This window comes from Onychostoma macrolepis, chromosome 09 (genome assembly GCF_012432095.1).
Source record: "Onychostoma macrolepis isolate SWU-2019 chromosome 09, ASM1243209v1, whole genome shotgun sequence".
Classification (NCBI taxonomy): domain Eukaryota; kingdom Metazoa; phylum Chordata; class Actinopteri; order Cypriniformes; family Cyprinidae; genus Onychostoma; species Onychostoma macrolepis.
Window position 1 is genome coordinate 25,579,166 of NC_081163.1, and position 144,179 is coordinate 25,723,344.

Genomic DNA, 144,179 nt, shown 5'->3' on the forward strand with positions numbered 1-144,179 from the left:
ATACTCATTTGCAACATTAGAAGGGCCCTATGATTTCCGCGATGCAGAAAACATTGACAGAATCACGGAATCCAGTCATAAAACAGAATTAACTGTATAATGCGGAATTTCATGGAATATGGCTTATTTTAGATGAATAAATAAAAACAGGTCAGTACACTTATAATCGCGATATAGACTAGTGTCTGTGAATATTAAACTGCAAAAAGACTATTTAAATACGAATCTCATGTTCACTTGATTACCACAATACAAAACATGGAATTTGTGAAAAAAATACTATTCATTATTATTATTAATTAATTTTAGATGTTGAAATTTGGAAAAGCTGTGCTTCCTGCATTAACCTGCCCCTGTTGGATTGGCAGTAGCTTCTTTCTTACTTCCAGTTATATATATTTTGTTCTATTTGTGTTCTCCAAGTTATTTATAATAAGTGAAGTGAAGTTTACGGTTAAGTGCACTGATGTCAGACTCATTTTGAATAAATTTTGTTAAATTGTTAAATACCCTGCCTCCATTACATAGGCCTATGTTTGTCACATCATTATAAGTGTTTGATCACCACATTTGAGTTATCATCGCTAAAAATGTGTTTATGTATATTCTGTTTAAATACTGCATTCTAGCCTATATACAGTATCAGTCAAAAGTTTGGACACACAAATGGTAAGTGTGTCCAAACTTTTGACTGGTACTGTACTATGAAATACACATAAATATCGGCCGATATATCGTTATCAGACTTTTTTTTACTCCCTAATATCGTTATAGGCCCCAAAAAACCCATATCTGTCATGCTCTAGTATATAATAATGCAATGCTAATCGACACAGCTTTTATCACTGCTTAGAATACTATGAAATATTGCGTGCCTTATTCTGTTTAAGAAGCCACATCATCTCACAGAAGGATTTATTTCAAACACTCGACTGACGTTGTGAAGTGAGTTTGGAGTAAAAACATGTTATTTGTATTTTCACATGCTTTCAGATGGAACAGCATTTACTACACAGAGTCATAGTTCACTGACAAGTTACGCAAACAGCTTTCATAATCGCAGACTGATATCTTTGATTTCATTATCGGGCGATTATATCGTCTGCGATTATGAATGCAATTTTGCGCAGCTTGTCAGTGAAGTACGGCTCGGTGTAGTAAATGCTGCTCCATCTGAAAGCAGCGATGATTTACTACTAACCACATAATAGGGGTGGAATTGTTCAATGTAAAAAAAAACAAACAATCGAAAGGTAAGGTTCTCCACACACGGTTCGTCACGCACTAGGACCACGGTTCAACTTAAAACTGACAACGCATCTATAATATGATTTGTTATAAATAACACGTAAAACAAACAAGGTTCAGCTAATGTATGTTTCTGTTGATGGATGCGCATTCTGGCTTCCCAGTACATTATAACAACAGCGATGGAAAAAAAAAATGAAAAAAAAAAAATAATAAAAAACAAATTGGACAAACCAATCACTCTTGTTCAATGCGAATGCCGTATGCTGGAATATGAGGATACGAGCTTGTGCGTGCGCCCATCCAAAGCGTGCAAACCCGCGCCTCAGAACATGCACAAATATTAAGCTCTCTCTGAAGTACTGTGTTTGAATGGACAAATTCATACAAAAATTGTCAAAATGCCCGTCTTGGTAAGTATCCTACAGCAGACATAGACATACATACCAGTGCATTCTCTTAAAGTGACAGCACTTTCTTAATATTAAATCATACAGCAACAAGGAAATCACTCACTGCCCTTGATTGAATAGCTTTTGTAACTTTAATAAAGATTAATCTTTAATTTATACAGTTAAATATGCAATGCTGTTTTACATTTGATTACTTTATTCAATTTCTGTACCTAAAAACTAATGTTAGACCTATCCAAAAAAAAAAAACCTGAAAATCACTGTTTATTTTATCTTTATTGTATTTATTTGTGCTGTTGCTTGTAGTTAGATAGATTATTCTTATTTTCTTTATTTTTATTTGACAGTACAGTTTTTCCCTAAACATAGCACACACCGAACCGTACCGAAACATGACTCTAAAACCATGATACAAACCAAATTGCGAGTAAGTTGAACCGTTCCACCCCTATCACAGAACCGGCTTTACTAACAAGATGTGCATGACTATCGCCAGTACCGTTTCTAGGCATAGGCGAGCTAGGCGGTCGCCTAAGGCGCCACCAGCTGAAGGGGCGCCAATGAGTGCACATACTGGTACTACATTTTAGCAGGGTTGTGATAAAGAGTGGCACGGTCACCCTGAAATATGACTGCCGCCCCCACTGGATCCCCAACATCATTGGGCTAGAGTACTGTCAATCTGACGATGCCTGTATGCCATTGGATCAGAGCACTGTCAATTGTTGCCTGATCGTTGCATGCTTGCATTTGGAGCGCTCATCAACGCCATTAGATCAATGGGCTCTGTCAGTGCTTTGGCAAGGTGCTTTATTGCATGGCATTTTTTTGCCATGCAATAAAGCTAAGTTCAAAGGCCAATTTAAAATATTGGTAAATAAAGTGCACAAAATCAGTATTTTGTTTAGGCAGTATTTGTGGCAGTTGATAAATCGTGTAGCGAGATTTGTCCAAAAGGTGTGCGTTTTTGCACCAACGCATTGTTAAAGGATCAGCGTGTCATGTAATATTCCCATATAAACTTTAACAGCCAATTAAAAAATATTGGTCTAGTAAAATTTGTTAATTCACGAGATCAATACATCCTTTATTAAACTGCTTTGTCGAGTTTAATACATCCTTATGGAGGTGTCGAAATGCTGATCGATTCATTCACTTCTAACACAGCACTTAATGGGAGAAGCGTCATACACGTAGAGGGCAGAGCGTCACGTTATTTAAAGGGGAAGTTCACAGGTAAATGAGTAGCAAAGGATTAAGTAATTGTATTGATTACTTTTATGCCACTGATCAGGCTTTTATTTGTAGTTTGGGGCAACAAAGGGTTTTATAGGTTTGACTGAAATAATAACGCAATAACTGACACTTTAAATCAATGTTTCAAGCAACAACAACAAAACAATTGAACAAAACAAACAAACAAAAAAAACAGATAAAGACAAAAAATAGCCATTGGTAGTATATAAACATGTATCCAAATCCATATGTAATCAAATTAATTTGTGTGTGATTTATGTGTAAATTATGTGCAATGTCTTAGCTACTAGGGATTGTTACACAGGGCTATACAGGCATCTAGTGGCAACACAATGGTAGTTCAAGTAGTTCCAAACCTGTATGAATTTCTTTTTTCTGCTGAACACAAAGGAAGATATTTTGAAGAAAGTTTGTAATCAGGCTGTTTTGGGGCACCATTGACTTCCATAGTAGGGAAAAAAAAATACTATGGAAGTAAATTGTGCCCCAGAACTGCTCTGTTTCCCACATTCTTCAGAATATCTTCCTTTGTGTTCAGCAGAACAAAGACACTCATACAGGTTTGGAACTACTTGAGGGTAAGTAAATGATGACAGAATTTTCATTTTTGGGTGAACTATCCCTTTAAGTCAATTTACAAATAATGCATTCAGATTTGTGGAACTCAGTCTCCACAAATTAGTATCGTTACTATGACAAACAATTTGAATGTAACAAGAAACTGGTGTCTGAAAAGAATATATATATTGGGGGGGGTCAATAGGGATTTCGCCTAGGGCGTCAAATTGGCTAGAAACGGCCCTGACTATCGCATTCGATTAATCGTGCAGCCCTAAATGAAACCCAATGTCCATGCACTGCACCCCAAAATGAAAAATGTCATCATTAACATTCTCATGTTGTTCAAAAGCTGTATGCATTTCTTTCTTCTGTTGAACACACACACATAAAAGTTATTCTGGAGATGGCTACCATCAACTGTTTGGTAACAACATTCTTCTAAATATCTTATTGCATAAAAGTAATGTGTGTGTAAAATGGACCTTCCCGAAAACTCTCATCCGAATTGAGAAAAACTTCAGATAGGGCCCACATGCACGCTCATTGACAATGAGCATAATGCCCACCCATGAATTACATGTACATGCTGTGGGAATTCCTGGACTCCTTTCAAGTTTTGGCTACAATACACTGAATAAGTGCAAAATAGACTAACATTATTCTAACGTTGTAATAAAAAATTATTCAATTAAGGTGTTCGCTTGCAGAGAAATGCTATTGCTACCATATTAGTAACCTATAATAAAAAGGACAATGGACCATGTGGATGGTTTCAGTATATTTTTTCTTTCAATTAAGTTTTTCACATTTGACTAATTGGTTAACTCCTTTTTTATGATTATGTTACTTTGGTAAATAGTGCCATCAAAAGGCACTGTTTTGCACTTAAAAGAACAAAACATTTGAATAGTTTATGCACTATTTTGTTCCAACTAACATTTTCAAAATGCTTTACAAAAATCATTCTTGTGTTTCATGAATGAGGCCCATTGTGTTTACTTGCTAATAGTAAACAAAACATCAAGAAAATATACAAATCTCAAATAAATATAAGAATATCTTTCCAAGATTCAAAGCCATGAAGCTCATAATCTGTCGAATCAAACACATACTTCTCCAGAAACGCTGACTGTGCACCATGAAATTGCATAAAGCCAGCCAATCAGATTGGAACTTGTGATTTTGAGGAAGCTCTTGTAGTTTTTTTTTTTTTTTTTTTTTTTGTGGAATATGCATCAGATATTCCATGAACGGTCCATGACTGCGCTGCCTGAGGCTCAGACCATCAAGCAGAAGTTTACATACAGCTCTAAAAGTACTGTCTCAAAGGACTAATGTCGCCCACAGTACAAATGTGTTTTATGATGCTTGTTCATAGAGTTTATGTTTAAAGAGCCACAATAAAACATTTATTGCAACTGTGTAAATGATAACTGTTCTGGAGAGACTCCCACCCACTCAGGCACTAAATTAAATGAGAGCAGACGCAGACAGTGTTAGTATTACTTGCTTCATAAATATGAGAGATTATTTAATCAGTGTCACTTTGACAGAGAGAAAACAACTTTGTGACACTGTAGCACCATATCACAATACAATACAAAGAATATCTTAATCCTAATAGTCCTACCACAAAGTTTCTGACCATCACATTTCTTCTAAATATACAGTGGCCGCAAAAAGAATTTGGACAGTCAAGTCATTTTAAAAATGTCTGAATGTTACTGCATTAGATCTAAAACACCAAAGCAAAGGGAAGGTAGGAAGAAGCTTTAAGTAACATTTCACAAAGCAGTTTCTCAGCAACATTAAATAATAAATATTCTGCTCAAAATTAAGAAAAAAAAAGTAACACTGTGTCAGTCAAACGTTAGCAGATCATGTTGATAGTTAATGTGATAGTCTGCTAGAAGAACACCTGTGTGAATCTGAGGAAAACTGCTGCCTATTCTTGAGAGGTTCAGTATACTATAATGGCTGTGTGTACATGCAAACTAATAATCAGATTAGGGATGTCAACGATTAATCGGCAATCAATTAATTTTCGATAAGAGATGCAATCGATTAAAGCTATCGATGGTTGATTTAGCAATTTCATTCTGAGCTTCGAGCAGCTCATGCGCAAAACATGTGGCTGTGAGTAACTGTGACTAGGGCTGTCGCGATAACCGCAATATCGCAATACCGCGCTATTGATGAGCATAACCGCAGAGGAATGCAACAACCGCAGCAACCGCGATATTTCAGTGTTTTCTTTTTCGTAAGGTTACGCCCTTCTTGTTTTACACTTCGTGCATGTGTACTGAATATTAGTAATGATAACAATGTGTATCATGCTGATTTGCACAGAGGCTCAGTAAATTTGCACTTAACAAGCCTAAACAGACCGCGAATGAGAGAGAGATCGACTGATCGCGTGCAATTACCTGCGTCTGTCCTTCAGGCCGAGTCATATGTGAAAACAGGTTGTCATGTCCAAGGAAAGCAAAATCTGTCTTAGCATCGACGCTCTGCTGGTCAGCTGAGCCTTTAAAAGTGGCGCTCAAAGTTAAAATGATTTCATTACAAATCACTGAATGAATCAGCGCTTTTGAACGTGTAGTTGAATGAAGACTCACTCAAAGACAGTCTCTTGCCGCCACCTTGAGGCAAAACAATGAAACTGCACTGACAGCCGTCTAGAACACGCAGGTGAGATATTAACAGAAAAAGTATCGTCAGTCAGATTCGAGGATCAGAACTAACTGTTATATATATAGGCTAACAACATACTAATGATCTTATTGTCAGGTAAGTTTTATGTGGACCGTTATTTTGTCACTCTCTTCTGTTTACTTCACTTCCTGTTTCAACGCGATTTAGTTTCGGTTTTATTGGTTTCTGAATATGACCTCCTTACATCGTGACACATACACACACAGATTATATATATATTTATATTTATATTTATATATATATATATATATATATATATATATATATTTATATTTATATTTATATTTATATTTATATATATATATATATATATATACACGGTAATACCGCGCTATTGAGCCACTCAAAATTACCGCAAGGGAAATTCCTTAACCGCGACAGCCCTAACTGTGACAAGGCTGGATCTTTGGCGAAAATAATATACTAACGTACAAATTACGTTTTTAATGTGATCCAAACTTTAAAAGTACATTAAAACAGAAACAATACAAAGTTCGTGTGTATTGAAATGTAATAACTTAGTCACATTTAATTATAATTTCCCCAGATAATTGTTTCATATCGGGCTCTGCACTTTGACATGGATGTGAACACGAGGAGGACAGATATATAATTCAACGACTTAATTTGTGCCCACTGTCCATATTTCATTAATTTGTTCCCTAGAAAACCCATGATTTAACTAAAATGAGGGAACGAATTAAGACATAAGAATGAATTCTTAATTCATGGCCACAAATTCTTTCATTTCCCCTTGCATGTTTATCACAGTAAGAGATGCGAAATCAACGATTAAAGGGATAGTTTACCCAAAAATGAAAATTTGATGTTTATCCGTTTGCCCCCAGGGCATCCAAGATGTAGGTGACTTTGTTTCTTCAGTAGAACACAAACAAAGATTTTTAACTCAAACCGTTGCAGTCTGTCAGTCATATAATGCCCATCAATGGGCACACAATCTTTGGAAGAAAAAAAAAACATGCACAGACAAATTCAAATTAAACCTTGCAGCTCGTGACGATACATTGATGTCCTAAGACACGAAACGATCGGTTTGTGCGAGAAACTGAACAGTATTTATATCATTTTTTACCTTAATAAAATTTATTTCAAATATCAGTATTTAATGTTTTATGTTCAAAATATCAAAACATTATGCATTTGTAACTGCAGTTTAAAGCACTCTATGTCCTAAACAGTGTGTAAACACATCTAAATGCCACTTCAGATGCAACTTCTGCAAAGATTAATTTTGTTGATACTGGTTTCATTTGTTTGGTAACAGCCTAAATGTCTTATTATTCTAATTGACTGATTGAATGTAACAATTTGACTTTTAGGAAAAAATGGCTTTATTAAAGGTAAAATTGCCCATAAAAGGTAAAAATCAATTTAAACTTATATGAAAAGATTCATTTCTATCACTGATGCGAACTGACGATATCAAAAAATCCCCAAAAATATAGTTACATATGCGTTTTCTTTTTCAGCTGTTTACTCTCTCTTAAGACCTAAATCACTGTGTTTATGAGGATACTTGCAAAGCCGGGAATTATGACGCATATAAGTGTGTTTGTGCAATCGTTCAAAGCCAATAAAGTGGCAAAAGAAATGCACGCTCCTCTCACACGGAAACAGACGGCGCACGCATATAGCTCTGTTGTTTTTGTTTCAACGGCTTGTTTTAAAACTGCAGTGCTTAAAAACGCGTGTCCATGCTACAGATGTAGTCCCTCGTTTAGGAACTAGCTCCTCGTTTTGTCCTGGCTGATCATTCTCCTGCTCAGAGCCACCTGGTTCTGTCTCCCGTTCACTCACCATGCTGTTATTCACATTTCTGCTTGCATGCCCGTGGCGTCTAAGATTGCAGTCATCCAAATGATGAAAAAGTATTACCGTAAACAATGTATTTTGCGACACCATGAAATAAACGAGAGAGCATAATATGAAACGATAGACTTTTTATTTTGTCTATCCAATATATATCGTCATATCGCACAGCCTAACTTTTAATGTATCGAATAGCATGAATATTATGAATAGTATGAATCAGAACTTTAATTCTTTCAAATATACACCTTACCTAATCTGAGTGAGCTTGATTTGAATGAAATTAACTGGATCAATTTTGTGTCTATTGGAATGACATTCAGACATTTTGAGTAAGACTTGTCTAAGTATGGTGGCCAATTTAACTATACTGGAGTGGAAACTATTGAATAAGACGACAGAATAACTGAATTGTAGTGAATAAAGACACTACTACATAATCTTCCACAGAGCTGTTTTAGTTGAAACTGAAGTTGTAATTCAAACATGCATTTATTGATTCCTAACGGATGAATTTTGCAACATGGTAGGGTTGTGCCAATAGACGATTGTATCGTGTATCGACAATAGTCAGAGATATCACCTGTGGATGATGCCTTTTTACGATAGCAAGACAATTATTATTATTATTATTATTATTATAATTAGGCTAGTAATACTATCTAATTAATATTAGGGCTTATTTGTTGCATTATATTTATTTTCCCGCGTTTTTACAGTGTTGTGCATTATTAACCACAATTATGCTGAGTTTATGAATGCAATGGCCAATCAGAGGCGTTCAGATGAGCCATCGCTGGAACAGCGGAGTTCCGTTGTTCAGTGCGCGCTGACTGAATTCTGACTCGTGAGTTCTCTCATCATAAAGAACAAAGTGCAGATGTATGTGCGATGTAAGTATTATTCATCATTCATCTATTTATTCATCATACAGTGTAGATTCACTGATTATAATGGGAGTGTTTTTAAAGTGCATAAACTCACGCTAGGCAGAGCCTGTGATGATGTTCTTTGGTAATGTAATCCTTTGCTTGTTTTCTGTAAGTTAGCTGCTTTTTGAATAACTGAGGAAATGTAATTAGTAATATTAAAATTAATAAATGACGATGTTTCTATTAATTTGTTATCATGTTAAATACAAATTCAGTCATATTAGAAACATTACGCTGCTTTTAGCCTTACGCTGGAGTTGGTTCACTTTCCTGCAATGAAACTAAGTAAATAAATAATTAAATAAATTAGCACGATAATATCGTGTATCGGCGATCTCGCAGGCTGACGATGGGACGATATGAAAATTGAGCATATCGCCCAACACTACAACATGGATGCAGTTTTCAGTGTTCACTACTGTAAACTTTGACACAACTGTACTGTATAAACAAAAGTGACTTGCCCACTATCAGATCAGCTTTTCAGCTGTGAATTGTGTTACTGTAAAACACATATTGTGTAATGTCATGCTGTGAACGGGACTGAAACAACAGCATAAAAGAAGCGAGCGGCTCTCTGTAGCAGACACTGCTGTATGAAACTCTTGCTGGCAGCGTAGTGTCTGGCTGCAGCCTTTTAACCAGGCTTATCCCTCTCTCTCTGGAGGACCAAGAGCCAACATGGATGCCCAGCACATTCCCACTGACACAAAATGGCAGTGCAAAGATCAGTGGTGTTATCAGGCCAGGACACAGACAGGACTACAGGGGAGCTTTATCATTAGAGTTTGTAATGGAGGCCGGCGAGAGAAGGTGAGGCTATTTTGAGCAGCCTCAGACTCAGTGGATGTTTCTCAAGAGTGCTAAATAATCCATTTATACTTCAAAAACAACACATCTGGGAGATACAGCTCGAGTAAACAGATGCAGCTTAATAGCATCACCCAGGGTTGATAAATTACATTTCCGAAAAGACCGAAAATAAAGAAATCATAATTCAAACACAAAACCATGTAAAGGACAGGACTAGGATATTAAATATTCCATACTCCCTCTTGCTCTTTGTCCTTTATTCACTCTCTGGTGAAGAGGCATCGTTTTCTTGACATTCTGCATGGGTCTCCTGCTCTCAGGCCCCTGCACATGCACCCGGGTGAACCCTTACAATGCAGGGATGTCATTTTAGCTCTCTGCTCCTCACAGGCACAGTGTCCACCTGTTTCTGACACATACTTACGCTGTCAATCAAAAGCACCTACTTTGGGTTTTATGCGATAACTTTCACTATGCTGTGTGTATGTGAAAAATCTATTATTCATATTCTTATTTGCGTAATTATGGATACAATTAAATACATATAAATCAATAAAAATAAATTATAAAGATTATTGTGTAAACTCTAATTAATTCAATAATCAACTCTGCATATTCTCAGCGCTACAGCACAGTGCTTGTTTGCAATCTCTATTTTTGCAGTTAAACAGCTCTTTAGAGGTTCTCACCTAAACATCTCCCTGGGGGAATATCACTTATCTTTAGTCTCTTTGCAATGAAAACAACAAGCAGAAGCAACAGCACGGAAAGAGTACAGCAAAATGATCTCCTTTTTAGGCATGTTGACAGACACACATATTAGTATTAGGATGTAATGCTAGGTGACAGGATGAAAGGTCAGTTGTGCGAACTGACACAAGTTGACAACTGGCCAACAACTCCAATAATATCCTAAATGCCATATGTGTGGAAGTGGACGACACCTTAACACGGGCACAATGCCAAATTTACACCCATTACAGCAAGACCAAGCCCAAACTGCGAGAATAATACCTCGGTGTGACTGTGTGTGTGTTTGATAGATTCAGTGTGTTTTAATACACACGTGCATGGAAAAACGCACTGCAATTAAATCCAACGTCCAACAACACTAACAAGTGGATTCACAAGAAAAGTTAATAAAACGCACGATGAAAAACAAAACAAATCCATTTTGCTCCTTGAGCGACCCTGATTGTCATCATGAACCAGAGTGTCCAAGTCTCACTCCTGCTCACTAAAACCTCAAATCTTACGTCAAAATGATCAGTTTCCAGCGCAAGTTAAATCTTTAAATGCAATATCAAGTCACCAATGCATGTTTTCAAACTGTAAATTACCAGTTGACGTTTTCTTTATTTCTTATTTTGACTTGCTGGAGCACATACTGAGCAGTTGCACTGTAGTACAGTATGAGCTTATGATGCTAATTAGCCAAAAGCTAAAATGCTACAATGCTAGTCCCTCAACCGAATGAGGTATCCATGCTAACCAGCCGAGAAGCTAAAATGCTAACACGTTAGCCAGTTAGATGCTACTTTTACCATTAGTTTTGACAGCACAAGCTAGGCGGCTAACTAGCCAGGAAAACCAACACGCTACCAAGCTAAAATGCTAACATGCTTGTCAGCCAATACAGAGCTAGCTACAGAGCTAGCAGATTAGCTAGTCCAGCTAAAAAGCTAACCCGGCCGACTGCTAACCTCATACTGTAACTCGCAAACCCAAGTCGGTCGAGTCATTTTAACCTAATTTTAACTCCACTGGTGGAACCTTCCACCAAAACTCTTCCACTATCCCAAACTAGAAACATAAGGGAATAAAATAAGCAGACTTTACCTTCTTTGGCTGATGCGAGCGGCGCGCGGTGCTTGAGAATACGGCGCCGGGGGAGCCGCTGCTGCTGCTGCTGGAGCTAAGATGGCGCCCCCTCCAAACTTCCACTGCTACTTTGCGCACTCATCCAGCCACTTTAGAGAACCATAGAACAAAACATCAATCAGCTGTCCACGCAAACGACATCAGACAAAATGTGGGAGGTTAAGTGAATGATGTTTTTTTTTCATCGGGAGAGGAGGGGCTGTCAACACTTGGGACAGACACACACAAACCTTCATCGCCCTCTGCAGTGCGTCTAGAAGCGCCTGCTACTGCTACTGAGGAGGATAAAGATGAAATGAAGACATGAAGCTACTCTCTTAAAACACTATCTATCGCGATACTTGACACTCATCCCATGAAAATGAGATGGTGGGTGGGAGAGACTTCGGGGGCCACTCAGAAATTACTGTCCCATCAGTCTAAACATCATTTCCATCACACACGGTTGGTAATGCCTATAGGCTATGGTAAACATACGGTGGTGGCTAAAATTATTAGAACACTAGTATTTTCACCAGCTAAAAAAAATGGTTTTAAGTCAGTTATTTCTATCTTTTGCTGTAGTTTGTCAGTAGGAAATATCAGTTTACATTTCCAAACATTCATTTTGCCATTAATTGTAATAATCATGTGAGATTTTTGTCTGACAACAGCCAGTGCTCCACACAGAGATCTGATCTGATCATCATCCAGTCTGTGTGGAATGACATGAAGAAACAGAACAAACTGAGACAGAATAAATCCAGAAGAACTGTGGCAATGTCTCCAAGACGCTTCAAGAGACCTATTTTGCGATTTAAAAAATTAAATCCCATACAAGTTATGCTATGTAATTTATACAATCATTGTTGAGGTAACGCATTACAAGTAACGTTAGTTAGATAATCAGATTACTTTAAGTAACTAAGTAACGCATTACTTTTTAATTTAGAAGAAAATATCTGAGTTACTTTTTCAAATACTAAGTAACGCCAGTTCCTTTGTTTCCCATGTCTTGACTGACAGCTCTGTTGTTGCCATGTTGAGAGAAATCAGAAGTGAGTGCAGAGCCATTGAGTTAACTGTGTGAACATCAAAGTTGTGTATAACGCGTAACGCATTACTGTAATCTAATTACTTTTCCTGGTAACGCAGTAAAGTAATGAGTTACATTTTAAATGTATGTCATTTGATTACAGTTACTTAGCTATGTCGTTACTTAAGTTACAAATGCAGTGTTTTTAAAAAAAAATGTTTTGCGGGTCAGTATGCCCTTTAATAAATCACCGGAGAATGTGAGCTAAAATGAGAGTCCTACAACATTTAGATGCAATGAAAGGTTGCATATCATATTTAAAATGTTGCACTCGACATATTTTAGTCTGGCATTATAGTTTGGGAAAAGTTCAACAAGTGAATGTGTACAAGTTTATTTCACAGTAACACTAATAAAGTAAAAAAATAAATGACTCATCAGAATGAGATAAACCGCTGGATTAAACCGCGTCGGCATCACAATTCAAGGTTTATTACTCACAGACGCGTCTTCTTCCAAAAACGAAAAGTAGCCGAGATGAACTTGAATCTTTCTACAGAGGTGACTTGAGCGTCTCAAGCTTGGTTTCGTGCGGATGATTATCTTATAGCGCGCGATGTGCGCGGGCACGATCACATTATAGGTGAGCTCAGACGGGAAAGACTGGACCTGGCGTTGGTTTCATATGGATTATTTTATTAGAGAATATTTGTTTTCGACGTGACTTACTTCATTTAATAATAGACACTTCAAGCTTTCTTTAGATATACTGTATTTCTCATGTCATTTTCGTTCATTCTAGTGACTCGTTTCAGGAAGATATTCACGGAAACTGAGAATGCAGAAAGTGCACCCTATTTGTTTTCTTTATTTTACAAAACCAAAAAAAAAAAAAGAAAAGAAAAGTTTTGTTGATATTGAGAGTGAATCAGGGTATACAAATAATAGGCCTACTTATGTATTTTTTTCAGTCAATATGAAATTAATGAAAGAACTATGAGTTTTTCTTTGTAGTGTATTTTTTAGGTTTGATAACTTGAAAAGTAAAGTAATTAGTAATCTGATTACTTTTTAAATGCAGTAATCAGTAATGTAATCAAATTACAATTTTAAACAAGTAATTAGTAATTTGTAGTGGATTACTTTTTTTTTTTTGTAACTTACCCAACACTGGTGAACATGATGTTGGAGTTCTAGACTAAATGTGACCCTAGACCACAAACCCAGTCATAAGGGTCAATTAAAAAAAAAAAAAATTGAGAATAAAGAAAGCTGAATAAATAAGCTTCCCGTTGATGTGTGGTTTGTTAGGATAGGACAATATTTGGCTGAGATACAGCTATTTTAAAATCTGAGGGTGCAAAAAAAATCTAAATATTGATAAAATCGCCTTTAAAGTTGTCCAAATGAAGTTCTTAGCAATGAATATTACAAATCAAAAATTAAATATTGATATATTTACTGTAGGAAATTTACATAATATCTTCATGGAACATGAGATTTACTTATATGCTAATGATTTTTGGCATAAAAGAAAAATCAATAATTTTGACCCATACAATGTATTGTTGGCTATACAAATATACCTGTGCTACTTATGACTGGTTTTGTGCTCCAGGGTTACAAATGTGAACATGTATTTACTAATCTCACATGCACAAAAAACAGTTTCAGTATTCCTCAAAATGAATAAAAATAGTCAAATGCAAACTCAGAATATTAGCCTATACAAACCTGAAATAGCCTAATTAAATATGTTAAATAAGACAAATATCATTTATGTATTTAATCCCATTTTATTAACCAATGTCTTTGCTATTGACCTTCGATGATCCAATTCAATCATAAGCAAAAAATACATTTGTTTTTCATTTTTGTTATTGTTGAACTTTCTTCTCCTGCGTCATATCAAAGTGGTCATATTCTTCATGCAATTTAATTTGTTTGAGCCAGTGTTGCCAACTAATTTTCAGGGGAGGTTGCTAAAGGAAGGTCAATTTGTTGTTAAAAGTTGCCAAATGACGTTGTGATGTCATTGCACGATGACATCATTACGTAATTATGACGCAAAATTGCGTCAATAGGCCTACATCAAGTCTATATTATAAAAAATATATTTTATATAATGTTAATTTAGATTTGTTTGTAAAATAATATAACGTAATATAATATTAAAATATAACTATTTTTAAATACAACATTGGATTATTAAACACTTACACATTTTTGAACATTTACAATGTAAGGTTTTTTTTTTTTTTCAATTAGCTAGTAAACTAGTAAAACTACACATTCTGAACAATTATAGCTTTAAGCAGTGTATTAGCCGTTAGTTAGTGTGCTACACGCTAAGAAAATTCTGTAAAAATGGGGCACAATCTACTATTTTAATGTGAAGGAATTTTCTGTATTGATTTTTCACAGGTTTTTTTACCTGGATTTTAAATTACGCATTGTATTTTGTGTTTTCAGGTTACAGGGTATATATGCACAATGTATTGTTATTATAATAGGAAGTACATGTAATATGTGTAACAAGGACACCTTAAAACAGTGTTACCCAAAACAAACGTAACTGTAATCTGTTACAATTACTGAGAAAAAATGTGTAATTACATTACAGTTACTTATGAAAATGTTACATATTACAAAGAGGGTTACATCTGAATATTTTCACACAAACAGATTTAATTAATTTCTTTCCCTAATTGCATTTACTGCAATATGAGACACCAATGTTTCCAACGTAACGTAATCTTCAAATGCGATATCAAGTTACCAAGTATCACATTTTCTATTTGGGTTTGTATGCTTTATTTTTATTTTTTTAAGATTAACTGTTTTTCTAAAATATTGTTAGATGCCACTTTTCCTGCCGTAGCCATGCAACGATTTGATTTCCAAAATAGTATCGAAATTATTCAACTATATCTTATGATCTGTAAATTTGTATTTTACTTCAAAATGATCTCAAAGTAAAAAGAGGTAATAAAGTCTGATATGGTGGCTGTCCTCTAAAATTAAATGATTATAATCTTAATTCAAGTGATGAAGGATTTTGAAAGTCTGACAGTAATCAGTGTTGAGCACTACTGTAAGGTTAACCCTGCTTTAAATGTTTCAAAATGATTAACAGTTGAAAAACATTTAGAAAAGTAATCAAATGTAATCAGGTACATTACTTTAATAAAGTAATTGTAATAGTTACACTACTTATTACATTTTAAATAGGGTAACTTGTAATCTGTAACCTATTACAACACTGCATATTGTGAATATAAGATACACATCTAATAATTATGACTGTGAAGTATGTTTGTGAAATAAATGTCAAATAAACATTTTTTAAACAAATTTATTTCTTTGAAAATCAATTTGCCACCGCAAACATGTGAAACATTACAAATAAAAACATAAATATGCCAATTATTACAAGCCATTCCATAAAAGCCCGAGCAAATACATGTTTGAAGAACAAATCAAATCAAATCTTCAAGTTTCAAGGAGTGAACTGGCATTTCCATGAGAAGGGATACTTTGCACATTTTGTTTTAATAAATACAAAAATAGTATAGCAGTACACAAAATAATCTTATGAAAAAAATCAAACATCATTTTAGTGATTAATTATGTATTTAATTAAAGTGACTTTTAGAAGAACTACTGTTAACTTTCAAGACTCCAGTAATGTTAATTCACTTGATTAACTAATAATGTACTACAAGACAATGCATTCATTACAATTTATTGAAATCTAACAAAGGCAAATAGTGGCACATGGGAAGTTAGAAACATAAAAATTGATTGCTTTCTTGATGTTTTTGTAATGTTATATCTCCATCATTTGCTATACTTGAAGTCTATCACAAAGGAAATGTCCTTTGAAATCTTGATAGGTTCTTAGTTCAGTTCTTTCAGATCTCAGTCTGCTGCTGAAATCAGATAAGGCTTCCTATATTTGCTTTGTATCCACACTCTGTGCATTACCACCTTCTTTCCTCTGTTTACCTGCAGTCTTCTGTCTTCCAGATTCTGAAGCTCCTCCAAACCAGCATTAGAAAACAAATGATGAACCTCATCTGTATAGAGATCAGGACATTCAGCATGAATAGTAGGTGTATACACAAGCCAAAAACGGATGGAATCCAAAAATAATATGCAAGGAGTTTAATAATATCTAAAAATTGGCTGAAACAGTTCTACCTTTTGTGAAGAAATACACACAGGTTCCATCCTGGCGCGTATAGAAGTTTTCAGACAAACACTGACCTGCAGAAAGCGGTCATGCATGGTTATACAAGAATCGATCAATCAAGTTTCAGTATTACAAGAATAGAATGTTAGGTATAGAAATGGATTAAAGGATTCAAATAATAAAAATAATATATTATGTTTTCTGTAATGAGAAGCTTAACACATTCAGTTAATATTTATGGAAAGAAAACAAAAATAATGTGTCATACTGTGTATTGATGGTATTGATGATTTGGATATCAATTAAAACTGAATCACTGTAATAATGAACTTTGTAAAAAATATTAATCATAATGCTATATGATACCCAGTGTGAGTTAATTAAACACGATGTTGAAGCTGAAGAGGTACGAGAGACAAGTCAAAATGCTAATGTGACAATTCTGAGTGTGTATGTACTGTACACCTTTAAGTGAAAAGACTGCCTCAGAGCTTAATGAATCCAGAGACAATCACCTTTTTTAAATCTTAATTGTGACAGATCATATCTGCCGTAGTCTTTGAACAGCATGACTCCTCCCTGCTTCAGGAATCCAGCCAAACCCTTCACCACATCTTGAGCTCTGCTGAAGGAAACCAGAAGGGTTAGAAGGGTTTTAAGCAGGTTAATCTTTTATTAATAACAGAGAGGTTATAAAGCTATCATGTGATGTCAGATGAGTTTGAATATAACAACAATTTATCCATATAATTTGTATGGACACATTTTTATATTTAACACAACTGAAATACAATTATAGCTTTTTGAATTAGTTTTAATTCATATATTTTATTTTCATTTTAGTTACAGTTTTAATCATTTTGTTGTGTTTTTATAATTTTTTAAAAACCTATATAGTTTTTATAAATTTTTTCAGTTTTAGCTTTAGCTATTTTAATACATCAACTAAATGACTAAATGAAAATGATAATTGTTGGCGACTAGCAGAAATAATATATGTTTAAGGTAATTTTTATATTTTATTTTATTTCAGTTAAAGTACGGATCTAGTAATATCTAGCAGATATTCATGCAAAAAACAGAGATTCCCTGGCAATTATGTGTACTGTGTCCAGATTTTTTCAATAATGCCAGACATGTTCCCCATGAAATCTTGTTGAAGGCACTTCAGCCCATAGTTACTATTGGGGGACTGAACCTGTAAAAAGTACACTGTACAAACAACTCAAACAAGGCCTCCAGATTCAATATTAAACATTTGATATATAAAACTCTGAATCTGATGAGGAAACATCAGTGGAAACATTAGTTCTACAAATCTCAGAGTACAAAGAGAGGCTATAGAGACATTTTGTTAACGCAAACAGAAGAGAAGAGAAGCTATTCTATGGTACTATGAGTACAAGTGCAGACAATTTGAGCTTATTCAAAGGGTTCATGTTTGCACTTATTTCACTTGAAAAAAAAAAAAATCATAAATACTCCAGAGCGATGGTAAAGTATGTAAACTGACCATCTCAAACACACAATTTTCCATAACACTGCTAAAGAGCTGTCAAGATCATGTTTATGTTTGAGGATATCTTAGATAACTTCTGGAGATACAATGCTGGCCATAGTGTAACAGTTGCAGCCATTGAGTCCGAGAGAAATGAGTCCAAGAATGAACTTCATCATGTTTTATCATAACATTTTTGGACTGGATTGATATACAGGTGCACCTCAATAAATTAGAATGTCGTGGAAAAGTTCATTTATTTCAGTAATTCAACTCAAATTGTGAAACCCGTGTATTAAATAAATTCAATGCACACAGACTGAAGTAGTTTAAGTCTTTGGTTCTTTTAATTGTGATGATTTTGGCTCACATTTAACAAAAACCCACCAATTCACTATCTCAACAAATTAGAATACAACAAAAAAAATTTTTTAGTGAACTGTTGGCCTTCTGGAAAGTATGTTAATTTACTGTATGTGTACTCACTACTTGGTAGGGGCTCCTTTTGATTTAATTACTTCCTCAATTCGGCGTGGCATGGAGGTGATCAGTTTGTGGCACTGCTGAGGTGGTATGGATAGATTCTCTATGGGGTTCAGGTCTGGTGAGTTTGCTGGCCAGTCAAGCACACCAACACCATGGTCATTTAACCAACTTTTGGTGCTTTTGGCAGTGTGGGCAGTCAGCATCTTCAAAAAGCTGGTCAGCAGAAGGAAGCATGAAGTGCTCCAAAATTTCTTGGTAAACGGGTGCAGTGACTTTGGTTTTCAAAAAACACAATGGACCAACACCAGCAGATGACATTGCACCCCAAATCATCACAGACTGTGGAAACTTAACACTGGACTTCAAGCAACTTGGGCTATGAGCTTCTCCACCCTTCCTCCAGACTCTAGGACCTTGGTTTCCAAATGAAATACAAAACTTGCTCTCATCTGAAAAGAGGACTTTGGACCACTGGGCAACAGTCCAGTTCTTTTTCTCCTTAGCCCAGGTAAGACACCTCTGACGTTGTCTGTGGTTCAGGAGTGGCTTAACAAGAGGAATACGACAACTGTAGCCAAATTCCTTGACATGTCTGTGTGTGGTGGCTCTTGAGTGGCTCCATTCCTTGTGAAGTTCACCCAAATTCTTGAATCGATTTTGCTTGACAATCCTCATAAGGCTGCGGTTCTCTCGGTTGGTCCACTCAACTTTCTGTTAACATGCTTGGATACAGCACTCTGTGAACAGCCAGCTTCTTTGGCAATGAATGTTTGTGGCTTACCCTCCTTGTGAAGGGTGTCAATGATTGTCTTCTGGACAACTGTCAGATCAGCAGTCTTCCCCATGATTGTGGAGCCTAGTGAACCAAACTGAGAGACCATTTTGAAGGCTCAGGAAACCTCTGCAGGTGTTTTAAGTTGATTAGCTGATTGGCACGTCACCATATTCTAATTTGTTGAGATAGTGAATTGGTGGGTTTTTGTTAAATGTGAGCCAAAATCATCACAATTAAAAGAACCAAAGACTTAAACTACTTCAGTCTGTGTGCATTGAGTTTATTTAATACACGGGTTTCACAATTTGAGTTGAATTACTGAAATAAATTAACTTTTCCATGACATTCTAATTTATTGAGATGCACCTGTAAATATAAAAATAATAATATATATATAAAAAAATGGTTTGAATGACCAAATAAAAACATATTCATCATTTTAAAGCTATTAAATACATGTTACAATAGGTAGATGACTGAAGGACATAACAGAAAGTTAAGCTGGGAATGCCTGCAATAAGCGAGACAGCAGTAATGGACGCAGAGTATACTGGTCAAATAAACAGACAGGGCAAGTGTGTTACAGTGTTAATGAATGTATGTGTGAGAGTATATGACCTTTATTACCGTGCTGGGTGGATGGCAGAGAGCACAAAGACCACTAGAATAATGTCCAGACTCTCAGGGGGGAAGGGAAATGGGGACGTTGTGTCACAAATGTCCTGCACAAATGCGTGACACACTGCAGGGTCATAGTCTGGGTGCTCCTGCAAGGGGAAAACAACTGTCCTCAAATGACTGTAGTTTTAGTGAAGCATTTTAGATTTTTCCTTCATGGAATTACACTGTGGACATTTTATTATACTAATACAATTAACAAATGTTTGGAGTTCCATTTATTTTAATATGAAAGCAGAGGACACTTTAATCACATAAATACATGGGAATGATAATGACATGCGAGTTGTTTTAATTACATTTTGAATACACTAAAAAATTACTTTAGGGTGAAACCCACAGTGAAATGTCCATGTCATATTTCAGCCCATAATAAAAATAAACGAATGAATGAATGAATGAATAAATAAAAAATAAAATAAAAAAAACATCAAAATTAATCCTGTGGAAAACTTTTATTAAAATTAAAACTAGTATGAATTCAATTCAGTACTAGCATAAAATATACAATAGTGCTTCAAATTATATATATATTAGTGCTGTTAAATGATTAATTGCGATTAATCGCATCCAAAATAAAAGTTTTTGTTTACACAATATGTGTGTGTGTACTGTGTACATTTATTATGTATATATTAGGGCTGTCAGTCGATTAACATTTTTAATCTAATTAATTACGATGTGAAAATACACCCAAAGATTATTTAATGCTATTTCTGTGTTAAATGAGAAAGTATTAAGTAGACATTTTGAATAGTAGCTTTAGAAAGGAATATTTTATTTGATTCAACATAAACTATGAAACATAAAAGAAGATACAGTAACAGAGAGAGTAACGTCTGTTTTTTTTTCCGGTCATGCACTGGAAGTCATTGGTAACCAAAACAGCTTTGTTACCAGCAGTCTTCAAAATACCTTCTTTTATGTTCCACAAAAGAAAGTAAATATTCAGATTTGAGTAAATGATGGCATAATTAAAGATTTTTGGGTGAACTATTCCTTTAAAGTCCCCCCCACCCCATTTTTTTTATGAAATAATACTCTAAATAAGAAACTAAAACTGCCAGCAGGTGGCGGTAAATGTCTTTGAGTCTCTCATTCCATTCGTTCAAACGGTTGATTCATTCAGGAATTAAGTAAACGGCTCTCTCTATGAGATGGTCCTCACTGCAGAACACAAGATCCAGGGGGTGTGGTTGGATCTAGATCCAACTCCTCCCACCTTACATTTACCTAAACCTACCCGTCTCCACCCCCTGATCCCTAAACCCACCCATCCCCACCCCTAAACCTACCCGTCTCCACCCCCTGATCCCTAAACCCACCCATCCCCACCCCTAAACCTACCAATCTCCACCCCCTGGATGTGGATCCAACCCCGCCCCCTGGATCTTTGTTCTGCAATGAGGGGCTACTGCTCTCTATGGCCCTGTCTCAAATGGAACACTTCATGTGCACCTGCAGTCTTACGGACTTACAATGGCCGCCGCGTGCGCGTGTCTGTTAAAGGGATAGTTCACCCAAAAATTAAAATTTGATGTTTATCTGCTTACCCCCAAGGCATCCAAGATGTAGGTGACTTTGTTTCTTCAGTAGAACACAAACAAAGATTTTTAACTCAAACCGTTGCAGTCTGTCAGTCATATAATGGCAGTCAATGGGACCCACGGCTTTGAGACTCAAAAAAAATCATACACTGACAAAACCAAATTAAACCCTGTGGCTCGTGACGATACATTGAGGTCTTAAGACATGAAACAATCGGTCTGTGCAAGAAACTGAACAGTATTTATTTCATTTTTTACCTCTGATCCACCGCAATGTCCAACTGTCCTGAGCGCGTTCACAACAGCAAATTTGCCTTTTTGTTTGATCTATACCTTTAAGTCCATGAGACCGTAGAGTGTCCCATTCGTCATTTTAGCGTTCAGAAGGGTGCTCGCGAGCACCCCCTTTGCGGCTGCTATATGCCCTCGATCCGCACTTCTGCTGAGCCCGCACTGTGGCGAGCTCCGCAGCACACTTCTTCCCGGCAGTCAAAGCGGCATTACGTCACGAAAGTGCGGACTCAGAGGAAGACTGAGAGGGTTTAGGGTGCCATTTGGGACAGGGCCTATGAATGGGCTTTGAATCATTGGTTCACACAATTTGTTCAAAACGCGGAATCATTCAGAAACTAAACACCGCTGTGCTGCTCACAGACGCGCAACAGTTCTGCTGTGGCTTTATAGGTAATATTTTTGTTGGCAAAACTGAGCAAAAACAAAATATAATAAAGAATACAGCACAATGATAACTTCTTATTACTGAACCGTTGTGTGAAATCACATTTGCACTCGTGCTATTGGGGACAAACAGCATTCGTGTGATATTGCTCTTGCTGCTCGTGTGATATCGCTTATTATGTAAATGAGAGACAAAAACTCATACAGGGGCATTTTTGCCCCATATCTTAAATAACTGCATTTATGGAGTTATTACCCTGCATCATATTTGTCAACAGTCATCTGTATGAAATGTAAGATGATGTAGCAGTCTGGGGGTGGGGCCAGTGGGTTAACTGCGTTAAAATATTTTAATCGCGTTATTTTTTCATAACTAATTAATTAAGTTAACGCGTTAAACTGACAGCCCTTGTATGTATATATATAAAAATACAAACTGATACAGTATATATTTTGAAAATATTTACATGTATATATTTATATAATTTATATTACATATAAATATATTTAATATACAAATGTAATATTTTTCTTAAATATATACACTCGTGTGTGTATTTATATATACATAATAAATATACACAGTACACGCATATATTATGTAAACAAAAACTTTTATTTTGGATGTGATTAATTGCGATTAATCATTTGACAGCACTAATATATTCAAACTGGATATTTTTAGCAATGAGAAATGGTGTTAAATAAATGAAATGCTTGTTTTAAACAAATAAATTAAATATGAAACACTTACAATTTAGAATTTAACATTAAAATATTATTACAACTGTTTTCTTTTGAACATATTTAAAAAACTCCAGTCTTCAAGACACTATTCGTATTATTATTATAATTAATGTTGAAAAAAGTCGTACTGCTTATTATTTTTTGGAAACTGAAATTAAAGAGAACATGGTTTTATTTAAAATATTTAATTTTTAAATTCTAAATTTTAAATTTGATAAATATAAGTTGTCTTATACAAAAAAGCCTAAACTTTGGAATGGTAGTCTATATTAAAGGAGGCATCCAAATCATATGGTCCTGGATATCACAGAGACTCTGGGTGGGCTATTTTGACTTGGACTTCTTCACAATATGTTAAAATATTAGTTCATGAGTACAGTTTTTAAAGCAGAATTAGTTTTTTCTCAAAGTCTAGCATATATTGATGGAATAGAAATGCTGCTGTTGGCATGCTGTGGATGTCACTTCCCCCACTATTCAATATGTTCTGCTGTTGGCATTTGATGAAGGTCTCTGCATACCAAAAAGCATCAAGCACCAGGAGACAGAGCCAAACTCCCACACGACTGATCAGCCGTCATTAATATGAATGGAGAAGAGGATATGTTGCCCTCCCAATCTTTTTCCATTCTCAAAGGCTTTCACTAATGTAAATCTGGGATGTGTGTGGGCTCTGTTTGATGTAAAGGTGGCGGGTATAATCATGCACTGAGGAGCAGAGACATGTGACCGTCATTTACCTGGATGAGCTCAATAGCTCGAGATGAGAAGTCACAGCAGTACAGAAACGCCTTACTGCCCCTAGAAATACACAAATACACCTGTTTACTTGTTACTCCCAATAAGAGTTTCTATTACAACTTTCTGATTTTCATCTCCTTATCTCAGAATTTAATATGCATGGGATAATATACAATCAGCCTCCGCTTTGTGTCCTGATCATTCTGTTGCAGTCTGTTTTGCGAATGATAATGACCTGAACATTACTGACTGTACAATATCCTGCTTATTATACAAATATTTACCAAATACACTACCAGTCAAAAGTTTTTGAACAGTAAGTTTTTTAAAAGAAGCCTCTTCCGCTCACCAAGCCTACATTTATTTGATACAAAGTACAACAAAAACAGTAAAATTCTGAAATATTTTTACTATTTAAAATAACTGTTTTCTATTTGAATACATTTTAAAATGTAATTTAGTCCTGTGATTTCAAAGCTACATTTTTAGAATCATTATTCCAGTCACATGATCCTTCACAAATCATTCTAATATTCTGATTTGCTGCTCAAAAATCTTTTATTATTATTACAATGTTGAAAACAGCTGAGTATATTTTTTTCAGGTTTCTTTGATGAATAGAAAGTTCAGAGGAACAGCATTTATCTGAAATAGAAATCTTGTGTAACATTATAAATGTCTGTATTATCACGTTTGATCAATTTAAAGCATCCTCACTAAATAAAAGTATTAACAGTATTGATGCTGAAAATTCAGCTTTGATCACAGGAATAAATTACATTTGAACATATATTCAATTAGAAAGCAGTTATTTTAAATAGTAAAATATTTCACAATATTAATTTTTCTGTACTTTGGATCAAATAAATGCAGGCTTGGTGAGCAGAAGAGACTTCTATAAAAAACTTACTGTTCAAAATTTTTTACTGGTAGTGTACATAAAAACACTGACATTAAAAACCGATGAGTTTGTTATCTCACAGGAATTTAAACACTGAAGATATAGTTTCTCACACAAAGCTATCACATGGCTTTAGAACTACCTATACTAATGTTCAAAAGTTTGGGGTCAGAAAGTTTGTTTTTCTTAAATATTAAATTTTTTTCTTCAGCAAGGATAAATTAAATTGATCAAACATGACAGTAAAAACTTTTATAATGTAACAAAAGAGCTCTACTTTAAATAATTGCTGTTTATTCTGAAGATTCTATTCATCGAAGAATCAAGAAAAAGTGTATCAAGGTTTCCACAAAAAAAAAAAAAAAAAAAAAATCTCTCTCTCTCTCTTCTCTTCGGCAGTCCATTGTATCCCATGATGACCTTCCTCCTCATTTACGGTGTATCCTTTGATGACTGTAGAGCCCTATCCTTGATCCACAGATTTTATTGCAAGATGGGCAAATAAAGTCAGAATTTGTAGGGGCAGGCATGGCTGTATATCTCCTTAGTCTTTTTTGTTGTTTCCTTTTATTTCTCTCTGATTCCAGCTGCACTATTCCTGCGTGACAGAGCTGCCTCCAGGCGGTGCGATTTGCTGCTAATTCTTCCAGGCATGAGGGATTAATTTGGCACTTCCTTAATGATATTTTAAGTTTGTCTTTATATCGCTTTTTTGGACCCCCTGAGGAACGGCGGCCCTCATGGAGCTGACCATAAAGAATCTGACATAGCAAACGATCTTGAGGTAGCCTAATAACGTGCCCAAGCCAGCGCAATTAATGCTCAGTAATTGTGGCTTCCATGCTCTTACTGTTTGTCCTGGCAAACACTTCAAAATGGGGTACACGGTCATAGCATGTAATCCCCAAGGTTCGTTGCAAACACCCTATATGGAAACGCTCCAGCAACCTTGGGTGGCGGCTATATAAAACCCAGGCTTCACAGCTGTAAAGAAGAGTAGTGATGCAAACAGCTTTATAGATGGTAACTTTAGTTAGCAATTGAAGAAGCTTATTTTGAAATACCTTACGTCGAAGTCTGCCAAAGGCTACAGAGGCTTGCTTTATCCGATTTTCAATTTCAACATTGAGATTGCAGTCCTCTAATACAATGCTGCCCAGATACTTAAAGGATGGTACTATTGTAAGTGGTTGTTTTTCTATTGTAAAAACCGGCATAGTGGGTGGAGAGCTGAGGTTCCATTGACATATCACTTCAGTTTTAGCAGTATTGACTGACAAACCTAATCTGCTGTATGTCTTCACAGCTGCAACAAGGATAGTTTGCAGGTCTTCTGGTGTATGTGACAAAAGCACACAGTCATCGGCATACTGCAACTCTAGAACCTGCACTGCTGAGACCTTGGTAGAGGCCTGGAACCTTCGGATATTAAAGAGGTTTCCATCCAACCTGAAGTCAACAGTGATCCCACTGCTGCTTTCAAGTTTATCATGCAGGAGCTTTGTGACACATAGGAGGTAGATGTTAAAAAGTACATATTATATAATAGCAGCACAACTGTTTTCAACAGTGATGATAATCAGAAATGTTTCCTGAACAGTAAATCAGCATATAAGAATGATTTCTGAAGGATCATGTGACACTGAAGACTGGAGTAATGATGCTGAAAGTACATTCAAATAGAAAACAATATTACTGTTTTTACTGTATTTTTGATCCCTTGGCAAGCAGGGATTTCTTTTAAAACATGTTTCTCAAATTTTACTGACCCCACACATTTGAACAGTGTACTTTATGCTGCTTTTAGTCCTTTGCCAAGGTAATTGATAGGCAAACTTCTACATGACTTCTCTTAGTAATAAAAATTAGATTTTTCTTCTGAGGAAACGAGGTTTTGTTTTCCACACTGTGAAGATGACGCTCTTACCTGATGGTGCTGATGATGGGAAACACACTGTTACCTGCACCACAGCCCACCTGCAAAAAACAAATCAAAATCAGTGCAAAACAGAATCCCAAACCTAAATTATTTAACACAGCGCACAAATGATTGTGGCAATAAATAAATTGTTCGTGAGTGACTGAACGGAGGCTGTAATACCTCTAGTATCCTGAAAGCAGCATGCTGTCCTGGGAATGCGTTCGTATGACTGGTTAATTTACTGGAAGCGCAGGGCTGCTGCTCTGAGCATGAGTCCACCCCACTGCCCTGCTCCTGTTCCAGCCTGCACATCCCTGCGTCGTCTGGAGGGAGAAGCTCTGGGAATTCAATCAAGAGCCAATTTCGGTTTTTGAAGAACTTCCTCTGGTGCATCTCATAAAATCGGTCCCAATACTTATGACCTTCTCTGTCATATTTAGCTGATGGGAGAGAAAACAACAAGGCATCAAAACTAGAAAACAAGCAGGCAAAGGTGGCATGTTTTGACACATTACTGAGAGTAGGGTTTTGAATCCTTACATTGCTCTTCTACAGGAATCTTCTCTTTAGAGTTCTCCTCTGCTTTTTGTCGGGCTTTCTCGGTCTCCTCCTCTGTCCACTGCACATGATCCCTGGAGCACAGAACAGGTTTATTTTATTTTATTCTTACTCACTGGTAGCGATGTGAACCGGCTCCTTTAAGTGAACGATGGGAGTCGTTTCCTGTCTGAGAGATGATTTATTTTTTCTTCTTCTTTCTTTACAACCCCAATTCCAAAAAAAACATTTTGGACATTTTGTAAAATGCAATAAAAATCTAAAAGAATCTGTAATAAAAGAATCTGTGATTTGTTCATTTTTTTTAACCTTAATGTAATTAACAAAAGTACAATGAAAAATACAATTAAGTTGGTCAGTGAAAACATTGGAAATCAGTGTTTTCATTAACCAACTTAACTGTATTTTGTAAATATAAAAAAAAAACTGATATTGATGGCTGCAACACACTCCAAAAAAGTTGGGACAGAATTGTCACATCAACGGTCCTTTTAACTACAATCTGTAATTGTTTGAGAAATGAGGATACTAATTGTTCCGCATGCATAATTTTTCTCCAGTCTTGCTTGATACAAGACTTCAGATGCTCATTAGTCCGTAGTCGTTATTGTCTCATTCTCCATCTCATGACGGGCCATACATTTTCAATAGGAGACTTTTTTTTTCTTTTTCTTTTTCTTTTTTTTACATTTCTGTAAAGCTGTGTTGGAACAACATCTATTGTAAAAAGCAACAGAAATGAATAAATCTAATAAAATAAATAAACATTTTATTTACCATGCATATAAATTTGAATTGTCTACAATAAAAGGCTTATTTATTTTTAACCAAGCAATTGACATAAGCTTAAATCTATTTTTATTTTATTGTAGTTGACAAACAACTTTAAATATCCTAATAATGTTTTTTTTTATAATAATGAACATTCTTCAATATCATTATTTTACAGTAAATTGTATGTATTGTAGATTCATACAGTCAAACCAAAAATTATTCAGACACCAGATATCATTTTTGATATTTCTTTTTTATTAGTGGGTGCAGGACAATATAGTTCATTAATGTAAGTGAGGATAGCAAAATAAAGTTAACTGTGACATATTATACCCAAAAATTCTTCATACAGTGGATTACCAGTAAAAATAATAACATTTGGCACCAAAAATTATTCAGACACTTTGACCTGACCATGTTTTGATAGTGTATTTTCTTTAATTGCTAATGCACCTTTTTACACCACAGACTGAACAAAATTAAGCATTGCTTGGTAATTGGTTGACCTAAATTAGTATTATCTAATTGTGTACTTAAATTTAACAGCTGACAACTATTCAACCGAATTGATTACATATACCTTTCTATCAAAATTATCTGACATTATCAAGATGAATATGTTCTGACACAGTTTAACTCTAAATTCTTGTCATATTGTATTACCATTTTCTAAACTATAGCGAATAAACTGTGATAATGTGAGAAACGTTGAAGGTGTCTGAATAAATTTTGGTTTGACTGTAATTTCTTACTAATCAACTTTTAATTTCTATTTATTTATTTTTTTCCTGTCCACTTAAAATAGCCTGCGATGTAATATATAATTGTAAGTACACACAATATATTTCACGCTTTCTAACGAAGCTCAATGATCTGTAGTACCACGTGTTATGCTGGAAGATGTGATCAGGGTTGGAGAGGATTCTTCCTCCTAACGGCGCGGGTGGTCTTCCTCCACTGCACGGCCTGCGGGGAATGCAGCTCACAGCACAGACAGTCAGCCGCAAGAAGCCCCTCATCCCTCCACACTTATCTGAGAACGTCAGTTAGTCATTATGATCATTACAAACTAGTAGTTAACGCAACACTACATACTACTGTTAAGTATTGAACTACATATCCCAGCCGGAAACAGCGACCGCGCGCCTTCAGATGACGCACACCCGGAAGTTTTTGTAAACACATGTGAGCAGCAAAGTATTTCAAAGCAAGCATAAAAAGTACTACTAGAGGGAGACAATTGTAAGATTTTTATGCGGATATATTTTATGGGTTTAACACGTTTTGGAAATGCTTGATATGATGTTTTATGTAAACAATGAAAATGTTAGCAGTTAACAGTTAGCTTAGTAGCAAATATTTACAGTTTTACTCTTATTATAATTAAACACACGTTTAATTATAATAAGAGCCAGATGAATTAATGTATCTGCTTATATTTGACTTGTAAGTCATAAGACGCAGATGTTCTCCAGTATATTCGTTAATGTTAACGTTAACTGTTGTGGATTGGATAACACTAACGTTAATATGAACTTGAGCAACGCTAAAATGATTGCAGAGTCAGAATATAAAAAGACAAGAGAGTTGACTTCACCCAACACTTACTTAGATGCTATTTCCGAAGATTATTCCGTTTAGTTTTGTGTTAGTCTGTATGTTTTATGTGAATGGTGTGAGTAGTTTCGTCCCCTATGTGCGCGCTTCCGTCTCCATGTGCGTGCACGCGCACCAGTAAAAACAGCTGTGTTCTCCTGGCTTCAAGATCCAGTGGATCCTGCGCCAATGACACTGGCAGATTATTAGGAGCAAATCTTAAGATCCTGAGAAACCTCATTCTCCAAGTAAGTATTGCTGTGTTACTATTGTCCTTTTACATTATTGACACACTATTTTCCTATTTGATACTGTAAAGCTGCTTTGTTAAAAGCACTATATAAATAAAGGTGACTTGACTTGTGTGTATGTGTATGTGTATGTGTGGTGTGTGTGTGAGACCATGGAGCACAAAACCAGTCATAAGTAGCATTGAACATTGAATGTTTCAAAATTATCGATTTTTCTTTTATGCCAAAAATCTTTAGGTTATTAAGTAAAGATCATGTTCCATGGAGATGTTTTGTTAATTTTTGATTAGTAATATGCATTACTGCTAAGTACTTCATTTGGACAAATTTAAAGGCGATTTTCTCAATATTTAGATTTTTTGGCACCCTCAGATTCCAGATTTTCAAATAGTTGTTTCTCAGCCAAATATTGTTCTATCCTAACAAACCATACATCAATGGAAAGCTATATTTCATTCAGAAAAAAAAGATGCTTATTTGTGACCCTGGACCACAAAACCTGTCATCAGAGTCAATTTTAATAATTGAGATTTATACATTGTCTGAAAGCTGAATAAATAAGCTTTCCATTGATGTATGGTTTGTTATGATAGGACATGTTTGGTCGAGATACAACTATTTGAAAATCTGGAATCTGAGGGTGCAAAAAAATCAAAATATTGAGAAAATCACCTTTAAAGTTGTCCAAATTAAGTTCTTAGCTATGCTGATCAAAAATTAAGTTTTGATGTTTTTACAGTAGGAAATTTACAAAATATCTTTATGGAACATGATCTTTACTTAATATCCTAATGATTTTTGGCATAAAAGAAAAATCAATCATTTTGACCCATACAATATATTGTTGGCTGTTGCTACAAATATCCATGGTCACATTTATGTCACGACTTTATAGGATGGTGCAGAATTCACAAAGGTTTGGAGCAAGACTTCCAAGTCCCTCATCTCCTATGAAAGTGGACGGATATACTTTGATAATTACAGGTGTTGTTACAGCAGGTAAACTATATAATCTGATATTACTTTTTTTAGACTCTTGTAGACATTTTTAGAAATTGGTAACACTTTACAAAAAGGTTTCATTTGTTAACATTAATTAACATGAACTAACCATGTGCAATACTTAAAGATCTTGAAAAATCTTGAAATCTTGGTCAATGTTTGCATTTACTAATACATTTTTAAGATCAAAAGTTGTGTCTTTTAATATCAGATAATGCACTGTGAACTGAACATTAACTAGGTTATTAAATTCTGGAAACTGTTCATTGTTAGTTCATGTTAGTTAATACATTAAATAACTTTAACAAATTACACCTTATTGTAAAGTGTTAATGATAATTTTGTGTGATGCTACAGTATGACATCTATTAATATGGTTCACATTTATTAAAAATCACAGCCTTTTGCCTGAGCCAGAACAGCTGTATGAGCTTCCCAAAGCTCCCAAAACGGAGAAGATTGAAGATGCTTTATTATGCCAGTGTCCTCTAGTGAGTTTGATCAGCTGCTGCACATCATTCACATTTGCATATGCAGAATAAATATCCCTTTTAACTTAGTATGTAACTGATAATTTTGCAGGACAAAGTTCTGCCAAATGCTTCAGACCAGAAATCATGTCTGCTGGTCCTGACAGCTCATAACTGGTTATATCGGCTCTCAGCTGACACAGGAAAAACACTAGAGCGGGTCTACCTCTCCTCGCATTTCAAATTCAGGTTATCTCTCTATCTATCTGTCTATCTCTCTATCCCTCTGTTTGTCTGTCTGTCCGTCTAGATTTAACTGTAGTAACAAAATGAAGTAGTGGTAATAATTTTAATGATAACAAGCTGCATTTCATGTCATGTTATAGTGTAATTTTAGACAAAAGCAGTAATCTCATCAACGTATCTGAAATGACTTTTGACAAATTGTATGCTGGGATGTGTTTTGTCGTACTAATATGAGTTTGTTAACAGATCTTTAGGTTGGGACTCCTCACAGGAGACATTTTATGTCAAAACCGTCCAGAGTAAACAGACGACTCTGGAACGACAGGTCAGACTTTACTGGGGCCTGGGGCTTATATCTGCATTGTACTTGCACCATATGCAGTTGGGTATCTCTCTCTCTGATGATCAAATCAAGGCTTTTAATTGATTTTCGTTTTTTATAAAGCTATGGACTCTTTAAATATTTTTGAAATAATATGTGTTATAGAGGAGCTTTGTGTTCTGTTATTGAAAATTAACTCCATTTTGCACTCTTTTTATAAAATGGTTTTAAAATTTGTGAAAAGTTGATTTTATGTGAGTAATTTTTTGTTAATAAAGATGCTTGAAAATGTAAAAAAAAAAAAAAAAAAATTCTCTCTCTCTCTCAGGCTGGTGTTGATAATAACATCCTCATGCGTGTGGCCGTTTTTCAAGTCTTTCCACTGGAGCTTGTAGGAATGCTGGAGATAAATAAAAAAGTAATATCTGTATTACCACATTCAAATACAGCTGTTGTTTTTTTGTTGTTGTTGGTTATACATTTTTATACAAATGTATAACCTTTATACAATGTATAAAGGTTATACATTTTTATAATTTATTTTCCATTTATTTCAATTTATCTTCACTTACATTATAATTGATTATGTTCAGAACAAGTATTTCTTGTAGCTTAGTTTCAAAAAATGGTCATTTTTATTCTATAAATAGTTGGAGCATTTTCAGTTGAATGAATCCGTCTAAGTGGCATGTGTTATGTTCAGGTGTTTGGTAAGACTGCTGTGGACGTGCTGCTGTCACAGGGAGTGTTAGCTGTATCACACAGCTCAAAACACGTCAGACTTTACAGTTTTGAGTACATTGTTAATAAGGTAATGGAAGCGTTATTGCTTTTTATGATTGTTTGATTTATTGGCCGTGCAGTTGTTTGGTAATTATATCAAATGTGTTCTTTTCACTTCAGTTTAGAAATGAGGAGTTGGCTTTGGGACAGCAGTGGGAGCTGAAAGGAATTGTGGGAGAAGCTCCATATGGTATTCCGGTCAACATTCACATTCATGGTGGGTGTCTGGTATCTTATATACAGTTAAAAAAAGAAAGAAAACAGTAAAATAAAGCTGAAAATATCAAGTTTCAAACCTTAAATGGGTGATTTCTGTTCATGCTAAATATAATTTTGTATATCTTTCTTTAGAATTTAAAAGTGAAATATTCTTGACAGGTTTTGTGAGATTCACCCAAATGTTTAAAAATGTGACATTTAAAATCACAATCTGTTTGTGACTCATATTTAGCTGAAAGCATCAAACTTGTGTAGTTATTTCCAGCATCATTTATTTTACATTCAGAAGCCCATGCCTCATGTATTTTATTCCCATTGTGTTGAGAACAGAGCAATCTCTCACTCTGACAGTCCAAGGCCATAACATGAGCCTACAAACTCATTTTCCTACCACTGAGTTCATGATTACAAACACTATATGATACCTCTTAAAATCCATGTTCAAAACTGAGCCTGTAAAAACATCACTTTAGGTGACCTTTATCAATGGAATATACTTGTAGGTCAAGTTACTTTCTCTTTGGATTTTTGTTGACCATTTTTGGCTATTCCAGTGACTCCTAAATTCTGCTTGAAAAGGCTGTTAATATCCAATTATTTCCCTACTTCTTTCATTAGTCACCTCTGTGTGTACTATGAACCCTTGCTGAAGAAAGTTGCAGGCAGGTGTAGAGAGGAAGTGTGTAATTGATGGTGAAGAACTGACAATGGTTAGATAGTACAACAGCGCTATATTGTTTCCACTTTCTATTTTGTTACTTTTGTTAGGAGCAATAGAGAAGATTACGAAGAAAAATACATATACAAGTTGCCATACATTTTATCCATATACACTTGTGTAAGTTTTTAAATACAAACTCTAAATTCTACAGAGGAGAAAGCTGACCATTTCCCCCATTTGTTCTCAGAGATTTGTTTTTGTAAATATGTGAGTCTTTCCATTTCTTTGACATCTGCTACTATTTGAAACCACTCTTCTCTCATAGGCAGATCCTCTTCTGGGATATCCACCAAATATAGAACTTCAAATGACTTGGGAATATGGAGAGCAAAGATACTAGTAATAGTAGACAAATTAACTTCCCAAAAACTATTCATCTTTGAACAATGTCAAAATATATGAGCATGATGTGCTTCCTATTGTTTACACTTTCTGAAGGGAATCAATTGAAGAATGGCTTACTTGTAATTGACTCTTTATGAGTAATTTAAGAAAAAAATTAAAAACAATTACACATATTACCTTTAAGTATGAGAAGATTTTGTAGAGTGCTTCTGAATTTATGTTTCGGCGTTGTGTAGATGGTGTGACAGTTACAGAAAAAAATCTTAATGTTTTCATGTGAGTTGTCAATACTTCTCTCTACAGAGTGTCCTCCCGTATTGTTTGAGATGTCATACTTTGAGAACGGGGTTCAGATCGGAGGTCATCCCTGGCACTACATCTACACCCCCAACCACAAGAGACACATTGGAACCCATCATATCTGCTCTATCACAGACGGGGCACTGGTGAATACTCTCATTCCTGCAGATATTCTTTGGAAAATCAGTCCTACAAAAAAAAAGCCAAGCTGCAATATATTTAGAGTGTTGACATGCAGTGTGTTAATGTGTGTCTGTTACCTACATGTTGCATTTTAGTTAAAATTATTATCTTTTGTGGTAGATATAATATTAAACTCTTGAGGCGAGGCTAGACAAACGATATTAGGTTTATCTGTTATGTTGCTTATGAAATTACACAGTAAATCGATGAATGTTTTGAGACGTTGGTACTAAAATAACCATTGTTTCTATACTTATCTTCAATAATTGACATAAGTGGCGTTTAATTAAAGTTTTTCTTGGTTATATCATTGCATAAATCTAAACCATTATCACGCAGCTCTGTATATAAACTTGGGTGTGTATTATATCCAACTTTATACGTGTACATACAGTACACTCGCATAAAGAGATGTATACTATATAGCAAATTTCAACTGCCCGATTTTTTTATTTCATTGCAAAATGTGACTATATTATCACCCAGCTCTTTATATGAAGTTGGATATGCAAGTATGTCTAATCCAGTAATCTGTCATTTGTACATCAGGCTAAGAATGGTGTCCAGGACATGAAATGTGACTCTCTGGAAGCAGACTGGATCTTTTTTCACCCAGATGACTCGGGTCGAATTGTGCATGCTGGGCCCAGCACAATAAAGTGAGCATAATACTTATTATATATGGCTAGAGACAAAGCTGCACATTGAATATTCCCATATAACAGGAATTGGTCACACTTTATATTAGGTGGCCTTAACTACTATGTACTTACATCAAAAAATAAGTACAATGTACTTACTGTGTTCATATTGTATTGCAAAACACTTTTGCTGCTATTGAGGTGGGATATGGGTAAGGTTAGGGACAGGTTTGGTGGTTTGGGTAGGTTTAAGGGTGGGTTAAGGTGTAAGGGATGGGTTGACAGTAATTATAAATGTAATTACAGAAATTAATTACAGATGTAAGTACATATAGGTATTTGTAAAAATATAAGTACAATGTAAAAACATGTATGTACACAATAAGTGCATTGTATCAAATGATTAATTTAAATGTAAGTACATAGTAGTTAAGGCCACCTAATATAAAGTGGGACCCAGGAATCTTATTATAAACAATGTCCTTGAACAAGGATAAATAAGTGCATGAGAAACCATGACCTTACCAATGAGAGTATTGTTTTTAGTTATGTACCATAGAAACCATGTAGATAAACGACTTTTCTCCAATTTTCCTTTTCTCTATGATTGTAATTTTTCAAATTTCTCTTTTACAGTGTTTTGAAGATTATGGCTGAAACAGGTTGTGACTGGAAGTGTGAGATAGTCACGGACTTCTCCATCACCGCTGCTCGTGACAATAGAGTAAATGATGTCTATGGGTTCATTACCAGCTGTAGTAGCAATGGGATATTATAGAAATATCAATACTATAACTTTTTCATTTTTAAACTCAACAGAAATACCAGCTGATATGTATTACTAAAAGAACATTACTGCATAGGAGGGTGGTTTGTAAACAGTGGTTCTTCTTCCCCACAGGCCCCTCAGGTGATTGTGACGTCTTCTGGCCGGGCAGTGAAACGGAGATTCCAGTTGTTAGACGATGACCCTGCGCAGGAGGTACTGCAAATCACGGTTCTTCAATAGTTCTTTGTTAGAAAATTGGCACAGAGAAGATCCCTCTTCTTATCAGGAACTGCTGATCTTTTTAAAGCACCAGAGCATATTTGGAATTCTAAGGAACGTAAAGGAATAGCTCACCCAAAAATTTAAACATTTACTCACCCTAATATTGTTCCAAACTTATATGACACAAAAAAACAAAAAGAAAAATGTTCATGCTGCACTTTCCACAAAGTTGTGTGGGTCATATAGTGAAGATGATATTTTTCTTGCCGTAAAAAAATAAAAAAATTTCTTGCGTCCATTTGTAAATTCTATGGGTCTAACTTCCATTCTCATCCGCGTCCAGCTATTTTTAGCTGTTCAAAACAGGGAAACGCTTTACAATAAGGTTCATTAGTTAACATTACTTAACATCATTAGTAAACATGAACTAAGAATAAACAATTCTTCTACAGCATTTATTAATCTTAATGTTAATTTCAGCGTTATAATACTAATGCATTATTAAAATCACAAGTTGTGTTTGTTAACATTAGTTAATGCACTGTGAACTAACATGAACAAACAACGAACTATTTTCATTAACTAACATTTAACAAAGATTAATAAATAGTGTAATGAATGCATTGTTCATTGTTTGTTCATGTTAGTTAATACATTAACTAATGTTAACAAATGACACCTTATTGTAAAGTGTTACCCAAAACACTTTGTTTTGCTGCTTGATATTAAAAATTGGTGTGTCTTATCGTATTATTTTAATGTATTATCTTAATTATGAACACACTGCTTGTAGTGCAAACAGTTTTACAGTTTACTGCACGTTGTTATTCTCCTCATTATTTACCTATAGCGGCTAATGAACCGGAAGTCTCACCCATAGGCTTACTTCCGCGTTGAAGAAAAAGGTGGATAATCAAAATAAATGTCATAGAAGAACCAACTGACAAACCTGGTGAAATGTGTCTTCATATGCCAAATTTGTGTGGACTTGTTTTTTTTTTTTTTGCGTTCTTTTTTTTTTTTTTATCCTTCTTGATCAGTGTATGCTTTCACTGTATGAACATGTCTTGTGTTCCATAGAATAATAGGTTAGAAGGTTTTGATAAATTTCTAAATCTAAATCTAAACTGTTATCAGGCAGCTTTATATATAAAGTTGGGTGTATATTATATTCAACTTTATTCTTATGCATACAGTGCAGTCACATAAAGTGAAATATACTGTTTAGCAAATTTTAACTGCCTCACTATATAATCATCCAGCTCTTTATATGAAGCTGGGTATGTAGTATGTCCAACTTTACCTGCATGCATACAATATAGGAACACGATTTGTGAGTAAATGATGACAAAATGTTAATTTTACCTGAACCATCACTTTAGAAATGTTCTTATGTGGCAAACTCTGTAAAAGCAATCTTAGATTCTAACTGGAACTTTAATTTTTAAAGAATGTAGTGGAATAATGCATAGGGTCAAACACGGAGGTAGCTGATTGAGTTAACTCACTTTAGTGCATCTCTGAGCAGGTCTGTTATGTTTTATACTTTGACGTTTACATGTAGTAACTTGATGGTCTTATCTAGACATTCAGAATGGTGAAGTATGAAGATGAACTTGATCTGCTGGCTGTGGTAGACATCACTCACACTGAAGATGATGGACAGGCCCATCTACGGCTACATGACAATAAGACGGGGGTTTTAATGAAGAGAGTTCCTCTAAAAGAGCCATGGGATGTGGTATGTCATTTAAACAAATGTCTGTTTTTAGATATCATTCACTCTGTCTGTCATAACCCAACATCAACTGTGCTTTGTTTTCCAGACCTACAGTCACGAGGTTTACTTTGATAGAGACACGATTATTCACACTGTCCAGGAGAAAAATAACTCATTCTGCTGCCATGTTTATAAAATGAAGAGACAAGCTTTGGATGAACCATGAGCACATTTCATATTCCTTCCTGTATGTGATGATTAGCAATGAACTATAGTGCGTTTCTGAAAAACAAAACAAAACATAATTAGATTTTTCAATGTGGATTTTTGAGAACTTGTAAGCAAAAGATATTTGTTTTTAACTAGATGAATCTTTCACACGGTCATTTGGATGAAAAAATAACGGCCCTGGATCAACACATTTATTTGTTGATGGAATTTAACTTGAAAGAATTTTCTATTTAGTTATTTTATTTACTTGTAACTTTACTAATAAAGACTAGTTTGTGACAAATACTCTCTTGTAATCGTTGTGAAACTAGTGATGTTGCATAAGTTTCAATGTGGTAAGTTACAAAATTGTGTTGGAATAAAAAAAGGAAAAGAAAGGAGTCTGTCCCAAAACCAAGTGAGCTACCTACCTAGATAGCATTATGAGGCATCATAAGTGTAAACTAAAAAAACATTGTGCCCACAAAATATTAAGTGTTACTAAGCATTATAAGCTTCACAGGTAGCATTTTGGGTATGGATCATACTTCAGGTTAAAATCTAGTGAGCTGCCTGTCTAGACAGAATTTGTGGACATCATAAATTTATAACAAAGTTCAAAACCTGGACAGTATTTCTGGCCATCATCTATACCTAAGGTCAAAATCTAGTGTGCCTCCTACATAATTGTATTTTTGGGTATGACAGGCATCCTACTACTCTGCATTTTTACTCCCAGCAATGCTGCCCAGATAGGCTGAATGCTAGGGTTTAAGACAGCGCCTCTTGTTTGGGTGAGAAGTGCAAAAGTGACCCAGCCCCCATCTGACGTGTCTTGCGTTTTTGCTCTGTTGTAGTCGGATGAGTTTACAGCAGACAGCGAGGATGGAGAACTACATGCAGTTTCTCACTTTCTTCATTCTGGCGTTGGCGCTCGGGATTGTGTCGATCGCGTTCGCTTTAACGTGGGTTTTGCATTACAGAGAGGGGCTCGGCTGGGACGGAGGAGCCGCTGAGTTTAACTGGCACCCGCTGTTAATGGTGATCGGTTTTATTTTTCTTCAGGGAATCGGTGAGGAGCTTGAATGTTTACATTTCATTCAGCAACCAGAAGTTTCGCATTCCTGAGTCTTTAATCACGATTTAAACTAAGTAACAGGTCACGGGACTACCAACAAAACTACAGCTAGTCATGTACAGTGTTAATCTCCAAAAATAAATAAAGTAATAAATTTAGTTATGTTATGAATGTGGAGTTATGTTGCTTTTCCCCAGGGAATTTGGTGTGAGAAAGGTCGTAATTTAACTAAAATTTCGACAATTGGAAATTAATGTTGTGTTTTTCCGACTGCTCGTAACGGCCTATTATGTGTTTAAAAAATGAAGCGAAACTCAAGACTTTTCGGACACAGTTTGAGTTAAAGATGGTGGCTGTGTCTCAAACCGTACTGAGCTGCCTACCTAGACAGCAGTGACGTAACAATAATTACAGCCTATGATTTTAATAAATTTTAAAAATCTCTTACCACTCGTTGGTTTTTAACCAACACGTGTATTTATTTTGGCCATCAGTCTCCCAAGTCTTATTTATTTATTATTAAATAATTAATCTAGATTGTATTGGGGGGAAAAAAAGAAAGCCCATATGTTTTTATTTTATTTTATATTTTTTCTTCAGCAATTGTAGTGTACAGGCTACCATGGACCTGGAGGTGCAGCAAGCAGATGATGAAGCTTATCCACGCAGGGCTGAATCTTCTCGCCTTCATCTTGGCTATCATTTCTGTGGTGGCTGTGTTTGATTTTCACAATGCAAAGAACATTCCCAATATGTACAGTCTGCACAGCTGGATTGGCCTGGCTGCTGTCATACTCTACCCAGCACAGGTAAGCTTTCACAGACACACTACATCTGCCACTTCAACCAAAGGGAGCCATTATCCTTCACTTTTGCCACATTCAGTCCACTTACATCACAATAATTACCCAATTTAATTTAGTCTAGACCAGGGCTATTCAATTAGTTTCATTTGAGGGCCGGATTATCAAATTGACATTTTGAAGGGGGCCAAGGGGGTGGCTGGCTGTCCTGATCTCTTTCTGAGGGGCCTACAAAATTAGAAGTTAAATTTAAATGCATATTCAGCAGTAAAATTAACTAATATTAACAACACCAACATCTATAAAAGGTTAACGTGTCTGAATCGATTAAATAAAAACTATTCACACATTTTTCTGTAATTAATTGTGATTAACTGTGTATTAATATATTTATATTGTCATAATTTCACACTGAACCTCCAAATTAATGTAGAAACAATATAAAGATGGTATATTTTAAATGTGTTTAATGACATTTTTTACGAAGTATCAATGGCCAGTATTTTTGCTAATGCTACTGATGTCTCTATTAAATGCATTTTCCCCTTAATTTTAGCTATTAATTATAGCAATTCAACGTTACAGTATAATTGAAAGCCATTATTTTTTAACATTTAGTAAGTTCTGATAAATATATAGTTTTTTACTTTTAAGTGAACTTAAAACAATCTTCACATAAACTAAAAATTGTATATGCAAAAACATTATAGATTCATCTTTATTCAGGCTACAAAATTTAACGTTAATCAGCGACTAGAGCAGTCGAGTGATTGACAGACTTCATCAGATTTCACTTTAAAACCTGATGCACATGACGCGTAGGACTTTATAACTCATTTAAGCCAGTGTTCATGAGGTCACTCTCCAAAACCCAGCATTTTGGCATCATTGTTTGTGTTTGTGTCCGTTGAAGCGCTACTGGCGCTGTCTGAAGCAGCTCTCCATACAGACTTTCAGATTATACTCCATTTGATAATCATTTTCGCTAGTATTTCTCGACAGAAGTTATGACCGACAACACTGCCTTTATACTCCTTTAAACTAAAGTTGTGGATATGTCGACTCATAACCCCTCACACAAGCGCTTCTCAGCGCTGCCATTTATTGATGTTGTAGCGGTCTCAGGACGGTAGATTATTGTTGTTGTGTCTCTCATCCCTTTCTTTTGCGGCTATGAAACAACGGCCCGGGCCACTGTTGCCACCTTGTGGACAAACGAATTAGTGCAAAAATAAAGTGCATTCACGCATACTCTCGAAGATGAATGGCGGGCCGCCAATTGCATAGCCCTGGTCTAGACTAGAGGGCTGCATTGGGTTTGGGCTCCCGCGGGACCCAACGGAGCAGGTGGTTTTACCTTTGCTGCGGGCGGGAGTGGGCGGTCAGATATCTTCGTGGGAGACCCGCAGGGAACGGTGGGATTTGGTGTGTAATAGAAATGGAGTCAACACATTAAGTTGAGAAGAAAATTAAAGCTAAATTTTTTTATTTTTTAAAAAATTTTTAAATAAATAAATGCTGTTCTTTTTTACATTTATGCATCAAAGAATCCTGAAAAACATATCTCAAGTTCCAAACAAAATATAAAGCAGCAAAAATTGTTTCCAAAATTGAATATACCGGTAAATCAGCATATTAGAATCATTTCTGAAGGATCATGTGACAGTGAAGACTGGAGTAATGATGCTGAAAATTCAGCTTTGCATCACAGGAATAAATTATGTTTTAAAGTATATTAAAATTGCAAACCAGTATTTTAAATTGCAATAATATTACTGTTTTTTTCCTGTATTTTTGTCTCAAATAACTTTGAGCATAAGAGACTTCTTTAAAAACATATATATATTTTTAAAAAACATACACACACACACACACACACACACACATATATATATATATATATTTATTTATTTATTTTAATTCAAATTTGTAACATTTATGTTAGAGCCCTTCATGTGTGATGTGTTGTTCTCTCTCATTATTTATTAGATAGTTATGGGCATTGCCGTCTATCTGATTCCTGCAACTCCAGTGTATGTGCGTGCTGCTCTTATGCCTGTACACATCTACAGTGGCCTGTTCATCTTCACCAGTGGAATAGCCACAGCTCTCATGGGCATCACAGAGAAACTCATATTTAGCCTGTAAGTACAGCTTCAGACAACACAAACCATACAAATGCACCGAGTCCTGGACATGTAATCAGTTTCTGTCACGTGCGCTTTGAAAGTCAAAGCAAATTTGCACTTAGTAGAGGAGATTCTTAATGTTGTTTCTAATTTCTTACAGTAAGAGCCCTGCTTATAAAGACTCTCCACCGGAAGCTGTGTTGGTAAATGTTCTTGGGTTGCTCATTGTTGCATTTGGTGGTCTTATTCTCTGGATTGCTACTCGCCCCTCTTGGAAGAGGCCAAAAGAAGGAATCGCACTAACCGTGAGCAATAACAGCTCAAGCCCAGAGGACATCAAAGTGGGCACTGCCATGACCTTAAGAACCGACCAAGAATTCAGCCTCGAGACACGCAGACGCAACGGAAAAGCAGAAGAGTCTGGATAAACAAAGAGTTTTGAAACAAGTTTGTGGATTTTTGTTCATTTAATCTCAAAGAAAACAGAAGCATCATTCCAAACTATTTGTTTGTTATTTTGAAAGTTATTCAGAACAACTTCACACTAGGAATTGCCTGTATGTCAATGCTGAAATTTCTGCTGTCATGGAAGTCTTTGAAGGGCATTTTAAACTGACAGCTGTATTTGCGCTGTATTATCTCTCTGCTGTCATTAAGAGCATATAGGGTAAATGTACCTATTAAGCTCACGTACCCATTAAGCACACTTCCATATTTGAGCTCAGATTATAAAAGGAAAAAAAAATCCTACTTGATGTCTTAACCAATTGATATGTTTGTTACTACATACCTCCTGTAATTTCAAGTCAATCAGATAATTGCACACTGAGATATGAGTCTCCATGTGTTCACACTGTCTGGCGGCCATTTTGAAAGCTGTCTGAAAGCTTTCACCAAAAGTGGAGCCCTTTAAATGTGCATTTTTTAGATGTTTAAGCCTTTATTTTGGGCAAGTTTCACTACTTACTGTAAAATTAAGAGATTAATGTTCAGACTTTTGCATATTATAACCTGGAACTTGGATGTGGGAAATAATTACATTAGATCCAAAAGATAGGTTTAGCAACACAGCGCAGATGCTACAGAACACAGTTAGCTGACTTGCTGTATAAGATTGTGTGCTACGCTAACATATTACTTCACAGGCATTACTGACTTGTACTTTTACATCCATAATATTATAAATTGACAGTCTGTAATTTTTAAAGATTTCATATTATTTTAAGGTGAGCTTAAATACACTACTATGAAAATCACACAGCTTCAGTGTGACATCAATAAGAAAAAGTATAATTTCATAGATATTGTTAATAATAGTTGTTCATAATAAAATCTGTATGAATTTAATACATAATCTAGATTATTTAATTTTGTAAAATCTTGTCATTTTAATAAATATTACATGAAATTGATCAAAAATTGTTGTTGCACCAATTAAGCTCAGTGTGCTCTCTTTAAGCTCTTCCACATTGAAGTCGTCTATGTAAATCCTTCATAAACAGACTTTAAATATTAACTGATGGTTGTCACTTTAAGTTAATCTGTATAAAATGGTTAATAACTTATTTTCACAGCTTTAAGATGACAAAATCTAGACTTAACTATAGTTTATGCCCAAAGATGAAAGAGGCATGTCATCCATTCAGTGAAGGAGCCATCAGAAACCTGTCGTATCTGTCCAGGAAAAAAGTGACTAAAGGCTGGAATACACTACATGACTTAAAATTTGAACAGATTTTTAAAACACCAGTGCATGATGTGATCCTTGGAAAACTGGGCATCATACACCAAACAAATGAGGATCATGCACTACCAGGCCTTGAAGTTGTTCAGATCACAACAAACTCATCCAGAAACATGAGCATTGTTGCTAGGAGACACGTGAAATTAAATGAAAACAATATGTATTCTAAAATCTGCTGAAAATATCAAACATGTTTGATCTCCTCCGACTAGGTGGAATCAAAGTCTGAAGCTAAAAAATCGGAATCTGTGACCATCATACACTATGTGATTTTCTATGAATTCTGTCAACTCAAATCTGCTGACTGGCTCTGATCTTTGGCAACTAGCATCAACTTCTCCAGACTGTAAATTGGTGGAAAATCGGGGCAAAAATCGTGTAGAATATTCCAGCCATAAGAGACTATAGATAAGTTGATATCCATTTAATAAGAGGTTTCATAATGAGGCTAGTTTCTGTGTGCATCCCCATGAATGAAATGTTTTATTTGATTTTTGAATGTGTTACTTTGCTGAACGTGGACTAGTCTAGATGTTGCAATGTGCTTAAATGACACTTTGCTATGAATATATAACTGATCAAACTGAATGCCTTGTTGCTTGATTTTAGTGTTCTGTTTTTTTTTTTTTTTTTTGTGATTGACTTTGTACCTTCAAAAAATATATTTTTCAATTATTCTTTAAAAAGGTTGTTTAAAATAAACACGAATTTCTAATAAAACATGATGTGAGCTTATTGGGAACAGGGGTGTGCTTAAAGGGTACAAAAATGTACAGCCAAACTTTTTGAATTTAATGATGTATATCTTAATTGAAATGATTTTTTCATTTAAAATAAAATTAAATATTTTTGTGTGAGAGATTAATATTTTATTTTAACATAACTTTTTGTACTGAAACCAATATCTTGTGCACTAAAAATGTCTCAACGTAGATTTTGGTGAGCTTAATAGGTTCGTTTACCCTAGATGTGTGTACTGTCCCCCCTCCCCTCGTTTTTTTTTTTTTAACATTTTTCTTTTTTTTAGATATTTTAAAGTATTTGCACTATTATAACATTTAACGCACTGTAAGTTCAGTTACATTATACTGCATTATTATAGTCATAAAGTGTTTGTTACTCCTAATTAATCAGTTTATTCATTTTAAACTCATCAGATTGTATTTTAAATGTTTTCAGTTTTGTTATGATAGCAATATGCTATTAGGGACATAAAAACAAGTAAAATTTACTATAACATTTTGTATATCTGTTGGAACATATCAAAACCAAGATTTGACTTGTATTTTATATTACCAAAATTATTTATCATTTGATGGATAATTTTTGTATAAAATGCTAAAAAACTGGATTGTTTTTTTGTTTTTTTTCTTATGAAATGGCAATGCTAGGGTAACTTCATACAACAAAACAATTGTTTTGTACCTAATTTACAATGCCAAAAGAATGGTTGGATGATTGACCAAGTAAATATGTACAAAACATGCAGAAGTTTTATTGTCTGTTGTGTAGATACTTTGTTTTTTTATATTGGACATGACGGGATATAATAATCCCAGCAAACAGGGCCTTTTGCTAACGTCCTCTTCGATCCGCTTTTGTTTGTTTTTGTAATGTTCGCTGGCAGATGTTGGGAGGACATTACGAACGTTTGCGTCTCCATTTCCTTGTAAATGAACATATCTTCAAACAGATATTTTCACAACATTCATTCAGTGTGAAACAGACAGTAAAAATGATACATTCGTTAGTTACAGTTTACTAATGTCCCCGTACCCCAGTCACTATAATAGCCTAACTACAGTTGTCATGCTCTTTCCCTATCAATGTAACAAGGACCCATCCCATTTTTATTTATAATATTTTAATTTCTATTCTTTAGGACTTAGGTTGACCCAAAATGGACAATTAAAAAAAATGCTCCCTTCCTCTAAATGGCGTGAAAGTTTTTGACTGTGTGTGATTGTTCTACACCCAAAATAAATAAATTAATTAATGGTATCTGGCTCTAACAGAGCTAACAAAATGCTTACACCAGATCCCCCCCTTTACACAATTTTCAGGCTTGACTGTTATCATAATGCGGCATAATTGCAAAACCTGACACCTTAGTACAAATTAAGTGATAAACTTGGACAAAATATTAATTCAAATGTTATAATAATTATTTTCTAATTATAATTGTCTAAATGTAAGCCAAAAGCAAAATCTATTAGTGAGTATGAGCCAATAGTGGTCCTCTGCTGCCATCTTCTGGTTATTAAATGTGTGAATGAAAATATTAATAATTCATTATTATTCATTAATTCATTATATTATTCACTCGCATCTGGCATCACTTGTGGTTCAGGAGATAGAAAACGCGAAATGTTACTGTAAACTACCCCCCCCCCCCTCCATTTTGACCATGGTTTCTTAAGGTTGTTTAAATATCGAACTATTAAAAAGTGTGGGTAACTCATAATAATAATAATAATAATAATAAACATGTACATTTCTCCATTTACACTGTTGTTACCAAAATCAGCAACCGAGAATTGAACATTAAACTCGTCATGTCCAAGAAGCACCAGAGCGTGAGCAGAGGTGGGTAGTAACGAGTTACATTTACTTCGTTCCCTTTCAGTCGGTCACTCCAAGTCACGTCGGTGACCGATGAATTGGGGATCTCGCTTAGAGAGACCAATCCACTTCGAGTGTAACTAAACGAGCCAATGCACATTGGCATACGATGATTGCATCCAGCTGCCATTGATCACACCGTGAGTATAAGTAGGCAGCAGGTGCAGCGCATATTCAGCTTTTCGCTTCGGAGCCGAGCGGTTTCATCGTTCTGCTCCTGACCTCTGACTACGAGTGAAGTAGAAGATCGAGTCAAGCACGCTCTCATGAGGGAGACTGACAAGATGTGGTTCTTGAATGCCCCTGTGTCCCAGATCGGCCTCTTTTGTTCAAGCAGTGGAGAATTTCGCCCAGCAGTTTTTCGCTGCACAGAAGCAGACTGAGGCCATCAAGCACATCCAGCGTGCAGCTGGTGCCTCCAGCTGGCCAACGGCGGCAGTGCCCTAGTCTACTCGTTGCCAAGGCCACCGCCCCCGCTCCCGTGCAGCAAAGCATTAGCCTCTAGCAAAGCAGCGCCATGGAGCTGGTTGCAGGGTGGCCGCCCCACCCGTCCAGGCCCTGGCCAAACCTGGCGGCAAGCGGAAGAACAAGAGGCCCTGAGACAGGCGACCCGGAGTTGGAGGAGGATGCTCTTGGGAGATGGTGAACGCACCACTCCCACCTTGCGGTCAGTGGTACCCAAAAACTCGACAAAGAGCAATTTCCTCTATCTCTGGGTGAGTGTCTGGGGACACTCACCCTCCTCTCTCGCCTGTGAGCAGCTGTGGGCGGTTCGAGAGTGTGATCAATCAACTCATGCACCCTCTGCCCGAACGCAGATAGGTGTTTCACACATGCTGACCCCGCTTTGAACCGGCAACGAGACGCCCGAGCCAGGTCCCTGCGTTCCCCCTCGCTGCCCCACCGCAGGTACATCGGTGGTTCCGTTGGTGCCACTTGTACGGCTTCTGGGAGCCTGGCTAACGCTCCCCAGTCTGTCTCGTTGGCTCCGTCAGACCATCAGACTTGGCTATGCGATTCAGTTCACCCAGCGCCCTCCCAAGTTCAGGGGCCTCCACTTCAGTGAAGGCGGCAGATGCTCCTGTCCTGCGTGCAGAGATTGCAGTCCTACTGGCGAAGGATGCGATAGAGCCGGTCCCTCCAGCCGATATGAGGACAGGGTTTTACAGCCCTTACTTCATTGTACCCAAGAAAGGCGGTGGGTTAAGGCCAATCTTGGATCTGCACTTGAACATCTGCAGCCCTTCACAATCTCCCGTTCAAGATGCTCATGCAGAAGCGCATCTTCGGGTGCATCCGTCCCCGAGATTGGTTTGCAGCGATTGACCTGAAGCATGCGTACTTCCATGTGTCGATCCTTCCGCGCCACAGGTCATTCCTGCAGTTTGCGTTCGAAGGACGAGCATATCAGTACAAGGTCCTGCCCTTCGGGCTGTCCCTGTCGCCCCGTGTCTTCACGAAAGTTCCCATGAGAAAACAGGGCATTCACATTCTCAACTACCTCGACAACTGGCTCATATTAGCTAAGTCTCAGGACCAGTTGTGCAAACACAGGGACTTGGTGCTCTCGCACCTCAGTCAGTTGGGCCTTCAGGTCAACTGGGAAAAGAGCAAACTCTCCCCGATGCAGAGGATCTCTTTTATCGGTATAGAGTTGAACTCGGTTGAACAGACAGCATGCCTCACGCAGATACATGCTCAGTCGGTGTTGAACTGCTTGAATAAGTTCAAGAGCAGGATGGCGGTCCCACTGAAACAGTTTGAGAGGACTCCTGGGGCATATGGCTTCATATGAGACCGCTTCAACACTGGCTCCATGGCCGAGTCCCGAGGTGGGCATGGCAACGCGGCACTCACCGGGTCCAAGTCACACTGGCCTGCCGCTGATCCTTCACCCCGTGGTTAGACCTTTCATTTCTCCGGGCAGGAGTTCCCCTGGAACAGGTCTCCAGGCATGCCGTGGTTCACACGGATGCCTCCACCACTGGCTTGGGGGCCACGTTCGACGGGCTTGCAGTGTCGGGGGTTTGGGTGGGCCCCCAACTGCACTGGCACATCAATTGCCTAGAGTTGCTGGCAGTACGCCTGGCCTTGAACCGTCTCAAGACGCACTTACGAGGCAAGCACGTACTGGTCCGCATGGACAAGACTGCGACCATTGCGTACAACAACTGACAAGGTGGCCTACGCTCCAGTCGCATGTCGCAACTCGCAACTCACAACTCGCCCACCACCTCCTCCTCTGGAGTCAGAAGCATCTGAGGTCGCTTTGTGCCATTCACATTCCGGGGCTGCAGAACCGGGCAGCCATCGAGCTGTCTCGAGCTGCGCTCCCCAGAGAGTGAAGACTCCATCCCCAGACGGTCCAGCTGATTTGGAGACGTCACTCAGGTAGACCTGTTTGCGTCTTTAGAAACCTCTCACTGCCAGTTGTTTTACTCCCTGACTTAGGGAACACTCGGCACGGACGCACTGGCACACAGCTGGCCATGGGGCCTTCGCAAGTATGCGTTTCCCCCAGTGAGCCTTCTCGCACAGACACTGTGCAAGATCAGGGAGAACGAGGAGAAGGTCCTGCTCGTGGCGCCGTACTGGTTCCCTGAACTGATGCTCCTCGTGACAGCCCCTCCTTGGCAGATTCCTCTGAGGAAGGATCTTCTGACTCGGAGATGGGGCACCCTGTGGCACCCGCGTCCAGATCTCTGGAAACTTCATGTCTGGTCCCTGGATGGGACGCGGAGGTTCTAGGTGACCTACCCCGAGAGGTCGTTGACATCATCACTTTGACGAGAGCACCGTCTACGAGACACACTCATGCCTGTTCGTCGAGTGGTGCTCTTCTCACCCGAGAAGACCCCCGGAAATGCCCGATCAGTGCCGTGCTGCCCTTTCTACAGCAAGGGTTGGAGCGAAGGCTGTCTCCCTCCACCCTAAAAGTCTATGTGGCTGAGATTACTGCCAACCACGACCCTGTGGAAGGGAAGTCGGTAGGGAAGCATGACCTGGTCATCAGGTTCCTCAGGGGGGCGAGAAGGTTAAATCCTCCACGGCCCCCCTCTATACCCTCTCGGAACCTGTCTCTAGTGCTCAGAGCACTACAGCAGGGTCCCTTTGAGCCTTTGCAGACAGTTGAGCTCAAGTTTCTATCAATGTAAATTCTGCTCTTGCTTGCACTGGGCTCCATCAAGAGGGTAGGAGACCTGCAAGCGTTTTCGTGCGACGATTCAAGCCTAGAGTGTGGGCTGGCTGACTCCCAAGTAATCCTGAGGCCCCAGCCCGGCTATGTGCCCAAGGTTCCCTCTACTCCCTTCAGGGACCAGGTGGTGAGCCAGCCCTAGCTTTGCTTTGTCCCATTCGAGAATTGAGATGCTACGTTGACAGGACGCAAAGTTTCAGGACCTCAGACCAGCTCTTTATCTGTCACGGAGGCTCTAAGCAGAGGATGGCACACTGGATAGTGGATGCCATCACCCTGGCTTATCAGGCACAGGGTGTGCCCTGCCCGTTCAGGTTGAGAGTTCACTCTAGTAGAAGTGTTGCATCCTCCTGAGTGCTGGCTCGTGGCGCCTCACTGGCAGATATTTGTAGAGCTGCGGGCTTTGCGACCCCCAACATATTTGCTAGATTCTATAGCCTTCGTGTGGAGCCGGTATCCTCCTGCGTTCTCACCTCAAACAGGTGGAAGCACTGAGAGACTCCGGCTTTGGGTTGGCTTGCTAAATCCGCTCCAGAGAGTCTGTACTGTAGTCCCTGTCAAGCTCCTCCGTCCCCTCGACAGCCAGACGTGACGGAGCGTCTGGCGCCAGGCCCTCACTCTATGAATCCGTGAGAACCAGTAGAGGGCTGGATTCCATATGTAGAGACCTAAATGAATCCCATATGTGTAAATTCCACGGTATAACTCCAGAGTCCGTGTTCCCCAGCAAACCTTCTGCCATTTTTCAAGAGGGTTACAATCACCTCTAGTTTTCCATATGCACCTAAACGGTTGTTCATATGAGTAAGTGCTCTGAACCTCCTTCGGGAAGGATAGGTAGGCAGGTAGGTGGGGTAGGGGCAGTATCCGTGGCCCTTTGGTAGGGATCCCAATTCGTCGGTCACCGACGTGACTCAGAGTGACCGACTGAAAGGGAACGTCTCGGTTACGTATGTAACCCTCGTTCCCTGAAGGAGGGAACGGAGACTTCGCGTAATGTCCCGTCGCCACGGCTTCTGTACCACCTCTGATTGACCGGGTCACCGGCTCGGCTCCTCAGCGAAAAGCTGAATATGCGCTGCACCTGCTGCCTACTTATACTCATGCTGTGATCAGCGGCAGCTGGATGCAATCATCGCATGCCAATGTGCATTGGCTCGTTTAGTTACACTCAAAGTGGATTGGTCTCTCTAAGCGAGATCCCCAATTCGTTGGTCACCGACGTGACGTTTCCGTTCCCTCTTTCAGGGAACGAGGGTAACATATGTAACCGAGATGTTACATTTACTTGAGTAAATTTTTTGGGTAGCCTAACTAATACGTTTAGAGTATATTTAAAGATGGGTACTTTTACTCTTACTCAAGTACATTTTTAGTGAAAAAACGGTACTTTTACTTCGTTACTGTGGACGACGCTCCTCTCGTTACTTTATCTTAATGCAATACAATTTAAAAATGCTTCAAATTATTCCACTACTTTTTACTACTTTTTTCTTTTCTCTGGGCAATGAGCGATGCCCATTCGCGAATGGTTAATTCTTTTGAGTCAGTTGTGCAAAGGCTTGATCAAACCAATCGGCAAACCGGTGAATTGGTTTGCGGATCAGTTTAAATGATTCGTTCAATTACCTGCCGCACGCACTGAGTCCTCTGAAGCGGTTCTCACTCAGAGATGTTGGAACAGAATGTTTAAGAACATCAAGAGCCTTGAAGACGTGGCTTTGGATCTACAGTCAATTGACAGCAAATCTGCAAAGGCTATTATTTACTAGCTATGAAGATCTTTATCAAGCGCGGCTCGACTATATGGGCAGGTTTCATGTTGACAACATGAAACATTAGCATATTGCCCGCCCACTTGTTGGTTTGAATGAAAATACAAATTCATTCTTTGCCACTAGGTGCCGCTTTTGGGGCGGTAAAAAATAGCGGTTTCCCACAACGGCTGTACAAAAACAGCACTGCGCTCACAAACACTGCTTTATCAGGCATTACAGGCACGATGAAATGAAAATGAGACCAATCGGACCAATCACTGCAGATTAGCGTCACGCAAAGAAGGGGTAAAATGAATCGTTGAGCGAATCATTTGGGAGTCGTTTATCAAGTAAGGTGAAAATAAATGCATATTATAAGACAATGAAAGTGTTTTTTGACCTTTTATACATGTCAACCTGTTGTTGGGGACTCCCAAAACCGAAATATGAACCTTTCATTACTCATAATAGGGGCACTTTAAAGTACCTTTACCTGTTGACAAAACAAGCGGGTCTAGTTGTCACGCTCAGAGGTGTAAAAAGTACTCAAAAATTTTACTCAAGTGAAAGTACAAGTTTCTGGCCAAAAACATACTTGAGTAAAAGTAAAAAAGTACAACTTTAAATTGTACTCAAGCAATAAAAAAGTAGAAGTACTTTCTTTTCTCAAAAATAAAAGGGAGAAAACGAAACAAATTGCAATGGCACATATCAAACACACATATCTAGTGAAACAACAACAATTAAAATGCAGCACAGCTGAAAAAAAAAGAAAATACAGGGAAAGGGATTAAAAGGAAACTCCATCCTTTTCACCCTCATGCCATCCCATATGACTTTCATTAATCAGAAGAACACAAACTAAAAGTTTTAGAAAAAAAAAAAAAAATGGGACATCCAAAATTGACACTTCAAAAACTACACAAAGTGAATGTGACAGTAACTCATGCAACCCCTGTTAATAAATCTGTGTCGTCTTAAGTGAAACAATAGACGCATGTAAGAAGGATACAAATACTGGTCACACTTTATATTAGGTGGCCTTAACTACTATGTACTTACATCAAAAAAAAAAAAGTACAATGCACTTATTGTGTTCATATTGTATTGCAAAATAAGCACTTTTGCTGCTATTGAGGGGGGATACGGGTAAGGTTAGGGACAGGTTTGGTGGTCTGGGTAGGTTTAAGGGTGGGTTAAGGTGTAAGTGATGGGTCAACAGTGTAATTATAAATGTAATTACAGAAATTAATTACAGATGTAACTACATATATGTATTTTTAAAAATATAAGTACAATGTAAAAACATGTACTGTATGTACACCAATAAGTGCATTGTACCAAATAATTAATTTCAATGTAAATGTAGTTAAGGCCACCTAATACAAAGTGGGACCCAAATACTAATATTTTAAACTTGACTGTCATGTTCACTTTGTGGGGTTTCTGAAGTGGTTCTGTCCCCTTGCCATTATCTGGACTAAAAATATTTGCTTGTGTTCATCTTAAGAAAGAAATTCATAAACATCTGGGATGACATGAGGGTCAGTAAATGATGAGAATTTTCATTTTTCGGGTGAACTATCCCTTTGAAGAGCAAGATGTGATGCAGAGGCTAGAAGCATATTGCAGACAGAATACAAGAACGTGTTGAATTAATGAGGAGAGTCATATAATTAAAACATACAACATTAATGTTTTGAAAGGCCATTTTTTTGTGTGTGTGTGTGTTGTCTATTCAGCGTCACTGTCTAAAAAGATAATTAATCTTTTACTTGTTTATTTGGGGCATTTAGAGTTTTTTCTCAGCAAATATTGATAATTATCTGTGACTAATTAGATTAATTAATGAGCAAATCATGTTATTATTAAGATTTAAAAAAAAAAAAAATCCATTGACAGTCCTAATTCCTACTCAATTTGTCATATAATGACATATTATAAATACAACTTATCCACCTGGTAAGAACATCACTAAACATGAATTACATTTAATTTAACAAACAATGTTTATTTAAACACTTTTGGAGATTTTTAATTAATAATAATAAAAAAAATTCCGACAAAAATATTAATTGTATTTAAATTCTCATCACTGGTTTTATTTGCCCTCAATCTTGTACATTCAGCTAATATATTACACAGCTGATGGCTCTATCAAAACAGAACAAATAATGAATAAACATTTTTGGGAAAACGCAACTTTGCTACCTCAATATGCTTCCTCGGATTTGATGGTGAACTTTTGAAGCCAGACATTTACCTGATGAAACTAGAGTAGAAATGTGTGTGCTTGATGCATGAAAACAATGATCATTGGTTCTCACATCAGGCACGCACGTTTGAGCTTCCCTTTACCATATTTGATGTGCATAAGATAAAATAAAAATGTAATGTACTTTTCCAGATTAAATAAAATTGTAAGGAATAAAAAGTACTGTTTTTTCTTCAGAAATGTAATCAAGTTAAAGTACAAGTAGTCAGTTTAAATACTTGAATAAAGTACAAATCCCCCAATATAATACTTAAGTACAGTAATCAAGAAAAATTACTCAAGTATTTTACACCTCTGGTCACACTTTACTCCAGTTCTCAGGGCTTGTTAAGTCAGGTGAGAACTTCTTTATGGAGAGCCACCGTCCTTCTGCCCACATCTCCTGACAGAGAACTATGAATTTATGAATGAGTAACAAAGGACTTTAAAATAGTAAGCTATTTTGTGTGGGTCTCTGATAATGTTTTATCAATTTCTCATTTAAGACAGGAGAGAGCTATGTAGGAAAAAAAAAAAACTTGTTTGTACAAGATCTAGACAGCAATTAGGTACACTGTCAGAAATAAATGTTAGCAAATCTTCACTGCTATTTATTGTTGTTTACTGTCATTATTGTTTACCATTATCATTGCAATAATACTGCGTATTTGTTTGAAATAGTGTTGGTTTTCTTGAAGTGCTGCTCAATGTGTCTTTGAGTTGCCCCTCGGGGACAAATAAAGTTTTTTGAAATTGAAAATTGAAATAGGGATACAACAGCTTGTCATTAGGACAGTACCCTCAAATGGACAACTTTGTACATTCTTTACCCTCAGTGGGTTCATATTAGTACCTTAGCTAGTAGCGTAGTCTAGTTTGGTGACACAAAGAGTGAAAATTACACTTTGAAACACTTATTATTGTGCTTTACCAGCAGAGAATCAGCACCTGTGTGGTCAAAGAAGCAGAACAGTCCTTAAGCCAGAAGACAGATTGACAAAGACCAAAAAAACCTGGCATAAACATTCCAGAAAAGAGAAAAGATTTGGTGGCGGATAAAATCCTGATAGTTAGCTTCTTTTTGTTAGACAGGTAAGGGCATAAGGCAGGGGTCTCCAACCTTCCTCCTGGAAAGCCTACAGATTTCAGCTCCAACCACAATCGAACACACCTCAACCAGCTAATCAAAGTGTTCAGGGCTGATAATTACAGGCATGTGTGTTGGAGCAGGGTTGGAACTGAAGTCTGCAGGTTTGGAAACTTGAAGCAATCATGCTGATCCACATCGATGGATAGCAGAACTACTAAAGAACTGCTGAATGCCCCTTTAATATTAGTCTAACTTTATCACCATCCAACAGTTGGCAACAAAGTTAAAATATGATGATTAGCAAGAAAAATTTATATTTTGTGAGCATTCTAGAGATGTGGCATGTTAAAAATACATCAAATTACATGCAACTGTGTTGTCAAAGCGTCTTGGTGTCAAACAACATTTTTCAGGAGTAACTCATTGACTCGTTTATTTTTTTCTCTTCTGACACTCGCTTGAGCTTCACTCGACAGGCCTCAAAACATTCAATCTAATTTACAGTTACTGAAAGACATGAAAAATAATCTTTGGGCAGTTCATGCACAGTAGGCATCTTAGTACAAAATTACAAGACAAAATAAATAAACTGCATTGTAAAATATTTACAAAGAAAATCAAGACAATTCAGTCTTGGCATCTCATGCATCTTCCAAAAATATACAAACACTTTTTAAGGGGTGGCATTGCAAACAAAAAGCCCAGAGATATCCGAGAGTCAGTCTTTACCCTTTAGTTACCAGAAACATATGGAAATGTAAAGGCATCTCCATGTCTCTCTATAACAGTGGGCTCACAGACTGTGCAGAGGTGGACTTCCTCTGAAACCTTCACAGCTAGAGATGCCTGATGGCTGCAAATTGTCCACAGAAAATGCAGAGACAGTCTCATGAGTAGCTCTCGTTCTCATTCCATGTGGTCATCCATTGCTTCTTCTCCAAAGGATCTAACATTTCCTTTCCATCTTTCAAGAGACGCGTCTCCTTACGAATCCTCACCGCGTGGTATTTCGGAACGCTGTCCTCATATTTGGAGCGTTTGAAAAATCCACACTGACAGAGAAAGAACAGAAGCGCATTCATTAAGCATCATTTGAAAAACGCATTCTGCGTTTATGTGCTTTGGAGAACACAGAGACGAGACATGCTTGACAAAACAGGACATGAAGAAGCACATCTATCAACACAATATAAAACAAAACCGAGCTTCACACAGAAAGAGCGAAGCACGCTGTGCAGCATGTGTCTTTCCTTTCCTTTTGACAAAGCACAGGATGAGTTAGTGAGTTAGGCCACACGTCATGCAGACACCAATCTGCTGCAGCGATCGTGTTTTACCCTGGTAAGGAGAGCTAGGCCTCAGTGGACTGTTTGTCTGAGGGCTGAGTGTGAATCTCAGCTTTGTGAAAAGCGGCATCATACTCGTCCTTCTGGGCCCTCTTGAAGAAACCGCACTACAGAGGGGGCAAATTCAGGGGTCATTGCAAACATTTGTACTAAAGACAGTGGAATTCCACTAACACTTCTTTTCATTTGATTAATCTGCTGGTCACAAACACAGCAGTAAAACCTGAATAAAAATGTGTGAATGTCAATGCATTAAAATATTAAAGGCAGTGTCATCCGCACTCAAATGCTGCAGGATAATTTTGCTGCACTTTGCTGCATTTTTTTGCTTAATGTCCTTTAATTAGGTGGTGATTTTTAATGGATTTATGACGTCGGTTCTCCTCAAGTTCTAGCAGAGGAACCACAGTTGTAGAGAATCACATTAACTATCAACGCTATCCACTAGCCCCTTGTGAAGTGTGTGTAATTGTATTGAATGTGCACTTGTAGCATACTTCAAATCGTATTTCAAGTATATTTAATAAAAAAAAAAAAAAACTTGCACATAATATATAATTAATGAAGTAAAACACCACTTAAGGATATATCTTAAGTTTCTTATCACACTTAAGTAGACTTTTAAAAATTGCACTTTATAGTAATGTCACATTAAACATTTTACTTTAAAATGCATTTTAAATCATAATCTTTTGTTGTGAGTTCAGTACACTTATTGATGTGTTGACTAACATATAAAGCACATGTAAAGCACTTGATTATAATTTTAACTGTGTTGTTTATTGGATATTACATTTAAAGTTAATATATTTGAAATGTACTAAATTATAACATCATTACAAATGTGTAAATACAAATTTATTTAAATACATGAAATTTTAATTTACCATAAATAATTGTTAGTTGATTTGGCAGTACACTTATCTGACTCAAAGAACTTAGAATGGTGAAAGTACATAAAGATGTATTTCAGTCCTATGCATTTAATATAAATTAATATAATACATTTTAATTTAAATGCAATTAGCATGCACTATAGTTTGCACTTTGCACCAGTATATTCTTTTAAAGAATAATATTTCCTAAAAGTGTACATTTATAATAAAGCTTCGAGTCGTGCTTTGCGCATGCCTAACAACGCCCCTTAGCTGTTATAAATTCACTGTAAACCACGGCTACACGGGGCTTATTGCTTTTATAAAACAGTTATTCCATATATGTAGCAAGGTTTTACAAAATAAAATAAAGCAAATAAAATGTAATGATATTAATAAAAACATTATTCTTCCGCCAAACATTGTAGCTCCTCAGAAACGGTTGTGGTTGCAACAAAGCGGTTGCCGAGCAACACACAGACGTAAACAAAGGTGTATGTTTGCAGAGCCATTTCTCAACGAGAATCAATCATAATCAAGGACCGGAACTGTCCATTTTATAAATATTATTTTATTGAGTAAAAAGTATATTCATGGTATTTTTCTTTTTCTTTTTTTTTTTAAACTGACACTTTGTTTGATTTTTGGTTTGTTTAATGTAATGACATTCAGAGTAGTGCAAGTCTCCAAATACTTTTTTAGGACTTTTAAAAGTGTAAATCAGGAAAAATAATGATCAGAAGAGAAATTAGAATTGAAAAATACAAATAGAAGCTTTTAACCAGGAATACTTCTTAAAGAACTCTTAACCATGTGGCTAATTTACTCCATGTGTGTGCATGTGGGTGTTTTATTACCTTCCAGAGTAACAGAACTAGAAGAGCCAGCATTAGTATTCCAGCTAAAACAGCCACCAGAATGATCCACCAGGGAACGCCTCCGAACGGAGTCACGGTCGTCTCCGGGAACACGGTCAGCCTTACCTGGCCATCACATCTACAGTAAGTCTAGCTGTTTTGTTGACTCACAATATTTCATCTACATCTATTAATGTCTTAAATGTCACAGATTTAACTGTGTTACACTTGAATAGGAAACTGTTACCTGGGTCTGAGGATTTTTAAGGACAATATTCTTGGCAGAAACATCCAGACTTATGGAGGCTTTCACTATTATATCAAGGTAATTGTAGGACACATAATCCTGTTTTAGAGAGGAAACAAAACAGAATGCTTTAACAACCCAAAACATTCTTTCAAAGGAACAAAATAAGCACTCTTTATTGTCTTTACTTCAAGGAAAGTGGAATTCCACAGCCGGGATTTCAGAATGATGACCGCAGTGCTGTCCAAGCCCTGTAGGGGGCACTTGATCTCCACACATCTGGCATCTCCACTGCAAGACTACGAGGAAAACAATGCTCATTTCAAGAAGTTGTTTTGGTCCTATTGCATTGCTAAAAATGAAAGTTCACCACAAATATATATAACTCATTACCAGAATCTTGTGCTTGCGTTTGTCAGGGAAGAGGGATGTTTTACTGCCTTCAGATGGTTTCCGCTCCTCTAGCTCACGCTTTCTCCTGGTTGATGTTGACTGCTAAAAGTATGACAGATGTGTTTACTTTTTGTCCAATCTCAGTCTGATTCAGGTCAATTCTTACAAATGTTTTCTCGATCTAGCATAATATTTTGAGCAGTTTAAAACATTGAAAAACATCGGAATGTTTTGACAGGATTCATTCAGATGTAAACTAAGAGGATTTGGTACCTCACTCAGTCTGAGAGGGTTTATCTCTCTCTCAGGTGAACAGGTGACTAACTGCAGGTCCTTGGTGTTGATCTTCATCAGATACAGCAGCCATTTCCCCACAGAGCTTTCTTTAGGCCACTGGATGTTCAGGGATGCAGTTCCAAAAGACTTCAGAGGCTTTCCCAAATTAATCACCTGCAAAAAAACAAAATCTTAAGTTTAAAACAGAGCTTTTCAAAGATACCTGAAGTGATATATAAAAAGGTAGATTCTTTAAAACTTCTTTTGCATTTACTCTGAATTCATATTCGACCAAGCTGCCGACTTCTTCCTCTGTCTTCATAGCGCTCATGCCTTTGACTTCACCTCCAAAATAGACCTGAGACGGCTTGGCAACCCTGATTAACAACAAGAAAACACTGTCATCTGATACAACACGCTTGCTGACAATGTGACTGGACAAAGCACAAGTAAGTGTATATAGATCATTGTAAAAAAAAGAAGTGCACTTAACTGTATATGTGACCCTGGACCACAAAACCAGTCTTAAGTGTCACTTTTTCGAAATTGAGATTTATACATCATCTGAAAGCTGAATAAATAAGCTTTCCACTGATGTATGGTTTGTTAGGATCGGACAATATTTGGCCGGATATTTGAATATCTGGAATCCGAGGGTGCAAAAAAATCTAAATATTGAGAAAATTGCCTTTAAAGTTGTCCAAATTAATTCTTAGCAATGCATATTACTAATCAAAAACGACGTTTTTATATATTTACAGTAGGAAATTTACAAAATATCTTCATGGAATATGATCTTTACTTAATATACTAATGATTTTTGGCATAAAAGTCAAATCTATAATTTTGACCCATACAGTGTATTTTTGGCTATTGCTACAAATATACCCCAGCGACTTAAGACTGGTTTTGTGGCCCAGGGTCACATATTGAATGTGCACTTGTAGAGATGATATAAATGATTGCATATATAATCTTACAGAACTACAAGAAAAAAAAACGGTACTTTCAGATAATGTAATAAAAGGCAACTTGTGTGTATTTGAAGAGAGTACACTTTTATAAATGTTTAACACATTAAGAACACTTTTAATTTATGCACATTATAATAATATCAAATTTAAAGTTTACATTTTATAAAGTACATTTTAAAATCACTGTTTTAATAAACCTTTGTTTTAAAGTAGGCTACTTGATTATAATTTTAACTTTAGTGTGTTATTTAATAAGTTAATATATTTTAAATATACTAAACTTCAACTTCATTCCAAATGTGTAATAACAAATATATTTAAAAACATGACATACCGCTTTAATTTGAAATTACATTAATGTATTTTTTAGTTTACCATAAATGCTTGTCAGTATATTCAGCACTGCACATTAATATATTTCAAAGACAATACAAACAAATATGATATTATATATATGTAGTGGGTCAAAAGCACTCTAAAATTCAGCTAATTGAATATAATATACATTTAAGCTATAACATATTTTAATTTAATTGCAATCATCATGTTTCCAAAAACATTCAATTCACACTTAAGTATATTCTTTTAAGGTGTATTGTTTCAGCAATAATTACTCTAAAGTATGCTTAAGAGTACTTCTTTTTCACAAGGGGAGTCATTCTGGTAAGTATGTGATGGCAGGGATACAGTACATTAGTAGTTATTAACAGTTGCTTTTAACCCAAGGTTAAGCACTTTACTCAAGAGTACAGAGGCGACAGCAGTATATTGATTTCAGTATTTCTACAACTGCATGGTAAACCCTGCTTGAGTGTTTGCAGCCTTTGCTTTAGAAGGTTTGACACTTAAACGTAAGAGTCCCATCAACCCTTCTGCTATATAATAGTGCAGCTGGCATAATATTACTGTAATGAATAATGAAAAGTAATGAAAGTCAGAAAAAATTCTGAGTTTTCTCTCCTAGACAGCAATGGTTTTCAATGGAGTGCACATGCATGCTTAAATAAAGTTATAATACGTACCCTTGTACAGAAAGAAGTAGTTCAATCACCACTTTGGCTTTGGCCTTCATTTTGCCCAGGCCTTCCTGTAAACTTGTTCTGTATGAGAACAGAAATATCAGTATACATTCAACATGAAATTACAGTACCATTTTAGTTCATATATCAAACATGTTTAAATCAACAGTGATTCTGATATTTCAGACATACGTTTCCAGCTGAAGGTCGATCTCAACTTCTTTGGTGTCGAGTGATATCTTGCCTGTGCTCAATATGATATAGAATGTTACCTGCAAAAAAAACCATTTATATTAAAATGGCAATTCATGAAATAGAGTAATATTGCATCTTTGAAGTATTACTGACCTCTGAATCCCGTTTAAAAGGGTTACCCAGCTCGCAGTCTGCCAGGGAGCCATTCTGATTGGCAGCACAGATCACATGTTTATCCTACAGGATGACAGGGTTTGGTTACACAAGATCATAGCACAGATAATAGTTGTATTTAAGGCTTTACAGTTTGCTATTCTCTTATTGTGAGTAGGGGTGGGCGATATAGCCTCAAAATTAAATCATGATATTTCTAGAATATTTGCGATAATGATATTTATGACGATATACAACAAAATATGGAATGCAAACATAAAAAGCGATCAAATGAATTGGAGAAGAATTAGACCTGTGATTCACTTACAATAGATCTGAATCCTGAATATGAGAGGGATTCATCAAAATGCCCAACCAATTTGGCTTCATGAGCATCATCTCCATTCCTGTTCCTGACTGTGACCTCCAGGGCGATGTCCTTCTGATCACTCAGAGAAATCACCGGCACACCCTTCTCCCTGAGAGATCGATTTGAAAATTTAGCACCAACAAAGAAACCTATTTACATGCAAATTTAAACATCCAAGCTATCATCCAAAGTATCAGGGCATATAAAGATTTTTGTTGAGTGTGTAATGGTATATAAAAGATCATCGGCTATACATATATTAATAATGCATAATTTTTTCACTAGCGATCAGGTCATATATATTAGCTGTTAACAGCAGGTGTAAACAGAGCTAAATGAGCGTCTGTGAGCTGGTGTGTGTTGCATGGTTCTAGTAGTCTGTGATGTATTACTGATACACACAGCGGTAGAGGAGGAAACACATCTTGTTTGGACTCCCTGTAGCAGAACCTGTACTGCAGGTGTAGGTTACTCTGACAGATGTTGTCTGTGCCACATCCCTCCTTTAGAAAGTTCACCTAGGCCAGGAAAGATGGCAAATCAAATCTTAAGTCTGTTTTTTTTTTTTTATATTTATTACTTCATTAATCAGTTCTTTAACTTAAACTGTATAAGGAAATACATCATTTTCACATTAATTACATTTACAGTCTAAGTTACATCAATTAGATTCTAAATCTAAAGATTAAAGTAGAGCTTAAGATGTATTGACTGTTCATAAGATTTCCTACATAATGTGCAGTAAGTTGCGAGTATACCTCAGTGATGGTCTTGTTGGGCACAGTGGAGTCCAGTATTGGCGTTAGTTGGGGCAGAGAACTCTGCCGTTTGCCTCTCTTAGCACTCTGAATGGCCACAGACACCTCAATAGGAATCGCTCTGAGCTTATCCCTGATGCCTTCCTGAAAACCAGCACATCACAGATCCCACTCAGTCAACATGTATTGAAAACAGAGGTTAAACAGAGGCTGTTGGAATGTCATAATAATTCCACAGTTCCTAATTCCAAAATGAGAATCATAGGAATAGTGCACAGAGAAATAAAAATCTTGCCAATTCACTGTGATAACAACAGTAGATAAATGATTCGTGTAAACAAAAAACTGATTAACTGATAAAGTTAAAAGTCATAAAGTGACTAAGTTAACAGTTCACTGGAGGGGAAGATCTTCATGTTGGTCCTTTCCTCACCAATAGCCATATATTTTGTAAATGCATGCTACAGTACTTATTGAGAACAACTAATCCATGCATATGTTTCATTTTTTAACAATTTGTGGACATCATAATGTTTAATCAAAATGTCATAACTCAATCTTCTGGTAAAAATGACGGACTTTTCTCTGGTAACTGTATGCAGGACTTTCCAATCATTTAATCCGCTTAAATCTCACCCCTGCGAGATCATGTTTATCTGCGTCCATACCTGAGTGCCACGCCCACATCTCACAAGCCAATCAAAAACAGATTCATTGAACCAAGTTCTCGCCCTGCATGTTTCTTTTTCGAGAATCAATTACAATCAGATGAGCGTCACAATATGGAAGAAAAGATCTGTCACTACTTCTGTTTCATCACAACTTTAAAGCTTTATTTACTTGTAATCTGAGTTTGGTCTTGTAACAGGCTTTCTTGTTCTGTCCTCGTAGCTCCAGGGTGCCGGTCGACTGGAAATCCTGATCCATCACGCTCTTCTCCAGAAACACAACCCTAGATGGAAGACCCAGCTTCCTGCGGTACCACTCTGCCTCAAGTGTACAGGAGATAGCTGGCAAACAAACAAAACATTTATAATATGTGAGCTTCAGACCTCAGAACTAGAAATGCACTTATTTACTTTACTGAACATCTAGCATGTAGTATCTTGCCTTCTGTCAGCATTAATAACACAGAATACATTTGGACTACATCTTAAGCACTGTTCACATTAAGAACAACAACTATAAAGATAACAATAGCAATAACGATAACTATATTAGCATCCACACCAACGGATGATAGCATTCTGTTTATTATAAGCTTATGCTGCCATTATGTCGTCTGACACTTAAAACCCTTAATCTCTTTTAAATCGGGCTTTCAGACTAAAAAAAAGTCCTTTAGAATAAAAAATGAAAAAGATAATACATAATGATTGTTTGTCAATATAAGAGCATAAACAGACTTACTGAGTTTAGGGTTGTAGGTGGAGGGCTTTGCTTTATATGAGAAACATGCTTCCACAGTCAAGCTATGAAGGATGCAAGATTAAACACCCATAAATTTTAGCGTTCAAAATATCAAGCATATTTATAAGTGATGTTAGTATCTCACCATACGCTGTTGCCACATGTTTTCTTCACCAAGTCAATCTCCTTTGGTGTCACCTTGATGTCTTTCTTGATGCTAATAACAGTTTTGGACCTGCACATGAGAGAGATGTTATATCATACTATAGCATCTCAGAACACCTCCAGGTAATGATTTTGACATGAGAAGTGAGCTACCAGCACCTGTATATGAAAACCGTGTCAGAGAGCGAGCCCACGGCGAGATCAGGGTACGAGTTCTGATCCAGGTCCATGTTTCCAGCCAGAGAATAGCCAAACATCTTAATATTGTGCTGTTTACCCTCCAGAATCTACAAGATCATTGTCAGAAGTATTAGTGTTTGTAGATAAAGGTAAGGCTGTTTTAATTGTTTAACAGCAAAGACTACCACAAAAAGAAGACGACTATACACACACACACACACACACACACACACACACACACACACACACATGACCCTGGAGCACATAAGTAGTCATAAGTAGCACAGGTATATGTGTAGCAATAGCCAGCAATACATTGTATGGGTCAAAATGATCGATTTTTCTTTTATGCCAAAAATCATTAGGATATTAAGTAAAGACCATGTTCCATGAAGATATTTTGTAAATGTCCGACCGTAAATATAGCAAAACTTAATTTTTGATTAGTAATATGCATTGCTAAGAACTTAATTTGGACAACTTTAAAGGTGATTTTCTCAATATTTTGATTTTTTTGCACCCTCAGATTCCAGATTTTCAAATACTTGTATCTCAGCCAAATATTGTCCGATCCAAACAAACCCACATCAATGGAAAGCTTATTTATTCAGCTTTCAGATGATGTATAAATCTCAAAATTTACCCTTATGACTGGTTTTGTGGTCCAGGGCCATATACTGTATATATATATACACACACAGACTAAATATACAGACTATATTGTCTATACAGACTAAATCCAGAAGAACTGTGGCAACGTCTCCAAGATGCTTCAAGAAACCTACCTGCACAGAGGGCAAAAGCTGCTTTAAATGCAAAGAATGGTCACCCCAAATGTTGATTTAATTTAGTTAATAGAAGTTAATTTATATAGAAAATCTATTCATGACATTATTTTGACAGCATTCTCATTTTACAGCTTTTTAACTAAAACTTTTAAAAGTACTGTAGCTTTGCAGGGAGGTTTCTTGAAGCGTCTTGGAGATGTTGCCACAGTTCTTCTGGATTTAGTCTGTCTCAGTTTGTTCTGTTTCTTCATGTCATTCCAGACAGACTGGATGATGATCAGATCAGATCAGATATCTGTATGTATATGTGTGTGTGTTTGTGTGTGTATATATATATATATATATATATATATACTGTATATATATATTTCACAGCAGGAAGAGTACAAAGTTAAATCAGACAAAAGCAAAGTAGAATCAAAACCAAATTAGATTTAGATATACAATTAAATATCTAATGCATAAAACCAAGTAAGTATCTATTTTTTCGCCAATGTTTCATGCTGAAAATGGAAAACCTTTTAAACCGGATAACACTGGAAAAGGAGTCTCATAGTGCCATTTATTCCTTTTAGTTCCACCAATATTTGATTTAAGTAATTTTTCACTGATATGTTCCATTAAAACTGTAGACAGAAGAGCAAACAGAGAGACAGACAGTGGATAGTGTCTAACCTGAGCTGGTGTGGTATTGATGCCGTCAGCAGATCCGTGGTAGATGTACACGCTACCAAACCCTGAGTCTGCATATGGAGCACCTACTGCAATATCTGAGATACAAGCAGGAAGAAAATTAAACAATCTGATAGAAGTCATTATTTTGCATCCAAAACTAAAAACCAACTTCTGCATTCAACCTTCAAAAGAATCCAGATTGATGTCTCCAATGTTCTTCACAGCCAGTCCAAACATGGAGTCTTTCGTTCCATTCAGGCGAGTTGGAGTGACGTCCTTCCACCTTCCAGCCTTATTGATATAAACATACACAGCTCCACCCACTTCCTCATCTCTCTGGAAGAACTGCGGTGCACCAACCACAACGTCCTGCCAGCTGGAGGGACAATCAGCACAATTCAGCTGCCCATTCACAACCCACCCACTCATTTTCAAGAGTTCCTTTATTTTCTACAGATCTTGTGTCACCAGTGTTGGGAAGGTTACTTTGAAAATGTAATAGGTTACAGATTACAAGTTACCCTATCTAAAACGTAATAAGAAGTGTAACTATTTCAATTACTTTATTAAAGTAATGTAACTGATTTGATTACGTTTTGATTACTTTTCTAAATTTCTAATGTTTTCAACTGTTAATCATTTTCAAACATGTAAACCAGGCAGGGTTAGCCTTACAGTAGAACTCAGCACTGATTACTATCACTTTCGCAATCCTTTATCCCTTGAATTAAGATTATAATAATTTAATTTCAAAGCACAGCCACCACAAAATCAGACTTACTTTGAAATCATTCAGAGGTTAAATACTAATTTAAACCATAACAAGAAATAGTTTAGTAGCTATGATACTGTTTTTGAAATCAAATCTTTGCATAGCTATGACAGGAAACACTGGCATCTAACAATGGCTTGGGAAAAAACAGTTATCGAATAAGCATGTGTCCTATTCTGTGTCCTAAACTCCTGAAACATTGATGTCTCATGTATTAAAGCAGTCACTGCAATTTATGAAAGAAATCAATTAAATATGTATGTTTTAAATCAGATGTAACCCTCTTTGTAATCATTAACATTTTCATAAGTAACTAATTTAATTACACATTTTTTCTCAGTAACTGTAACTGATTACAATTACATTTATTTTGGGTTACACTTTATTTTAAGGTGTCCTTGTTACAGTGTAATTATACATTTAAGTACTGAGTAATATTAATTAACTAAATGTACTTACTATATAGTTAGGGTTAGGATTAGGGATTGGTTTAGGGTTACTTATGCATAATTAATTGTTATTATAATAGCAAGTGCATGTAATATGTGTAGCAAGGACACCTTAAAATAAAGTGTTACCTTTTTTGCAATTAAATTACGTAATTTAGTTACATGTAACTAGTTACTTCCCAACACTGTGTGTCACCCACCCATCTCCATTCAGGTCCACCACAGCGACATCATATCCAAAGGAGGATGCGAGTCCTGGTCCTTCCAGAATGTGTTCAGGTGTGAGCGTGGTGGACACCTCGCCCTCCGTCCGCAGAAATACCACTGCACCACTGTGATTGGCTCTCGGCGCTCCTGACACTATGATGAGTCTGCCTTTCTCTGTGATGCTGTGGCCGGAATCTAGAGAGAATCCTGTACATGCGCGAGATTCAGCGTCACAATGCATTCGCTGACCAGAGCGCACACAAACACAGACATACATGGTTCTCACGCTCACCTAAGTAACTGTTGGCTGGGACTGGCACTAGATTTGGATCCAGGCGATTTTCATCCCCGACCTCATAAGGGCCGTCATCAAACAAGCCCATTTCCAGAAGAGTGTTGTTCTTCTGCTCCACACGCACTATACCTAGACAACAAAAGTGATGGGGTGAGTGCTAAACAACTAGATTGTGGTGGTACAGGAAAACAAATGATGGAGTAATGTTATTTGTGCAAAAAGAAGTGTGTTTAATTGTTTTGAATGTGCACTTGTAGTGTACTTCAAACCTTTAAAGGATACAGTATATTTTTAAAATTGCATTTTTGGATGATATAATATTAATTAAATAAAAGGCCACTAAAGAGAGCACGCTTTCATGACTGCTTCTTAACACACTTAAGTACGCTTTTGAAAAGTATTGAATAAACTTTTTACTTGAAAGTACATTTTAAATCATTGTTTAACAATCCTTTGTCATGCTTTAAAGAAGTACACTTATTTTGATGTGTTATACTAAAATGCATGTTGCGTTCTTGAATGCAATTTTAATTACATATATATTTTATTTTTAATTGTGCTTAATTGCAGCTTTATCATGAGAAATGTTTAATTATGAATATATTTAAATACATGACATACAAGTTTCAATAGAAATTACATTAAGTCAATTTTTTTTACCATAAATACTTGTCAGTACATTCAGCAGTACACTTTAAACATATTTGAAAAGACAGTAGAAGTAATTATGAAATTACATATAAAGATGAACATAAGTCCTACTTAAGTGTGTCAAAGAGTACTCATAATTTAATATAAATTTATACTATAATACTTTTTCATTGCAATTAACACACAATTAAGAGTCTGAAAACATTACATACAATTTGCACTTAAGTATATTCTTTTATAGTATATTTATATTAAGTATATCATTTCTGTAATAAGTAAAAACGATGTACTTTTTTCCACAAGGGAATGCAATTGTTACAATTAATAATATAATGAATAAGAAATGTTGCAGTGCTCCTCCTCACCAGTTGGGGTCACCATGCAAATAAAACACATAAGTAAAGACACTGGCTATTTTAATGGATTAGTCCATCATAATAAATAAATGATAGCAATATGAGGTGTCTATGAGGTAAGACCTTGCCAAAGGTCAAAACAGTGACCTGTGAGTCACTTCTGCTCTGGTCTCAGCCTCAGAGGACACAAAGTCCATCTCACGCATATTCTGCTTCCTTTTATGAGTTTGCTGTTAAATAACCTGTACCTTTTAACTTTCTGATGGACATAAATTGTGATTATAAAGTCAAAACACATTTTAGCAAAACTTTGACATAAAAGTTAAATAAACACCTAACATTTACCACATAATCGTATCCAATAAGTGTGTGTGTGTGTTTTATGACAAATGAGGACATACATTTGTATAATGACATAGGTATTACAAGGAGAAGGTGACTTATGAGGACATTGCCCCATGTCCCCATTTTTCAAAACGCTTATAAATCATACAGAGTGAGGTTTTTTTTTTTGAGGAAGTAAAAATGCACAAAGTTTCCTGCAAGGGGTAGGGTTAGCTGTAGGGTTGGTGTAGGGCAGAGGTCTTCAACCCTGCTCCTGGGGACCCACTCTCCTGGAAAGTTTATTTTCAAGCGGCTTCAGCACACCTGCCTGCAATTTTCAAGCAGTCTTGAGGAGCTTGATTGGCCGTTTCAGGTGTGTTTGATTAGGGTTGTAGCTAAACTCTTTGGGATAGTGGGTCCCCAGGAACAGGGTTGAAGACCTCTGGTGTAGGGCAATAGCACATACAGTTTGTGCAGTATAAAAACCATTACGCCTGTGGGATGTCCCCACTTTTCACAAAAACATACATGTGTGTATGTGTCTGTGTGTGTGTTTTTTATTTTTCACATCAAAAGTCTTTCTACCTTTCCAGTTGTATGCCCCTGGTGCTCCAAAGATGACATAATGGTAGTCTTTAGTGAAAGTGGCAGCCAAGCCTTGCTGACAGGCCCCGAATCTCTCATGACCCCTGGTGCGACCATCACAGAATTTCCAGTTCCCTCCATCCTCATCTGACTGGCTGTCGATGCTCAGGTCCTGGCTGAGCATGTAGCAGCGTCCAGTGATGTCACGCGCCTCTTGGGGAGTGTTGGGGAACAACAGGCGCTGGTAGCGATGGGCACATGTCTGAGACACAAAGAAAGAAGCTAGTTCTGCCTGATATTGACATTGTGTGATAAATAATAAATCTAAAATGGCAAAGTAATGACACTGTAACTGGATGTCAGTTAATGGTAACACATACCACAATCTTGCCTCCAGGTCCTTGACTCTGAACAGTTACACCCATCCACTGGTTCTCCTTATTCTCCACACGAGCATCAACTGTGAGAGTCACCATGAACAGAAACCAAGTCATGATTACAATTCAAGGTATACTGGCACTGCTGAGCATTGAAACCAATGAAACAACAAAACAGCAGTCAGTAGACATCTACTGTACATGCCTGAATTTATATATGTGACCCCGGACCACAAAACCAGTCATAAGCGTCAATTTTTTGAAACTGAGATTTATCCTCATGAGACCCCCCCAAAAAAGCTTTGTGAATTTAGTATTTTTTTTATGTCATTACATTGCTTAGAGCACAAGAAAAAAATGGAAAAATAACATTTTTGAAAAATTATATTTTATTCATATTTTATTCTATGTCCTCTGTATAGGTTAGGTGTGTTAGGGCCAAGGGCCAAGACCACAGAGGCTGCTCCGCCATGCCCCCACATTTAAATTGTCAGATTTAAATGATAATTACAAAATATAATCATATTTTCATAAGGATGTAACATTTTTCACTAAATTAAATTTAGCCATCTTTAAAGACCCAGGAGAAGGTGTGGTCATGGTGAAATGCTGAGATACAGCTATTTGAAAATCTGAAATCTGAGGGTGCAAAAAAATCTAAATACTGAGAAAATTGCCTTTAAAGTTGTCCAAATGAAGTTCTTAGCAATGCATATTACCAATCAAAAATTAAGTTTTGATATATTTACTGTAGGAAATTTGCTAGATATCTTCATGGAACATGATCTTTACTTAATATACTAATGATTAATCAATAATTTTGACCCACACAATGTATTTTTGGCTATTGCTACAAATATACCTGAGCTACTTATGACTGGTTTTGTGGTCCAGGGTCACATATTGTTAAATCTCTGTTGCAAAAATCTTTAAATCTGTAAGACATCTGTTTTTCAGCGTACCATCATTGTCAAAGTCCACTCGAGTGCAGTCATCAGGATGGGTGGTGATGTCACAGCTGTACAGCCCACCTGTGATGTTTGCTCCCTGATTGGATAAAGCCTTGGCTTTGGGAGCACCGATCAACAATCTGTTCGAAGAAATGAATAAAAAATAAATTAATCTTTTTTTTCTTTCAGTAACTTCCAACAATGGCCAATTTTTAACCAGCAATGCATGCATCCTGTGTTGAAAAAGGCAATCCCAGAATTCACTGTGACAAGCTCAGTAAAAAATATTGACAACACCCATAAAAATACTCTGTATTACTAAATGAGACTATCATGTTGATATATCATGTTGTTCATCTTTGTACAGATATGGTTACCTTCCTACTGTTTTGAGTGCCAAAAAAAAAAAAAAAACACATTTAAAGATGAATTTGACAGATACCATTATTATTATTATTATTATTTAAATTTCTATGATGTCATTATCATGAATTCTTTTGACCACAATAATCATGTAGTGGAAATATGATATTGTAATAGCCCAAATAATCTATGAGCATTAACCCACAGTCACACTAAACTTGGAGTACACAAAATTTCTACAGATACATCAACGACTGTAATATAATGTAATTCTCTGAGGCATATTTTTAAAAACATAATTCAACACATAATACATAGAAAACGTAAAAATATGCAATCTACTCCATTTTACTGCAAAGCTGCAATCCTGCAGATTTAAAGTTTGTATTCTTTTAATTTAGCTAAGAAGTCATACGCCGTTTTTCTTCTTTTGGTCAGACGTCTTCACATGATACAAATTCGTAGGACAGAGTTCACCAAACTTTAACTTTGGAGCGCAGTGAAATTCACATGAGCTTGTGCTTCCGGTCTCCAGCATTTGCATGAATGGAAGTCAATGGAAAAGTGTAGTAGGACCACCTGCTTTAGTTGAGTCACTCGCACATAACAAGCACTATTTGCTACTGCACTATTTGGAACAGAGCCATATATTTTAGGAGGACAAAACACAGGAAAAACCTTGTAATTATGACGTACTGTAATTATCAGTCCTTCATAAATGAGACTGGTGCTTTCTGATGAGGAGGATCTGACAGATTATTTCATCAGTGGGTGTCTTCCTGTTTCTAACACCCATCAGCCAGCTGCACCAAATCAATTATTTACATACACACTGCTGTCATCACGCCAGAACAAAAGACACATAGGTGTAGATTTGGGGGGAAACCCCTATCGTGTCTTTTTTTAATCAATGTTGAAAAGAATTTAATAGGAGATGCTGATAAATGAAGCAATGACCACTACATGGTTTCTGAGATCGCATGAGTCACGCAAGTGATCTTGCATTTTTAATGACTGCTTATCAAAGCATAAATAGTGCTTGTGCAGTCTGAAGAGAAGAAAAAACTGAATATACATGGTCAATAACTGACTAACCCAAAAATCTGCATTGTCTCACACTACATAAATAAACCTCAGACTTATGATCATATAGCCATCTGCTGTGTAACCGATCCCTTTTTCCACAATTCATTCCAGACACACCTTTCCTAAGAGAAGGAAAATTCTTCCACTGCCTACTACCACAACTATAGTTTAATTTTTTTAAATGAATTTTCTTTTCTTTTTTTATTTACTGGACATAACTCAACACTGAGGCACACAGTGGCAGTTTGCTTAACTTCACAGCGGTGCAGAACAGCTGGCTCAGCAACTGTTATTCTGATTAAACCTTTCCAGAACATTCGTCTTATTGACAGCCCTTATGAATCAACTATTCTGGGCACTTCAGTGAATAGAAAAAAAAATACATGAAAAACTTGGCTCTGTCAGACTCACAGTCAACACAGGGAACATATTGTAAGACTAACCAAGAAAAAAAAAAAAAAAATGTGGGCATCAATTTTTTTTCCTGGCAGGAATCAGTTTAGTGGTTCATTATACGAAATTTCTGCAAAATGATATTGCTGCCTCTTACTTGTTTGGTGACACATTCAACGTTAAATGTCCAGTGAACAACATTTTGTTACATTGGTTGCTGTTTGTATCTTGGTAGTTCAAAAATTAAATGCCCTCTGAGTGGCACTAAATAGTTAATGCTCTAGTACATTTGAAAATAAGATATCATCTACCCTAAACCTAACTGATAGTATTAACAAAAACAAACGTACAATAAACACACATTCTTAACAACCATGCCATTTTAGATTGCTTCCATAAGTCTATGAGCTCTTTTATCCTGACTTGATGAAGTGCTCTGCATCACAAGTGCAGTGTTGTACCAGGTGAGCTACCGAGCAAGTTTACTACACCAGAAAAGCCATATATAGGCCTATATGGAGATGCTTAATTGATGCTCATGTCAAAATAGGGTGACCAGACGTCCCTGTTTCTGAGGAGAGTCCTGGTTTTTGGTGTCCTGTCCCCGACTGGAGCTGTCCCTGGAAATGTCCTGTTTTACAGCACGTTCAAAACAACCTGCAACTACACTTTAAAAAGCACAACCAATAGAGTTTGTGATTATTTTCACAAGTGGAGAGAGCTGCAAGCTACACAGATAATTTGGTCGTGCACTGCTTCTTTAGCCACGAAGAACCGAACCGGGACTAGAGCAGAGCACTATTATCATTATCAAAAGAGACACCATTATCAATTTCAAAGTAATCATACTATCTATTCATGTTAAAGTAATACTGTTTGTGTGTGCCTTAACGATCCATTCCAAAAGCATAAATGTAAATTATCATCTGAAAAGTAATTACTGTACTCACAGTTTGTGAAAATGTTAAATACAGTTAAAATGTTAAAAAATACTTAGTTTTATTTATCATATGTTCTCATATTTCTTGGGGGTTTTTTTGTTTTGTTTTTTGTTTTGTTTTGTTTTTTGGCTTGTTTTTGCAAAATTTATTACAAATTTTGTTGTAATACTGTTTTGATCTGTTTGCTATTTGCAATTTTGGTGAATTGTATTAGAGCCAGTTTAATCCTAAAACATCATAATTATTCATTACAATATTAGTATATAGTTTTTTATTTTTATTTTATTTTTTAAACATATATATCGTCCTTGTTTTTTATTTTATTTTTTATTTTTTGTAGATAATCAATTTTGGGATTTCAATGATATTTTGACCACTGAACTAGGAAATGTTCCTGTTTTTAATTTCAGAAATCTGGTAACTTTATGTATTTATATGCACTCAATGCATTCATTTACAATTCATTCTCTAAAAAAGTGCTTTGAGATAATAACATTGTATTGTGCCATAAACTGCTATAAATTATTATTATTATTATTTGTGTGAAAAGGAATAAAAGTTTTAATGTTTTTTACTGCCACTAGCGTTCATTTCAACTAGAAACTACAGTGATTTGTATGTACAGGTACATTTTTTGGAGTTTTGTAAAATAACAAAATAGGTAGAGGCACATTTTCCAATGAGGCTATGTTGCATAAATGAACATAAAATATTGAATAAATAAATAATTTTGTTAGCTTAGACCCATAGAGCTTACTTGTAAGCCTTACTATGATAAAACATTACAGCAAATAGTTGGAGTCCATTCCCACGAAGATATGGCAGGTGGACAGTAATGTTTGTAAAGCTCCAGGTCCACAGCACCCCTCAATCATGGTTGGGAAATTCAACACATATCTGATGGACAACACTAGGAATGACATGCCAGCGCTGGAGTTTTGGTTCTCAACACTATGCTCTCTCCATGGGAAACAGGCCAGCCATTATGGTGTTGAGAGGTTTCATCAGCATTTCGTCTGTGCACCCAGTGCCCCTTAATCTACTTTCCATGGTGAGTCTATTCAGATCAGCATGTAGGCCGGCTGTGGGAACACAGGAGACCACCAGTGGCATATATACTGGGACACTCGACCATACAGACAAATGAAATGGTTCATTGTAATCACAGGATAATATGAATGTCCACAACCACCGATGAGAATTAAGATGAAAAACTTGACATGAAAACTTAACATCGTTTAAAATTTACCACTTAAAAAAAATGGTGGTTTTATCCACCATCAGTGTTGGGAGTAACACATTACAAATTATGCGAGTTACGTAATCAGATTACTTTTTCAAGTAACTAGTAAAGTAACACATTATTTTTTAATGTACAAGAAAACATCTTACATTTTCAAATAAAAGTAACCCTTGTCCCCTCTACAGTAAACATTTGAATTTACATTTCCTTCATCCTGTGGCTTCTTCATTTCAGTTTTGGTGTTAAAAGGCTTTTTACATTTGCCAAAATGCAAAAGTAACATGAAAGTAATGTAACGCATTACTTTGTAACTAAGTAACATGATTAGTTACTTTTTAGGGAGTGAAATATTGTAATGCATTACTTTTAAAAGTAACTTTCCCCAACACTGCCCACCATCATGTAAAAAAGAAATGACTGAAAAAAAGAAAAAAAAAATGGCACAAGTGGCACACTTAATGTGGACTTGAGTCTTGTGGCCTTCATTTATGTGCATCCATGAAGTTGCAATCCATTGCAAGTTGTCCTATACACTATTTTAGCTTTAACATGCATGTTTGTCAATTATGGTTTTACAGGAGTAAAAACAAAAAACAATAAATAACTGTAGTTATTCTGGAAATGTATTTCCAGAAACTGTGGTAACCATGGTGGTTCTTTCTTGGGATTTTGTAGGATCGTTCCTTTGTTGTGTTTATGCATGGCTGAGGGAGTTAATGACGTCAGCATGCTATTGCTTTGCAATTGTCATTGGGTATCTGTCTCTTAGTCTTCAAAATCACAGAAAGGGTTGAGGAGACTGGCCTTGGGTGATTATTGGACTGAACGACTAATGACTGAGACAAATCATTAAAGATGAATGTGGAGAATGTGGCCAGTCAACCTGACACTCCCTGTTTCCAACCAACATAAGGAAGGACAAAAGATCTCATTAGAGAAATTATGAGAGAACAGCATTTAACTTAAAAAGCCACAGAATGTTGCCCTGTCTTAATTTTAGCCATGAAAGGCAATATATTGTTCTGAGAAAAATTTGAGTTTGATTAGTCTAAGCATGTCATTGTTGACAGTAAGGGGGTTTATTTAATTAGGGTCACCAAGTTTATAGTCTGATTGAGCGAAATTCCATTACAAACAATGACTTCTTGATAGTTTTCCTTGAATGTCCAAAACACATATCTATGATTATCTTTACTCCATCATCTAAACAGGTTTATTTGTATAGAAAACATAAATACTAATTCCAAATCTGTATTTTAAATTCATGCAGTTGTTAAACTAGGCAATAATATCATTTACAAAACATAAGCATTCTTCTTACTTCATATTTTATTTTACTTTATTCTAAGTTCTTTATTGTTATTTTATTTTATTTTAAGTAGATGTAATTTGACTTAACTTCTGTCTTTGTGTTTGAGTTAACATATATAAACTGCAGCAGTTATAATTAATAAGAGTAAACCGACAGTGGCCAGTGTGCGTGTTTTATTCTTTATACCCACAGCTGGTTGCAGCTGGCTGCAATCTGTCGCTTACACACTGTACAGTTGCTTCACCTCTGCAGGAAAACTTTTTTTGCTACTAAACTTGCTCACATTCCAGGGTAAGAATGGAGAGTTTGACCAAAGTTATTTATAGCAAGCACAGCATGAACAATTATATACCACAGTAATATTATATATTATAAAATGGACATTCTTCCCAATATATATACAGTCAAAACAAAATTTATTCAAACACCTTCAACATGGTAATAAATGGTAATAAAATATGACAAGAACTCAAGAGTTAAACTGTGTCAGAACAAATTCATCTTGATAATATCAGATAACTTTGATAGAAAGGTATGTAATGAATTCGGTTGAATAGCTGTCAGCTGTTAAATTTAAGTACACAATTAGATCATACCAATTTAGGTCAAATTAGGTCCAATTAGGTCCAATTTTGTTTTACAGGTAGTTCAGTTTTACAGGTAGTTCATTTGTTTTTTAACTTCATGGATGCATATACAAAAGATAACAAATGAGTCAGTTTTGACATCAGTGTAAAAACAGATTGAAAGGTTACACTTTATTTTGATAGTCCACTTTAGACATTCTATTAAGTAACTTTGTAACTACATGTCAACTAATTCTCATTAATTTGCAACTACATTTCTACTAACTCTCAGTAGGGTAGGTTTAGGGTTACTTGCAAAGTTTCTTATAGTCAGTATGTTGTGGACCCATCAAAATAAAGTGTTAGAAGTTATTAAGCAGACAGTCTACTAATTCTCTAATGACTGCTAGTTGACATGTAGTTGCAAAGTTACTTACTGTTAGTAGAAAGTGGACTATCGAAATAAAGTGTTACCGATTGAAATGATTCAACTGAAAAAAATAAAATTAAATCATTTTTAGAACCATGTCGTGAATATATTGCTGTAGAATCTCTACCAGCTGTCACATTTCTACAGTCTCACTGTAAATATATTCATCCCACCCACCCTTATCCAGTGATTCAGCTAATACCTGTTTCAGATTGCTGCTTCATCACTGAAGGGGAGAAATGCCCAGACTCAGCTGTTTCTGCTCATCACTTTAGTCATGCAGACATTTCCATCTTTCCATTAGAAAATATACCACAGCCATAACCTTTCACTAATTCTCAAAGTGTTACACAGTCCAAAAGCATCCGTGCCAAAGCTGCAGCAGCTGCCGAACACCGCTCATAGAGAGTTCATAATCACGAGCTGCGCAACTGTTTTACAAATTTGTCTTTTTCAAAATGATCCAGCAGTGCAATCGCTGCAGTTGTCTGAGATGATCTACACTGACAAAGCTTGATTGTGCCAGGCTTCTTGTGTTGAGTTTTGCGCTGTAATGTGATGTGTATGTTGGGTTGTGATGGGTGTGGTTAGTTAAATTGGATTGTCTTGTGAGATGTTACGTGCATGTGTGTGTGTGTGTTGTATTATGCTGGGTTTTGTTGGGGTGTTTGTATTCATGTTTGGGGTTTGATGTATTTGTTTTAGGTAGGGATGAGTCACTATTGTAATGTTAAAGGATGTCAAGCGTGACAACGCAATTGTGGATCCAAATGTGGGCTTTATTGGTAAACGTGGTAAGACAGGCAGGGTCCAGTATCAGCAAGCAGTAATATCCAGGAAAAGGCAAAAGAGTAATACGTAAACAGGCAAAGGTCAGGACAGGCAGCAAAACAATCCTAAAAACCAGGTAAACAGTCCAAAATAAAAAAAAATAAAAAAAACATGAAGGCAATGCAGGCAAGGCAAGGCGAGGAAAGGCAAGGAAACACTAGCAGAAAACCACAGAAACTAGAACAGGCTAACAATAGACATACAAACAATACTCAGCAATGAGTGTGAGAACGTGTCCAACTTAAATAGTCCTCCTGATTGGAAACAGGTGTGGGTAATCAGTTCCTAGGCAGGGGTTATGGGAAATAGAGTTCGGAATGAGTGGGATGGAGTGCCCTCTAGAGGAGCTCTATATTCAATTAATTGGCTAGGCAACATCTAACTAGTTGACTTAGGGCTGTGCAATAAATAGGAAAAAAACAAATTAAATCAGTGCAATTACAACATCACAAAGGCTGTGATTTAATTAAATAAATATATGCACTGGGTGTTTTACTGTAAAAAATGACCATGATTTTAACGGAAAAAAACTGTGAAAATACTACAGTAAAAACCTGTTAAATGGTTAACGGTAGGTTCCCCTAATATATACGGTGAAAAACTGTAACAGACATTTCAGACAATTTTACGGTGAAATACCGTTTTTGGATGTGAAAAAGAATGTAAAATCTACAGGGAAAAACCGTAAATTGATGTTCCCAGAATTCCCTGTGTTGCATTTCAAATTTTGTTTGAATTTGATGTTTTTTCTTTGAACTAACTATGTTTCTTCTTAGTTTTTTTCTTATCAGTTATGTTTATTAGGGTTGTATTATATTAACTGAAAATTGAGTGTTTAATCTTATCATTATACATTACTGACACTCTATCCTCCAATTTGATACTGTTAAGTGCTTTGACACAATCTGTATTGTTAAAAGCGCTATATAAATAAAGGTGACTTGACTTGACTTGTATGTTACATCTAATGTTGTTAAATTAATGTTTATTGCATATTTCAGTTTAATGAGTCTCACCATGATGGTGTTTAGTGTTTCTATGAATGACACTGTGCACCTTCTATATATGTTATTATTTAAAAGCTGCTTGTGATGGGCTTTGATTCATCATGTGACTTTCTCATCACCACCTGCATTTGGTGGTTATCAGTGTATTTCAAAGGTACAAAACAGATTTCAGTACTTCAATAGGTTAGTATATTAACATTATATCAGTTATTTGAGTTATTTTAAATTTAAGTTAAAACCATAAAATCTAAAATGTTGCTACCATATTTTTTACAGTAGAATTCCGGCAACGACAGCTGCCGGCTTTTTACCGTAAATTTTACGGAATTTGTTCTTTCATTGTACAAACAATCACAGCACACCTGGATTTTTTTTAAATCGCATTTAAGTCACAATCACAATTTTAATCGCAATTCGATTTTTTTTCCCTTAAAGGAACACTCCACTTTTTTTGGAAATAGGCTCATTCTACAACTCCCCCAGAGTTAATAAGTTGAGTTTTACCGTTTTTGAATCCATTCAGCCGATCTCCGGGTCTGGCGATAGCACTTTTAGCATAGCTTAGCATAGATCATTGAATCCGATTAGACCAGTAGCATCGCGTTAAAAAATGACCAAAGAGTTTCGATATTTGTCCTATTTAAAACTTGACTCTTCTGTAGTTATATCATGTACTAAGACCGGCGGAAAATGAAAAGTTGCGATTTTCTAGGCTGATATGATTAGGAACTATACTCTCATTCCGGCGTAATAATCAAGGAACTTTGCTGCCGTACCATGGCCGCAGCAGGCGCAGTGATGCATGGCGCCTGAAAGTAGTCCCCAGCTAGGTAACTAGTTAGAATATAGCTGGGGACTACTTTCAGGCGCCATGTAATAAAACTCAACTTATTAACTCTGGGGGAGTTGGAGAATGAGCCTATTTCCAAAAAAAGTGGAGTGTTCCTTTAATCGTGCAGCCCTTAATTGAATAGTGAAATCATTTGTCTACATTATATACTATATATAACCTAGAACCAAATTTGTTCACATAAGAATTAAAACATTTATGCTTTGCTTTAGTCTGCCAGTAGGAAACCTCAGTTTACATTTAGGTTATCATTATTAGGCTATATTAGGCTAACTGAGACATGTATTAGTACTTGCATATTGCTCTTTTGTTGATTTTGATTGCTTCCATTGTCCTCATTTGTAAGTTGCTTTGGATAAAAGCATCTGCTAAATGACTAAATATAAATGTAAATGTAAATGTTTTAATTGTAATAATCTAGTGTGATTTTTATATGCAGTCGACACCAGATGGTATGGTCCACAAAGATATGATCTCGTGATCATCAAGTCCATCTGGGATTACATGAAGACGCAGAAAAATGAAGGAGACAAATAAAACATTTCTCAAATGGTAACATCTCTCAAGACACTTGGAGAAATTTACCTTAAAATCATTTCATATATATGCTATTTTTGAATGCATGATATTTAATGCAATATTATGACTGTGGTATCTTGCCTGATCTTTCACACCTATCTTGCACATGTTTGTGGTTGATGAGACACGTGCATCTCTGATGTGTGATCTAAGTGGAGAAATCACTTTTTATGTTTTGTAAGTCAAACTTTAAATGTTTACAAGTTCAGTCTACATTTGGTTTTCCTAATTTTATATGTTCAGTACATTTTCTCATTCTTGCATAGATGCACTTGTCTTTCATTGAGAGACTAATTAAAAAGATAAGATGGAGGTGATTCCAAGAATAGTGGTATCTCTTAATTCAATTAATCAGAGTAGTATAATCATTTTTACAGATGGGTCTAGAGAGCTGGGTTTGGGGTGTATGTGGAGAAACCAGAGTTGAAAATTGGCCGACGTATTTCGAATGGAAGCTCTGTTCTTACTACTGAGTTAATGGCAATTCTATGGGCTTTATGGCGGATTGAAGAAGCCAGACCGAGAGAAATTTTTATCTGTTGTGACTCTGCAGCAGCTCTGGAAACTTTAAGAGCAGGAAAATCTAAAGTTCAACCTGATATTGTAAATTACATATTGAGTGTGTCTTTTAGAGTTGGGTTTGCTTGCAATATCACTTTCTGTTGGGTGCCTGGGCATGCGGGGGTGACAGGGAATGAGCAGGCAGATTATACAGCGAAGGAGAGCTTAGGAAGAGAAATAGATATCCATGTATCCTTGGGGAGGGTGGAATGTAGGGAAAGAGTTAAAGAGGGATTCATAAAAGAATGGCAGAGAGGATGGGAAAAGGAAATCAAGCGTAGACATTATTTTTCTATTTAACCTAAACTTAGGAAAATATGTTTTTGTACTTGTCCGTCCCGTAGGGACTGTGTAGATTGAGGTTGGGGCATTGTTAAATAATTTTTTTGTATATTGTAGGAAAGCATATTTCTGCATTATGTGAATGTGGGAATATGGAAACATTAGGGCATGTTTTCTTGGAATGTAGGAAGTATAATGTAGAAAGAAAGAAACTTTTTGATAAATTGGCAGAACTTGTTTTCTGTTACTTCTTTGTTGGGACACGGTGACAAGCATAAACTGATCTCTGAGGCAGTTCTTCAGTGCTTGTATAATACAGGACTGTACAGTGGGGCAAAAAAGTATTTAGTCAGCCACCAATTGTGCAAGTTCTCCCACTTAAAAAGATGAGAGAGGCCTGTAATTTTCATCATAGGTATACCTCAACTATGAGAGACAAAATGAGAAAAATAAATCCAGAAAATCACATTATAGGATTTTTAAAGAATTTATTTGCAAATTATGGTGGAAAATAAGTATTTGGTCAATAACAAAATTTCATCTCAATACTTTGTTATATACCCTTTGTTGGCAATGACAGAGGTCAAACGTTTTCTGTAAGTCTTCACAAGGTTTTCACACACTGTTGCTGGTATTTTGGCCCATTCCTCCATGCAGATCTCCTCTAGAGCAGTAATGTTTTGGGGCTGTCGCTGGGCAACACATACTTTCAACTCCCTCCAAAGATTTTCGATGGGGTTGAGATCTGGAGACTGGCTAGGCCACTCCAGGACCTTGAAATGCTTCTTCTGAAGCCACTCCTTCGTTGCCAGGCGGTTTGTTTGGGATCATTGTCATGCTGAAAGACCCAGCCACATTTCATCTTCAATGCCCTTGCTGATGGAAGGAGGTTTTCACTCAAAATCTCACGATACATGGCCCCATTCATTCTTTCGTTAACACAGATCAGTCGTCCTGGTCCCTTTGCAGAAAAACAGCCCCAAAGCATGATGTTTCCACCCCATGCTTCACAGTAGGTATGGTGTTCTTTGGATGCAACTCAGCATTCTTTCTCCTCCAAACACGACAAGTTGAGTTTTTACCAAAAAGTTCTATTTTGATTTCATCTGACCATATGACATTCTCCCAATCCTCTTCTGGATCATCCAAATGCTCTCTAGCAAACTTCAGACGGGCCGGACATGTACTGGCTTAAGCAGGGGACACGCCTGGCACTGCAGGATTTGAGGCCTTTGTTACTTTGGTCCCGGCTCTCTGCAGGTCATTCACTAGGTCCCCCCGTGTGGTTCTGGGATTTTTGCTAACAGTTCTTGTGATCATTTTGACCCCACGGGGTGAGATCTTGCGTGGAGCCCCAGATCGAGGGAGATTATCAGTGGTCTTGTATGTCTTCCATTTTCTAATAATTGCTCCCACAGTTGATTTCTTCACACCAAGCTGCTTACCTATTGCAGATTCAGTCTTCCCAGCCTGGTGCAGGTCTACAATTTTGTTTCTGGTGTCCTTTGACAGCTCTTTGGTCTTGGCCATGGTGGAGTTTGGAGTTGGACTGTTTGAGGTTGTGGACAGGTGTCTTTTATACTGATAACAAGTTCAAACAGATGCCATTAATACAGGTAACGAGTGGAGGACAGAAGAGCCTCTTAAAGAAGAAGTTACAGGTCTGTGAGAGCCAGAAATCTTGCTTGTTTGTAGGTGACCAAATACTTATTTTACCGAGGAATTTACCAATTAATTCTTTAAAAATCCTACAATGTGATTTTCTGGATTTTTTTTTCTCATTTTGTCTCTCATAGTTGAGGTATACCTATGATGAAAATTACAGGCCTCTCATCTTTTTAAGTGGGAGAACTTGTGGCTGACTAAATACTTTTTTGCCCCACTGTATATAAGAATTTAGTTCAAACTTTGACTGGTGGAGGACAGTAATACGCCCAGCGTCTACACTGCCGGAAAGATATGAGAAGAAGAAGAAGAAGAAGGCACCCAAGCTTTACACAATCAGTAGCTGACTAGAACAGAAATAGCATTCAGTATGTGATGAGTGTTGCTGTACACGCAACGGAAAGCGTTCCTTGTTTAACCTGTGTTTTTCATGTTGTTTTAACAGGTAAACTGACAATAATCATTACTGTAGTAAAGCTCAACAGTACTCTGTTCTTATAGAGTTGTAGTTCGCACCTGAGACATTAAGAAAGGTTGACTTTAACCGTGATTAAGAGTGTCGTATATAAAATGGCGGACGAGAGTGTTATCAACTCCAAGAAAGACTAGCTTTCAGCATGAGCAAAGTGAGAAGTAAATGTCTACAAATATAGTTGAGATAAGAATGCAAAACGAGGAATGATGATGAATTAAATAGATGTGTACAAACATTGATTAGTCGTGTGTAGTGACATACAGCCTGAGTTAAGAAAGCACACGTGTCTATGATAAACACTATGTTAACATGATAAAACCAACCTGGTCTCATGGCATAAACGTACCTGGGGGCACTTTTTAGCAAGACTGTTTTTACATACCTTACTGCACGTTTCGCCACAGTTTCATAGAGAAATGTCCACTGAGTGGCGCTAAAACACGGGTTCAGTACGTAAACTCTGGCACGTTGATATAAGTATACATTGCTGTGTTTTTATTACACTGCTTCAGGTACGTATTGCGGCGATTCAGAATTCAAATATCCCGGGACTATTGCTAAAAATTAATGCTCTATCGTGTTGGAAATATGCCCTACACCAAACCCAACCCTAAACCTACCCGATAGTGTTGACAAATGCAAAACTGATATAAAAACACATTTGTTGATGCAACCATGCTATTTGGACTTATATGCAGATTTGAACTGTTTTGTCGAGTTACATGGGATTCGAACCGGAGCTCCTCAGCTCTCAAGTACGTCTTCCCGTGAGTTACCGAACAAACCTAATGTTACCGTCTATGAAAACCCATAATGCTAGATATGAAGCTGGATATGTGTGATGCTAATGTTTAAAAGTATCAGTTTTCAAATCTCCCAGCATATTAATATTGTTTTGAAGTCATAACATGATATTCTTCAAGTAATTGTGCAAAAATTATGCTTTATTAATCAAAACTAAATTTGTGTGAAAAGGAATAAAAGGCGTCAGCGTTTTACTGCCTTCAGTGTTCATTTCTTTTGGAAACTGCAGTGATATGTACTTATTGGTACGTATTTCGCGTCTTGCTAAAAAGTGCCCCCAGGTACGTTTATGCCATGAGACCAGGTAGGATAAAACTTCACTCAAAGCGTCACTCTGTCAGCCATTACATTTAAAACCGCATTCGGGATGTACTGTTAATAAGAATTCCAGTAAGATTCAGTGGTAAAATGCTTTTATTAATCTTTTTGTCAGATTGTTATGGAAAACATAGTAACTGGTGTTCGGTTAAGATCTAGTTCATGAAATAAAGTCAGTTCGTTAGCATATTTCATAGAAGATTAAAAGCTGTGATTAAAAACAATTAAAATGGTGATTAAAAAGAGTATTAATACAGCTTCATACAGTTATCAACGCTGGAGTAATGTGGATATACTAAATAGTTATTTTCATAGTTATGTTTGAGTTTATACATTACTTGCTTGTACTCATTTTGAAGACGTTTGTGATACTTTAGTGATATTATTCATCATAGTTTTCCTTTATACCTTGTGAGAGTGAACAATGAGCACAATCGGATTTCTTTTGTTACAATGTTTTTGGATTTAGAGCAGGGATTCCTTGAGAATTGAGTGTGGTATACAGAGTAATGTGTCCATTGCCATGTATCTGTGTAGACATTTGCACTATCAGACATGTTATTGTTTATGATACTCTGTTAAGATAGCTGACTAAAAGAACAGAAATAGCATTCAGTACGTGATGAGTGTCAGTGTGCACGCAATGGAAAGCATTCCTTGTTTAACCTGCAAAAGCAAAAGCTTTTTTATTAATCTGTAGAGTAATATAAACCATGAAACAGTTGTGTACTGTTGCAAAAATAAAAATCAAACTACTTTTTAAAAATCACACTTGGACTACAAATCTACACACACCTGAGGAGACCAACTCATTCACACAACCAGGAGCCATCATTCTCACAAAAAGAAAAGAAAGAAAAGGGGCCTCTGGCGATCTATCTCTCAAGTTACATGAGCACAGATGGCCTGGTGTACATATTCCCTGATTTCTCCTGTTCCAGTGTAAACAAATGCCAACCTGTTCATCCACTGCTCTGGATACTCACAGCATCAGACATGTTTTTTTTTTTTTTTTCATTAGTTTTGTTTTGAAAATTGGCTTCCTTCTAATAGATCATAAGAGTAGATGAGCACTGGTAATTTTCACACCACATGAAGTTGCATGAATGACAGGAAGGAAGACATTTTGTGTGGCAATAAAGAGAAGCTACTAAAAGCATCTTCTAGGTGTTGCAGAGATACAAGTACTTAAACAAGTGCTTTAACAAGTTTACATGTAGTCTACTTTTTTTTTTTTTTTTCACACAATCAGGAACACACTTAGGATAGCAACTTTGCAAATCCCGATAAGCCCGGTAAAGCCGACACAGTCATCATTGTGTCTAAATCATTTTGCTATTAAAGAAGTCTAACTTTTAAGGCAGATCTCAATGTGAAAACTGCTTCAGCACTGACTAAGGGAAATGCAGTCATGCAGCACAAATGGGCTTTCAACACCCAGAGCCCACTGCACTCGTACCACCAGAGTTGAGCTCTGTTCACACACTTATAAGAATGCTGTACAGAATGAGGCACAGCTCAAACTGTTGTACATTGCAAAAAATGTTGTCATAATAATAGTGGGATTCTCGTAACTGAAGCAATGAGACTGTCTGAAACTTATCTCCTCATTTCCAAACTGCTGAAGAGTCTCAAGCAGCCGATATGTTGATCAAAACACTAAACTACAAAAGCCAAGTATGGAAACTCTCAGCTCATGTCAAAAGTAACCCACAATTTATTAATCTAAAACTATTTAGTCGAAACATTTAAAAAGAGACGCACGTGTGAATACACAAACAGAAATGCAACATATTGCTACAGCTGACTACTTCTTACAATCTAACTACACTCTCACATGGGTATTAATGTGTAGAACTTTGATAGTTCCATATAACCTTTCCATTCCACAAAAGGTTCTTTATAGTGGAAAAAGGTTTTTCAGATTATTAAAATGTCTTCATACGAAGGAAACAATGGTTGTTTTAAGAACTGATCACTGAAACGTTCTATGAAGAACCCAAAATTCTTCTCACTGGATATGGTTTAGACAAAACAGCACCAACTACAATTTTACTTCTTACAGTATCTCATTACAGTCTCATTACACTCTCAGTCTCACATGGGTATTAATGTGTAGTGATTTGAGAAGAACAGTGTATGAAGTGTATCAGATACTGCTTTCACCCTTTAAAGACCTGTGTGAACCATTGTGCTGGTAGCAGCAGCCTGGCAAACAACCAAAGATTGAGCCCCAGCAGATACTGATTCACATGTATTATTCACACAATCAACAAACCCCGCAAGAACCAAAGTCATCCACATGAGATGGGAAATAAATATAAAAAGGCCTAGACATACACATCAATAGGAAGGCAAACAGACAGAAGACAAGCCTGGTCACAGGTGCTACACATTTTCATGGCACCATAGATGCTGTAAACAGGTGTCTTTCACCACACACACACACAAGAAAACTCACACTTGTTCATTTCACACAACTGTTTAAACACACTCACAAATGAACAAACAGACACATACAGAAATGCCTGAGTGACCCCCCTCACACTCGGACTCTAAGTAAATCATTCAGCCTTTTCGTTAATTGCAAATCTCAAATCTTTTCAGGTCTCTGCAAGTAGCATGTGATTTCTTCCATCTTAAGTTTTATAATGTATTACTGGACTTGGTCACAGTTAAGGAGGTTGTTATTTGATGTTGAATGGATCAAAGAAAACAACTATTTTACAAGGTGGCCATTTTGTATGAATTTGTACAATGTGATTTGTACGGAAATGCATGAAAATAAATAAATAAATAAGAATGAAAGTCCACTCCAAAACCATCAGAAAATGAGAATGAAAAAGAAAAAAGAAAAAAAAAAAGAAAAAAAATGACATGGTACAAATTCATATGAAATAGCCACCAAGTTACCAGTATGTAAAATAGCTACAAACTGAGGGTTGACTTGTCTTTACATTTCAAACTTGTCCAAAAAGGAGACCTGAGTTATTCTTTTAGTGCCCCATCATGACAGATGTTTTACAGCCTTAGACCATATCATCCAAACCTTAACTGAACCAGGAGGAGAAAATATCTGAGAGAAAGGTTTCAAGAACTGAGCTGAAAACCAAATGACCAACCTGACTATTAAAAACAAAACAAAGTTAAAAGACAAGCTTGTATATACATAATAAATCAATATTATAAACGACTTCTGGCAGATACACTCTTAAAAATAAAGATTCTTTATTGGCATCAATGATTCCACGAGGAACCTTTAACATCCATGGAAAAAAAGGTTTCACAAAAGGTTCTTTAGAATGGAAAAATGTTCTTCAAATTACTAAAATGTCTTCATACTAAGGGGAAAAAAAAAAAAAAATGGTTCTTTTAAGAACTGATCACGGAAACGTTCTTTGAGGAACCCAAAATGGTTCTTCCATGGCACCACTGGATGTGGTTTAGACAAAACAGCACCAACTACAATTTTCAAAATAGGTGTTTGTAACTTTTTACAACTTTTTAAATCTCCAAATAACTATATAATCAACTCAAAAGCCATATTCAGGGAAAAAACAAAAAACAAAAAAATAAAGTATAATGTATATTCGTTGCTTAATCTAAAATGCTGGAAATAACCACTGAAGAACATTTACTTTTAAGATCAGACTTTGTGATATTGCTCTTTGAATTCTTTCAGTGTGAAAAGCCATTGTCCACTGGTGACTTGTCGCATCACGTTGGGCATTGTTAAGTTGTCTGTAAGTAAGCAGCAGCATGCCTTCCCCCACATGCCGCAGCTCAATACCGATGAGCGCTGGACGATTGATGCACTAATCACCATTCCGACATACAATCACTAACATTTCACCATTCAGAAAGAGTTTATTTCTTTACGAACTATTAGACTATTAAACGCATCGTTTCTTGTTCCTATAGAGGAGATAGAAGTAACACAACTGTTTAAAAACGAACGGGGCACAGGTGCAGGATGAACGGAAGATGAAGGGGGTCTGGAGCGCCTAAAGCGCGCATCTGATCAGACACCAGATCAGTCAATGATCTCGATTAACAGCAACGATATACAACATCTAATTCCACTCACATTCTTTTCTCATAAGGCTGGAGCTGCCGGTGCAAGGCGAGAGAGAATCCAAAGAGGCTGCCCGGTTGACCATTCTTCCTAAGGACGTTTTGCGCGTCCAGGTTAAATGCACTTGTAGAAGTCCATAAGAGCAATGAAAAAATGCACAATTTCAGAGTCCCCTCCTCGAAGAGCACCATTGCCTGTAATTAATGTGGTTGTATGAATATAGCCCTTGTTTTGCGGTAGTTCCCGCTGCACTGAGAGGACAGAAGCTGTAATCCGCACTGCACTGCGCTCAATAAGAGAGAGAGAGAGAGACACCCGTCGCCCCTCCTCTCTCTCTCCTGTCCCCTCAGCGCTCTACGTCACTATTGAGAGATGGATGAGTCTCACCCGGTCTCGCCCCATCCGCACACGGCTGTGATTTATGAACACTGTGTCCTCAAGTTGCTTGAATTCATTGCCAATATTATATTCATAAGCGAAATGTGTGCACTTACACATTCTGGGTATTCATGATCTCGAAAACTTAGCCTAATTTCATTTTAAGATAATTGAATTACAAAACTATGAAATTAAAAATATAATAATGCTTGCATATAATTAACATTTAAAAATGTGTATAATATGGTCTCTGGAATACCTGAGGCCAGTTGCATAAGCCTGTTAAGAAGACAGTGTCTTAAAAACTAGTCTGAAAGACAAACAGTTATTAAGGCAAGGGGTTCAATTTATACTAATCTATGTTTTTATTTAATCAAATTAAAATATATGACCAGTCTTTAAAAAAAAATAGATGATTAACTTGTAGGACTAGTCTAAACCTTATATGCAGCCGTCCCCTATAGATCTTGAGTGACCCTTTTCCAATTTCCACTTGTGCCCTTGCAGACTTGCAGTGGTCACTTGTGTGTGAAGAAGTCCTTTAGACTGTAGGGTGTCCCATTTGTCATTTTAGCTTTTAGAAGCATGCTCTTGAACATCCATTGAGGTACCCTCAATGTGCAGTTCTCTCAAGCCCAAACTGAAGCAGCATCTCTAATTGATTGATAGTCAAAGCGGCGTTACATAACTAAAACTTAAAGTTGGAGGAGGACCGAAAAGGCTTAGGGTGCCATTTGGGACGGGGCCTATTTGCCATTATGCCACAAAAGTGTGGACTTGGAAAAGGACTACAAGGCCTAAAGCTACCATTTGGGACAGGGCCAGTTTATTTTATTGGCATACAGCAAAATCATCAGTATCGTTCTAGTTTTTCATGACTTAAATCTGTAGAAATCTGCACTTCTGAATGCTACAAAGTTTAAGATTTTGATTGGTCCTGAAAAATAAAAATAAAAAAGATTATAATGTAATTATAAAATAATGAAAAACTTCAACAAAAATATTTTTAGGTAGGGCTTACTGTGCATTGGCTACGTTACAAAAACCATCTTTCTTTCATCTGTTCAGTAAGATCTGTTTAAGTCATTTCTCTGATGGAAATAAAGTTGCTGGAGAAAAAGGAGTACTCTCTGAAAGCAATGCAACAACCTCAAAACGTAATCAATTAAAACCGATGAATCCGTTTACTACGCGACTGCATGGTGTGCATGCGTCGATAGGCTAATGAGAGCATTCTCAGTTTGTTGCGTTGAGTTGTTCACTGCAGCAGGCTGTTAGTCTGCCGCATCTGAATGATGTTTAGATTTAAGGAAACAGTGATATGGCTGAAATGTAAGATGCGCTTGTGTCAGGCCGAGAGTAGCATTGATCCCGTGCTGTCCATATGGACAGTCAGTCGATGAAGTGTGGTCCTGATAAACCAGCACACAGCTGATTATCAAGAACTGTGACATTAGCGACACACTGGACAGTTAAAAAATGCATGTTTTTATTTTATTTTATTTTATTTTTTAAAGGAATGCAAAATGCAATTACCTATATCCAATTGCAATAAAATATTGGATAAATAATTAACATATTATAATTAACCTAATACTTAAAAAATATACATATACATATACACAACAATTTTTTTTGTTGAAAGTAATTGATATTTTTATTGAGCAGGGATTCATTAAATTGATCAAAATGACAGTAAAGATTTTAAAATAAAATATTCTATTTCAAATAAATGCTTTTTATGAACTTTGTTTTCTTTAAAGGATCCTGAAAAACTAATATGCATGATTCCCACAAAAATATTAAGCACCACAACTGTTTTGAACATTGACAATAATCAGAAATGTTTCATGAACAGCAAATCAGCATATTAGAATGATTTCTGAAGGATCATGTGACATTGAAGACTGGAGTAATGATGCTGAAAATTCAGCTTCTATCACAGCAATAAATTACATTTGAACATATTCACATAGAAAACAGTTGTTTTAAATTGTAATAATATTTCACAATATTACTGTTTTTATGGTATTTTTAATCAAATAAATGCAGCCTTGGTCAGTACAAGAAACTTCCTTCATATATATATATATATATATATATATATATATATATATATATATATATATATATATTTATGATTTATGCACTCAGGACATTTTATCTAAAATAATCATATATAGGCAGATCATTATGGATGCAGTATGTAATTGCAAAAAAATGCCATTTAAACCCCCAAATTTGTTTTATATCTGTAAACATATTGGCAGGGAGTACACACTAACTTAATTATTGTTTCAGTGTATTTGCTTGTCCCCCACTAAATCCCATTAGTCTGTAATGCTGCACTTAACCTGTGCAGATTAGAATATTTTTATTTGGAAAAACTCTGAAATGAAACAACATGAGACACACACACACACATGCACGCACACACACACACACACACACACACAGTATGCAGTCATCAGTTCTCATCTGGGCTGGTGCATAAAGTGCATCATCATCGTCATTTTACCACAAAGAGCATTACCGTAAATGGTCTCTTTCAGAAAATTAATAACCGTCATCCATGACAGAAAAACAATGGCTTCACCTCTGCTGATCAATATGTTAGGATCCTCCTGCGGTTAAGACATGTGGTTTGCTGGATGATGGAAGAGTTGAAGTGTTGCTTGTGTGATCCTCTTTGCATTCACCCTTTTGCTAAAATATAATGTCAATCTTTTAGGAATATCGAATGTAAATATCAGAAAAATGTATTAGCCATTTGTAAAATAATGATCAAAGCCAAACTGTCAGTACAGAAAGGGTGTGAATTATGATCTGTTCTCTTAAGGGTGGAAGGATTTTGCATCCTTCCTGTTCTCAGATTGTGACATTTTTGTGCCTTGGCACAACCTTAAAGTGGAAAAACAATTAGCTGCCAGCCCGTATCTGTCTGAAACATGCTGCTTTAAGGAATGCCAAATGATCTAATGCATCATGAATCTCACAGCAGAAAAAGAGAAAGTCATGCAGATGAAAGTCATAGCAGAGTCATCTAAGTCTTGAGCAGCAGGGCGACTCATCTGCCCACACTCTGGTCTGAGAGCTCAGGAAGCAGGAAGAATGTGAATAGCACTGTTGTGTGAGCACTGCTGATTCACTGCATGACCACTTACAGTCTCTCAATATGACAAAAGACTGAGACCACCGGTGTGACCTATGCAGAAAATTTGACCCTGCCAGTAGATGTGACACGATTGTCAATGCATTGTGCATTATAAACTTGGTACAGCAAACACAGTGCATTCACAACAGATCACAGGGAAACTGCTCTATACAAGAAGAAATATTCAGGCATGAACTGACTGATAATCAGAAGGTTTGTTTTCTATATATCTTTCTTGATAACATCAAATAATGCTTGATGCACAAGAACTGTTGGTACATGTGAACACAAAATGTCCATAATCATTAATTACATCTTTCAAAAGAGGATTAGACATTATTTATCTAATATTATTTATTTAACTTTAACTTGGAGATAATTATTAAAGACACATAATAGATTGTTAACCAATGCTGTGTGAGGCCATTGGGCACACAGTTGTAAATCTTGTATGATTTGTTTTTAAATTGAAATATGAAGTTTAATGTCAAACAGTTTAATGATAAACACTAGTAAAAAAGTAATATATTTAAAAGACATTTATTTCATACTACAGTTTTTATTTTCAACTGCTTACTCACAAAATCTTTACTTGTCACACAATTTCTGAAAGCTGACACTCAAACACCAGAACCACACACCAAATCTGCAAAACCATACACTAATTCTCGGACTTTGACTCAGTTTTCAATTTCATAAAACAAAATCTAACAGGAATTAATATTGGTGTTTGCAAATGTTTGCTTGTTTGTGATATTTTGAATGCAGTGCTTCATTTTGCAAGAGATGTGAGGCATTTTGCATGTCGTGTGTGCAAATCTTGGATTTGTGTGTAAAGTTTTGGAAAAAAAAGAGGCAATGTTATCAGATTGTAAGTGTAAGCAGTTGAAAAAAAACTGTAATTATAGCATATATTTTATAATACATATTTACTGACATATCACTCGAGATTTACTGATATAAAAATTATAATTAAACTTCATTTGGAATACTTCTTGTGCACAATGCACATTTAATATTAAACCTAAAATGTGTTTTAATGTCACTATTGATGAGGATTGTATGATCTTTGAATAATGTCAGTCTTTAAATGCAAGATATTTAAAGTGTATCTGAAGTATACTTGCAATAGTTCTACTTTAGCACAATCAAATATACTTCAGCATATCTTTAGTTGGATTTCAGCACTACTTCCAAACAATTAAAGTGCATTAAGCACAAAATTAGTTGTTCCATTTAGCAGACTTTAAGCATATCTGTTTAGTATATACTAAAAGTACAATTGCAAGGTATTTTTATTAAGTACATAATTATGTACATGTATTTGGTATAGGCAGGTATATCTATCTCAGTACAAACTGATGAATGGTACATCAGTGTGTACATCAGTCACTGCTGTCTTTAAAACCCCCACAGATACACCTGTCATCTAGCAGGTGTCAGCTGTTGACAGTTAAACACTCACTTTGGGGGTTTCTGGGCCAAAACTCTGCGAATCAGCACAGTGTCTGTGAGATGTGTGTTTATAGAAATAACACACTGTCACACTGAAGAACATCTGAAGTAATCAAATGCGAATAGTGCCAATAGATTTAATAATGTTGCCGTAATGCAGATCCGTCCATCAGAAACAAAAACTAACATATTCCTCTTTAAATGCTTTTAGATGTTATGGGTTACATGGCTAAAGAGCTTTTAGGGGACTAGTTGCACTCTCTTGCTCTTTCCCTCATTCACTTAGACTATAGTCTTTTATGGTAATAAGAAATGAGGATGAGGAATTCATGCGGTATGCGGTCACCATACAGATTGATTTCATCATTGTGATGCACACAGTCTTGAGTCATTTCCATATGTATCAGATCATTATGAGGAAACAGAGAATCCTCTGACAGAATAACAAAAGCTGTCACTAGACACCTCCACTCCGGTTTAACTTCAGTAAAGACACTCTTTAACATCAGCCAACTCACTGTCACGGTGCTTCACCTGCTGGTTTTAAAAGTATATGTAAAACTATAGGTGCTCGTGGGTAATTTAATTAAACTAAAACTAGTTTCGCATTCCCATGTCTTCTCAAACATTAGAAATCTAACAGTTATTTAACGTTTTATACTTCGCTCTAGAGTATCAGAAGTAAGCAGACTTTTCCATACCAGAAAAGCTCCTCCTGGTAATAGATTGATAAATTCACTAGTTTATTGGCTGATATTTAGAAACTCTTGGTATTAGTCAGTAACTGCCGCTAATTAAAAGAAGTGTTAATTCTTCATTGTGTCATTTAGGTTTACTAAAAATAACGCACATTTTCTGTTTTCAAATATTTCGATATTAAACATAATAAATATTTTGGAAATAAATAAAAAAGAAGTTAAAAATGAAATTCTTCTGTAAAATCTAATCTAAAAAGTAAAATCTAATTTCAGTATTTTTGTGCATCTCATCTATGGTTAAATATATCATATAAACCAGTCACACTGCTCTCTGTCTTGTTATGCATATCAATTTCAGCCAATGAAAACCCTATATCAGTTGCTCATTAATCTACTTATTTTTGTGATGATGTCTGCTTTATGTCATGTCTGAATTGTGCGGACAGTTTATTTTGGGAAATATTTGGGGAAGTGCTACTCTGACTGTGAGGAGACAAAAGGAAAGTCAGCAACAGCATCGTTCAATATTTTATTTTTTATTTTTTTAGATGAATTTGTTTTTGTTCATACAATGAAAGTCACTGGGGTCCAAACCATGTCCGTTGTGTTCCACAGAATAAAGAAAGTCATACAGGTTTGGAGCAACATGAAGGTGAGTAAATAATGACAGACTTTTATATTTGATATTATTATAACTTTAAAGTGATCTTTTGACTCTCAACACAAGTGTGTCTCAGTTTATCAAATGAGCTACATTAATTCACAAGGCAGAGAGAAATTAAATCAGTGTAAGGTAACACTTTACTTTAATGTGTCATTGTTACACGTTACATGTGCTTACTAATATAATAACAATCAAATATGCATAATTACATGCAAATAACCCTAAACCAAATCCTAATCCTAAACCTAACCATATAGTAAGTACATGTAGTTAATTAATATTACTCAGTACCTAAATGTTTATTTACACTGTAACAATGACACCTTAAAATAAAGTGTAACCCAAGTGTAAAAAATGGTTATTTCTGTTCAGAACGGTATAGCTGCCATATTTCTGTTATGGAGAAATTACACAACTGAATGTGAGACAAAAGTGTGAGAGGCATGAGAGTAGTTTTTTTTTTGTTGTTGTTGTTGTTGCTATGATTGCTATGCTTTTTTTGCTAAAATTGCTATGATTGAAGTTTAAAAGAACAAGCCCATGGTTATTTGAAAAGGCTTGTCTGAAGCCTGGCGATTGAATGCATCTTGGTAACAAAACACTTTCCTTACAATCAGTACAGTCATAAACCAGACACAACCAAGCACATGACAAAATACATCCGTGCTGATGCAGAAACAACCAAACCTTGGCAGTTCACAGTTCCGATAAAAGCTTGAAATCAGCAAAGACAGAATCTGCATAACATCATGATGGAATTAGCCACATACAGTAGAAAATGACAGCAATATAATGACTAGCACATGCATGTTTACTGCTGGTGTAGGCAGACACATCCGTAAAGCATGCGGCCTGTGATTTAAGCCCAGGGAAAAGACGTTGTCCTTGCATCAGTGGCTTGGTAAAGTGCTGAGTTTAATCTCAGTGAGAGCTTCCTGATCAGCCAGTGTTGTGACAGAGTGCAGGCTCTTTTGTGAAGCGTGGATCGCTGTAAATCTACAGCTCCTGCAACACAAAAGCTCAGCTAAGTGATGGGGGTGGGGGTACAGAACAATGAGGATGTCAGAACATTGGGACATCACTACATTCCTTCTCAGACCGCTCCTGCCGGTGACGCAGGGAATTGTGGGGGATCCCCCTTTGTTGTGGTTGCAGGGTGGTAAAATGCGGTCACTCTTGAGGTCAAAAGGAAAGGAGCTGAAAGGAAAGCAGCAAATTCTGCTGGATAAATTTGTGCAGACACTCTCTAGTGTACCATGCACTGAACACTGTCAGAATAGTTTTCTCATGTGACCATGGGCTTCATATCTGCCTCTGTTCCCAAGATTCCATGCATACTGATGGAAGAGCAAGTGTTAATGGAATGTTCAGAGTTTAATATAGGTTAAGCTCTATCGAATGCATGTGTTGCATACTGTCGATTACCGCATAAAATAATTTGGAAACGTCCCACTTTTTTACAGTCTTGTGGGTTTAAAAACAGAAACGTGAAGCTTTCAATAAAGTGCATAAATTCTTAAAAAAAAGGTTAATATATATTTTTTATTTTATTTATTTATTTATTTATTTTGCCCTAGTAAAAATGTAGTACATTTAAAATACATACATTTATTTCATACTAAGTAAATATAGTTTAAATCTATTAACATATTTACATAGTTCCACTTTAGCACAATAAAATATACTAAGTATATTTTTAGTTGGACTTCAGCACTTCTTCTGCACAGTTAAAGTGCATTAAGCACAAAATAAGTGGTTCAAATTTAGAAGACTTTAAGTATACCAGTTTAGTATACTAAAAGTACTATTGCATGGTTTTTTTATTAGGTACATAAATATGTAGATGTATTTGTAGTATACTTAGCATGATATAATTGTATTTCAAATACATTTTAGTATATTTATTTTTCACTATGGTACTGAATTTCTAATTATTCTTCACCAATGTAACCGCAAGTTATTTTCTTGTATTCTTGTGCTAATCATGTGGAAGTTACCACAATGTTTATTGAGGCAAAATAAGGCATGTGAAAGGCACAATAAATGTTGTTTTGTAACCAACATAATGCCACAGGTGACACGTCCTGCAACCGAAAATAAAGACGAATTTTAAGGTTTACTTTGGATAATGATAAAACATTTCAGGAACATTTGTAATGCAAAACCATGCATTATTTAAAAATGAACAAATACTTATAAGACATACTAAAAAGCAGTAGAATCTGTAGTACCTTTGTGGTAGGTATATTGGATATTACTGTACATATATATCTAATTATCTATTATATGTGTAAAAATCCAGGTTTTGTCATTTAACATCAACTGACATGAACACAAATCAAATTATAATAGGTTTTTGTCCTGTAAATCCATTTATATTATGGTAACACTTTACAATAAGGTTCATTAGTTAACATTAGTTAACAACATTAGTTAACAACATTAGTTAACAACATTAGTTAAAATGAACTAAGAATGAACAATACTTCTACAGCATTTCTTAATCTCAGTTAATGTTAATTTCAGCATTTACTAATGCATTATTAAAATCACAAGTTGTGTTTGTTAACATTAGTTAATGCACTGTGAACTAACATGAACTAACAATGAATAACTCTATTTTTATTAACTAACGTTAACAAAGATGAATAAATAGTGTAATAAATGTATTGATCATTGTTTGTTCATGTTAGTTAATACATTAACTAATGTTAACAAATGTCACCTTATTGTAAAGTGTTACCTATATTATTATAAATATAATATAATATTCACACATAATATTTCAGATACTTTACTGTCAGAATGCATAACTAGTGCTTTATCATTATCACTGTTTCTTGTTGCCCTTCTGTTTTTCACTGACAGTCATGTTTTACTGTATTAACACATCAAAGATAAAAGCAGTTAAACTGAAAATAATGCTTTATTTATAATAATCTAAAACTAACATTATAAAACTTAAACTAAAATGCTGTATTCCTCTTCACAGTCAACAATAGCAGTTCCCCTTACACTCTTAATCAAACTTACTCTCCTTTCTCTGCTCTGAGTCAACACCGGCAGTTAGTTGTGTCTATGTGAGCTGTAAACAGAGCAAAACAGCATCCTGTGCAAACACCAGATTTCTTGACCCTGCTAGATTTCCTCAACAGCAGTAACTGGGCTGAACAAACATTAACTAGCTGTGTACTTTCTAATTTGTCCCGCTCCACACATGGTCAGCATGTTTGAGTAACCTGCCGGAATTTAACCACAGGGTTTGACGCTTAGGGCAGGTTACCACGGAGATGAATAGCTCAGTGAGGTCTGGTGCTCTCTGCAGGACGTATGAATATGCAGTCTGAAAATAATGAAATTACATTTAAATATGCATCAGTGCAAGGAGTTTGAGGACCTAAAAATAACTACTACAACAACTACTTTACCTGCTATCTAAGCCACAAATTAGGAGTTTATTGGGGGAAAACTCTTAGTTAATAGTAAATGCTGTATGTATTCCCTAATCTAAAGTGTTACCAATTAAACACAGAAGTCTACTGATTCAGACAACACACATTTTGTCAAATAACATCCTTTGACATGACTGCAATTATCAAGTAGATGTAAAATGTTTTCTTACCTCATATATATATATATATATATATACACACACAGTGTATATACATACACTCTCTCAAAAATAAAAGGGTATATTCCAAAAGGGTAGTTTTGCAGTGATGCCATAGAAGAGCCATTTTTGATTCCCTGAAGAACCTTTCAGTTCCTTTTAGTTCTTATATGATCCATTTCGAAGAACATTTAAAAAAATCTAAAGAACCTTTTCTGTATTTGAAAGGTTCCATGGATGTTCAAGATTCTTCATGGAACCATCAATGCCAATAAAGAACCTTTATTTTTTAGGAGTGTATATATATATTTCCTTTATATTTTCATACTTAGAGATTTACAACTTCTACTGTCAGCTCAGGAAGATGGTGCTCATGTATAATATTAATTTCAACCCTCTAAATCATTTCTAATTGTTTAAACTGACAACCATCCCTACTTTACCCTGTTTGTAAAGCAATCTTAAATGAGCTTGTAACGCATAAATGAAATGTTATTCATAGAAATTGATTTATGGGGAATTATCTTACAAGCAGAGACTAGTGCTATGTGGCTAGACTACATTTGTAAGGCCCCATCTTGTGTTGTGATCTTTGTATTGAGTGTTGGTCTGCAGGAGGGATCAGTAGCCTGACAGACGGGTCACAGCTCATTAGTGATGCACACAAGTCATATCCTAGACTTTCACCCCCTAAATATCTCACACAACTGATACCGTTTAGCATCTGCTCATTACAATTGTGTATCTTCACCAGTGTTGGGCTAGTAACTCAAAGAATGTAATATATTACTCATTACTAGTTACTCCGTTCAAAAGTAATATTGTTACTTTACTTATTACTTTCTGGCAACAGTAATTAGTTACACTACTAATTACATTTCTGTTGTGTTCAGCATTTTATAGAGAGTTCTAAAAGTGCGTGCACGTGCATGAGTTGCGTGCGTGAGAGAGAGAGTGAATAAAGAAATGAGGCATCCGTTCAAGCTTCCGTGTGGAACTGAGTTCTTTAGCGTTCAGTAAATTTAAACATAACATTGGCGACGAGGATGGGATTCGGGCGCATCTGGTCCAGGGGTACTCATTTCACATGGCACTTAATCAAACCTTGTTGCACTACAGGGCTAGCCAGCACAGCACCACTCAGGCTTCACCTGCTCTGCTCATGCTTGGCCGGGAGATGGAGTTGCCCCTAGACAGACTCAGAGCACAGGGCTTGTCCACAACAGTAGTAACTGGCTCTCAAGCAGCAGTCAAAGTGGCTGTAACTACAAGCCAGGGGCGAATGAAGGATAACTTCGATAAGAGACACAAGGTCAGGCGTACTAATATCAAGGTACTGGACTGGGTGCGAGTCCGCAGACCTCACCGTAGCAGTAAAATGGCGCTGCTTTTGGTCTGAACCTCACCAAGTGGTCCGTCAGTTAGGATCCGCCACATTTCTGTTAAGCGATGGCTCACGCTGGCATGCTAGTAGATTGCAGAAAGTGCCCATCCCTCTTACACCAACAAGAGGTCAGCCCAACGCAGGCGCAGCACAAGGAGTCAGTTCCCCAGTCCCACAACTAGAACCAGTACGGCCATGGACGCACCAGGCACCTCAAGGTTTCCAGTTTAGGGAGCCCCCACGACAGCCAGGACCGGACCCGCCACAACTCCTGCCAGCAGATGGTGCTCACCCTCCTCAGCCATTGCTTGATATTACCCAAAATGGTCAGGAAATGCCCCAGCAGGCGGTTTTGGGAGGCAGACCAGTTCGGGCAAGGTCTCGTCCTGCCCACTTGGAAGATTATGTCACACACTTTCATGCATAGGGGTTATATGTTTTTCTCTTCTATGGTTTGAGTGCCACATTGAAACTTGTTTCATTAAGTTCATCAAGTTCTAGGGAGGGGGGGGGAGTGTTGTGTTCAGCATTTTATAGAGAGTTCTAAAAGTGCGTGCACGTGCATAAGTTGCGTGCGTGAGAGAGAGAGTGAATAAAGAAATGAGGCATCCGTTCAAGCTTCCGTGTGGAACTGAGTTCTTTAGCGTTCAGTAAATTTAAACATAACAATTTCTTTTTCTTCACGCCCGACATAAGTTGGAACTGTGTATCTTCCACATAAAATTCTTCTAGAATGTTACTAACAACATATTTCTGCTTCATCATTTGACCAAAATCCACATTGGATCGCAGTCAGAAGTTATTACACTCAATAGTGACTGATAGTGACATTCAAGTAGAAGTGTTGTATTAATCTCATTAATTGTCATGTGTAGCTTGAAGCTAATTGTAATTTCTCCATTACCCATATACGATTATATACTGTATCATTATGTATTTTATCAAATCACATAAGTTTGCAAGAAACTGTTTAATTTTCCAAAAAGATGTTTAACTATGGTAATATAATGTCCCACATGCTGATCAGAGGGATGTGGGTTGGATTTAATGCCAGAGTAATGTAAAGCCACAACTTACACAACAGTGTTCAGATCATCTTTTTTCCTGACAAAATCAATATAATGCAATATTTCTATCTGCTGAATGTAAGCTTTTCCATATTCCAAGCTTACCTGCTGTATTGGGGACATCACATGCATGTGCGAGTCATGAAAATTATGAAAATATATCTAGGAATTATTTGATTGTTGGATTTTAAATCAGCGGGGATGAGGCATCAAAAGTAACTAAGTAACTAAGCTGTTTTATGGATGGTAACTAATATTATTACTGAAATCTTAGTAATTAGTTACACTACTAGTTACTGCAAAAAGTAATATTACAGTATCTAAGTTACTAGTAACTAGTTACTGCCCAACACTGATCTTCACATCTACAGGTGTCCAGAAATAGCCTGTAAGTAGGACCAAGAAATGAAAGATGGAAGATAATGAGAGGAACCAAGACACATTGGGAGCTTTGAAAACAGTAAAAAAAAACAAAAAAAACAAACAGTGTATTTAGTCTAGAACTAGGGATGTGCATCTCTATAACTGAGGCCAATGCGATACGCATCTCAATGCATAGTCAACGATACAATACATTAATAAATGCAGGCTACAAATGAAGTAGCTACCGATGCAATGTGATACGATTTTACGATCTGATTCTGATTTGATTCAACACAATGTGATTCAATGCAATACGATGCAATGGAAAAAATAAATATATATATACAGTGAGGAAAATAAGTATTTGAACACCCTGCTATTTTGCAAGTTCTCCCACTTAGAAATCATGGAGGGGTCTGAAATTGTCATCGAGGTGCATGTCCACTGTGAGAGACATAATCTAAAAAAAAATCCAGAAATCACAATGTATGATTTTTAACTATTTATTTGTATGATACAGCTGCAAATAAGTATTTGAACACCTGAGAAAATCAATGTTAATATTTGGTACAGTAGCCTTTGTTTGCAATTACAGAGGTCAAACGTTTCCTGTAGTTTTTCACCAGGTTTGCACACACTGCAGGAGAGATTTTGGCCCACCTCCACACAGATCTTCTCTAGATCAGTCAGGTTTCTGGCCTGTCGCTGAGAAACACGGAGTTTGAGCTCCTCCAAAGATTCTCTATTGGGTTTAGGTCTGGAGACTGGCTAGGCCACGCCAGAACCTTGATATGCTTCTTACAGAGCCACTCCTTGGTTATCCTGGCTGTGTGCTTCGGTCATTGTCATGTTGGAAGACCCAGCCTCGACCCATCTTCAATGCTCTAACTGAGGGAAGGAGGTTGTTCCCAAAATCTCGCAATACATGGCCCCGGTCAGTGCAGTCGCCCTGTCCCATGTGCAGAAAAACACCCCAAAGATGATGCTACCACCCCATGCTTCACAGTAGGGATGGTGTTCTTGGGATGGTACTCATCATTCTTCTTCCTCCAAACACGTTTAGTGGAATTATGACCAAAAGTTCTATTTTGGTCTCATCTGACCACATGACTTTCTCCCATGACTCCTCTGGATCATCCAAATGGTCATTGGCAAACTTAAGTCGGGCTGGATATGTGCTGGTTTAAGCAGGGGAACCTTCCGTGCCATGCATGATTTCAAACCATGACGTCTTAGTGTATTACCAACAGTAACCTTGGAAACGGTGGTCCCAGCTCTTTTCAGGTCATTGACCAGCTCCTCCCGTGTAGTTCTGGGCTGATTTCTCACCTTTCTTAGGATCATTGAGACCCCACGAGGTGAGATCTTGCATGGAGCCCCAGTCCGAGGGAGATTGACAGTCATGTTTAGCTTCTTCCATTTTCTAATGATTGCTCCAACAGTGGACCTTTTTTCACCAAGCTGCTTGGCAATTTCCCCGTAGCCCTTTCCAGCCTTGTGGAGGTGTACAATTTTGTCTCTAGTGTCTTTGGACAGCTCTTTGGTCTTGGCCATGTTAGTAGTTGGATTCTTACTGATTGTATGGGGTGGACAGGTGTCTTTATGCAGCTAACGACCTCAAACAGGTGCATCTAATTTAGGATAATAAATGGAGTGGAGGTGGACATTTTAAAGGCAGACTAACAGGTCTTTGAGGGTCAGAATTCTAGCTGATAGACAGGTGTTCAAATACTTATTTGCAGCTGTATCATACAAATAAATAGTTAAAAATCATACATTGTGATTTCTGGATTTTTTTAGATTATGTCTCTCACAGTGGACATGCACCTCGATGACAATTTCAGACCCTCCATGATTTCTAAGTGGGAGAACTTGCAAAATAGCAGGGTGTTCAAATACTTATTTTCCTCACTGTATATATATATATATATATATATATATATATATATGCAATTCAGTATGGTACAGATAGTTTGCTTTTATTTCTTTGGTTCAGACAGACATAAAATAAAGCATCAACAGGCATTGACATTTCCCAACTGCACAGCATTAATGACTTTATGAACTGCTTTAATTCTAAGATCGATACTATTAGGGATAAAATTGTAACCATGCAGCTGTCAGCTACAGTATCACATCAGATAGTGTCCTATATATCCCCTGAGGAACAATTCCATTCATTCTCTACTATAGGAGAGGAATAATTGTATAAACTTGTTAAATCATCTAAACCTACAACATGTATGTTAGACCCTATTCCATCTAAACTACTAAAAGAGGTGCTTCCAGAAGTCATAGATCCTCTTTTGGCTATTATTAATTCGTCATTGTTATTAGGATATGTTCCCAAAACCTTCAAATTGGCTGTTATTAAGCCTCTCATTAAAAAACACAACTTGACCCCAAAGATCTAGTTAACTACAGACCGATCTTGAATCTCCCTTTTCTGTCAAAGATACTAGAAAAGGTAGTATCCTCACAATTATATTCCTTCTGAGAGAAAAATGGTATCTGTGAGGATTTCCGGTCAGGATTTAGACCGTATCATAGTACTGAGACTGCTCTCATTAGAGTTACAAATGACCTGCTTTTATCATCTGATCGTGGTTGTATCTCTCTATTACTACTACTGGATCTTAGCGCTGCGTTCGACACTATCGACCACAAAATTCTTTTGAATAGACTGGAAAATTTTGTTGGCATTAGTGGAAGCGCATTAGCATGGTACTTATCTGACCGCCATCAATTTGTAGCAGTGAATGAAGAGGTATCATATCGATCACAAGTGCAGTATGGAGTACCTCAAGGCTCTGTACTAGGGCTGTTACTTTTCACGCTTTACATGTTACCCTTAGGAAATATCATCAGGAAACACAGTGTTAGCTTTCACTGTTATGCTGATGATACTCAGATCTATATTTCTTTGCGGCCCGGCGAAACACACCAAATTGAGAAACTAACGGAATGTATAGTCGATATAAAAAAGTGGATGACGAGTAATTTCTTACTGCTAAATTCTGAAAAAATATGATTAAATTTTTTTTTAATTATCGGACCTAAAACTCCCACATGCAATAACTTAGAACACTGTCTAACACTTGATGGCTGCTCTGTAAATTCTTCGTCATCAGTTAGGAACCTAGGTGTGCTGTTTGATAGCAATCTTTCCTTTGACAGCCACGTTTACAGCATTTGTAAAACTGCATTTTTTCATCTTAAAAATATATCTAAATTGAGACCTATTTTGAGACCAAAGTCAAAATGCAGAAATGTTAATTCATACATTTATGACCTCAAAGTTAGATTATTGTAATGCTTTATTGGGTGATTGTTCTGCATGCTTAATAAACAAACTCCAGATGGTCCAAAATGCAGCACCTGGAGTTCTTACTAGAACCAGGAAGTATGACCACATTAGCCCGGTTCTGTCAACATTGCACTGGCTCCCTATTAAACGTATAGATTTTAAAATATTGTTAATTACTTATAAAGCCCTGAATGGTTTAGCTCCTCAGTACTTGAGAGAGCTCTTATTGCATTATAGTCCTCCACGTCCACTACGTTCTCAAAACTCTGGCCATTTGATAATACCTAGAATATCAAAATCAACTGCAGGCGGCAGATCCTTTTCCTATTTAGCGCCAAAACTCTGGAACAATCTACCTAACACTGTTCGGGAGGCAGACACACTCTGTCAGTTTAAATCTAGATTAAAGACCCATCTCTTTAACCTGGCTTACACATAATACACTAATACGCTTCTAATATTCAAATCTGTTAAAGGACTGTTAGGCTGCATTAATTAGGTCAACCAGAACCAGGAACATATCCCATAACACCCGATGTACTTGTTAATGGATGCATCTACACTAATATTAGTCTGTTTCTTTCTTGTCCGAGATCACCGTAGCCACCCGATCCAGTCTATATCCAGATCAGATGGTCACTGCAGTCACCCGGATCCAGTCCGTATCCAGATCAGATGGTGGATCAGCACCTAGAGACGACCTCTACAGCCCTGAACGTCAGCGGAGATCAGGACACCTAGATGAGCCCCAGAGATCCCCAGTGAGGACCTCGTCACCTAGACAGCCATCGGGACAAGACCACGGGAACCAAATGAGTCCTTTACACAATCTGACTTTGCTGCAGTTGGAACAAACTGCTGGTTCGTCTGGTCAGAGTAGAACTAGCCCCGCTGATTGAGCCTGGTTTCTCCCAAGGTTTTTTTCTCCATTCTGTCACCGATGGAGTTTTGGTTCCTTGCCGCTGTCGCCTCTGGCTCGCTTAGTTGGGGACACCTAATTTCCAGCGATATCGTCGACTTGATTGCACATATACTAATTAAACTGAACTGAGCTGGACGATGACATCATTGAATTCAATAATGAAATGCCTTTAACTGAAAATTGAGTGTTTAATATTGTCATTTTACATTATTGACACTATTTTCCTATTTTGATATTGGAAAGTTGCTTTGACACAATCTGTATTGTTAAAAGCGCTATATAAATAAAGGTGACTTGACTTGACTTGACCTGTGTTTAGTTAATTATCTTGTTGGTCTCCATTCATTTATACCCTGTGTTCTCCCCAAGTTCCTTTGTCCTGTATTACCTTTAGTTGATGTGTTTGTGGTCGTGAGTTCTCCTGGTAATTTTCCTGTTTCCTGGTTTATGTTGGAATTAAAAACAGTTTATGTTGGATTTCTCCTGTGTCATGCGCATCTCTACAGCCACACCATTACAGAATACAGGACCAAAAAATACAAAGATGGACTCAAAGCAAATGGAGGCAGAGGAGCGTCTATTTTCCATTCGTCAGGACGGCTGGGCTCTGGAGCAATATGTTGAGGACTTTATTGAACATGTTCATTTTGTGCCCTGGAGCGATGGCACATTTAAAGACTCTTCTGGATTGGACTGGATGATTATCTTTTCTGTCAGGTAGCTGCAGCTGCTACCACAGATACTCTCATTCAGTATATAGACCATGTGTTGTGGATGGAGGTTCTCCTCTCACAGTTTGTGAGGTTGAGGAAAACACCAACTCTTGTCATTCCTGTGCATGTCTGTCCATAAGTTTGTTCCAGAGTCCACTACAGCCCATGAATCCGCTCCAGAGTCCACTCCAGAAATTAAGCCTGAGTTCTCTGCTCCAACGTGCTGCTCAAAGCTCCTTGATATGGCGCTTCATCCAGAGTTCTCAGCTCCTATCTTCTCTCAAGAGTCCGCTCCAGGATGCTCTCAAGAGTCAGCCCCAGAGCTCGCTCTAGTGTTGGCTCCAGTCCCAGAGGTCGATCCAGCGTGCATTTCAGAGCTCCTAGATATGGCGCTACCCCCAGAGTTTTCTGCTCCTATCCTCACCCCAGAGTCCACTCCAGAAAGCCCTTCTTTGTCTCCTGAGTCTCCTTAATCTCCGCTGGTCCCATCCAGCCCTCCATCGTCTCCCGAGTCTCCTTCATCTCCGCTGGTCCCGCCCAGCCCTTCATCGTCTCCCGAGTCTCCTTCGTCTCCGCCGGTCCCAGCCAGCCCTGCTCCTCCAGAGCGCCCTCCAGACTCCCTCCGGGTGTTTAAAGACCTGAAATTAAATATATCCGTGGCCATAGTGGCTGGGCCGAGGTGTCAAGGCCACGGAGCCTGCTCCACCGTGGCCTCCCGAGCTCACTGATCCGCTCTTAGTTCCTGGTTTTCCTTATATGGTCATTTTCCTGTTCTTGTTTAGTTTGATTGCCTTATCCTATGCACCTGTTTTTAGTTAATTATCTCGATGGTCTCCGTCCATTTATACCCTGCGTTCTCCCCAAGTTCAGTTGTCCTGTATTATTTTTAAGTTGATGTGTTTGTGGTTGTGAGTTCTCTTGGTAATTTCCTGTTTCCTGAGTTTAAGTTGGAATTAAAGACTTTATGTTGGATTTCTCCTGTGTCGTGCGTATCTCTACAGCCACACCGTTACACTAGGCCTAATTAACTGACTATTTAACAATATTTACTTACTATAAGGTTGGGGTTAAAATTATGGGTTTAGTTTAGAGTTAAGTAATTATTCATAATTTATTGCTGTAGTAATTACATGTGTAACAAGAACACTGTAAAATGAGTGGGTAACACTTTACGGTATATTAAGGTGTCTTTGTTACATGTTACATGTATGCACATTCAAGTAACCCTAAGTAATCCCTAATCCTAACCATATAGTAAGTACATGTAGTTAATATTACTCAGTACTTAAATGTATAATTACACTGTAACAAGGACACCTTAAAATAAAGTGTTACTGAAAAACAGTGTTTTTAGATTGTACTTACATTGGATGTGCATGCAGGTAATTGCATCTGTAATTACACTGTTGACGGTACTCTAACCCAAAGCTTACCGTCAATTCTACCCCTATCTAATCCTACTCGTATTCCAAATGCAACAGAAGCAAATGTGGATCTTGCAAGAGTTTTTCAGAGTGACATGCAAATCAATCATGAACAGCCTTAGTATTTTTGAATCTATTTAAAGATAATAAATGACACCCTCATGTTGGGGGTTGTGAATAATTGTAATGCCCCTGAGTGCATTGTGTTCATTGATCTGCAGGATGTCATCCATAGACATTCTAGCTCTGTCTGTCACTAAACAAACACAGTTCTCCATATGGCAGATGATAAACTTATTCAGAGATGTCTACATGCTGTCTGTCCTGACAGTGTATCTCACTTTCTGTGGCACTTTAAGCAATCAGTCTTCTGTCCATACAGAACGATGGATATCAAGGTTGAAAACTGGTGAGCATTGTGATGATAACTGCATCAAACATCCAGCAAACACTCTAAATAAATAATTAGGCCTACATTTATAGGGACAGTTACCCCTCCCAAAAAAATCATCTCTTATTTACCCTTATGCTGTTCCAAATCTGTATGAATTTCTTTTTATGTTGAATGTAAAAGAAGATATTTTGAAGAATGTTGGTAACCAATCAATTGCTGGTTGCCACTGACTGCCACAGTGTGGAAGAATAATATGCAAGTCAATGGGAACCAGAAGCTGTTTGTTTACCCACATTCTTCAAAACATCTTCTATCATTATATTATTATTAATCTCTTTAAGACTCATGTATTTGAACTGCATGTAAAATTTCCACCCAATTGTATTGCACATTTTACACATTATTACACACAAACTAATGAACTTAATGTGATGCATTTGTAAATCATACATTAATGAAATGAGTAAGAAACAGGTAAGATTTCTGTAATAGTACTAATAAACCGAATGTGTTTCAAATAAACAATAACCAGGTTTATTGTGTTCCACAGCTAACCATTTTTAACCATTTTCATACAGCGAAAGAAATGGTAACCTGAAGTGGTAACATCTAATTTAACTGTTTTTTTTTTTCCAAGTCAAAATTATATTTTATTATGAATCAAGGAAGCAATTAAGGTAAGGTAACGATTGCAGGTTACCAATTTACATGCACTTTTTTTTTTAAATTAAATCAAAAAAATTTGTTTCACAATGAACAGATTTATGCTGATTCTATGTAATGTGTATTTTGAAAATATGATTAATGAAATGTAAATATACATAATAATGTGCATAAAAATAAATCTTACCTGTTTCATTTATGTATGACTGACAAATATTAGGATTATTAGTTTATTTATAGTAAAACTGTTTAATCCAAATGGATGGACATTTTGGACACCAATTCTCACCATTGACTAACTATTAACTATGACTTTTGCCTCAGTAAACTCTTAATTTGCTGCTTTTTAATAGTTAAGATAGGTTTGCATTCTACCTATGTTTAGGTATGGGGTGGATTAAGGGATCTAGAATATGGTCATGCAGAATAAGACATTAATATGTGCTTTATAAGTACTAATAAACAATAAACAAATACTAATAAGCAACTAGATAATAGTGAGAACTGGTCCTCAAAATAAAGTGTTACTGAAATTGTATATGCAATTCAGTGCATAAATCTTAAATTTAGGCCTAAAGATTTATTTAGTACAGATACTGAGTTTCTGTTGATGCATTTGACAATTATCAAGATCATTAAAGGTGAAGTATATGATTGTTTCCTTAATGGTGGTGCTGAATTTTGTGTTGCAAAAGTTGTGGTGTAAAAGTTAAGATGTGCATGTGCTGATGTGTGCTCATTTAACTGTGTGTAAAGGCAGCTACTGGAGGAAGAACAGGGCTGTGCTGGACTTGATTTATACATCACATGCTCTGCTCTCTGGAGCCATTAATGTGAACCGGGGCCGGATTTCGCTTGGCAGACTCTTGCACCTCCCCCACTTGTTATCGATCCTAGGATATTTAGGCTTGGTGCTCCAATAATGAAAAAAAAAAAAAAAGTAGAAATCCTCAACAGTTCTAGAGAAGAAAGCATAATGGGAAACTGTGAGGTTATCCCACTGATTGAAGACAATTCACATAGCTTGTAGAGTCTATTTGTGGTTTTGTATATCCTGCATGCTTTATTTGATGCTTGTGATTGATGATGACTGTAAGCGCGGTGTTCACCTTTGCCCCTCACTACAGTACAGCCTCAACACTGATTCGCCCCTGGTGACTGATGAATACCTAATGAAGAACTTTAAATGCTTTTTAATGTTTATTAAGCATTTATTAATGCATTCTACACAGAACCACAAAAGTCCCCTTTAATCATTTGTATAGTTAGAAATGTTAGTCTGCTTTACAGTCCAGTGTAGCTCAATTTTGACTTATTTTGAACACACAAAACATACATGGGATGATATTCATAGCTGTCATTTCATCAGAGGCGGAGGAGCAGAGCAAAATTGCTGAACCAAGTATGCAGGCAAGCATATAAATGTTGGTACCTTTAAAAGTGCTAGCTTTGTTTGCTACTTAAAGGTTTATTATAAGATACTTGGTCACACTTTATGGCCTTGGTGGCCTTAACTACTATGTACTTACATCAAAAAATAAGTACAATGTACTTATTGTGTTCATATTGCATTGCAAAACACTTTTGCTGCTATTGAGGTGGGATACGGGTAAGGTTAAGGACAGGTTTGGTGGTATGGGTAGGTTTAAGGGTGGGTTAAGGTGTAAGTGATGGCTCAACAGTGTAATTATAAATGTAATTACAGAAATTAATTACAGATGTAATTACATATAGGTATTTTTAAAAATATAAGTACAATGTAAAAACATGTATGTACACGATAAGTGCATTGTACCAAATGATTAATTTAAATGTAAGTACATATTAGTTAAGGCCACCTAATATAAAGTGGGACCAGATACTTAAATAGGTATATTATCTGTCATGCTTTGCTCTATTCTATTAAGAATTCTTCTTGAGTAAACATTTTATTCTAAATATTGCTATTTAGGAATTTCCACCATTCCAAGTACATTTATTGGGTTGAATTACTGTGCAAATTAGCATACAGTCATCGACACATTGGCAAACTTCATATAAATGATAGAAAAATAGCAACAAATTACAGAAAAAAAAAAAAAACTAACTGTTAACCATGGGATGGGGCTGTCTGATTTGCAACTGTGTCATTCTCAAAATGTGTTGACAAATATGTCCCTTTTGGTATTCTATAACCAATTTTTATAAAATATTGATTCTTTTTTTTTTTTTTTTTTTGGTAGAATTTGCCTGGTGCCTAAAAATCTATTGTCTATCAGGAACAGCACTTTTGTGACAGGTCCCCCCCACCCTTTCTTGGGCAGCATAGTGCATGTTTAAACAACAACAACAAAAAACAAAAGTAATTAATAATCAGCTTTAATTATATGTTTTCCTCTTAATCTTATGTCAGTAGTGTTATCAATGCTAAAAACTAGAATTTTATAAAGAACTAGTGTAAAATTTTAAATTAAAGTACTTCCAACTTCAAAGGAAGAGGAGGTTGTTAAAATATTACTGCTTTCCCCACCACACTGTAATGGAAATCAATTTACTTTAAATTTTCACTTGGTTAACATGTACAATCGCTGTTTTATTGTTTAATGCCCATGCAAATCATTTATGTTTATTTAATGGTGTATTTAATCCATCCAAAACAAAAGAAAAACTGGAGCACAGAGCTTCTAGGAACAGAATTCAACCCACACCATTTGTAAACAGCAAACTGAACTGAAAACGCAGGGCATTAAATACACAGAAGATGAAGAACTAAACAAGGGACAGGTGAGCATAATCAATGAGAACGAATTATTAACTATGACAACAAATGGAAAGCAGAAATAAATGACAGAAAGAGCTGAACTGAGACGTAATAATACTGTCTAATCACTGCATGGTGTTAAAAGCTTTGCTTGATGCATAAAATAAAGTTGAAAATCAGAGAGTCGACATTCTTGAGAATGACCCGGTTGCTATGAGACAAGGTTCTACGGTAATTCAATAGAATCTCTTTTTGTTACACAATCCAAATCCCCCCCAAAACAAACAAACAAACAAACAACAAAACACGCGCACACACACACACACACACACAATGAAGAACAAATAAAAAAAGGGTAAAAAACAGTATTAGCAAGGTGCCAGCACACCTTTTAGACTGAAAGAGTGTAATGCACTGACTGTCTGTGTTTTTGAGCTGAAGTGGGGTGTGAATAGAGAACGAGGTCAATGTTCTTTATTGTTGTGACTACAATGCATGAAATCACAAATAACAGAATCCAATCTCATCCTTATCTGTCTCTTTTGTCTTTCCAAACTAACAACTCTCTAAAAGACACATCAGAGTATGAGAAATATAGAAAGCCAAAGGAGAGCCATTCTAGCATAGTGTCCTAAATAATTAATGAGCTTTTTTTATGATTGATAAAACATTTATGATGAAGTCAGTCCATCTGCAGGATTTCCAAACAGATGAATTTGTGGCCACCTTGGAGTCCAGATGAAGTGACCACCACCATTATTTGTCATCATTATTCACACTTTTTTTTTCTCTGAATCTCTGAATAAAAATATAAAAAACAAAGCATTTCTTAAATTATGCGGACATTTTAAAACCAGCAGAATCCCAAAATCCTCACACAGCTGTGAATGATCTGCTGTGGATGGATGCCAAACTTGTGTGGAATCAGCATGAATAGTCCTGAAACCGTAATGCAACAGAGAGTGTCGATTTTATTATGACAGCATGATTTAAAGGATCATATTCTGCTAACTCAACCATAAATACGCAAAGCTTTGACATCAGCCGGTATGCCACCTGCTCCCTGCCTCATCTTGTTATTTGCATCTGATTGAACAATGTGTCAGCTGGCCTGCACTGCCTGGTGCAACAGATCTCACAAAACTGTTATGTGCATGACAAACTCACAGTTGCATGGATTGTAAACCCTGTAAAGTGGTGTCAATAGAAATTGTCACCTATATGCTTTTATACGTACATTAATCTGAAGTAAGCATGGTGAGTAATGAAATTAATCCTGAGGAAACACATACTATATAAAAATGTATTTTTTGACTGTGGACAAATGCATATACATTCAGTTAAAGTAACTTGGCATACTCACTTAGAGTAACTTACTATACAGCACATTCAGGGTGCATGTCTTGAGTATGCATGCTTTTTATGAATTAAACCCATGACTTGGCTTAATCATAGGAACCCATAACAAGTGTCTGCCAAATAAATAATGACCAAACTGTGATGTTAAATTACAACCCCAATTCCAGAGAAGTTGGGACATTTTGTAAAATGCAATAAAATTAAGAATCTGTGATTTGTTAATTCTCTTTAACTTTTATTTCATTGACAAATGTACAAAGAAAAGATTCCCAAAGTTTTCACTGACCAACGTAAATGTATTTTGTAAACATGAACAAATTTTGTTTTTGACGGCTGCAACACATTCCAAAAACTTGGGACAGAGGCAAAGTGAAAAGTGAAAAGGTTATAGAATATCCACGTTAAACTGTTTTGAACAAACAGTTCACAGTAAGCAGGTGAATTGGTAATAGGTCAAAGTATCATGTTTGGGTATAAAAGGAGCATTTCAGTCTTTACAAAATCACATTTCAGAATGCAAAATTGCAAAGAATTTAGGTATTTCACCAAGTAAAACACATAATATTGTGAAAAGATTCAGGAAATCCAGAGAAATCACAGTACATGTAGGGCAAGGCAGGAAACCTCATTTGAATGTGCTTGACCTTGAGCCCTCAGACGGCTTGCATAAGAAACCGTCATGCTGCGGTGTTAAATATAGCTACATGGGCTCAGGAGTACTTCAGAAAACCACTGTCATTTACCACAGTCTGCTGCTGCATCAAGAAATACATCTTGAATATCTGTTACTCTAAAAGAAAGCTATCCATCAATTATATGCAGTGATGCTGCCGGGTTCTCTGGGTCAGAGCTCATCTCAGATAGTCAAAAAGACAGTGGAAATGTGTGCTGTACTCCAATGAGTCCACATTTCAACTTGTTTCCGGGAAAAATGGATTTCGAGTTATCAGTCCCAAAGACCAAAGGGACCATTCAGACTTTCATTAGCAACAGAAGCAAAAGCAAACATCTGTCATCGTATGGGGGTGCAGCAGAGCAAACGGCATGGGTGACTGGCATATGTGCGAAGGTACTATTGATATGGAGGCATATACTGGGATTGTACAGAGATATGCTGCCATCAAGATGATGTCTTTCATGGGAAGTCCATGGTTATTATATCAAGGTTATTATTATATGCCAGGTCTCATTCTGCATGTGCTACAACAGTCTATGGTTTCATAGACAAAGTGAATATGCTAGACTGGAGTGCGTTTCCCAAAAACAACTAACGACCATAGTTAGCTAACAATGCTTTTGGGAAACGCACCCCTGGCCAGCAGATCTGTCTCTTATTGAAAATGTATGGCTCATCATGAAAAGGAGAATCAGACAACAACAATCACAGACTGCTGAGCTTCTGAAGTCTTGTATCAAGCGAGATTGGACAAAAATTTTCCTCGCAGAACTTTAACAATTAGTATCCTCAATTCCTAAACAATTAAACATTGTAATTAAAAGGACCGTTGATGTGACACAGTGTTAAACATGCCTCTGTCCCAACTTTTCTGGAGCCATCAAAATCAAAATTTGTTCATATTGACAGAATACATTTACGTTGGTCAGTGAAAACTTTGGAAATCTTTTCTTTGTACTTTTGTCAATTAAATAAAAGTTAAAGAGAATTAACAAATCACAGATTCTTGATTTTATTGCATTTTACAAAATGTCCCAACTTCTCTGGAATTGGGGTTGTATAAATTAAAGTTACACTGATTGAGACTGTTCTTTATTGTAGCTCTTCAACTGCATGTCAACACCCTCCTCTCTGTATATGAAAAGCTCACCTCACAAGCCTCTGTTTGAATATTTACTCATCACACAACACATTACATATGCTGTCTGTCCTGACAAACAGCCTCTGAACAGAGTACTACGTGCCTCTTGGTTAATGGTTTGTTCTCATTCTGCTACTTGTTAAGCTTCTTAAACATATCATAAGCCCAGGAACCACAAAGACTGAGATTCTCAACTGGAAAATACCCATTAACCACAGTTAGGGGCCACCAGTCTGTGAAAACACTATCAAAACAAGGTCCTGTTACACATTTGCTGTATGAATATAAATATGAAAATTCAGCTGTGAGTATTTGATGACTACATCTCAACACTGCTAACAACATCAACCAGTCTAAAATGCGAACAAGAATGTGCTTCAATTGCACATCTCTGTTAAAACTCTAGTTAGCAAAGAAAAAAGTTGTTTGCAATGTTTACAGAAGAGACTGTAAACATGCTACAGTTAAAATATGTTAATTACCTTTGACATTTTCTCTAAAACTTAGTTTTTTTGCAAGGAAAAAATATGAATTACCATATATTTTTCTGTGAAAAAAAGTAAAAGGCTGTTAAAACGAAGGATATATATAATTAGCATTATATCATTTAGTGAAATATGCTGTAAAACATAGGATACAGACAACAGTATGCCATCCCATAATGCTGGCAACCACAGCTGCCATATTTTTTACCATAAATTTAACAGGACATTTTTTACAGTGTTCGCTGAGTTGAGAAATAAACTCATGCATCTACTTCCTCCTTGTCTATTGAAAATAGATTCCCTTACTGAAACTTGATCACATTTCTGGATTTTCTTCATTGCAAACAAGCAAGAAAAAAACTAAGATATTCATACATCTTGAGAAAGTTAACAGATACCACAGTGACACTGCTGTTAATGCTGGTATCACCTTGTGAGAAGACATATCAAACCACTGGCTCATTTCCAGCTTTTACACTTGCTGATACAGATGCTGACCTCAGCATTTCAGAAAAGAATGCACTTAGATATGAGTCAACAGTGACACCAGAGACAATTTTAGGCAGGCAGATCACTATAGCAACTAACTGAATGGTCCTTGCAAACACAACAAGGGACATCAGCAGACTGGATTAGACCGGAAAAAAAGTGCTTGCTCTTTAACAGAACGTGACCTCAATCCATCTGTATGAGCAAATGTATAACACTTAAAGGAATATTCTGGGTTCCATGACAAATTCAGCCCAATTGACAGTATTTGTTGCACACTGTTGATTACTTAAAATAATAATAATTTTGAGTCATCACCATTTTTAATTTACAGTGAAGCACTTACAACGGAAGTTTTTTTTTTTAAGGGCAGAAATGTGAAACTTATAATTTAATAAAAGCACTTTAATTCATCTCTTAAAACTCAGCATCAAAGCTGTAGGCTACATTTGGATATAACTTTACACACAAAAGGTTAGAAAGTGATTTCATCACACTAAACCATGTGATCATATTCTTTATCTCTTTTGTGGTTATGCTTTTGAAACAGTAAGGATTTTATGGCCCTATTTACTGCCATTAAGTCCTTCACTGTAAACCAGATTTTTATAGACCACTAATTATATTCATATTCTTATGAACCAGATTATTGTCGTTGTTATAACCATTCTACTTTCTATTCATATTTGTATAGCCTTCACACAAACGACTGACTGTTGTGCAGTTGCATAGGCTACGTATAATAGCCTACTATACAAAATACACAAGAATTAAAACATTCAGTTTGACAAAGATATTCAAATATCATGCAATATAACATTTAGCTTATACTTATGCATATTAGGCTATGCAGACAAAAGTTTTGTAAATCGAACTATAAATCGGTGGAGTAGGCCTACAGACGACAAAAAGGAGCTGCTGTTCTTTTCATTGCGCGGAGAACAGCGCCACCTGCCAGCTCGCTGCTGTAACTGCTGCCAGGGTCCAAATACATTTCTGAATTTTAGTATGTTATGAATTTCAATTAGATCATTCTGGCGTTGATTGATTTGCAGAAACTAACAGTATTAATGACCTTAGCCGTTGCAATAGTAGAATGCGACAATTTCGTAGCTGAGCCCGAGTAGGTGAGAGCGGGGCACAACCTAACACTTTTTCACTTTCTCAGTTGTGCAAGGGGTTCAGAGTATAATGTTTTATCCACAGTAATTTCACACTTGTCTAGTGCAAATATGTCGCTTTGTTTCATAATTACAGCGTATATGTTTTTCTTTATTTACCCTCAAAAAATGGAAGTGTAATGTGACAACATGCCCCATAGGTGGGGTACATTGTAACATCTGAGGGGCAAGTTGTAACATGACCATATGACAGCGTAAAATGTTATCTGATCTAATGAAAAAAAACATACAAGACAAACTGAAATATGTTGTCAATAAAATTAACTTTTTCAAATAAAATAATGGAGTTTTTTAAGAATTAAAGATAATCTGATTTTGGAGTTTGAGTTTTGAACACAAACCTACCGGAAGGAAGTCATATAATGTAATTAATATTCATGAGCCTCAGGATTAGAGGGATAAATCCGCTTCCTGGTGGTCACCACACTGGATGTGATCCCGCGCACTGTCAGTAGAGGTGCTGCTGCTATTTAAATGACCTTTGGTAATCTGTTGCTGTGATGAGTGGGTAAACAAGGCAAATTATTCAGATCTCAAATCTTTAAAAAAAAATTTTTTTAAGTGAATTCAAACTCCGATCCATTGTTTTCGACGTATTAAACTGGTTAAAAGGGATTTATAAAGAATCACTGCATACTGTGTCCGATCGGATAGCTATAAATAATTAAATCTGTGCATGTGTCAAAGGGACAGTTTTCTGATTGTTTGGACATATTATTTAATTTCCATTTATCATTTTATTTAGGCCTATGGTTTTTATTTTATTTTTTAAATTATTTTTTATAGCCTATTCTAAATGTTTTCTTAAATAGCCTACGCAAAGCCCTTTCAATAAATATTCGATGTGTATTAAATGTGCCATATGAAACACTTGTGTAAAATCAATGATGCATGCAACATGGAGATTCAAGGTAACATAGCCAGTATTAGGCTATAACTTTTAGTTGGCTTATAGTTGGAATGTAGTAAACCCGCACAATTAAATATAGGCCTATTTTTTGATTATTTTATGCAGAACATTGTATTAGGCCTACATTTACACGAACACATACGTACACAATGCTTCTTTCGCTGTTCAATATTTTATCTTCAGATATCCACATGCGGGTCAGAGCGCCCGAGGAGACGATTACCCATGCAGCAGTCTGAGGCCTTGAGTGATCCTGCAAATAAGCAGGATATTGAGTTGGCCAGTAACGAGGCTTCACCGTGTTGCCAGTATTGCGGAGTGCACAGTAGCCACGGGAGGTAGAAGCTGCACTTCAATCAATCAATCAATCAATCAATCTATCAATCTATCTATCTATCTATCTATCTATCTATCTATCTATCTATCTATCTATCTATGTATGTATGTATCTATCTATCTATAGACAAATCTATTTAATCTCAGTTACACTTTAATCTATTTAATCTACAGTTTCAGCAACAATAACGCTACTGTTTTATTTATGTATTTATTCATTTGTTTGTTTGGTATTTATTTGGCTTATATAGCCAAATATATAGGCCAAATATGGCCTGTATAGCCTATACGTAAAAGAGTGAGTACAATAATGAAACCAGCGAATTCTGTAAAATTGGATGCTGCCAGCAGGTTAGCACTGGTGTAAACTGGAGGATAAGGGATGGACTGGCCTTTATTTTACTGTCGATATATATTATTCTACTACTTTCTACATTATCTAGACACTTTATTTAGCCAGATAATCTTAATCAACTTCAAAAGCATTTGTCTAAAATGATAAGATACTTTATTTGTAGAATGATGTTTAATAGGACAACAGCAGTAAACTCAGAAAAATGTGGTATTTTGACCGACAGGTGTCGCAGCAGGTCAGGATGCCATGCATACCATGTAGAAAAGAGCTGCTCCGTAGTGTTTTTTAAGACCTAAACAAATCTGAAGTCTAAAGTCTAATTGCTGGGTTGAAATCATCTCTCTATTTTAAGAAGAAACATTGCAACGTGTGCACTTCCATTGTATTTGCTTTCCAGGCATGCAGCAATTTGGTTTTGCGCGTTAAAGGTAACCCATCATCTGTAAAAGCTCCTGAAGCGTAGCCTAATTCAAACGCAGCCAACTGTGCGCGTTGGTTTAAACGTTTAATAATAAAACAACATACGTTATAGCGATTCACAGAAGAAGTCCATGTATTCAGTATATAGACCTATACGTGAAATATGAATCAAAGTTTCATGACGGTTTTAATTTGAACACGCTATATTAATGATAGCCTACGTTAAGCATCATGTATTAATATATATATGTATATATTTGTCAATGTTTTTAAAGAAAGAAAATATGAAGTGTGTTTCATGCAGCACAGGATACTTGGAATATTGCAGTTAACCATCACCAAGAGCATGCATATGTAAGCCGTGTGTATCCTGCATTCATTGGCTGCTTCAGGCGCACAAGTTCATCCTCCCCCGTGACGCGCGATAAATGTCCGTCCTCCCGCATCTCTGCTGACAGACAATCACAGTTCTGCTTTGCGTCGCGTCTGCGTTTCTATCCTTCCAAAGCGGAATGCAACTCAACTCAGAAACTGTATTTAGTTTTGCGCGTTAGGAGAGCTTTTATGGGTTCGCTCATTCGTTGGACTTGCATTTAAGTATTTTTGCGTTATGAAAAACATGACTGGAGTTTTTGACAGCCTCAGTACAGATATGCATTCAAACCAGATTACCTCCAGCAGTTACCACAGTCTGCACAAATCCCAGGAATCACCGACTCTTCCGGTCTCCACCGCTACCGACAGCAGCTACTATAATAATAACCAGCAGGCCGGGCAATGCGCAGGCTCTCCATACGGCCAGATCAGCTCTTACCAGTACCAGAACAACAGCATGAACAGCGTCCAGTACAACACCAAATCATACGAACTGGGCTTCGGCAACGCGTTTGGCCCCTACGGCACGTACGGCTCCTGCTCCTCACCAACTCCTGCAGATGCTGGTAAATATCTCTCTCTTGCTGACTTTGCGTTGTGGTCACAACTGACCTTAACATTGTAATGTTAGCCCACTGTGTTTGCATAATTACTGAGCAATAGTAGAGAACAACGTTTTATGCAATGCATAAATGAATCATAATTTTTTTTAGGAGATTCCTTTAATTGTGCATGCTGTTGTGATTAATAATAATATCTGAAACCTAAAATGTTGGTTTTATTTTATAAAGGTTTTATTTTAAAATATTCGTTTGGTACAACTCAGTTATTTCAGGCGTGTTTACAACTACGTTTGTTTGTTTTCTCCCCCAGAAAAAGAGGAAAGTGAACCTGAAATTCGAATGGTTAATGGAAAACCAAAGAAAGTCAGAAAACCTCGTACTATTTACTCGAGTTTCCAGCTGGCGGCCCTGCAGAGGAGGTTTCAGAAGACTCAGTATCTGGCCTTGCCGGAGAGAGCAGAACTAGCCGCTTCTCTGGGCCTCACGCAAACACAGGTACGGATAGACGCTTTCTAAAATTTCATAGAATACCAGCCAACAAATACGCCTCAAAAATTATTATTATTATTTATTTATTTATTTTATATAAGAAAATGCTAATTAATTGCTGACCTAAGAAAACAGGGATTTAATAATAATAATGATGATGATGATGATAATAGTCACCTTATTCCCGTCCTTTAATTTGATAACAAACAATGATCAAAACGGTTACAAAATTTGAAATTATTACAATATAAACAGAGGTAATATATATATATATATATATATATATATATATATATATATATATATATATTAAATCTTGTTTTGTAAAATATGATTCAGATTATCTAACAGCAGTTCCACTAGGTGTACAATTCTGCTCAAGATACTGAGTTGTCGTTATTTTTTTCAGGTAAAAATCTGGTTCCAGAATCGTCGTTCAAAGTTCAAGAAGTTGTGGAAAAGTGGAGAAATCCCACCCGAGCAGCATGTGGCCTCCAGTGAGTCTCCACCTCAGCCTTCTCCGCCTCTCAGCGTGGCCTGGGACTTCTCGCACAGCCAGAGAATGAGCACTGTTAACACGGGTTTGTCCCAGAGCAGCAGCCCCCCGAGCACAACTACCCATTCCTTTCTGACTAACTACCCCTGGTACTCATCCACGAACTCTGCGAGCCATCTACAGCCGCCACATCACCACAACACAACTGTCAGCGCCGGGACCATATTTTGACTCGACAGATTCTAAACAAAAACTGGGGAATTCATTTTGCGAACTTGCATCAAATGACTTTTAGGCCTGTTTTCCAGTATGACCTTTGCCACGTTGATCATTGCCAGTGAGTTTTGGGCGTAACACTGTTTCTTTTCATGCAATGTCGTCAACAAACAGACACTAAAGAATCAAACATATACAATTATTTTTGTATTTATTTATTTTGTTCTATGGGTGGTAAATAAGTGGATTAAAACCAGTTGTTCGGTGAACTACTATTATCCAAAGCCTAGAGAACTCATGCGGACGTTAATGGAGTGAATATTGCAGCAGGGTGTAAGAGCACATGTAGCACAACCTGAAGCTGTTCGGTGCCTTTTCTTTTGCAAATAACTTAACTGTCTCTTTCCACCGTAAATGTGTTTCATGCGCCTGTCTTTGGTTTGTTTTTAGAGTTTTTGTTCGTTTTATATTTAGTGCGTAAGGTAAGTTGGAAATCTGGTGTCCGTCTCTGTACGTGTGTTCCACCGCGTCTATTTAATAATGTTGTCATTCGTATATCATATAGGGTTCTCACTGTTTTAAATAATATGGACAAAACACTAATGGAAAACACTCGTAAGCTACTGATTGTCCTACAGTCATGTTCACATGTAAAAGGATATTTTCTCTGGAGTACTTTGTTTTAGACTATTTATTTTGAAAACATTTCTGACACTATAATGATTCAGACTTATTTAAATAAAACCTTTCATGTGAATGAATTTTTTTCTTTATGTATCTATTCATTGGGGATTTGGAATGCAGTTTTTTTTTCTCTCTGTTTAGTTCACTGTTTTTTTTTTTTTTTTTCGCAGATCTGTCCACGCCTTCTTCTTTTTGCTTCGGCGCCAGTTGAGTCTCTAGTCTTTAATAAGTCTGGCTGGAGACGCGATGCAACGTCTTGTAAATGTTTCCCACAAAACCCACAAATTTAGGCTACCTTTTGTTGACTAACGTGACAGGTGTGTCTAGCTTAGTTTGTAATAAGTAGGTCAAGAGAGTTTATGCAACCATTTTTGGGTGGGAGTTGAACACGGTTCTTCTTTAAATGCACTATAGGCACTATAGTCTGACTTTTCTTACATTTTCGGATACATAAAACGTCAGGACAAAGGCTCGGGGAGCCCAACAGAAGCGCCTCGGGCTGGGAATGAGCGCGCTAACACGCCCCGGCATGAAGGCGTTCTGCTGGGTTCAGACTCTCTGGAGTCAGAGCTCTGCGCTCCAGACGTTTAATGAAGTCAGCGCAGCCAAAAAGGCAGGCTCACAAATGCCCCGAGCTAAACAACGTGGAAACATTTCTCACAACTTCCACCAGCCCACGCACAATACAAGGCCTTTGTAACAGGGACTTGACTGCCGTGTAGCCTACATTAATTTTCCACGCCATATAACAAAGAAAAACTTGTTTATTTGTTTAGAGGCTTAGTAGAAAATAAAATGTCAAATGCAGGGGAATTTGAGCAATGCGTCATGCTGAAACCGATGCATGCACATTTAATGCATCACTTCAAACAAACAAACAAACAAACAAATAACCGACAAAACTAAGTGTTAATTACTCAAATAAAATTTGAAGTAAAATCAACGCGTTGTCAAAGCAAAAGCATGCACAATTTTAAACTCCTAAAATCAAGTAGAAAAACGAAGATGTTTTTAAACGTTATTATAGCATAAGCATGACCTCATTTATTACAGTGCAGGCCTAGGCTATTATTAATTATGTATGACAAGTGTCACGGCTAGTTCACTTCTCAAATTAAAAGATACATGCTTGCCCTACACGTGGTTTAATATCCGTTGTTCTTTTTGAAATAATACAAGTAACACGGGTTGCATTTGGTGTTACATGAATCTGTTTATTTGAGGGTTCAAAAGCTATAAAGCAGACGGATGTAATGAGGATGTATCCTGTCAGTGATTGCCACATTACAAGATGTTATGGTGTCGCCCCGGGCTGAGACTACGCCCGTATTGAAATGTGCCCCGCAGAGATCCACAAGATCCAGACTTTATCCGTTCAACAGTATAAACACGACGGGAAACGGGAATGCCGTGTTTAACCAATAGCGGTCGGCTTCTTTCCGTAAAGGCCTCAGTAAGGCACAGAACAGTTTACCGCTTACCCACGCCGCGCGTCCCTTGAGACGAACTCTCGGGAAGGTTTAACGCGATCAAGAACAATGAAATATCACATCAAGTGCAGCGCAGCAGGCCTTCGAGCAAACCGGATCACGTTAACCCATATTCCAAACGCAGAGCAAGCCAGACGTTTTAACCACATGCACCAGCGGGTTTTGCGCCGGTTCTGTCAGCCTGTATTTTTGTTGTCTCGGTGTATCTGGCAAACATGGCCATAGTCCGTGTTAACACTGATTAGGTCTCTCAACTCAGGTGGTTCAACGTGGACAAGTGTAACACCTTGCACATGCAAACGAATATAAAATTGTATTGGAGCTGTCTGCAAGCGCATGCTCTGCGTGCCTTTCTCTCTGAAGGATTACCAATGATGTGGTTTTAGACACTTCCGGAATCCTGTAGACAACTTGAAAAATGCCATACCCCATCCCTAATTTATACTCTGATCTGTAATTTTATCCACAATTGCTCCAGTTGAGCATTCTGGCTCCCCGATCTGAAAGCCTGCAATTACTATATAATTCTTCGCAATTTTAGATGTCCTAATATGGACTGTAATTTTTGCGCAAGACAATTTCCAGCTATTTCAAGCATCAACATTGTCAAAGTTGTATGTACATAATAAATGGTAATATCAATGCATAGTTTTTAGCATAACATCTTGACTCCGCGATAATTATATCCGTTTGGAGCCTACGCAAAATTAGCCTGAATTGCATGGTAACTGCTGCTTTAAATTTTTAAAAATTACTCATAATTTTCCCAAAGATTACCAAGATCTCGAGTGCACAATGTCATCAGCGTAATGAGGAGTAAACATTTATGCTAATAATCAGCAATTTTTTCCATCAGCTATAAAGAGGGAAAATAAAGCTGGATTTTTCATTCCTGCTCGGAGAGCGTCTGTCAGCTCTGAGCCCAGCTAGAGGAGGCAGATTTTGGGACCCAAAGAGCCGAACCTATGCCATGACTGCTGGATGCTCTTCTCATATTCTTCTGCTTCTCTCAAGACTGATAGACACCTTATAGCTACTATAGACGATCTGCCAATCTTTGCATTCTCGTTTATTGCAGATTAAGGTAAGAAGGATGCGCATTCATTTTACACACATTTTATTATCTTTTTTTATATATATATATATTTTTTTTTATTAGGTATTATGATAAGTCAAACGACGTGGTTTGAAATGCGCGCTTTGCATCGAAAGCCTCTGGGCAATTTAGAAATTTTGTTATAGCGTTACTGGAGCTTCTAATATAGTCGGAGCTTTCTTCAAAAAATAACGATAATAAAAACGTTGTCACTAAGCGAATAATAGCCTACTATTAGCTAATTTGAACGAATTTGGCGGCTAAAAACGTCCCGTTAGCTGGAAAATCTTATTCGGTTATGTGGAGGAAATAAAATATTGTAGCCTACACCATTTGCTGCTTTGAATCAGACTAGAGTGGTCTACCTCATTAATAAGGCTGTCTGAAATTGCGAGATAGTTTGTCTATAGAATCCAGTCGAAAATAAAGCAGCCCTTGTTCTATAATTTCACCTCTGCCTTCATCACTCCGACATTGTGCTTTTGCTCATTTTGATCCCTCTTCCCATTGACAAATCTCTCGGTATACACCTGCAAGCAATTTGCCAGCCTTACTTATAACTACCGCTGCGCACCTATTTCACTCTCTTTTTTTCCTTTTCTTTCCCCCCCATCTCACAGCAAATTTTCTTTCAGTGCGCTATCTCTTTTGTTAACAAAAGATTCCACGTGCGAAAAAAATTGCTCATAATTATCCCGTAGATGGCAAGCTGCATTAGAATAAGTAAGGAGGGAATGACTGTAATTATGTCTGGTTTGATGGGCCCGGCGCGTAATCAAGAGGAGAATAGAGTGAAATAACGCTGACCCTCTCTGCTCCACAGCTGCATGTCGGAGAAAGAGACAGAACAACACGGCTTCTTCTTTTATTCCTTCCCAAGAGTTGTGTTTGGAATATTTTTAGGAGAAAAAAAAAAAAAAAAAAAGATATATTTTACATTTATATTTTTGTAACACTCGTTAAATCTGCGGTCCAAGTTATTGCATTGATTCATATCAGTATTAGCCAATCTTTAACAAATGTTCATCGAGAAAATAGGCGTTATTTATCCGTATTCTGAAAATTAGCTCGACGGCTGGAAATCCCCGAGAGAAGTATAAACAGATGAGTGCAATTTACTCTGGAAACCGGTAAAATGGACACAGCATCAAACGCATAAAACGAATTAATAAGCACTGTGATCTATAACCTGATACCACGACAGAGACCGTAAAGAATAATAATAATAAGACTACTATATTGTTTAAACAACGATAACATAATAATAATAAAATGAAATCATACATATATATTAATCTGGAGACGTATTAATCTTAAATCAGAGAGAACTGCTGGAGCATTGAGCTTGTGATCAGAGCGCACGGGGCCATTTCCTGCTTTGACCAGGCCATTTTTAAAGACCACACATGAAGAGTGTCAAAATTTGTCACAATAATTGCTGCACCCCCAGCACCTACTGCAATGGTAAGAACTGAATACTCAAACAGCAGATGCAAGGCCAACTCAATTCACAGTATTTCTAATATCTTAGTTTCTCTTTATATAACCTATATATTAGGATGCAGATGTTTTCAAATCTTACTGTTCAAATCCAATTTTAGACCTTACATTTTTTTATCTTTATTCATTTAAACAATGATAATAGGCTTATAATAATAATAATAATGATAACAATAATATTTAAACAAGTAAATTAAACTATTAAGAATAGAATCGAACGAATATATCCACGAAAGAACAAAATAATAGGTGATATTACAGGAAATATTCTTCTATTATTGCTTGCCGGCATCTATCTGCATCAGAATTTTCTTAAAATGCGCAGTTAAACCATCAGCACCAAACAAAAGACACTTTGAACATGTCATTCTTTACCTATCTGCATTTGCCCCCCTCCCAGCCCGTCTTTCTTCATCTGCCCCTCAATGAGCGGCACCTGCCCGATTATTCACTTAACACACGGCCTTCAAAAGCAACCACACAAGAGCAGAAAAGAGCTTATAGCGGCTAAACGAAAGTGAAAAGAAACGAAGTGGCCTTATTGTCGGAGGAATTACTGTGTTACAGAAACCACCACAAGATTAATCGGTGGTTCAGATTGCAATGAAAAGCTAGAGGCGTCATTTAAAAAAGACACAAAACGGCCAAATTGAGCAAGAAAAATATGAAGATTTTTGTAAATTAGTTTACGTTAATTTAATATCTGTATGGGCTCAAATGGCTAAACTCTCTTTTTTTAATGATCAAAATGCTTTTTTATTTTGTTTGAAAAGCGCGATATCTGTAGACAACAAATCCTTTTTGGATATTAAAACAAGTTGGCCTATTTATTTACAAAACAAGTTTGACTTTTGCATTAGTTCAGTTGTGTCATCAGTTACCTGAGTTTCATTCATTTTTTGGCAAAGCAATAAACGTTGCGATGACATTTTGTAACTTCTTTCATAAGCAGATTTTTACTGTTCGAGTTTACACATTATACAAGACTCCATGGAACAAAAACAATAAATTAATGTGACGGGTATCAGCTATAAAACTATTTTTCAATGTGAAACGGAAAGACACATGAATTTTAATCAACACAATTATGTTTAGATCCTTTTGCACAAATTATTCAGCACACAACAAAAACGACTATTTCTGTACATTAGAGCTGTCAACACTTCCCATCTAACGGTGATGATAGACGCGTTTATCTGCACTCCGCTTCTCTTTGTATAGGATCCAAAAAACAAACCAAAAAAAAAAAACACTCAGCTTTACAAATTGGGTTCAAATCCGAGGGAAGTGTTTCTATTTTATAGTGCAGCCTCACATCATAATTTAAAGAACATTTATTTTAAATAAAACATACAAACAGATAAAAAAAAAAGAATTCTAAATAAGTTATATTTAAATAAACACAAAACGCCATACATACAAAATAACTTTGTTTAAAGATTTCTTTGTTCCCTTTAAAATGGGGAAAATCTTGAGACGTTCATACTTGCTCACGGTGTGATTTATCCCAGTTTTTACACATTCACCGCGCCACTGCAAAGCCTGAAGCGACTGTATGAGCCCGGCGTTTCACAAGAGCTTTTGGAAAAAGCGCATTTCTGTGTGATGTTCATGTCGCTGTCACTCACAGCCCAGCACTTTGTTGTGGATGGACAAACCGGTAATTCCAATTTTCTTACGGAAAATTACAAATTTGAAGAAAATGAAATAGCCTACATTTCTGACTAGGTACAGTTTCATGATTTTTTTTTTTTTCTTCTTTTTAGTTTTTTGTTTTAACACATCAAAAAAAGTCACGGAAAGGGGGAGAGCAGCAGCTTTGATTTGACCCACTTTCCCGGCATTCCCTTCAATTCAAAAAGAGACGCGTTTCCTCTCCGGTGCAGACGACCCTCGCTCAGTCCACGCTAGCCAGTGTGTCAGCAGGTGTCTTTTAGAGAGCGTCTCCGGATCGCATCTGGTCTGGGCTGCGGAGGGCCAGTGTGTGTGTAAGGCCGCAGAGTGACTGGCCTGTGTTGGGTCCCCTGAACTGGGCCACTGGTGGATAGAGGGGCGGGGTTGTGTTAGCAGTGCTGGTTCACATGAGTTGCGGCTGCTGCATAGTGTCCTGGTGTGCTGTGGGATACCATGAGGTGTAACTGGGAATATACGAGGTCGGTGTGGATGTTTTGACGCTGGCTGTTGAGTTCCAGACGGGCGCTACGGACGGAGATCCGGTGGACAGTCCGCGCCCGTTAGCCAAAGCGTTCGTGTCTATTGTTCCTCCGCCTTGCTTCATCAGTTTCTTAAACTTGGAGCGTTTATTCTGAAACCAGATCTTAACCTAGGAAAAAAAAGGCGAGGGAAGTCAGAGCGAGCGACAGCATCTTTTTCTGTCATCTATATCGCATGCAATCGAATCGTTTTACGCATGACTTTAATTCTCTTTAAATATTTCCCTCAAACAGATGCAGACATTCATTACAGGCCCGTGTTATACAGAGATTTCAAAACGAACATGAGAAGATGCAATTAATAAAACATTGAATTTGTGTAAATTTGTTCACAAAATCTAATTCGTTTGTTGAAAAGGCGCAAAAGCCGAGCACATGCCTGTGTTTGCGTGAGCCCCAGAGACGCGGCGAGCTCGGCTCTCTCCGGCAGAGCCAGATACTGAGTTTGCTGGAACCTCCTGTTCAGAGCCTGTAGCTGGAGGCTGGAGTAGATGGTCCGAGGTTTGCGGATCTTTTTGCCTTTCCCGTTGAAACGAACCTCTCCTCCTTCCACCACGGTGTTTTTCTCTGACTCCGGCGCTGGGAGGGAGAAAGAAAAGAAGCTGTCTCACCGACTGTTCATGCAGCGCGGCTCACATCACTGTGCACAAGTTTTACAGGCGGCACTTTAGGTATAATTAGCCTTAATTGCATACATTGTTTATAGCATTACGCAATAAATAATTACCAAGCCTAATAACAGCACATCTGGGCTACTCCAGTCCAACATTCTCGCAGCGTGCCGACAAACGCAACGACCAGCGAAGACCAAAGACATGCACGCAGCATTTCTTACCTGGCTCCTCCAGTCTGGTCTGCGCCAAAGCTGAGTTGTTTGGGTAAGTCTGCACGGTGCTGAGGTACGGACTGGAGGAATGGCTACCGACCGAGTTGACGTATGGATAAGGCAGAGATCTGGGGAAGGACGGAGCCGGGCTGTATGCGCTATCGTGCTGCGGGTGTCCAGAGGAGTGTAAACAGTGCATTGAATAATGTCCGTGGGTCATAGATGAAGGCGACATTTGCTGACTTGGTGGCCCAAATTCCATGAACACGTTCTTTCCTGAGACTGGGCTGTTTAGACTCTCTGGTATTGTAGACATGGTCATGTCTCTCGCTCTCTCTCTCTCTCTCCCTGCTTTTTTGTTTTCTTCTATGATCTGAGTGAAGGATGGATCCCAATTTAAGCTCAACTGATTTTTTCACTTTCCATTCATAAGAAAATGTAGTTTGTCTCTGTGAAAAGTCTAGGTACGATGCTGTGGATCCACACAAACTCGCTCAAAGGTTTGAATCAGGGAATCATGAATATTTATCCAAGGTGCTCTCTGATTGGTCCACTCCCTCCAAGAGCGACGCGGATTGGTAATCCGAGGGTCGGGTCCGACGGACCTGATAAACTCAAGAAATAAGACCAACCTGTGACTCTATTGTGCAATGCTAATGTACAAATTTAGGGAATGGACCGAGACGCATAGGCCGTGCGTGGAGGGCTCAAACACCTTCCTGCCGAGCCACAACACACAACGTAAAAATATCATCAAATTTTGATGTTTGGTTTTGATATTTTATATTTGGTTTCAAACAGTGTTCATTAACACATAATAGGCCTAAAACACATTAAAATGAATCATTAACATGTTCGTTCACTAACAATTTGTTTTTTACATGATCAGTGGATAATAATAATGCCATGACATTATTATTATTATTATTAAAGTACAAATTTAATATAAATAAGTACTAACAAAAGCAAACAAAATTATTTGACATAAAAATAGAAAAAAGTTCGATATGATGAACAAATTTAGCATGCTCTTGAATTTTCTGCTGGTCACGGCTTCGTGAACAAAGCATTTAACACCTAACAAATATGATTAAGTACAGGTATAAATGTGTCTCTCCAAGCAAAGATGAATTACTTTGATGATTCATTTGGTTAAAATGCTAGTCTCGAGTGCTTGAAGACACAGCTGAAACCAGCTAAATTAGCATAACACTGTTGTTTAATTTTCATACGCATAATTAGCTGTGTATTTAACACTTGCAGCGTTGTGCAGATCCACATCACTCGCGCGCGCGCGCGTCGGTTGATTTTTTTGCGCGTGAGGATCAGAGAAACAGGTCGGTGTTGGTAACAGCTCCTGTTATCTGGCGAATTCCTATCAGATCTGAGTTTGGTTGACGTTGCAGTGTTTTGGTTAATGTTATACGGTTATTTTAAAATAGTCTGCAGGTTTTAGTTTTTAGAGTGCGATTAATCTACATGTGGCAGGCCCAATAATGCAGGAAAAGTTAAATAGGAAACATTAAAACAAATCAACAAATAACACATCTACAACAAAGCAATATATTGTCCCCACGTTTACTACCTACATTTATAAGTTTACACAGCACCACGTCAGCTATTATTATCACAACAATTGCACACACTTGCAGTTTAGACCGAATAAACTCAAAAGTATATTTATCTACTTACTGATCCGTTAAAAAAAAACAAAAAAACTTTAAATGCTTTTTTTCTAAATACAAAAAAAAAAAGAAAAAAAAAAAGACAAATATCTTATGTTTGTATAGGCTAATTATTAATAACTCTGCATCCAAGATTAAGGATGAAAAATAAGAAACCACCAAAGTTAAAAACCATGCAATCGTATTTATATTAATTATTTTGATTGATAATGGATTCAAATAAATTTGACCACCAGACTGGGAAATTGTTGCGCAGAGTTATCCGTCTGCCATTAAAATGAACATGGGCCTTACTCTTTGCTTACATATTTCACTATTTAAATAGTATTACTCATTTATAATCTGTCAAACCCACAAAATCGAAGGACAAGCAGCATTTTGTTGCGGTTTGGATAACTGTGACATTAAAATATTGGTGCAAATTTATAAACGGCGACGCATGAAGAAACTCTAACCGATTGTAACATTTTCCCCATGTGTATAGCTTTTCAGAAACGTGTTTCATGACAGACACAGCAATTCAATCAAACGTTTTGTTTAGGTATTCGATAACAATGCGAGCTGAAGATATATCCCATTTCAAGATAACTAATATGCCAAGAGAAGAGAAAAATAAAAACGCTCATTGTCACAAGACGCAGAAGAGAATGAGACTGGTCGTACCGTTTGTGTGCGACTCCCAACGCGGATCACACCTCCACATCCTCCTCTCATTTCTATCTCTCTTTCGCAGTCTCTGCGGCTGTCTTTTCCCCAGTCTTCCTCGAAATGGTCATAATCTCCACATGTGTTCACTTACATTCCGTCATAATAAAATACAGTGAAATCAGAAAAACCTCGAACAAGAAAAACTCCAGAATTTTGCACAAAAATGTCACTGGCACCAACACGATGCCCAGATGATATGGACTGACGACCACATTTGACAAATACCTGTTAGATATCCACCATCCTCAAAATTGTCCAATTTAAAGCAATTTGTATTTCAAATGACATTCGCAATCAACCTCGGTGATCCTCATCAATAGCGAAAATAATGACAGTATTACAGCCAATAATTATCACCATTCAGAACAAACTGAACAAGTTACACGTGTTTACTGTCTTCGATTATTCTGAATTTATGAGATACACATATATAAAGTGTTATAAGGACAGCAAATTTCATCTGACAATACTAGCTTCGAATTCGTTAATTACACGTATACTCAAACGTGTAAAATTATTTATTTAGCAAATGCTCTCATTTTATCAATGCTTTATTATAATGCAATGACATTATTATTATTATTGAATATGATTTGTAACATTTTAGCCTAGCAACAATAATACATTTATTAGATCTCCAGATCTAAAGACAGAATCTTCGTGAGAAATCATCAAAATGGTATTTTAATAAAACTCTAAAAAGAAAGGTTCTCTTCCAAATTATTTCACGATATTATTGCTGAATTGCTTTTTCTCCTGCACTAGGCTTCTATTTTATTTTAGAATCTTTCAAAAATCTATTTAGAACCAAAAGGTTGCGTTGGCTAGTCTTAAAAACCAAATCTGATATATTTAGAAGCATTTTCAAGAGTGGTTTTAATTTAAAAGGACGACAGAAAAACGTTGGTCTCTCTCAAATGAAATATTGACATCACAGAACAGTATCTTGCTATCCATGTGGTCAGTCCCATAATAATTACACAGCTCAGTCCAACTGCCCACCGTGCCAGGATGATACCACAGCAGTTTTCTGTTTAGACGCACCTCAAATAAAGCAGCATGTGAGATGATGAGTTATAGAGCACTTTCCAGAGAAGAGGATCATCAAGAATGAGAGTCAAACACCTGCTATGCTGCCCTGATTTAGTGCACCACACCAGTTCAGGCCCACTCAGTGTGTGTGTGCGTGCTTCTGATCCAGACATGAGCTGACAAACTGCTTCAAATAGAGACATTTGAGTTTATGGCCTCATCCGTCCTTTCAGCAGGGTCTGATTCTCAACTGTAAAGGGACTTCCGAATTTGCGTCCGGAGTAAATTTAAGGCAACGTCCCTGATTAGTTTCTGTTTTTGGTGGCACAGGATTCTTTTTTAATTGTTTCAATATGAAGCTCTCCTACCAGCTCTCTGGTTAGTGTGACCCATGAGATATCCTGTTGATAAAGTGTTCCTGAGAACCAAAGCCCAAATCCGGACAGATGTCTAATTATTTAAAAAATTGTTAACAGATTGTGAGACAACATCACAATGGAACTGAAAATCAATCACAATGAAATTCATAGAGTTTCATGGATGTAGTGTAATAAGATATTACAGAATACTGTATGTAACTGGATGTTAATTTATTGTCAGAAGAGCACAGTTTTGTGTTTGGATTTGTTAATAACACTCATGGTCTATGTGTTCTGGCTTTCTAAACAGGGTCAGTTCAGATACAGTTGTTTAATGAAATCAAATGTGAACTCAATTTGTTTACATTAGCTTTCAAACTTTAAGTAAACCTGGCATTTGGTGTGCTTTGCAGTAGATAAGTTACGACAAAAATGAGTTGTAATGCACTATATAATCTAATTCAATCTACACTTCACGTGTTTGTCTCATGTGAAAGTGCATCCTACTGACAGACCCTGCATTATGATGGAGGGGTATTTCAAATTAAAGAGACAGAGCACTTATGTAACGGAATATGATCCCATTATCATTTTAGAACAACACACACACATATTCACACTGAAAATGACAGTGTAAAAAAGCCCTAGACTCAATTTAGATTTCCTCCACCACATATTTGGACTGAACAAATCAGGTTTAAGTGGAGCTGTTTAAAATGTTATTAAGAGAGCATTAACATTGACATCTCAACCGAATATGTCTGTGCTCTGTGTTTGGGGATGTACATTGGTCCAGTATTTACCCAGGGACATACAATTACAGATTATTTACAAAGTGTCACACCCCTGCTCATATGAATTCACCCCTGTGCTTTCCTAGCAGCAGCAAAGACACACAGTGCCAGATTCGATCAGACATAATGATCCAATTTCAGAGTATCTGATCAATCCTGATGATAAAACAGCTGTAGGTTTTCTGTTTTTCTCTTGGAGGGTTTTAAGCAGGCAGCACCTTCAATTTGCTGCTCCACTGAATTCCAATGGACAAAGAAACACTGTGAGAGTATTTGTTGAGACTGAGAGCAACATGTGTGTGTGTGTGTGTGTGTGTGTGAGAGAGAGAGGACACTCTGAGGTGTAACCACAGATTACTGTGTCAATCAGTATGGAACAGTTAAGTGTGATGTTAAAATAACGCAGTTGCTGGGTTTGTAAGGTTTTGTTTCCATTAGAACATCAAAGACTGAGAACAAGAAGTTTTTTTTGGACATAATTAAACACAATTTAATCACTCGTGTTCCTTTTTTCTGAATTGTGAATTAAAATATTTTGGGTTACACTTTATTTTAAGGTGTTCTTGTTAAAGTGTAATTATACATTGAAGTACTGAGTAATATTAATTAACTACATGTACTTAATATAGAGTTAGAGTTTGGCTTAGGGTTACTTGCATGTAATAATTAACTAATTAATTGTTATTATAATAGTTGTAACGTGTATATGTAACGTGTAACAAGGACACCTTAAAATAAATTGTTACCATATTTTGTAAATATAAATGCACAACTCTTCTCATATTCTGAGAATTTCACAGTTCTTTGACAGGTTCTTTTTCTGTTTCACTCAGTTGTATAAAAATAATTCATTTGTAATGCAAACCCTTTAGCATTTTGCGCTCTTAACCATTATTATTGTGTGTAAATCTCCAAAAATAACCTTTGAAACGGCAGATATAACTCTTTGGAGATCAATTCAGAACAGATCCAGTTGAATTTTGTTTTAAATTGATTGTAAGTGTGGAGAATTTTAGATATTTCACCTCTAATAAAAAAAAAAGAGTTTATTTTTGTATACCATATATATTAAGCTCATGGATTCCTTCGGTTATTTTCAGTCCTATCCTTACAGTTAATTTGCTGATTTTTTTTCCAGCTTCAGCTGATGGGTCTTTTGAAAGAACATACAAGCAAAAATGTCTGCAGAGCTGGCCAGTGTTTCTCACCTGCAGACAGACATGCATACATTATCACATGGGTTCTGTTTGCAGGTCTCTGCTATTTTTTGGACAGTATAATATTAGCCTACATTATTATTAAAATACATAATATTATGCAACACTTTGAATCCTTTTGATGTCATGTTGCTGAAATAAATAAATAAACTGCTGTTAAATCTGCCCATCATTACGGTTTCCTGGGCAGGCTTCATTTAGTGAAAGATCACAGGGACTTTAAAGACCATTCATTCTCTAAAATATGAAATCTAGCAGCAAATGACAGGTGTGTGTGTCACACGATTACCAAAACGCACGGCTGTGATTCAGCAGAGGTTTTGTGGGCGATTGGATGGGATCAGCTCGGAATCCTCTGCTACCTGCTAATCTACACCCATCACTCACCTGGGCCGCAGGTGAGGGTGAGCGGAGACCGCCAGCCTCCCTCCATCATTACGACAGCAGCAGGGGTCAGAACAGTCTGCCCAGCATCCCCCCACCTGCCCCAAAATTGCCCTCCCAAAATGACCAATTACCTGAGTTAGGTGCTCCTGGGAGAAATAGAAAAATCCGTCCGACAGACGGTTACTTAACGCATCGACGAGGAGGAAAAGAAACGACTGTGGAATTGTCACTCGTGGTATTTGTGCTTGTTGTGTCTCCAGGCTCGAGACAGGCAGTCATCAAATCTTCAAACTAAGCAGCAAATTAAAATCAATAAAAGGCATAGCCTAGCAAAGCAGAACCATTCGGACCCGCCGAGGCCTGCGGATGATGATTTCAAACAGCTGCGTCTACAGCCGCCTGCCTGCATCATGTGCAGCATTGCTTTATTTAGGCTGCTCCCTTACGCATATTGAAACAAGGTTTGATTACAGCGTCGCAAATGCACTTCCCATTGTCCAATTAATGGCCCCACAAAGACGGGCAACATGCAAATTCTGTAATGAAATAATGAGGCACGGCGGAGGGGGTTCTACATCCCCTTTTGGGGTTTTGTTCGGAGTTAAGTCCCAAACAAAGACGGGGGAGAGGTCAGTACTCCAGCACACCTGAACACGTTCCCCTCTCCCCTTGATCTCCCAAGGCAGCCCACCATTAGTCTTAATAATGGAAAATTGTCATGTTGATACAAGTCTCTCTCTCTTTGTGAACAAGTTGTAGGTGGAAGCTCCATTTATTTCAAAGTTCTTTGTGCCGAAAGGCCAGGGACGGTGCTTTTGTGGTGGGGAAGAGGAAAAAGGTGCTGGATGCTCTTTCCATAGTCAAGATAATTATCCCCACTGTGACCTTAATGATCCGCCCTTCTCCCCCAGCGACTTCTACAGCGCTCCTCAGCCCCTCGCCGCCCGCCTCCCCCCTCCGTGCCCTGTGTCAGGGAATATGAAAACCCCTATAATGAAACCATTTTGGCTGATGGAAAAAGGGCTCCTCGAGCCGCACTTGCCACAAAGACGGCTCAATTATGTGAGTAATTGTGATAATTTTCCATCCATTCATGGCTCTTTCTGAAAGGGAAGGAAAGAGAGGAGAAAACAGAGAGACACTGAAAGGGAAATTACACAGACAATGTCGAGTGTGAAAATTGTTACACAAAAATGACTGTAAGAAAAGTGTAAGTCTATAAATAAATATGTTAATGCGGCAAGGCCGTGCACACGCGCGCGGCCCAACGTCACAAACAAAAGGAGCGCGCTTGCGCTCGGATAGATGACCGCTATAGGGGAATAATACCGAGATGAAAGTACATGTGCAGCTGTCTGAAAATTAAAGCTCTTTCGACTTCCTATTGACAAAGCTGAGCCCCTAAAAAAGCTCCCCAGTGGTTAGAGATCATTTGGAGCCCTGTGACAGGAAAAAGGATAATTACCTCTCTGAGAGAGGCAGGCGGACTGACGCGCCCTTCAGACGCGCTGCTGAATGCAGGAGCTTGATAGAAGGCAGGGAGAATAATTTTGTGCTTTGCTTTTTCTTTTATTCCACGGAACATGTTTTGTTGGCTGGAAGACAAGGCGGCGAGCGGCGCTGAGTGCATTAAACCCTGGGTGTTCGCAAATATAAGGTTCCTCCGTCCATCATCTCGTACCTAGAGAAGAACTCTGAAATGCATTAAAATGTCTCCGCCATTCTGCCGGCAGACAGCAGAGGCACCGAGATACTGCATTAGGCTTCTGTTTCCCAGCGGGAGACAGATTAAACATTTCCTCACAATGCTAAAGGATATTCAGGACTCCTCTCGAAGAAAGAGCTCAGCCTGTAATTTCTCTCGCTCTCTGCAAAGAAAATTCATTCTGCGTCATTTCACAAATGATACATGTAAATGCTGAGCAATTCATATTCATAACCTGAGACTCCATTTTAATAGTTCTGCAATGAAATTTGCTTCTTACGGAGGCAAAGTGGAAAGGGAGACGGCGAAAGTAGTCAAATATTTACGCTTAAAGCCGAAATGTACACAGACTGAGATCTGTTGAACCCTCATGATTCAACAAATAAAGCGGCTAGGGACACTGTCCCTCAAGATTTGCTTCGCCGGACGGCACCTGGATGGCTTCCATGCGAATCACGCAATGGCATCCTCAGGTATCTTCTTACTCCTTCTCTCTTCATCCACAAACTGCTCCCACATGTAGGGGGTATGACCCCCGGTGTGGGGGTCCACAGACATGTGGAGAAATCTAGGCCACTGGAATCAGTCGATGGATTTTGGATTCCCATCGGATGCTTTTAGGCCTTCTGTTACAATTATTTGTCCCCTTCTCTCATGGACACACGCATATTCCTCAGTGAAACACACTCCTACTATGTGGAGCAGTAATGGCTGACCAGTTGTCATTGATAGAATGGTTCCTAAGAAACAGAATGTGTTTTCATCTGTAACATTTAACATCTCCATCCAAAAGAAACAAACAGACAGATATCACTGCCATTCAGTTGCTAACACCAACAAAACAACAATTATCATAAGTATAACTTCATTTGCATTGCATCTGTCAGCTTAATAAAGACCTTAATAAGCATAACAAAAGAAGACACAACAGTACAAAACACCTGCAAATATAGCCTTAAATGTATGAATAAATGAACAGAGCAATAATCAAATGGTTGATTTACTGGCATTTCTAAAGAGTCATATTTTATGTGCAAAAGTGCTAAAATAAAAACACAGTATCCTGTATTTCTGCAGTGAATGTCTTGTTAATAATAAAATCATGCTGATTGTGTAGGTTTTTAGTCCCTGCGCTGCAGACAGTCTGTTTATGAGATTTATAACATTGCCTTACAATTCACTTCAGAAGGATAAAAAGCAAAACAAACAAACAAACAAATATATATATATATATATATATATATATATATATATATATTTAACTGGGGTCAAAGAGCATTCAAGTTAGAAATCAACTCAAATAAACAGATTTGCATTATGGAAATCATACATTACATTATGTAAAAGGTACAAACAATGTATTTGATTGGACCGTGGATCTTACTGAATGCAGTATTCCATGCTTTCACATTTGCCAAAAATGGAGGCCATAATGGGTGGAACATAAGGGAACTTCAGCGGGTTTCTGAGTTTATGAAAAGCTAACAAATAATTAAATCATTAAAATGGAAAATGGAAACTAAGGTAACGTATTAACTTACAGTTAATAGTGAATAGTTTAAGACTGGATGGCTGTTAAATCCATTATTATTGTGTGTACTACATGTACTACACAATAACAGTACATCTGCATCCTAAATAAAAAAGATGCTGTGGTATTAGGTAGTACTGTTATATTACTTTAATATATGTTTTGTTTTAGTCAGGCAGGTTAAAAATGTGCTTCATGTGATATTGGTAAAATTGCTTGGTTTTATTCAAATCCAAACTATTACTTCCTATCAGTGAAAGTCAATTCACACACACACACACACACACAAAAAAAAAAAAAAAAAAAAAAATCAATGGTATTGCCAATAACCAAAGCAGGCCCACCTTGTCAAACAAAAAGCATTGGTAATAGTACGATACGTTTAATGAAGCAAATCTCATGAGAGCTGATACTAGTTTTTAAACAGCAAGGTTGGTGAAAACAGTTAAAACAAGCATGCAAAATGTAAATGTTAAAGAAAAAATCAATAGGTGTGTTTTAGTTCATCTGTGTTTTGAAGATCACAGTGCTGTCAGTGTGCTAGTAAAACCCTCAGACCCCTGGAGCACAAGTGAAGGGTTCAAGATCCTCTGGTCTGGATGCATGTGTGTGTGTGTGTGTGTGTGTCAGCTGCTGTTATAAATGTAGAGTCAGTGTGAGGGATGAGTCGAGCTGTCTGTGTAGAGTGATGCGGGCAGGGCGGCCCGGCTGCTGACTCCACTCTAATGACAGAGAGGGTAATGACAGAGCCCCAAACAGCAGGAAGAGGAAGATCAATCTACAGCCTGAGATAGAGAGATGGAAGAGAGGGGAGGGACGTGGCGCAAAAAACAGGGGAGCGAGATTTCTATTACATCGGCTCTCTGTGTGTTAGCTTTCCCGTGAGCTCGTCTGCCTCCCCCGCCTCGCTGTGGCAGTCGGCCCACGCTGCACATTAAAAACACAGCGGATCAATAACTATTAACACTCCTCGGCAGAGTCACACCACTCACGTGTGTCTCTCCCTCCATTCCTGCTTCTTTCTCCATTTCTCTCTGTCCACGACACTGGCCCGGCTCGCCGGCTGATGGGAGCGCGCCTGGGGTCAGTGGGAATTGAGAAACGCAGGGAAGGAAGGACAGAATAACGAGAGGGGTGAAATGAAACGAGACGGGAGTTACTAACCAGCTGCCTGAGCAAAGAACACACATTCCTCATTATCAGTCTGCTGTTTTTCCTGGCACTACCGGTCATGCAAAAAATAAAAACAAAACATAAAACTAAGCCCATCAAAAGATATCAAAAGTCTGCATACAGTGGGGGCAAAAAGCACATAGAACATCTGGGATTTTCCCAATGCCAACTTTTTACTGGAAATGACATACTGCAAATTTGTAATGAAATAAAAAAAAAAAGAATCTGTTAATTTATAAGAGAAGGTCAAACTTTCAATATTTTTAAAGGACCCAACTGATCACCCATCTATAAACAGACTGCAGACTCATGCCTAAAAATGGTTACCACTGGTTTTATTCAAGTGAATAATATTGTTTAATATCACTAAATCACCTAAACACATGAATTTTATACCAACAAAGCAAATTTGTATGAGTTAAATTAGGCAGAAATAGCTCTTTAAGGTAACAAGTGCAGGCTACCACTCATACTCACATTCACCATCGATAACATCTCCCTTCCAAAGAGGAAATCTGCAGCTACAGGGTCATACAAAAACAACAACAACAACAACATTGTGAGTGAAAAAAAGAAGGAGTTTCTGAGAAAGAGCGCAAAAGATAAACAGACTGAAAAAATAAGAGTGGGAAACATAAAATTAGCTGCAATTTGGGTAAATTTCTGGTTAATTGTCCTTTGGGACATGATTTGATCTACAGATCTAAACATTTAGCTGTATAAAAAGCCTAAGTCAGCAACAGGAAAACCAAAAACTATTATTACCAGCACAAGCAGCTGATTATTTCTAGTAGCAATAATATCAAATGCTGAATTCTCACATGATCAGGAATAAAATGATCACCCGGTGTGCGATCAGCAGGATGCAGAAAAGAAGGCTGAGATTTTTAGATTTTCACTTAATGGTCAAAGATCTAAGCTGCCTACACGGAGGAGGTGCTGTTTGTGCCTTAATATATCATAATGTTTATTTATATGATTTCATTTGAAAAGGTTACTGCTGATCATTTAAAAAAAAAAAAACACACATTTTCCTATACCTAAAGGCCCAAAGCACCAGTGCAAAATACTGCCATAGACATTGGGGAATATGTAATATTCAGATTAGTAGTCAACCATTATCTGTTTTCAGTGATTTAGTTTCTTGTCTTAATACTAACCTTATTTGAACTGTCACAGTAAGCAGAATTCACAGGAACACTTTGTTTTAAGGACCAATTAAGACTACTAACTTGTTGCTTATTAACATGCATATCACTAAGATATTAGCTGTTTATTATTATAAAGCACATATTAATGCCGTATTCTACCTGACCATATTCTAGATCCCTTAATCCACCCCATATCATACCCCAATAACTACTACAACAACTACAACAAAAGCAGTAAGAGTTTATTAATTAATTAAAAGTGAATATGTGCTACCGAATTCCCATACTTAAAATTGGAATAGATGACAGATGACATCCTGGAGGTATCACTTTCAAAGTGCATAAACACATAATCCAGACCATTTCTATATTAAAAAAAAAATTAAATAAATAAAGTAACACTTTATAATAAAGTTCCATTTGTTAACACGGGTACATTGGCTAACATGAACTAACAATGAAAAATGCTTCTAAATCATTTCATAATCTTACTGACTTTTAATAATTATGTTAATTTCAGCATATGCTAATGAGCTAATGTTAGTTTAAGCCAACACGGACGAACAATGAATAGCTTTTAAGATTTAAAAGTTTTATAAAACATTAAGATCACATGAAACATATAGAGAAAAGAAGGATGACTTCATTCCAGGTGACTGTCTCCACGATTAGTGCACTGTGAAGTGCTTTGGGTGTGCCTGTTTAGTAATGAGGTGGTGACCAATTAACTGTAACCGCAGATTAATGAAGTCATACGCTCTCACAGGCCTCTATGGACAAATTTCAGAGCAACAGTTTGTGAAAATGTGACTGCGTCCAGTTGTCAAACTTCTCCAGAGTGCACCAACACAAAGTACCATGTGACTTTTAGCACTTTGAACAACAATAGCTTTAATCATCTCAGTAATATAAAACCACACTTTCCCATCTCAGACCAGTCATTACACCGGTCCGTGTGTAATTTGTCTCTTTCATTAGTGAGACGGGGCATCAATGCATTTTTTCAGTCTTGTACAGTCTCTATACAAGACCTCCCTATCTCATGTCAACTGAGGTCTCCTAATGGCTCTGTATCTGTATATCGGCCAAACACAGACTTCAGTGTGTTTCCTCAATTGCGCTTTATCTGAGCCCAAACCCAGAGGATCATAACAGTTTTGCCTGCTTGAGCCCTGGGCTTTGACTGCTCTGAATGGGTGGGTAATGGGACGGAGGGGGCGTCCCAGCGTGATACAGGACATGAGCTGAATACCTCAATACCTGTCAGGTGTACGGTGACATGGCAACATTGTTTGGGGAGGTTCAGATTGATTTCGGATAGCCTGGCCTGAGCAGAGAGGGCTGATGGGTATTGTGTGATTGCTGGATCGCCGAATAAAGCCATTGGTTTCATCTGTTGTCATGCCAACCTGGATGGAGGAGAAAAGAGGAAAATAAAATGAAAAGTGACACGCAGGACTGAAAGATGGGGGGAAGTCACCACAAATGACTGATGATTGCTGATAGTATTGTGTATTTGCTGTTTGTGTTGTTTTAGAACCTGACTCAATAAAGGAATTATGCAAATCAGTTAATGCTGTAAAAACGGCCCACAAATGTGTTCTGATTGCAATTCAAAAAATTCAGTTCTTCGTCGTGCAGCCTGGTTGTGAGCTATGGAGGATGCTGCAGACCAACACAATCTGGCATACATTACTGCAACTGGCACAGACAAATAGCTCTGACCTGACAAACTGGTGGTTAGCCCTGAACTATCGTTTGCAAAGGTGGCTCAACTGTTTAGTGACTTTGAATGTTTAAAGCCAAGTATAGGATTAATCAAACTAAGTTTTTGGCTTTGGCTTGTATACTATAGGGGACTAAAAAATATTATGTACTGTGTGTTATATCAAGTCAAGTCAAGTCAAGTCAAGTCACTATTATTTGTATAGCGCTTTTAACAATGCAAATAATATATATATTGCTTATATACTATATATATATATCTATATCTATATCTATATTATTTGCATTGTTAAAAGCGCTATACAAATAATAGTGACTTGACTTGACTTGATATAAATATATATATATATATATATATATATATATATATATATATATATATATACATATATATAGTATATAAGCAATATCCTATGACTTTCAATTAAACATTCAAGTTATAGTTCACCCAAAATGAACATTGTCATCATTTACTCATCCTCATGTTGTTCCTCATTTTTGTTGTAGAAGTCAATGGCTACCAGCAAATGTTATATATATATATATATATATATATATATATATAAAACATTTATATATTGTATAACATATATATATATATAACATTTATATATTGTATAACATATATATATATATATATATATTCTACAACAATTTTGTTGTAGAAGTCAATGGCTACCAGCAAATGTTATATAAAAGTTTACCAGTTTTGTGGACATTCATACAAAGATCAGTCATTAGCCAGGTGGCTACACAGTATTTGACCATTGGGGTTTGTAACAATATATAGTACGTGTGTGTGTGTGTGTGTGTGTGTGTGTATGTGTGCGTGCGTGCGTGTGTGTCTGTGTGTGTTATATATCATTACAAAATGTAAATTATAAAATTACACAGTTCTGTATTATTACAAATTTGTCCTTTATCCTTTAGTTCATCGATTTAGTTTAGTTTAGTATTTTATACTTAAAGAGATAAATACTATACAGCAAATCTAAGCTGCTTGATTGCTTGTATCATTGTAAAATGTAAACTGTATCATTGCCCAGTTCTAATCTGATAAATGTGACTGTAAGACATGAAGATTTCAAGATATTAAACATTATCATCATGATTTTCTGTAAAGCTGCTTTGAGACAATGTGGTTGTCAAAAGCTATACAGATAAATTGACTTGACCAGGAGAGACAGAATTAGGAATCTGGGGTAGATTAAATAAGAAATTAATTTAATTAATAACTGACTAAATCGGTTCCCAGAGAATTCTTTTAACTAATCTATAAAGAGACGCAAATCTTGGCAGAGAAGTGTCACAATCACAACTGGAGCATGTGGAGAGTGAGGTCCATTAACCAGCCTCCATTACGGGCAGTGCCTGTGTGAGGTGCACTGTGTCCTCTCCCTCTCTCTAGATGTGAGAAGTGTGCTACTGATATTGAGATGCTAATGGCTTCAGTACAATTATCTCACCATTTGAGCAAATGGACTCAGCCATGCGTGTGTGTGTGTGATCGCCTGCACGGCCGTCTCAGAAAACGCCCTCTCCTGAACGTATCTCAGTGAACGGCTTCCATGAATATGTAACTACATCAGATTCTGTCTTTGTCACTGAGGGTCATTATGGAAGCAAAAGCTCCACAATGAGACTTTTATATTGGGGCAGCCAAAGAAGAAGGCAAGCATCACTTTACAAAACACTGTGCGCTATAGAGATGGATCCACCGTATCTAGTGTTAACCATTCATTTTATGAATTGTGGGTATGTGCTGTGTGCATGAAAGCAGCAATCAAACATTTGGTTAAGGACAGCACTGTTGCTATTTTGGATTCTGGATTAAAATGGCTTCTACTAAGGGTAAGGATTTAAACAAAACCATATTAAATACAGCATGTTATTTGCCCCACGCCTTTTGAGCTATGAACACCAAATCAATCATAAGCTTAAGGAGAGGTAGGCTTTAATGTAAGATTTTAAAAAATGGTAACAGTTCATTTTACAGGGTCTTTATTATACAAGTTTTGTGTAATATAGCAAGTAGATTAGTAGACAAAGTAGACAAAGAGTAGATTATGCGGTTACACTTTATATTAGGTGGCCTTAACTACTATGTACTTACATCAAAAAAATAAGTACAATGTACTTATTGTGTTCATATTGTATTGCAAAACACTTTTGCTGCTATTGAGGTGGGATACGGGTAAGGTTAGGGACAGG

At 36.9% G+C, this 144,179-nt stretch overlaps 7 protein-coding genes across 12 annotated transcripts in view; 3 read left to right on the forward strand and 4 right to left on the reverse strand.

Moving 5' to 3' along the window:
• Positions 1 to 12,018, reverse strand: part of tlk1a (tousled-like kinase 1a) — a 47,142-nt gene extending 35,124 nt beyond the window's left edge. The window contains exons 1-2 of one of the 2 annotated variants that reach the window (XM_058786943.1): positions 11,881 to 12,018; positions 11,609 to 11,739 (exon numbers count right to left, since the gene is read on the reverse strand). The gene's annotated coding sequence lies outside the window, so the exon portion shown is untranslated. The other variant, XM_058786944.1, reaches the window with a different exon arrangement.
• Positions 12,019 to 16,047: 4,029 nt separating this feature from the next.
• mettl8 (methyltransferase 8, methylcytidine) lies at positions 16,048 to 29,909 on the reverse strand. 3 transcript variants are annotated; one of them, XM_058787282.1, is made up of 10 exons: positions 29,773 to 29,909; positions 29,050 to 29,197; positions 27,373 to 27,464; positions 27,013 to 27,272; positions 26,839 to 26,888; positions 24,010 to 24,070; positions 20,247 to 20,386; positions 17,376 to 17,485; positions 16,869 to 16,934; positions 16,048 to 16,744 (listed from the first exon to the last, which is right to left on the reverse strand). In XM_058787282.1, exons 2-10 carry the CDS (start codon positions 29,181 to 29,183, stop codon positions 16,587 to 16,589), a joined length of 1,071 nt encoding a protein of 356 aa, XP_058643265.1. In that variant the 5' UTR covers positions 29,184 to 29,197; positions 29,773 to 29,909; the 3' UTR covers positions 16,048 to 16,586. The 3 variants fall into 3 exon arrangements, with proteins under 3 accessions (XP_058643265.1, XP_058643264.1, XP_058643263.1); XM_058787281.1 differs by having other exon boundaries at positions 17,376 to 17,482; positions 29,047 to 29,197; XM_058787280.1 differs by having other exon boundaries at positions 29,047 to 29,197.
• On the forward strand, positions 29,222 to 38,470 carry dcaf17 (ddb1 and cul4 associated factor 17). Its single transcript, XM_058787279.1, has 14 exons — positions 29,222 to 30,008; positions 30,907 to 31,010; positions 31,414 to 31,504; positions 31,596 to 31,732; positions 31,976 to 32,054; positions 32,380 to 32,469; positions 32,755 to 32,862; positions 32,955 to 33,051; positions 34,423 to 34,565; positions 35,152 to 35,261; positions 35,880 to 35,967; positions 36,145 to 36,225; positions 37,820 to 37,975; positions 38,061 to 38,470. Exons 1-14 carry the CDS (start codon positions 29,859 to 29,861, stop codon positions 38,178 to 38,180), a joined length of 1,554 nt encoding a protein of 517 aa, XP_058643262.1. The 5' UTR covers positions 29,222 to 29,858; the 3' UTR covers positions 38,181 to 38,470.
• Positions 38,471 to 38,584: 114 nt separating this feature from the next.
• Positions 38,585 to 45,834, forward strand: LOC131547037 (plasma membrane ascorbate-dependent reductase CYBRD1). The gene is made up of 4 exons (XM_058787283.1): positions 38,585 to 39,236; positions 39,843 to 40,051; positions 42,035 to 42,189; positions 42,335 to 45,834. Exons 1-4 carry the CDS (start codon positions 39,026 to 39,028, stop codon positions 42,600 to 42,602), a joined length of 843 nt encoding a protein of 280 aa, XP_058643266.1. The 5' UTR covers positions 38,585 to 39,025; the 3' UTR covers positions 42,603 to 45,834.
• Positions 45,835 to 55,253: 9,419 nt separating this feature from the next.
• On the reverse strand, positions 55,254 to 88,536 carry itga6a (integrin, alpha 6a). Of its 3 annotated transcripts, none has more exons than XM_058787986.1 (25): positions 88,278 to 88,536; positions 70,497 to 70,624; positions 69,538 to 69,617; positions 69,158 to 69,419; positions 67,239 to 67,370; positions 66,940 to 67,153; positions 65,701 to 65,894; positions 65,519 to 65,613; positions 64,035 to 64,162; positions 63,856 to 63,945; positions 63,711 to 63,772; positions 63,141 to 63,310; positions 62,301 to 62,444; positions 61,945 to 62,060; positions 61,501 to 61,651; positions 61,173 to 61,256; positions 61,017 to 61,096; positions 60,828 to 60,905; positions 59,106 to 59,208; positions 58,829 to 59,005; positions 58,556 to 58,654; positions 58,351 to 58,461; positions 58,163 to 58,261; positions 57,916 to 58,041; positions 55,254 to 55,889 (listed from the first exon to the last, which is right to left on the reverse strand). In XM_058787986.1, the coding sequence occupies exons 1-25, from the start codon at positions 88,454 to 88,456 to the stop codon at positions 55,725 to 55,727; spliced, it is 3,267 nt and encodes a 1,088-aa protein (XP_058643969.1). In that variant the 5' UTR covers positions 88,457 to 88,536; the 3' UTR covers positions 55,254 to 55,724. The 3 variants fall into 3 exon arrangements, with proteins under 3 accessions (XP_058643969.1, XP_058643968.1, XP_058643970.1); XM_058787985.1 differs by having other exon boundaries at positions 58,556 to 58,657; XM_058787987.1 differs by having other exon boundaries at positions 55,747 to 56,290.
• Positions 88,537 to 118,803: 30,267 nt separating this feature from the next.
• Positions 118,804 to 121,431, forward strand: dlx2a (distal-less homeobox 2a). The gene is made up of 3 exons (XM_058787526.1): positions 118,804 to 119,494; positions 119,802 to 119,986; positions 120,390 to 121,431. Exons 1-3 carry the CDS (start codon positions 119,164 to 119,166, stop codon positions 120,705 to 120,707), a joined length of 834 nt encoding a protein of 277 aa, XP_058643509.1. The 5' UTR covers positions 118,804 to 119,163; the 3' UTR covers positions 120,708 to 121,431.
• A 4,862-nt stretch (positions 121,432 to 126,293) lies between these two features.
• dlx1a (distal-less homeobox 1a) lies at positions 126,294 to 129,698 on the reverse strand. Its single transcript, XM_058787406.1, has 3 exons — positions 128,511 to 129,698; positions 128,055 to 128,254; positions 126,294 to 127,785 (listed from the first exon to the last, which is right to left on the reverse strand). The coding sequence occupies exons 1-3, from the start codon at positions 128,821 to 128,823 to the stop codon at positions 127,540 to 127,542; spliced, it is 759 nt and encodes a 252-aa protein (XP_058643389.1). The 5' UTR covers positions 128,824 to 129,698; the 3' UTR covers positions 126,294 to 127,539.
• Between the last annotated feature and the right edge of the window lie 14,481 nt (positions 129,699 to 144,179).

Coding starts and splice junctions, on each gene's coding strand:
- mettl8 (XM_058787280.1), bottom strand. CDS start 29,183: ATGAGGGGCTTCTTGCGGCTGACTGTCTGTGCTGTGAGCTGCATTCCC. Junction 27,273..27,372: donor GATTCCTGTAGAAGAGCAAT/GTAAGGATTCAA, acceptor CTCTCCCATCAG/CTAAATATGACAGAGAAGGT. Junction 16,745..16,868: donor TGTGTATTTCTTCACAAAAG/GTAGAACTGTTT, acceptor ATCTCTATACAG/ATGAGGTTCATCATTTGTTT.
- dcaf17 (XM_058787279.1), top strand. CDS start 29,859: ATGTGCGCGCTTCCGTCTCCATGTGCGTGCACGCGCACCAGTAAAAAC. Junction 30,009..30,906: donor TGAGAAACCTCATTCTCCAA/GTAAGTATTGCT, acceptor ACGACTTTATAG/GATGGTGCAGAATTCACAAA. Junction 33,052..34,422: donor GGTCAACATTCACATTCATG/GTGGGTGTCTGG, acceptor TTCTCTCTACAG/AGTGTCCTCCCGTATTGTTT.
- LOC131547037 (XM_058787283.1), top strand. CDS start 39,026: ATGAGTTTACAGCAGACAGCGAGGATGGAGAACTACATGCAGTTTCTC. Junction 39,237..39,842: donor TATTTTTCTTCAGGGAATCG/GTGAGGAGCTTG, acceptor TTTTTTCTTCAG/CAATTGTAGTGTACAGGCTA. Junction 40,052..42,034: donor TCATACTCTACCCAGCACAG/GTAAGCTTTCAC, acceptor ATTATTTATTAG/ATAGTTATGGGCATTGCCGT.
- itga6a (XM_058787985.1), bottom strand. CDS start 88,456: ATGGTGCTCTTCGAGGAGGGGACTCTGAAATTGTGCATTTTTTCATTG. Junction 70,625..88,277: donor CAGCCTTATGAGAAAAGAAT/GTGAGTGGAATT, acceptor TTCTTCGAACAG/ATTGTTGATCGGTGCTCCCA. Junction 65,614..65,700: donor CAATCTGGATTCTTTTGAAG/GTTGAATGCAGA, acceptor CTTGTATCTCAG/ATATTGCAGTAGGTGCTCCA.
- dlx2a (XM_058787526.1), top strand. CDS start 119,164: ATGAAAAACATGACTGGAGTTTTTGACAGCCTCAGTACAGATATGCAT. Junction 119,495..119,801: donor ACCAACTCCTGCAGATGCTG/GTAAATATCTCT, acceptor TTTCTCCCCCAG/AAAAAGAGGAAAGTGAACCT. Junction 119,987..120,389: donor TGGGCCTCACGCAAACACAG/GTACGGATAGAC, acceptor TATTTTTTTCAG/GTAAAAATCTGGTTCCAGAA.
- dlx1a (XM_058787406.1), bottom strand. CDS start 128,823: ATGACCATGTCTACAATACCAGAGAGTCTAAACAGCCCAGTCTCAGGA. Junction 128,255..128,510: donor GACCAGACTGGAGGAGCCAG/GTAAGAAATGCT, acceptor TCTCCCTCCCAG/CGCCGGAGTCAGAGAAAAAC. Junction 127,786..128,054: donor TGGGGCTCACGCAAACACAG/GCATGTGCTCGG, acceptor TTTTTTTCCTAG/GTTAAGATCTGGTTTCAGAA.